General features: G+C 40.5%; 2 protein-coding genes across 9 annotated transcripts; both read left to right on the top strand.

Moving 5' to 3' along the window:
- The first annotated feature begins 60,302 nt into the window (after positions 1–60,302).
- On the top strand, positions 60,303–72,898 carry LOC149302968 (cysteine dioxygenase type 1-like). The gene is made up of 5 exons (XM_089481891.1): positions 60,303–60,472; positions 65,988–66,065; positions 67,771–67,928; positions 69,555–69,724; positions 72,869–72,898. The coding sequence occupies exons 1-5, from the start codon at positions 60,303–60,305 to the stop codon at positions 72,896–72,898; spliced, it is 606 nt and encodes a 201-aa protein (XP_089338017.1).
- Positions 72,899–85,996: 13,098 nt separating this feature from the next.
- On the top strand, positions 85,997–114,467 carry LOC149302967 (AP-3 complex subunit sigma-1-like). 8 transcript variants are annotated; one of them, XM_089481783.1, is made up of 7 exons: positions 85,997–86,065; positions 87,621–87,712; positions 88,538–88,649; positions 97,267–97,338; positions 103,569–103,676; positions 113,297–113,313; positions 114,323–114,467. In XM_089481783.1, the coding sequence occupies exons 1-7, from the start codon at positions 85,997–85,999 to the stop codon at positions 114,465–114,467; spliced, it is 615 nt and encodes a 204-aa protein (XP_089337909.1). The 8 variants fall into 8 exon arrangements, with proteins under 8 accessions (XP_089337909.1, XP_089337910.1, XP_089337912.1 ...); XM_089481784.1 differs by lacking the exon at positions 113,297–113,313 and having other exon boundaries at positions 114,339–114,467; XM_089481786.1 differs by lacking the exons at positions 113,297–113,313; positions 114,323–114,467 and adding an exon at positions 108,631–108,666.
- Positions 114,468–118,505: the final 4,038 nt, after the last annotated feature.

The raw sequence follows: 118,505 nt of genomic DNA, 5'->3' as shown, positions 1-118,505 counted from the left end.
ATCATAGTTTTTATTGAATATGAAAAATAGTTTACATTTGAATTAATATTTACTAGTAAAACTTTTTTCCTATTGGGTAGTCTAATATTCAGGCTTTTTCTTTTTTTCCTAAATTAATATTCACGTTTTGGGGGGTCATCTTATAATTGAGCAAATACGGTGTATATATATATTATTTGTTATAATAAATAACACTCTTAACCCCCCATGCTACTCTTAACCCCCCTATGCCACTCTTAACCCCCCCAACTTACCAGTGCATCCCTTTACTTGTGACCCGTGTTCAGACTTCTTGGTGTCTAGTGGGGCAGCCGGTGGAGCTTTGTGCGATGCAGCCCCCAAAACGTGAATATTAATTTGTTATTTATTGTTATTTATATAGAGCCAGCAATTTACGCAGAGCTTAATACAATACATATACATTAGGTGGAGTGAGCCCTGCTCGCAAGCTTACAATCTTGAGGGAGGGTGAATGCTGGAGGTTCAGTGGAAGTAAATTCTGGACATATGGGGCAGCCCAAGTGAAATCTTATAGTCGAGAAAAGGAAGAGGTGATAAGTGAGAGCCTTAGCTCATGGGAAGAACGTATGGATCGAGAAGGGGAGTATTTGCTTATTAGTGCAGAAATGTATGGAGGAGCAGGGTTATGGAGGGCCTTATATGTTAGTACCAGGATTTTTAATTTAATTCTAAAGGTAATAGGGAGCCAGTGGAGGATTTCACAGAGTGGGGAAGCAGAAGCGGCCACTCAAGGAAAATAAGCCTAGCAGCATGATTTAGGACGGATTGCAGAGTAGACTGCAGAGGAGTCGAGACAGTGGAATGCCAAACAGAACAGTGTTGCAATAGTCAAGATGGTAAACACCACAATAATGAACCAGAGTTTTTGTGGATTCCTGGGTGAGGAATGGGCAGATGCAAGATATGTTTTTTTAGGTGCAAGCGGCAGGATCTGGTGAGGGACTGAATGTTAGGGATGAAGGAAAGGTGTGAGTCAAGGATGACCCCAAGGTATCAGGCCTGATTAGTAGGAGAGATAGTCATGTTGTTAATGGTGATAGAGAATTCAGGTAGTGGAGTGGAGATGGAAGGAGGGAAGATAATGAGTTCAGTTTGAGAAAGATTAAGTTTCAGGTAGCGTTGTGACATACATGAAGAAACAGCAGACAAGCAGTTGTTAATATGGGACATGAGAGATGGAGAGAGATCAGGGGAAGACAGGTAGATTTGGGTATTATCTGCATACAGATGATACCGGAGGCCAAATTAGTTGATTAGTTTGCCAAGAGATGAAGTATAAAGAGAGAACAGCAGAGGGCCAAGCAGTGGACCTTGGGGGACGCTAACCAAAAGTGGAAGGGGTGATGATGTCTTGCCAGATAAGCTGACAGAGAAAGAACGAATAGACATACATGAGAAGATCCAGGAGAGAGCTGTATCTCGAATGCCTGTAGAAGCAAGCGAGTCAAGATGAAAGTGGTGATCAACAGTATCAAAAGCAGCAGAGAGATCCAAGAGTATTAGAAAGGAGAAGTGACCTTTTGCTTTGGCAGAGAGCAAGCCATCGGAGACTTTTGTTAGAGCCGTTTCAGTAGAATGAAGGGGTTTGAAACCAGACTGTAGAGGGTCAAGGAGGTAATTAGAGGAGAGGAAGTTAGTAAGGCAATTGTTCACAATTTTGGTGAGCCTGGGCGAACTGTAGCCTGTTTCTTGTTCGTAGCTGACAAGAGTGGCACCTGGTTTGGTCTTCTGCTAATGTAGCCCATCTGCTTCAAGGTTCCACGTGTTGCGCATTCAGAGATGGTATTCTGCATACCTTGGTTGTAATGAGTGCAAGTTCATGTGCATTTTGAATAAAGGTGGAATATTAACAGCAAACGTGTAATGCTGTAATAAAAAACACAGAACTTCTCAATCATTTTCTGATTTAATAATGGCAGTATACTCAGATGTGCAGTTTGCAAAGACTAGGGAGATATCACATTTATGTTGACTGGATAGTTCTCTGTTATCCTCCTTTTTATCCTAAGATAATAGTTATTTTGGCCATATAAAAATATTTCGTAAACTATTGTTACTGTACTCCATTGGTTGCTGTACAAAGGACTGTAGTGCCACCCACAGGAATTGCGGAACACTTATTTAAAGATTCTTTATCTGTGTAGTGTATAAATAATAATTAATATGTGGCACCTCATTTGATGTATTTAACTTTAGTATATTCAACATCTTGACAATCAGCGGCAAAAGCAAGGTGCCCTACTACTACACAAAATTCAACTTTTTTGTATTTGCCAGTGGCGGAACTAGTAAGCTTGGTTTTTTTTTACATCTCATTTCCCTTGTTCTATATGGCCATCTTCTCAGATCCCTTGCCCTAGCCTCCTGTCAAATCTCTTGGTCCATGTCATATAACTAGTCCCCTGTAATATCCTTTGCCCCCCCTCAGATACTTCAATCACAGCCCTCTGTCAGGTAGAATGGCATATCTCAGATCCCCTGCTACATCAAATGCTTTTCTCTCAGGCCTGTATCATGCATGATCCCCGGCCCCTGTTATGTCCCCATAGCCCTTACAGTGTAATCTATTTATTTTACTGCTTACATTAATTTATACATCAACACATACAAATACACACACATACAAATTCACATTTACATACACACATCCTCACATGTGTACACGTGTATAAAACACATCTTGAGTCCAGTTCACATGGTGGAAATTTGAAGCTATTAATATACATGTGATTTTGATTTTTCTACGCTTGCTTAACAAACTTTACACACACTTCCCACCTTTGTTGGCTCAGGAGGGTGTGATCTATTAGCCGGTGACAGCTCTCGTTTGGTGCAGGTATTAAAATAATAGGACATTTCCAATACACTAGTTTCTCCATGTTGTTTTGATTCAGAGATTTGAAAGATGGCAGGCTTCACTTATATTTGAAAATAAAAAAATTAAGACTGGACATGTTTGCACTAAATGTGGAGCGCTATAAATAAATGGGATGAGACCTACCGCTTGGCAGAGCAAAACACATAGTTCAATTATTCCAGAGCTGGTCCAATATATAGACCTAATGGGAAACATTTACCAGTGACTAAAGGCAGCATAGAGGTTAAATTAAATATTCAGCTGCACCAATAGTGCTTATGTAAGAGAATATTGTAATATAAAGCTTAATTGAGAAAGCCAGCTGATTTACTCACTAAATGGAGAGTTTGCAGCTGCATTAAGCATGTCAGCTCATCAGCATCCCTATGCTTTATGAGGAGTCAAGCCCAGTGGAGCTTCTTGAAATATGTCTGACCAGGTCATGCAATAATGCATGGCTACTGCGGGAAGATTTTATAAAAGCCATTTCACAAATGTAATTACGCAGGGCCAGTCACTTCGTCAGGATGCCGTTTGACCATTTGTCAAGAGTAGGGAATTTCCCTGGTTCAGCTGTTCATTTCTTCACTGTTGGTTCTCTACATTTGGTGAATACAACTGAATCAACAGAAGTCCGTTTAATGAAAAAAATCTTTTAAAATCAGATACACTGTATAAAAGTGAAATAATGTGAACTTTAACCCCTCAAGGACCGGGCTAATTTTTTCTTTTTGTACCCTGTGGGACCGAGGCTGTTTTAACACTTTTGCGGTGCTTGTGTTCAGCTGTAATTTTCTCCTCACCCAATGTTTTTATGTTTTTTTCTGTTTTTTGTAAGTTATTGGGCAATAAGTACAAGTAGCGTTTTATGATTTCCAAACCTTTTTTTCCAAATCTGGTAATTCTGCCTCCATCTCCTCTTTGGAACATCTTTGAAGCCGGTTAACTCAATTAATCCCCATCAAACCATATATTTTTGAAAAATAGACACCCCAGGGTATTTCAAATGCTGGTATTCTAACCCTTTCCATGCACTAATTATACAACCACACTTTGTCAAACTTTGTAATAGTAATTTTTATTTTTTACACGAATTGTAATTTAGTTATAAATATAAAGGTCCTGGTATATGTCACTGTCAAACAACTAGGGTGCAACTAACGATTATTTTAATAATCGATTAGTTGGCCGATTATTTTTTCGATTAATCAGATAAAAAAATGCAATTTTTTTTCAATTTCAAATAATGTAATAAAAAACGTACAATTTACACTTTCATCTCTTTATTGCAATGGCCTCTCGCTATTCACCTTCTTATTTTACTGACATAATAATAAAAGCTACAAGAACCCAAACACAGTGTTTCTCAAACTAGGTTTTAATGCAAAGTTATTAGTAAATATTAATTCATATGTTAACTATTTTTCATATTTAATAAACACTATAACTCTCCCATACACCACTCTGCCTCCTCCCCCCTCCCATACACCACTCTGCCTCCTCCTCCCCCCCTCCCATACTCCACTCTGCCTCCTGCCAGCAACGGAGGTCCACAAGACACCAGGGAGCCGGGTAGAAAGGCAGTCGCGTATGGGAGGGGGAGGAGCCAGGGTGGTGTGTGGGAGGGTGGCTCCCATACACCCCTCTGACTCCTCCCCCCTCCCATACACCGCTCTGCCTCTCTACCCGGCTCCATTACTGACAGGCACTTTCACTGCAGCTTCATAGAAGCCTCAGCGTAAGTGAAGGTGAGTAACTGAGGCTGTCTGTGCGATGCAGACCCCCACCAGCTGACAGAGGATGATTCTGTCAGCCAGTGGGGGTCTGCACGATGCGCACAGCCAGCCTCCGTTACTGCCCTTCACTTACGCTGAGGCTGCAGTGAAAGTGCCAGTCAGTAACGAGTCGGGAGAGGGGCAGAGTGATGTATGGGAGGGGGGAGGAGTCAGAGGGGTGTATGGGAGGGGGGAGAGAGACGGAAGTGAGAGACCGGCCGACAGTGAGGGGAATCCAGGTCCCCTGCAGCGTTGCAGGGGATCTGGATTCTAGTATTATAATCCGATCTCTGTTTGGGGTCGGATTATATAAAGAGAGGAGTTTTTCCAGAGCATTTGCTCTGAAAAAAACCTCTTTTTTTAAATCGATAAAAATCGATTCGATTAATCGATAATGAAAATCTTTGACAACAATTTTCATTATCGATTAGTTGTTTCAGCCCTACAAACAACACTCCAATATGTGTTCAGCAACATCTCCTGAGTATGGTGATACCCCACATGCATAGGTTTGGTAGATTGTTTGGCTGGTAAAAGGCTACTTTTGGGACATGCGTAATTCAGGTAGTCATTTGGTCATTCTGCCTCTATATCCTCTTTGGAGCATCTTTGAAGCCGACTACTTCAATTTACCCCATCAAACCATATATTTTTGAAAACTAGACACCACAAAGTATTTCAAATGCTAGTATTTTAACCATTTTATGGATGAGATTCTACCACCTGCCTTTCCCAAAATATAATTTTGTATTTTTTTCCACACAAATTGTACTTCAGGAATGAATTCATAGCTCCTGGTATGCGTCACTATCAAACAACCCCCCAATGTGTGTTCTGCAACATCTCCCGAGTGCAGTGATACCCCACATGGGTTTGTCGGGTTGTTTGCGATTTAAAATCCCACATTTGGGAAGCGCGCTTTTTTCTCTATTTTGGTCAGTCTGTACCTATGGCCTATCTTTGAGCCCGGCCACTCCAATTTACCTCATCAAGCCATTTTTTTATTAAATTAGACGCCCCTTGGTTATTTGAAGTGCTGTTTTTTTAACTCTTTGTATGATGAGATTTTTTAAAATATTTTAGCACTTGCTCAAAATAATAAAATTTTTATATATTTTTTTTTTTTTTTTTACACATTTTGCTGGTACTGGATGGTTCCTCTGGTGACATCACTGCATAATTATTTTTAAATGTTAGCACATTTTTTTTTCCATATTTTTTTTTATATTTTACTAATCACATTGTGATTAGAAAGCTGGACTCCATTGACTTGCATGGTTGAATGCAGTACCTGTATTCAACCTGCAAGTGGAGCCAGAGTTCTCTAGAGACGGGCTGTGACCGCTCTCCGGAGCGGTCACAGCCTGTCCTGGGGTAAGTGTTTGGTGTCGCTGAATGCCTCCTGATCGAGGCATTCCAGCAACACCATTGAAATGTAGGAGGTAATCGTTGATCGCCTCCTAAACTCTTTTAAAACGGGCGTCCGCCGCCATACAATGTATGGCGGATGTTGGCGCCCCGGGGAGGCATTACAGCAACGCCGTTTAAGCGAAGAAGTGATCGTTGATCACTTTCTAAGCTTATTTAATTTTTTGACGGTTCAGGACCGTCAAAGGTCATTAAGTGACCGTTTTTTCCATGACGGCAAAGGTCATTAAGGGGTTAAAAACTTGAAAGGACACAAAGATGTAAACCACACACACAAATACATTTTTTTTTTTATTATTTCTAATGGTTTGCCTAACAATAAAATACTTAAGATCTTTTCAGTTTCTCAAACGTGTTGAGGAATCCAACTGACAGGAAATGTTTTAATCTTCCCATGTATGCCCAAATCATTGTCTAATCATAATTTAAACAATGCTTCTATTTTTTCCCAGACACAGTTAAGCCAATTTTGTGTTTTTGGCCAGGCTGACCGTTTAAGATATTGATATTCCATATAAATATATATTATAATTGGTCCGACATTGCCAAAAGTCACTGAACACTGTGGTCTGCACTATTTTTTTTGTAAATTGAACCTCCAAATAAACATTTTGTAATTAATTTACAAAAAAAAACCAAACAAATTGTCCAGCAGTTTTCCTACAGAAAGATTTAGAAATATGAACTCTAAATCTAAATCACTGTGTTTACTCCATGAACTGCCATTGATAGCACACACATTGTGTGAGTAAGAACGCACCTGGTGTCTTATACACTAAAATGAAGAACTGTATATGTGATGAGGTTAAATCCAAATTATGCATGTACTTGTGAACAAACTTTGGTGAATTAAATCTTAAAAAGTGTAGTGTTACTTTTCTAACATCCTTGTCAGCCTAAGATGTTATGTGCAGCAAAAAGATGGCCCTTAGTGCCAGATAGCTTTAACTATTACACAGTCACTGTGGGGTATAAAACTTTGCTGTGAAACCAAAATGGAAAATAATTATTATGTTTCTATTCATAAGAGTTTCAAAAAATGTGGTAACAAACAGGAAATGGGTGCAGAAGTTAATGAGAAAAAGAAAAACTCATCACAAATGTCTCAGAGAAGGAAAATATATTAACATCAAAGTTAAATGTCTAACAAGAAATACCCCTGCTACCTAACCTCTGGACCCCCCCAAAAAACTTTTCTGAAAACATTTAAAATAAAAACGTATCCCCCCTTCATTATTTTTTGTTTTTCCATTTTTATTATAATGTCATTTTATGGGATGGCCTTTAAAAAAGGTAAAATTTAGCTTCACCAATATATACAGTCCTTTATCTAAAGGTAGCCAGGAAAAAAAAATTGCAGTTGGGCAAACAGTGTACAACAAGATGCATCCCAGAAAAATATTGGTTATGATCCAACACGAGTAGTAGTGGTTCTTTTATCAGAAAAGAAACTTTTAAGGAGGAAAACCTGTCCAATGCTTACAACCAACAAGATAATGGCCTCCCCTATGGACCAGTATGCTACTCTGGTGTTCAGATCTTCAGCTCGGCTGCGGCCCTGCGCCTCTCTCAGGCGGAAGTGCGTCTGGTAATCGATTATGGACTTCAAAGCTTCATGGATAGAAACACAAGCGGACTCCATCTGTACCAAAATGACACACAATGAACATAGGAACAAATTAGTAACCACACACAAATACAATATCAAGAGTTACGTATTCAGACACAATGGTTAAAAAATGGCCTATCATAGCAACCAATGGACTTGTCCAAACAGCAGGAACATTGCGTTGGCTGCTATGGTGACCACTTTTAAAATCACCCACTGCTCATGAAAATATCTAAATGTTGGTATGGTCATATAAAATAATTCTCTTTTTACTTACTGACTGTAATGAACAATACAGCAGATTTATTCTGCTATTTTTTTTATTTTTTTTTTTAAGTGACCAGGAATAGTATATGTATAACACAAAGTCAAATACATAAAACATTAGGGGTCCTAATCAAACCTTTACAAAATGATAATGTGTATCATACTAACCTGAGTAAGAGCGGTAGCACGATTCTCATTGGGAAACAATGGAGGATCATCTCCAACCTGGAAGTCAAAGTAGACTGTCTTGTGTGTGAATGTGGAAAACTCATTACTGAAACAGAATTTGTAGGTTCCATCACGGGATGCTGTGAAAGTAAAGCTGTCATACTGTTTTTTCATCTCTTTGTACAACACAATGCCATCTGGGTCCTCTAGCCGACAGTCAACATCATAATGTCCACCAGTGATCACCTGCAGATGTGAAGGAAGATTAAGAATTCAGGAGAACGACAGAACTATTGACATGCAGAAGAATAACAAAAAAATGATGAGGCACAGATCACTTTACTGTTATTGGTCCCCACAGATATTTTATAATAAACATATTTGAATAACATGTGGCTGCACACATTCCATATTTTACGGACACAATGTTTGATGGAAAACATAGGTTACCAAAGTGATCCTTCACAAAATGCGTTTGTTTTCATAATTAACTTATTTTTCCAGAACACGTCCGCATCAATGGCAAACCAGACGATAGATTTAATTCCAATAACAGTAGAAAATATTATACATATCAGTCAGCATTTCAATTTACTTCTCCAAAACTGCTTGGCTGGAGAAGGTGATTACCCACTCCCGAATTTCCAAGTATAGAAGGGGCACATGACAATTACCACACTGTGATACTTCCCTTTTAAGGAAAATGTTGTTTTCAAAGCATCAATGTGCATAAACACATTAAACAGATACCATTGTTATATGTGTATGAAACAACATTATACAACACGTGACAACTTGCTCTGCTATCCTACCATTAGCTAAGTCTGCAGGAGAAACACAGATGCTGTGAAGAAGACACAAGATTGCTTTGGCAAATTGTAACCACTTGGGAAGAGACCAAAAGATAACTAACCCACATCAACCTAGCCATACATGTTGGTCATGGCACTCCTGGAAGCCATCACCATAATTGGTACTGAAGCATAATATTTGACATTAAAACATTATTAAGTGTTGGACTAAAATTTATACTACTCCTATCTTTAAGAAACTGAGTATGATAGGAGGTACAGTCTAACAACTACTACTGATGTTCTTGTTCTATAAATGATTTCTGATAAAAAAATACTATAGGAGCACACCTGCTATAATAAACAATGGCATGTATATATATACATACATACATACACACACACACCGTATTGGCTCTGCCCCCCCCTCGAGATATGCTGTCACTCTGCCCCCCCCGATATGCTGTCACTCTGCCCCCCCTCGAGATATGCTGCTACGCTGTCCTCCCCCCTCGAGATATGCTGCCACTCTGTCCTTCCCCCCCGACTTACCAGAGCAGACACCCGATTGTCTTGCGGGGGACATCTACGTAATACGCATATACAACTTCCGGTGTCGGCACTCAGCGGAAGTGCCGGCACAGGAAGTTGTATACGCGTATTGCGTAGATGTCCCACGCAGGTCCCGCAAGACACCCGGGACACTGCTCTGGTAAGTCTAGGGGGCAGAGGTAAAACGCATTGTGCGGACGTTCACCGGCTGCGGAGATGTGAGCGTAAACAACCTCCGCTGCCGGCATATCTGCACAACGTGCTTTAACAATCTCCCTTGCCGGGACTCCTCTCGTGGAAAGTGCTGGCAGGGGAGGCTGTCTGAGCGTATCCGAGAGTAGGATGCAGGTCCCCTGTACCGCTGCGGGGGATCTGTATCCTAACCCTGCTGCCTGCAAGGCGCCCGGAACTGCATGTCCCGGGCGTCGGGTGCTAGACCCCGAATATAGGCCGGAAAAAGTGCGGCCTATATTCGGGCAAATACGGTATATTTATATAATTACTTTTAAAGGATCCATGTATAAAGTGGATATAGAGGCAAAGGTGATAATTGTTAACCTTATTTGCATGCGCCTACCCAGAATGCCTTGTGATTGTGGCAGCACCATGAGATTTCTGAGGGAAAAACAAGCCTTTTGCTTGTCTCGTGTCTGTAGACTAGTGTTTAATAATGCTTCTACTAATATATATATAATATATATATATATATATATATATATATATATATATATATATATATATAATATATTTATACATATATATATACATACACCATCTAATTCAGAAGTTGCAAATAGGCAGCAAATAGACCTACAATATACACATTATCAAGGCAAATTTTCTAGGAATATATAGCTATAAACCTAGTTAGACAGAGCTATGGAGTACATTACAGAATGTATAGTTTGAGAACAATACTTCAGTAGTAAAGGCTTTTTATTTTGTGTGTTGATGGTGCATCCTAAGCTCACCTAGATAATAAATCTCTAATGTACATTCAAAAAATGTAGGCTGCATATTTGCATAGCATAAAGATATAACAAGGCTGTTCTGTACATAATCTACTGTCTATGTTAAAGATCATAGGACAATTTATTCACATATATTGCCATCATATTCCACAGTGCTCTACAATGGGTGCACTACATCAAACTCTGTTTAGCACCATAACTTTGCTGCCACTCTCAGGTACCACTATCACCACCACAAGCACTCATTTTACCTTAAACATTAATCATAGGCTAAGCAAAACCCACGAACCACTCTCCACCACACAGGATTAAGTGAATTGATTAATTAGTTGAATTTATAAACTGATTATCATTACATGTATTAACAAGGGATTTCCCTACTTATGAAAGATAACTCCAGCCATAATATATCCTTTAATGCATATGATAGCTGTCGAGCACATCTCCTTTCATTAGATATACTCACCTCCAGTCAGCTCCAACGCTGGTTCAGATGGGCATTGCATGCAGGTCGTGTGTGACTTCAGTCCAATGGGAGCACAAACCACTGATTGACTACTTCAAGCAACCAATCAATGGCAAGAACAGTCGGATCATGGAGCAGGAGGGCAGCCTCTTCTGCATCAGGTAAGAGCTCCATTCTCTCACTGAGTACTTTAATATGCATTCTTCTTTAGGGGAGGGGGGTCAAGTACATTAGACTGTCCTAAAACTCAACAGTTGCCAGACAGTAACAATTTAGTTACAAAATATAAACTCCCCAGGTACTCGGCTACGTTGCAACAGTAACAACTACACAAAATGTTTTGCTGCTCAGTAGACCAATGAAAATGAGCTCAGAAAAGTATGGGAGAGGTCCTGCTCCTGGCTATGTCACAGATGACTGGACGAATGGATTTTTCCAGCCCTGACAAAGGGTACACAGGAGATAAATAGTCCTTCGCAGCAGTTAATATTTAATATGACTAGGCAAATGTTTTTACATAAAGGCAACCCTTAGCCATTGGCCAAAAGTAAAGGGATAGTGTGTAACTAAGCCAGCGACTGTAGCATGGGTCTGTTTTAACAGCATTCTAACTAGATTAAAAAAAAAAAAAAAAAAACCTTTTGGGTTAAAATGAATGCTGTTATTTGTTTCAAGCTTTTTTGTGGGCATGTAATTAAAACGCAAGCTATATTTCCCATACAGCTTTAGTGAACACAAATGTGATGTCAGAACTAGAAAACCATAAAAAGTAAACAACAAAATTGTTATCTCTCACACGACAAATGGCTTCCGGAGCTGACATGTTTGTTCTGTCCCCGATATCACAGTTCCTTTTTAATTGTACCTACACTTTTTAAAGGCCATTTGCTTTCCATGAAAAAGCGCATTAATATTACTTAAACAAATTTAGTTGTGTGACCTTAAGCTTAAGTAAATATTCAGAAAATTGAGAATTGATCTTCTGATACAACTGGTTTGACTGGTTGGTTTAAACAGATAAATTACAAGATTGCGTTTACAGTAACAGTCAAACCCCACATTATCTTGGGAGAAGACTGTCCACTTTACGTCTAAAGTGTGAAGCCTGGTCTAGGTGAATGTAAAAATTGCTTCTCTGCAACAAATAATTGTTAGCGTTATGGCAATGAGTAATTACTAGCGCTTTTGTAAGAAAGGGAGAGAGTGTAACATCAAAAAATAAGGCAACATATTCCAAGGAAATCTTTATCACAAGAACAAAGCAACCTCTCTGTTTTCTAATCACAGAGAGACTTTTGTGACAGAAGTAGAAAGTAACTGGCATCTTGATGATTAATCACATACTGGCATTCAGGGTTTCACCTGCTAGACACATAAACTGAGTTTGTATCCAGAAACCGGCTCTGTGCAGAGCTGGCTTTATCTTTATCGGTGGGAATTCAGTCAGGTTACATGACCCAATTTCACTTTGCACTAGAGTAGTGAAGCGGCATCTCCTGCATGCGGGTCAAATTTGTGGACCCTACTCTGTTATTTAGGATGTCATCGCATGTCTGTAGCGGAAGAGGCACATATCACACAATTTACACATTGGATCAATAGCCTTCCCATACAAAATAGTAAGCAATTACTGACTTTGGGATGTTTACTAGGGGAACACAAAGGGAGGGCAGATAAAAAAGTACCCCTACCTTCTATCACAATAACCCAAATAGAATGCGAGTTGCAAAGGCAGAGCACTGTATATATTTTGTACTAAATGCATCTTATTGTTAGTTTGCATTCCTCTTGCTTGTAACGATGCATGGAATTTACATGAGCTTCACATAAGTGTATGAATTTTAGATTATGTGTATTCCAAAGTTTTATAATTAGAATATACACAGACCAACATGTGTGACAAACATTCTAAAACAAGCAAACAGATTAGGGCTCCCTTTATCTAATGTATCGGTTTGCGAAACAAAAGATAATATGTGAATACAAGTATAAGGATAAAGAAGATTACGTGTTAATCAAATATTCCTTTTTGATAACTTTGTTTGTTCTGGGACAGCACTGGATACGTAATCAGCATTCTTGCAAACTGTGTTTACTAAAGCAGTGGTACCCAACTCCAGGTATTAAGGGCCACAACTTTTGGAAATCCCACTTTGAGCACAGGCATCGGAATAAAAAATTCAATATACTTTTTCTCAGGCATGGATACACAGAATTTCCTAGCCTATTTGTGATCTGGAGTTACGCACCCCTGTACTACATTAATAGCTTAAGATAAATTATGACTTCAGAATGCTCTGTTGTAACTTGCATTTTGTCAAGAAAGCCAAAGCTGCCTGCATCTATTGTCTCAGGCTGTAGTTACAAGTTCTCAATCACAGTAGCCGCACCCTGATGCGGTAACCTACACAAAGCCACTTGTAAAAACTTATTTTACAGAGGGAAGAGTGTGTTCAGTAACTTCTTTTGAATGGCAATTGAACCTTCCAGCTCCCTGACATCACTTTGTAGAGCTAGTCTCAAGGAGCTTCTCCAGTAAGAAGGATGAGTAGGCCCTGGATAGCTAATCCCCAAGTTTGTGAATACACTCCATAGTTGCAGCGGGCCCATTTTTAAGTCTGTGTATTTGCCTGTGCAGGCTAATCTAATAATGTCACAAGTTTCAAGGCAACATTACATTAGAATAAGCCGCACTCCATGTTCAATAACCTATTTTTTTTGAGTATGTTTCAACAGAACTTCAGCTTAAGTGGAAGTAACAACTAAAATGACCTAAGCCTTAACTAGGTCAAACATTGTTTAGGAGGGATATAAAGAACAACCCATATTTCCACATATTATTCACATATCAGGTCTACATTACCTGGAATTCCAGTGTACACTTGGTTCCCTGAGTGATATCCTCATAGAAACACTGCTTTGCGTTATCGGGCAACTCAAACGTGAGTTCTGAGGCCTCAGAGCATCCCAAGCACAGCAGAAGAAAACAGAGAAAAGACCAGCACCTGGCCTCATAGATCGTATGCTGCAGCATCCTCATATTTCTTCTACTGGACACTCCTCAGAGCATCAATAACTAGCTGAAACGACAAATGAGCACATTTATAATACAGAAGCATTGTAAAGCATATATTTACGGAGGTGAGCAGATGCCTCGTCACATTCATACAACCTACATTGTTTGGACATCACTTCCTTGCTTCTAAAAAGGTGCTACACGTTTCAGACCTACCTTACCTTACACCACCTTGGAAATCCATGTCTCACTGGCCAGACAGAAGCACCGACATTATAAAAAGTAATACATGTATCCATGGCCTTCTACCCTTTCTGTGATGAGTGGGGTACAACCTGCAACAATCCTAGCTTTTGTGATCCCAAAATGTAAAGTTAAGATATAGACCAATGTATCGTGGGTCCACACAAATGTATTCACAGGACACAATACAACATGACTTTCTATCGTGTTGCTTGTGATGTGGATGGCTCAGTGTAAACATAGGTTTTAACACCCTATCTAAATGATAACTTGTATAGCCTAACAGATTCAATTTAAAAGTAAACGTTGGGCTTCACATTGAATAGGGTGTCAGAGACGCACAACCTATTCTGAAGGGGGACAATCCGCAATAATCGCCACAAATTGTATTGTGCATACAAATGTGCAACAAATCCAGTCTACACCCGCAGTGTATTATCCATTATCAAATAGCCCCGAACACTTTTGTATTCTTGCTGATAAACACACAGAAGGTAATTAGTCCACGGTAATCCAGCGTGTACGACAGCCATAACAAGCCTCACTAAAAGCATTTACAAATGTTACGGGGCACAATACACAACTAGCAATACTAGCCTGAGAACAAAAATCCTACCATGACTTAAAAACACAATACTCCACTGACGTGTACTAAACTAAAATAATCATCACCAAAGCTTACAAACATGTATGCATTGGAGGTCTTGGGAATTTTAGGGCCAGATCAGCTCATAAGGAACTACAATCAGAATGAACTCCAATATACATGGATGTCATTGCATTACATTAAACGGTATTCTGAATTATTGCATCTTGACTGACCATTTACCTGCAGACCTTGCATATACCTGTATATATATATATATATATAATATATATATTATATATGTCAGACTGTCTTTCAAGAAAGTTTCCTTCAGTAGTGGTGTACACATTTGCTCCAAACAGTAATGTCACTGACACTCACAGAATGTGACAGCTCTTTAGACATCTCAGTTTTACTATGAGTGTCACTCATCTGAAATAGGGGAACAGGTAAGTGTTTCCCACTATGCCCTGGGCAAATCTGAACTGCAGGATAATATATTTACCTCATGGTATTCAGTTTAGAACAAAGTAGTTTTACCATTATACAACTGCAGCGACTCATTACACATAGTAGGACAAGACTAGGAGCCCCAGGTCAGTAGCATCATATACACCTGTGTATACGGAAGCGGCAGCCATTTTGCACAGAGGCCTCCTGTGTATAATCCATCACTGACTGCACTGTAATCATAAACTTGCACCTGCCAGCACCATCTCGCCACAATCATCCTGCTGAAGCCATACTCCGTATCACAACAATACCACCTCCCCCACATTAACAAAGCAACAAACAGGGCTGGGTGCAGTCCCCCGACATCACCTACCCCTGTGTGTTGTTACTAAGTGACGGTTGGTACCCCATACACCCCGGGCTGCATGTAACCCTGGGCCCTGCGTAAGCCCGACATCTCGATCACCGGGTCCGTGACATAAACATGCACCTGCGAGCAGGGCCATTTTTTGATGTCACGGCAGCGTTCGCCTCGGAACCCGAGCTCGCCCCCTCATAAAATAAACCCCGCATCCTACTCACCCCGCTACAGTGTCCCGGATGTGAGATGACAGGCGGGGTCCTGCAAGCGTGGCAGAGGAGGAGAGTGACTGGAACGAAGCAAGAACTGGGAACAGGAAACCGGTAGCGCTTGACCCGGAAGTGGTTCTGTGAGTGCAGACGTGGTTGTTTGGAAGGGGGAGTTCTGAAGTCTTTGTGTGTTGTCAACCTATTGTGGGAGTGATATGTAATACAGCGTTAGAGAAACCACCATGTCTGTTGCCAATTACGTCCGTTTGCTATATTTCAAGGGAGGGGTAACTGTGTCCGGAACAACTACATATCAATAGCCATGGCATTAGTCACGATACAGGGCACCCGTCTGTACCCATTGGGTACTTTAGCCGTGTTTTCCTGGATCCATGTTCATTTCGCATGTTGCTGGTCAGCACAGTGCTGCCTTACAGTATATATAAATATACAACTCACAGAGTAAGTGCTCAGTTACACATCCTACATACTATCAGCAGTATGTGAAGCATATATGTGTCCTTATCCACATAAAAAAGTGAAGGAGAAACATACACATCACACAAATGATTAATGGTAAGTTTGTAGAAACTCCACCCAAACTCTTATCAGAGCCATGTGTAATTCTTATTTTATGAATACTGTATAAGGTATCTGGAAAAAGGGAAAATAAGAAATACTGTAGCTGCTACCAACTCCAGAGAGCAGTTCTCTGCTGTTCAGAAGAAAGAATGTAAAATAGGGATGCATTGAAGTGAGTGCTACTATAACTAATGGACAGTGGTAGTATAAAAACAATAATTTTAATATTCAGTTTTGTTGGAAAAACATTAAATAAAAAAAATAAGAATTGTACAATTTTGTGTACTGACGCCAATAAATGGTGGTGTGGGGGAAGTGATTCACCAATACCGGTTAAGTGGTTGGGAATTAGGACATGAAGAGACTGTCTTGTTTATTAGATATGGCTATCATTGTGTGGGTACACAACAGGTGGTGCTCAAGGGTGGTCCCAATATGAAGAAAATCTGTTGGTGGAATACAGTGGAGGATGATTCCTGAGAGATGGGGGCTGGATGAGTGAATTGCTCTAAGTGTTTGCAACTGTGACAGTGCCCGGCACCCTAGGGGCCCTCGGCTACCCCTGTCACCGCCACTTTTAAAGCCACTAGCTAAGGGTTACACCGGAAATTAGTGTCACAGAGAGTGTAGAGGTCACCCCCCCCCCTCACACATAGAAGCCCGGTGAATGTGACGAGCAGCAGCAGAGGTTGTCTATGTGCATCGCGCAGATGTACATCGGCTGCCCCCACTAGGCACCAGGGAGTCTGGGGGTGCATTGGTAAGTCGGGGGGGGGTGTCAGAGTGGTATATCTAGTGGGGCATAAAGCATCTAGGGGGGCAGAGTGGCATATCTACGGGAGCAGAGTGTCATATCAGGGGAGTACGAAGCATATCGGGAGCAGAGTAAAATGCACAATAAATGTAATGCACTTGAATCAAACCCAAAACACCCCGCCCGTGGTCCGTGGAAAAATTGTCTTCCACAAAACTGGTCCTTGGTGCCAAAAAGGATGGGGACTGCTGCTCTAGATTGTAAGCCACTTACTCCCCATAACACCCTAAAGATCAGTTAATCGTGGGACGCTACCGCTAAGAGGTAAGTTCTGACAATAGGAGAGACAATGAAAATGGGAGAGAGTAGAGGTAATAAGAGATAGGGATAATGAGAACGAAGAGTGATGGGGCAAAGGGGAGACAGAAAGAAGAGAGAGAAAGCTGAGAGAATAAGAGAAGGGAGAAAATGGTAGTGATTAGATAATGAGAGGGGGAGCTAAAGAGAAAAGTTAAGGGAAAAGGTTGGAGATAAAGAGATAGACAAGGAGAGGATATATATAATGAGAAAGGGGGTCAAAGAGAAGGGGAAGATATAAAGGGATCAAAGTGAAAGAGGAGAGGTAGGGACGAAGAGGAGATGAAGGGGAAAAAGAAAAGGAAGGTAGTGCGGAGGAGATTAAATGAATTGAATAGAAAGGGAAGATGTAGGGATCACGAGACAGAAAGTGGTGGAAAAGAGAATGATAAAGATAAGGGAAGAGAGAAAATGCAGAAAGAGAAAGGGGATGAGAGACAATATAAAGAGGGGGGGGATATTGAGAAAAGAAAAAAGATAGAAAGGGTGAGAGTATTTGTATGTCTAAGGGCAAGTAAGCATGAGGATGCAAGAGCAAGTTTAATCCACAATGTCTTTTGTGGATGTATCTAAAAGCATGTGTGTATATGGGCAGGTAATTGGTATTGCAGTGTATTTGGACAGCTTATCCATTAGGCAAAATGATCTACTTTAAGCCCTATCATTGTCAGTGTGTGTGATGAAGGAAAAGGAAGGTGCTAAACCCCTGAGACCCAGCAGCCTCCCACAAAGAGTTGATATGTTTTTAAGACCGCAGCAACTATTTAAAGAAAGGGGCCTGGTTGTAAACAGCAGCTCTCAGAACAAAGCTGGTCTGTGAAGCTGCATCATTGTATGGAACTGTGCTGTACACAGGTAAAAACACATTTAAGGCTTTGTGCTATTGTTTTGGGGGGCTGGAACATACTAGCTGTTAAACTCTATTGTTTAATTTGTTCGCCATCTGGGAACTGGGATTTTGTTTTGTTTATGTTTTTATGAAATGAGTCATATTATATAATGCACCTGAATTTTATTTATGATTTTCTTCGTTTCTTGGGGAGAAGAAGGTCCTGCCAAGTGTTAAAGTTATCACAATATGAATAGTGTTAGAGTGAGTGTGTCTGTATATGTATATAGTAAGAGTCAGTGTATGTTTATGTAAAGTGTTGGAGACTTGGGTGTGTATGTATATGTATGGTGTTTAAGAGTCAGTGTATGTGTATGTATATATAATGTTGGAGTTAGTGGGTGTACTTGTATAAAAGAGTGCAAAAAGACCCATAATGTATGATGTATAAAATGTAATTTATTCCCCAAGATTAAATTTTTTGCACAGTGGATCAGTGCATTTTGCGCATGCGCTGTCCGCTTCTGTCTTACAATGTTTACTTGGCAGTGATTTGCACTTAATTAACATATTTATCTCCTTGGTAGGATCTTCCTGTTACATATATCACTCAGACCTTCTGCACTACTAGCCTCTCTTACTGCCCCAGCCAAATGCTCCAACCAACTGCCCAAATCACTGTCACGGTGACTATCACCATGGCAACACCAGTAGCTAGAGCACCGTTTCAGTTACCAGACACCACAGTCCATGTATTATTATTATTATTATTATTATTTATTGTTTTATATAGCGCCATCAAATTCCATAGCGCTGTACAATGGGTAGACAGGACATAACAAGTAGTATGTAACTAAAAGAGAAAACCGGCGAGGAGGGCCCTGCTCAAACGAGCTTACAGTCTAGAGGGATTTAGGGTGTATTACACAATAGGTAAAAGTGCCGTTGTTAGGGATAGACCAGCCACACTAGTAAAGGTATTGCAGGAGAGGAAGTAGGAAAGGTGAGCTAAAGGAATATGGGAGGGTGGTAATGTGCTATGTTGTAAGCATCCATAAAGAAGTGGGTCTTGAGGGATTTTTTGAAGGAATAAAGGCAGGGGGATAGACCTTAGAGTGTGTGAGTGTATTTTAGTGATGTGGAAATTATGATTTCCACCTCTCTCAATTATGTATTGGTGTTTTTCAGGACAAGTAGGCCTTGCTTTTGTAACCATATCTATGTATATGAACCATTAAAAAATGTGAAAATGTATAAAATATTTTGGGTGGATTCACCTGCCAAAAACTATACATAGTCAGTGCAAACAAATTAACACTATATGGACAAAAGTATTGGGACACCTGACCATTACACCAATGGGGACTTTTATGACATTGCATTCTAAATACATAGACATTAATATGTAGTTAGTCCCTCCCTTTGCAGCTATAACAGCTTACACTCTTCTGGGAAGGCTTTCCACAAGATTAGCACCATGTGCCTCATTACACAGTGACCCCGGTCTATGACTTTACGTGGTCTTCTGCATCATGGGTCATTTGCTGCTGTTCCTAAACTCTTCCACTTTCCAATAATACCACTTACAGATGACCGTGAAATATCTGGCAGGCATAGCACTTCACAAAATAGCTTATTGCAAAGGTGGCATCCTAACACTGAATTCACTAAGCACTAAGAACGACCCATTTTTTTCACAAATACCGGTATTTATAAATGCAGACTGCATGGCTAGATGCTTGATTTTATACACTTATGACAATGGGTTGAAGCATCTGAATTCAATAAATAAGAGATGTGTCCCAATACTCTTGTCCACACAATGTATATTAGTATTCGCCCTGATTTTGGAAAAACCTCATATGCCTTGTATTTTCATCTAATTTGGTAGTTACAAAAGAAAGATGTGCATCATTTTTAAATTATCTACTTTTTAGAAATGTATTTACGTTATTTATGGGTTCTCTGTTTCCTATAAAATTTATTTATAATGTACTAAAATGAAGATTATTCCATCAGGTAAAACACAACTATACAGTGCTCTGTTTGAACACTAGATGATGCTGTTGGTCATATAACCATACTAAATAAGTGGTTACTATTGATGGTATGCAACAGGGATAGCGTATTATATGGAATACTTCATTCAGACTAATATGTAATATATATAGAATGTCTAAATGTTGCACAAATTTTGCTCTGTTTTGAATCAAAAACAAGGTTTAAAAACTAAAGCAAGACCTGGAAGGAATAATGTGGTTAGAGGAGGACTGACCCATCAGGCACTTGGCTATGGATAGGGGGCCTGTTCCCACAAGTGTCTCAGCTGGGGGAGTTCTGCCCAGGGTGCCAAACATCAGAGGGGTGTCACCGGGGCTGGCCAGAGTGTGCGCCCCTTCAGAGATGGACTATACGGCTTGCAGCTGGAGGAGGGTAGGTCTGCTCAGCCAGACCTCCGTGTCCTGCTTCCTTGCGATGCGCACCAGCTACTGATGCTGAGCTATGTAAGCTACCACCCTTAATTATCTGACTCGGAAGGCAGACAAAGATAGAAGAAGAAAAGGAGGAGGAAGAAAAAAAAAAGGAGGAGGAAGAAGAGGTGCTACAGGAAAGGATACAAGGACACAGGAATGGTAGGGAGACATTGTGAGAGTGGGAAAGTATGTGAGGTAGTGTTATGGTGTGCCACCATCAGTGCCTGGCTCAGTATACTGTAAAGTGATGGGAGCAGAAGTGTACCAAAATCAGTGGTTGGCTTGGTATAAAGTGAAGTTAAGGTGTACCACAAACAGTGCCTGACTCTGTATGTAGTAATGGAACGCATGGCTCAGTATGTAGTAATGGGAGTTATGCGGTACCACGGTAAATGTCTGATTACGTAGAAATAGTGATGGGAGTTGACATATACCACAATCAGTGCCTGGCACAGTATATAGTGATTGAAGTTATAGTGTAAAACTGTCAATGTTTGGCTCAGTTTATAGTAAACATGAATATAGCTTTAATGAAATAATTGTTTCATCCTCCAACTACCCTTCCTCAAGGGTTGAGCCCACTTAAGTGCAGGTAGCCATGGAACTAGAGATTATCCACACAGCAAATAGGCAAATGGATAAGCAGGAAACAGGGAACCGATTTGAGTAGTCAGGTCATGGTCCAGAGTCAAAAATGCAGGTAGCGGGCAAGAATGGTTCAGATAAATCAGCAGGCAACAGCATAAGCAATAGAACAAACACTAGGTAAGTCTGTACCACACAAGGGCTCAGAGAAAAGGAAGCAGGGGGTTTAAATACCTCTCAGTCAGCTGAAACCACTAATTACAGTCCAGGAGTCCGCACTGGACGACAGCTGCCAGGACAATAAGGAAAACTTCGGTGAAATCCCTTGACCAGATGAGGAGCGTAAACATCAGCGGCCAAAACTCAGTGCTCCTCCGGACCAGAACCCCTCCAATGGACAAGATAGTGGAGAGTACCCCAGGAGAGACAGGAATCCAACACAGAGCTTACATCGTACTCCTCCTGTCCATCAACTTCAACAGGACGAGGAACAGTGGAAAAAGACGTACCGTATTGGCTCGGATATAGGCCGCACCTGAATATAGGCCGCACCCTAAAAAAAAAGTTTCTGCCCCCCGAGATATGCTGCCACTCTGTCCCGAAGATGTACCCCCCCCCGAGATATGCTGCCACTCTATCCCCCGAGATATGCTGCCACTCTACCCCCCCGAGATATGCTGCCACTCTACCCCCCCGAGATATGCTGCCACTTTGTCCCCAAGATGTCCCCCCCCCACCAGACTTACCGGTGCAGACTCCACGGGGCCGGCAGGGGACATCTACGCATAACGTGTATTCAACTTCCGGTGCCGGCACTTCCGCTGTGGGAAGTACCGGCAAGGAAGATTGTTCGCGCAGACATTCACCGGCAGCGGCGATGCGAGCATAAACAACCTCCGCTGCCAGCACGTATGCAAGATGTGCTTTAAAATCTCCCTTGCCGGGACTCCCCCCGTGGGAATTCCCAGCAAGGGAGATTGTTAAAGCAGAGGGAGCAGACGTGCCGGCAGCGGAGGTCGTTCACGCTCATCGCCGCTGCCAGTGAACGTCTGCGCGATGCACTTAGACAATCTAGCCCCAGGGTCTTAAATCTCCCTCCTTTTTAAAGAAGAAGAAGCCAGCCCCAGCTGGAGACGTCGACCCTCTGATGAAATTCTTTTCCAGGTTCTCTTTGACGTATGCTTCCATGACTTGATTCTCGGGTATGGAAAGAGGGTACACCCGTCCCCTGGCTGGATAAGGCAGTCGTAGTAGCGGTGGGGCGGCAGTCGGTCTGCCTCCTTTATACTGAAAACATCAGCATTGCCGTGATATGCCTTGGGAACCTCAGTAGGAAGAGGAGACACTTTGATTCCATGAAGAGGCAAAACTCTGCATGTACACATTTGTTGGCAATCCTTACCCCATGAGGTAATTTTACCCTTCCTCCAGTCAATCCCAGGATTATGTTCTAGAAGCCAAGGAAAACCCATTACAACAGGGCAAGAAGGAGATGAGATCACGTTCAAACCCACCAGCTCATGGTGTAAAACTCTTACCTGGAGGGTAACATGGGTCTCATGGGTGACAATGGAGGGATTTAAAGGTCAACCATCTATAGTCTCTAGTGACAAAGGCCTGGATCTCCTAGTCAAGGGAATCTTATGCAGAAAGGCAAAGTCCGAGTCAAAGTTGCCAGCAGCGCCTGAGTCGATTAAGATTTCTATTTCCACTTTGGTCTTACCCCATAACAAACAGGCAGAAAAAGTAGTCTTTTGGTATTACTCTCAGGAGAGACGCACAACACACCTAGGGAAGGCCCCCTTATCCAGCCTAGGTGTGAGCGTTTCCCGACTTCTTGGGACAATATCTAGCAAAGTGCCCCCTTCTTCCACAATAAAGACAGAGACCTTCTCTATGCTGCTGTCTTCTCTTTGGTTCTGTCTCTCTCTTAAATTGATGCAAGACACAAATGATATGAGTTCCTCCAAGTCTGTAGGCAAATCTCTAGCTGCTAATTCATCTTTTAGCCTCTCGTGCAGGAAGGCGGCCACTAAAGCCTCGCTATTCCATCCCATTTCTGCTGCTGTGGTTCAGAATTCAATGGTGTAGTCAGTCAAGGAACGAGACCTCTGTTGAAGAGACATTAAGGAGGCCGAGGCAGTAGCTTCACGACCATGCATATCAAATATTCTTTGCATGGTTGCATTCAATTCCCTCTAGTCGTTTGTTTAAAGGGGATTCCCTCTGCCAAGGCCCAGGCAAGAGCCCTGTCAGTCAGTAGAGATATAACATAACCCACATGTGCACATGTGTAAGTCTGTACCACACAAGGGCTCCTTGAAAAGGAAGTAGGGGGTTGAAATATCTGTCAGTCAGCTGAAACCACTAATTACAGTCCAGGAGTGAGTTCAGAGCAGACTCCACCTTAGGCACTAACCCCTCTTGAGGTAGGCGTTACAGTCTGCAGGAGGGGTGACAGCACCTCAGTGAGCCGGTGGGCCCTCTTGAAGGCCACCCCCCCATAACTTCCTCCCAGACACCTCCTTTGAAGGCCCATCACTTTCCTGAGCTACCATCAGACCCTTGGGGACCCATTAATTAATCCTAGATGGTCTAGAGTTGAAGGCATCTCAAGGGGGTGATGGGCCCTCAAAAGGGCTGTCAACCAAGACACCCTTTTATGGGCCCAACACCCCCCCTCAGCTGCAATCACTTCTTTAGGGACCCATATGTCACTCCAGGCAGCCTGCGATAAAAGAGGGCATCTGGGTCGGTGATAAGTCCTCAAGGGAGTCAGATGGAGTTCAGAGGTGATGGGCCTTCAAGTTTGTGCCTAGAATGTCACCAATGTCCCCACCATACAGCTCTATGCCTTCATACCTGACAGTCTAGGGTAAAGGGATGGGTACCCAAGGGTACCGCTGCGGGGGGATCTGAATCTTCTCATTGTCAGACCTATTTGAGGTCTGATTATAAGACGACCCTGATTATAAGGCGAGGGATATATAACCTTGTCTTGTCGAGCAAATTTGGTACCTCTTCTTGCTGGTGAAACTTACTAGTATTGACCCTTCATAATGAAAAATGAAGGGAGGGAGTTGAAACCACCACTCTTCTGAAAATAGAATAAAACAAAGAAAGCTATTTTTGGGGAGCTAATCATTATACATGTGTGCTGACACCTATATAGATAATAGTTAACCGAGCAAGGAGCAAATATGAAATCTGCAATTAGTATTAAATTGGTAGTAAATCACTGACAGGAAAGCAACTTAGCATTAAAGTACATATTATGGCTGTAGTGTCCTTTAACAAACTAAAAAAATAAGCCATGACTCTTGTATTTATCAAGTCCCTGATATTCAAATTCCCCTTCCCACAAACAGAAAATAATGACATCACACATGCCATTTTTTTTAATAACATGGCCATAGCATTTTATTAACATACTACAAGGGATACAAAAAAAACCCAAGGGTCCAACACTTAATTTGCCACACTAATCCACCAAGACGCTATATCCCAAGATTACTTTAAAAGCCACCAGCAGCTACCACACCAGCTTAGTGACTTCTGTCCATCCAAATGCTGAAAAATACCTCCCTTCCTGGTGCCCTCTTGCTCTGAATGGTCCTTAAAAAAAACCAGCCCGACAGAACCTTTAAACACAACCTGCAAGTAAGCTCTGGACCCTTGCCCCAAAAACACTGTGACAAGCCTCTCCTACCATATGAACCAGGCAGGAGGAAACGCTCCTACTTCTCCCATTAAAGTGTGAATCCTAAAAGCTTCCTTTTATATACATCATGAAAGACAATGCCATTTCCTAACAAAGCCACCTTCACGTTTTGTAAAAGACAAAATGATTACTTTTTTGGACTGTGCTAAAATATATTGGTTTATATTATGTAGAGATGATATGTAACAATGGGAAATTCAACAACCTTTTGTAGGGATATAAGTTAGGCAGTAACAATATCATTCAGCAGAAAAGACTGAATGGATGGAAAATATGCTCTGAGCTATAGAGTAGTGCTAGGCAATGCGGTAGAGAACTTTAACCTGTTTAGCAACCTTGACCATGATTCAATACTATACTCTGATAAAACTTTCAAAAACATTAAACCGATTCTATAGGAGAAACAAGTTTATAGCTTTGTTTTTATTTGATTTAGTTTTCCTGATAAAAGGATACGTGTTGTATAAGTTAGTTAACATTTGCAGTAAGTTTTTTAGTGGTTTTATAGTAGATAGCAAGTTTGCAGTGTTGCCGTTTATTTTCTGTAAAACTGGATTTTTCTGCCCCTGCTGTATATTTGCATGGGATTTTTTATGTCTTATGCATGCATGGTTACTGACTAAACTGTGTTAAAACAAAGAGAATAATTTACTGGATTTGTTATTTATTAGACAGCTAAATCCATTGGATGATGTATAAACAAATATGAAAAAGACAGGAAAACAAAATTGTGAAAATACAGAAGCAAAAATTAATTTGTCACAACAGATAGGTAAACTAATTGGGAATCCATTTATGAATCCTTTTAGTTGTCAGATATGCTTTTTTATGGAAAAAAAATTGGCTTGGAACCAGTATAAAGAGCACAATGTTTTAATAAGGTTTTTATAATTCCGTGCTATAAATCATGTATATACACCGCACTAAGTAGACTAAGAATGTGCCTACGACACTGTTTTCTATAAAAGCAAAGTTGGAGGGGTGGATGTTAGCAGCAGCCTCTCTAACATTATCTCTATGTATTTGATGATGCCCTATACACTTTTGATGAATTCTGGAAAAATCCTATGTAGAAAGTGTCTTATAACAAAATGTAATTTTTTTTTTACCGTTTCATTTAAAGCTGCATCACACTACGGCTTTTGCTTTAGCAAAATGAATAGTGTTTCACTTAGGACACTGGTTGTTTATGTCACCGGCATCAGTTGGCCGCATCTTGTAAAGCCAGCAGGCCTGGACCCGGTTTTCGGCACAATGATTAAATACCCAAAGAGCTGGAGGCCGATAATGCTTTCCACCAACTGTTAAGGATGCTGGATACATGTCATACTCCAATAACATTGGTTTAATCATGAAGACAGCAAGTTGAACATTCTTGGAGGAATCTACTTCTTTTAAGCCATTGTGTTTTTAAACCCTTTGAATATGTTTTAGACTGGACTTCCTCTGAATCGGCAATAAAAACAATTTGTTTGCGTAACAAAGTTAGCAAGTTTATCTCTGAGAGTTAATAGGGCATGAGTTCCTGTTTGTATGTGGAATATCTGTTGATTATTATAGAAGTTCCCTGCCTTTTAATATTTCATAGTGACAGAATACAGTCATGTCACTCAAAAAAGCTGCGTTTTGCACCGTTTAGAGCATTGCAGGTTTGTTTTTTTTAATTATTGACTGATAATTTTTTGTACAGACACATTGTGGAGTGGATTTACCACAACGTTAAGACTAAGCTGAATCAGTACCACTTTACCGGCTCAGTTCACAGTTTAGCGTGTGCTTTACCGGGTCAGCATGCACTCTACCAACTTATTCATGAAAATGTACACAATAAAATCCATATGTCATTGAAACAATGTATTTATTTATTTATTTCACAATTTTAACAACACCAAAAAATGCCAAAATTGGAACAATGTAATTATTTAATAATGATATCCAATTTATATGTCATTCACAAATTAAATGAATAAATCTTCATTCAGACTATTTCATGCGATTGGAAGAGTTGTTAAATTTTAGTTTTCACTTTGAGCCAAAATTGCTAAATGGACTGCATGTGAGCTCCTGTCCTTGGGTCAACGTAGTTTTCCTGGTGCTTGACCGTGAAATGACAGGAGCCACTTGCATTTAAATCAATGTCTTACAGCCATTCATCTGGGGGTATTACAAACCCTTTCAATAATGGGAACCAACGTCGGTCTGTCATGTTTTTCTACATAGATGTAGCAGCAGTCTGATCTCTGTTTTAGCCCCAAGACTCATGGTCCATTAATGCTAGCCCTGTGTTTCTTGTTAATTACTTTATGTTCATCTTCTGAGGAACAGGGCTTATCACCTCTTTAACCCCTTGATGACAATTGCCGGTCCGGGCACGTCACGGAGAAACAAGTCGTTTACGACAAATGACGTGCCAGGACCGTCATTTGTTAAAACGGGTAAAAAAAATCGATCCGTGATCGATTTTTAAACCCAAACGGCGTTGCTGTAATGCCTTGACCTCGAGGCTTTCAGCAACGCCACGATCGGCACCAGGGGCCATGTCTGGCCCCTCCCCGGGGCGTCAACACCCGCCATACATTTTATGGCGGCGGACGCCCGTTTTAAAAGCGTTTAGGAGGCGATCAACGATCACCTCTTAAACTTAAAGGGAGGCATCCAGCGACACCAAACACTTACCTCAGGATGGACTGTGACAGCGGCGGCCCGGGAAAAAAAACAATAAAGAAGAAAAAGTTCGCTAGATGGTCTCCAGACCCTCTAGAGAACTTTGGCTCCACTTGCAGGTTGAATACAGGTACTGCATTCAACCATGCAAGTCAACGGAGCCCAGCTTTCTAATCACAATGTGATTAGTAAAATATTCAAAAAATAATAAAAAAAAAAAAAATGGGAAAAAAAAATGTGCTAACATTTAAAAATAATTATGCAGTGTGATTAGTAAAAATAAATTAAAAAATAAAATAAAATTAATAATAATTAGAAAAAAATAGTAAAAAAAACAGTAAAAGGTAAAATTATTTAATCAGGGGAACCTTCAAGTTGAAAAAAAAAATTAAATTTTTTTTAAAAAAGGCAAAAAGATAAAACATATATATAAAAAATATATTTTTGTGACCAAGTCCTAAAATTAGCACATTAGTGTCACGCACAGCGTAAGGTAGAACCTGTAATCAGGTAGAACAGCGTGTGCAAGTCCCAAAGACAGAACACCAGAGTCCAGTATAGAATAACCAATGAGCAAGCCAGGGTCAGGAAGCCAGAAGTCAGGATCGTTGCAGGGTAAGCCGAGGTCAGGAAGCCAGAAGTCAGAATAGTCGTAATGTAAGCCGGAGTCAGATGCCAGGAATCAAATAACAGGAACGCGTACTGGGATGACACTATACAAATAGGTACAACCATCAGAAGGCAAGGTGAATGGTTTCTGAGGCTCTTAAATAGAAAGAGGAAGTGCAGACTTCAATTAGCATTCTCCCGCCATAAATTCAAAATGCCGTTACGTCACTTCCGGTCCGCGGCCATCTTGGGGTTGGCGAGACCTCAAATTACGAAAAGGACCGGTAGTACCGGCTGGCGCCACTAGGTGGCGTGCGGAAGAGCGCGTACGCGCGGCAGGACCAGACCAGGATTCAGAAGGCGGCGGTTGCCGTGTGGAGTTGCGGGGTCTTCCCCGTCCTCGCGGCGGCAGAAGCTGTCTTGCGGAGGAGGGGGGTCTTCCTCTCCTCCGCGGCGGTTGAAGCTGCTGTGGTAGGGCGGGGGGTCTCCCCCTTCTCCTCGGCAGCTGTGGCTGTTGCGGTAAGGTGGGGGGTCTCCCCCTCCTCCGTGGCGGCTGAGGTTGCTGCGGCAAGGTGGGGGGTCTCCCCCTCTTCCGTGGCGACTGAAGATCCGCGGACCCGGAGGGACCGGCAGCCAGGTACGTTACAGTACCCCCCCTCGAAGGGGCGACCACCGGGCGACCCCTGGCAAGACCCACACGTCTCCTAGCAAGGAAGGCACGTACCAGACGGGGAACGTTGAGACGAGCAGCGGGAACCCAGGAACGACTCTCCGGACCAAGTCCTCTCCAGTGAATCAAATATTGTACACTCCCTTGTTGTCTGCGCGTAGCCAAAATCATTTGAGGACAACGTCGAAGGGAATCTGCGACAGAGGTGCCCGCCGGTGGTGGTCTTCTGGTAGTAAAACGATTGCACACCAAAGGCTTCAGAAGAGAGACGTGGAAAACTCGAGGAATTCGGAGTGTTCGGGGTAACAGGAGTTCATAGGCCACCGGATTGATCCGGCGGATTATAGGAAAGGGACCAATGAAACGTGGAGCCAACTTCATAGATGGCACCCTCAGCTTGAGATATCTGGTGGATAACCACACCCTGTCTCCAGGCAAATACGCAGGGGCGTGAGAACGTTTCCTATTGGCTTGACGTTCCTGTCGCCTGCCCGCGAGTCGTAGCATCTCCTGTACAGACGACCAAGTAGCCCGGATGGCAACCAGCCTTTCTTGTAGGGCCGGAACCGTAGAGACGGGAAATGCCCCAGGGAAAGGCTGAGGGTGTAAACCGTAGAGACAGTAGAAGGAAGAGACCCCTGTGGACTCTTGCACGGAGTTGTTACGGGCAAATTCAGCAAAGGGTAGTAGATCAACCCAGTTGTCATGGTGGTTATTAATGAACAGGCGTAGGTACTGTTCCAGATGCTGGTTAGCCCTTTCAGCTGCCCCGTTAGATTGGGGATGGTACGCGGACGAGAAGGCCAGAGTAATGCCCAAGGCTTTGGTGAATTCACGCCAGAAGCGTGCTATGAACTGTGAGCCTCGGTCGGAAACAATCTCGGTAGGTAGTCCATGGAGCCGGACGATCTCGCGTATGAAGACATCAGCTAGTGTAGCAGCAGAAGGTAACTTCCTCAACGGAATCATGTGAGCCATTTTGGAAAAACGATCCACCACCATGAGTATGACTGTATGCCCTCTGGAGTTAGGTAAGTCAACAATGAAATCCATAGAAATGTGAGTCCATGGTGTGGAGGGAAGTGGCAAAGGGTGGAGCAACCCGGCAGGCGCCCTCCTGGAGGACTTGTTGGCTGCACACTTAGTACAGGATCGGACAAACAAAACCACATCCTCTGCCCAACCTGGCCACCAAAAAGTCCTGGAAACGAGATCCCTCGTGCGGGTAACCCCCGGGTGACCTGCCGTTCTGGAGCCATGGGACAAACGGAGAACCCGGGACCTGAAACGGACTGGAACGAACAGCTTGCCCGTAGGTAGAGATCCTGGAGCCTGAGACTGCAACCTGGCAATACGATCCACGAGGGGAGTGAGACAGGTGAGGTGAGTAGCAGCTAAGACCTTTGCTGTTGGCACAATATTCTCGGGTTCGTGATTCTCCTCATCAGGAAAGGTGTGCATCCGCGAGAGAGCATCGGCCTTGGCATTCTTGGACCCCGGACGGTAGGTCAATACGAAGGGAAACCGGGACAGGAACAGGGACCATCTGGCTTGTCGAGGGTTCAGACATTTCGCGGACTCAATATATTGCAAGTTCTTATGGTCCGTCAGGATCAAGGTTGGAACTTGTACACCCTCCAGAAGGTGTCGCCACTCCTCTAAGGCCAAAATGACAGCCAAAAGTTCTTTGTTGCCGATATCATAATTTCTCTCCGCCGGAGAAAATCTTCTAGAGAAATAGCCGCAAGGGTGTAGTGGACCGCTGTAGGAGGCTCGTTGGGAGAGGATCGCCCCCACTCCAGTCTCAGACGCATCTACCTCCAGGACAAAAGGTAGTAGGGGATCCGGGTGTCGGAGTACAGGAGCTGTGGTAAACTTCTCCCTCAATTGAGTGAACGCGGAGACAGCGGCCATCGGCCATACCATCGTGTCGGCCCCTCTCTTAGTGAGAGCCGTTAGGGGCGCCGCGATCTTAGAATAGTCTCTGATAAAACGTCTGTAGTAGTTGGCAAATCCCAAAAAGCGTTGTAGTGGTTTCAGACCCACAGGTTGCGGCCAATCCCTGATAGCACGAACTTTAGCAGGGTCCATCTCAAACCCCTCTGGGGTAATGACGTATCCTAAGAATAGCACCTTGCGAACCTCGAATTCGCACTTCTCCAACTTGGCGTAGAGCCCGTGTTGCCGCAAACGATCTAGTACTTGAGCAACCTGTGTGCGATGGGTGGAAAGGTCTGAGGAGTAAATCAAGATGTCGTCGAGATATACTACGACGAACTGTTGCAGAAAATCCCTGAGGCAATCGTTAATGAACTCCTGGAAGACAGCTGGAGCATTGCATAGCCCGAACGGCATAACCGTATATTCGTAATGTCCCGATCGTGTGTTAAATGCCGTCTTCCATTCATCGTCCTCGCGAATTCGAACAAGGTTATAAGCACCCCGCAGATCCAGCTTAGTATAGATTGTAGCTCCGCGCAGTCTGTCGAAGAGCTCGGAAATCAACGGAATGGGGTACGTGTTGCGTCTGGTGATTCTGTTCAATCCTCTGTAATCGATGCAAGGGCGAAGTCCCCCATCCTTCTTTTTAACAAAGAAAAACCCTGCTCCAGCGGGTGACGTGGAGCGGCGAATAAATCCCCGACGAAGATTCTCCTCAATATACTCCTCCATAGCTTTAGTCTCTGGAACCGAAAGCGGATAGGTCCGACCCCTGGGTGGCATGGTACCAGGGAGCAGGTCAATGGGGCAGTCATACGGTCGGTGTGGGGGTAACTTCTCCGCCTCCTTCTTGTTGAACACATCCGCAAAACAACGATACTGATCTGGCAGCTTTGAGGTTTCAATGGAGCTTAGTGTCACAGGAACAGTCTTTATAGGTGAGAGGCAGTGGTCCATACAAGTGCTGCTCCAAGCCGTAATCTGGTTCGTAAACCAATCAATCGTAGGGTTGTGATTGCGCAACCATGGATACCCCAAAATGATCGGCACCGAGGGGGAGTTGATGACCAATAACTGTACTGATTCACTGTGAACCACTCCCACCAAGAGGGTAAGAGGTGATGTGTGAAGAGTGATGTGCTCCTGAAGGAGCGGTCTCCCATCGATAGCCTCCACAGATAACGGGTCGGGCAAGGGAAGGGTGGGAACCAGGAACCGGTTACAAAATTCGGAGTCAATAAAGTTGCCGGCGGCGCCGGAATCCAGGAAAGCCACGGTATCCACGGAGCCCTTAGCCCAGACTATTCGAACTGGAACTGTCATACGGGTGATTTTGGTCTCAGGGGATGGTCGAATCACACCTACAGTAGGTCCCCTCAGCCTACCTAGGTGCGAGCGTTTCCCGGCCTCTTTGAACAGTTCTTCAGGAAATGCCCCGAAAGGCCACAGTACAGGCATAGCCCCTCCCTTCTTCTCCTGCTCTTCTCCTTTTCAGTGAGTCTAGCTGCCCCCAGCTGCATGGGTTCCTCCGTGGAATCAGGCATAGTGGATGGGGACGGAACTTGAAAAAACTGATGCACGGTGTCCCTCGCTCCTCTCTCCTGTCGTCTTAATCTTTCTCGTTGGGTTTGTCTTTCGCGAAGACGCAAATCCACCTGGGAGACATACTGAATTACCGCGTCCAGATCCGTAGGAAGGTCTCTAGCCGCAATCTCATCCTTCAGAGATTCGGATAGTCCATTAAGGAATGCAGCGACTAGTGCCTCGTTAGTCCAGTCAACTTCTGCCATCAGGGTACGACATTCAATAGAATACTCCTGGAGAGAACGAGAACCTTGACGGATGGAGAACAGTGATGCGGATGCCGTACTCCTCCTCCCAGGAACGTCAAATACTGAGCGCAGTGTCGAGACAAACTCCGAGTAGGACCGAACCGGAGGAGCATTTCTCTCCCATAGTGGAGAGGCCCATGCCAGAGCCTTGTCGGTGAGCAAGGAAATCACATAGCCCACCTTAGCCCGTTCAGTAGGAAAGGCGTAAGGTGAAAGTTCAAAATGAATCTCACATTGATTCAGGAATCCTCTGCATGCTGCAGGCTCACCACCGTAACGTTGAGGAGGAGGTAGATGAGCAGGTACAGAATGAACAGTTGCAGATGGAGGTGGATGGACCGCAATTGACGGAGGACCTTGTAGCGCTGGGTCGGTGCGTTGCAATAACGTCTGGAGAGCTTGGGCAAACTGATCCAGACGGTGATCCATCCCATCCAAACGATCCTCCGTGGAGCTCTGCTGTCCTACCGATGCAGGTCTCATGGTGGCCTTCTGATTCTGTCACGCACAGCGTAAGGTAGAACCTGTAATCAGGTAGAACAGCGTGTGCAAGTCCCAAAGACAGAACACCAGAGTCCAGTATAGAATAACCAATGAGCAAGCCAGGGTCAGGAAGCCAGAAGTCAGGATCGTTGCAGGGTAAGCCGAGGTCAGGAAGCCAGAAGTCAGAATAGTCGTAATGTAAGCCGGAGTCAGATGCCAGGAATCAAATAACAGGAACGCGTACTGGGATGACACTATACAAATAGGTACAACCATCAGAAGGCAAGGTGAATGGTTTCTGAGGCTCTTAAATAGAAAGAGGAAGTGCAGACTTCAATTAGCATTCTCCCGCCATAAATTCAAAATGCCGTTACGTCACTTCCGGTCCGCGGCCATCTTGGGGTTGGCGAGACCTCAAATTACGAAAAGGACCGGTAGTACCGGCTGGCGCCACTAGGTGGCGTGCGGAAGAGCGCGTACGCGCGGCAGGACCAGACCAGGATTCAGAAGGCGGCGGTTGCCGTGTGGAGTTGCGGGGTCTTCCCCGTCCTCGCGGCGGCAGAAGCTGTCTTGCGGAGGAGGGGGGTCTTCCTCTCCTCCGCGGCGGTTGAAGCTGCTGTGGTAGGGCGGGGGGTCTCCCCCTTCTCCTCGGCAGCTGTGGCTGTTGCGGTAAGGTGGGGGGTCTCCCCCTCCTCCGTGGCGGCTGAGGTTGCTGCGGCAAGGTGGGGGGTCTCCCCCTCTTCCGTGGCGGCTGAAGATCCGCGGACCCGGAGGGACCGGCAGCCAGGTACGTTACAATTAGCTTAAAACAATTCTTTCATGGAAAGAGTTAAAATACTGGCATATTAAATGCCCATGGGGTGTCTACTTTAAAAAAAATGTATGATTTGATGGGGTAAATTGAATTGGCCGGGTTCAACAATGTCCCAAATAACACGGGGGGAAGGATGGCCACACATCTAATTTCCAATTAGAAAAATGCACACGTACCAAATGTGGCCTTTTTAGTTCCCCCAAAAAATGACAAACCCATGCATGTGGGGTATCACTGCGCTCAGGAGATGTTGCTGAACACATATTGGGGTGTCGTGTGACAGCAGCATATACCAGGAGCTGTAAATTCATACATAACATAGGTGTGTGGGGGAAAAATACACACAAAAGAATACTACTGCAAACTTTGAAAAAATGCTGGTGCTAAAATGTGTGCATGCAAAGAGTTAAAATACCAGCATTTAAAATACCCTGGGGTGTCTAGTTTTCAAAAATATATGGTTTTGTTGGGCACACTGAAATGGCCCGGCTCAAAGATGTACCAAATAGGGCATGGGCAGTGGATCCCCAAATGCCAAAGTTCAACATTGAAAAATGCCCATGTCCCAAATGTGGCCCTTTTGCCCCCAAACAGCTAGGCAAAATCATTCATGTGAGGTATCGCTGTACTCAGGAGATGTTGCTAAACACATATTGATAGTGACATATACCAGAACCTGTTTATTCATACCTGAAGTAAAATGTAAAAAAACAAATGCAAAAAAAATTACTACCATAAAGTTTGACAAAGGCTGATGGTAGAATTAGTACTTGGAAAGGGTTAAAATACTAGCATTTGGAATACCCTGGGCTGTCTAGTTTTCAAAAATATATGACTTGATGGGGTAAATTGCATTGGCCGGCTTCAAAGATACCCGAAATGGCACATGGGGGGAAGAATTACCAGATTTGGAAAAAATGGCTTTGAAATAGCAAAACGCTACCTGTACTTATTGCCCCATAATGTGTAGAAAAAAGCAAAAAAACATAAAAACATTGGGTATTTCTAAATTCAGGACAAATAGTAGAATCTATTTAGCAGGTTTTTTCATTACCTTTTATAGATGAGTAAAAGATTTTTCAACTAAAAGTTAGAAACGGTCATTTTTTTCTAAATTTTTCACCATATTTTATACTTTTTTTAATAGTAAATAATATGATACAATCAAAACAATGTCATCTAAAGAAAGCCCTTCTTGTCCTGAAAAAAACAATATCTAATGTGTGTGGGTTCAGTAAACAGGAAAGAAGAAAATTACAGCTAAACACAAGCAGCGCAGAAATGTTAAAACGGCCATTGTCACGAAGGGTACAAAAAGTAAAATCAGCCTTTGTCACGAAGGGGTTAAAGTCCTCCCACGGTTGTATTTCCGTCAACTGGCAAACCTGGCTTCATCTATTTGAATAGGAAATTCTTTGTTTCCGACCACTTGACCCTTTGCTTCATTAGAGACTCTAGCTGAACGAACTTCCCTGCACATGTTAAACTAGTGTTGTCAGGTTGCAGAAGACTTTCTTGTTAGGTTAATCACCACATTTTGTTGTCTCCAGTTATAAAATATCACATAAACTGAGGTTGCGATAAAGTATTCCACTTAAATCAGTGTAATGGAAAAAATGAATTATCGCTTCTAACTGAGTGTGCAGTTTGGCATGCTTTTCATGAAAAGCATAAAAAGGGCAATAATTGTCCTTTTCTTCTTCTTCTTCTTCTTCTTCTTCTTCTTCTTCTTCTTCTTCTTCTTCTTCTTCTTTATTTCTGGATGGTAGCTCCTCAAAAATGGCAAAGCTCTGTATCTGTCATCTCTTCCAACAGGTTTAGTGCCTGAGAAATGTAACGGCAGTATCTTAATATTATGTTGCAATACACATCTTTGTTTAACATTGTTTTGGGGGATCACTTAATAACTAATAATAACTGCTTCCAACTGGAACATTTTTTTGAATGAGCAGTAATAATGGCCAAAAGCTGAAAAGAGCACACGCTAAAGTAGCACCCCTTTTTGATCTGATGAATGCATGTGCCCATTTTTTCCTGCTGTAAAGACTCATACCGTTTTTAGTCATTGGTCTCATCTTAAATTCAGGATAGCCATATGCCTATCCAATGCATGTAACTATATTAGCCACCATCACTTATGTTGAGAACATCTTCCACTTATCCGGTAAAGTAAAATTTCCTTACATTACATCTAAGATTCTGAACCATCCATGTCATGCAACTATTGCAGACATCATCAAAGTATTTGACTGAATCTTCAAAACCCAGCTTGGATTTAAAAGCTTTTTTAAAGTGAAGGGATGATGTATTAACCCAACCTGCTCTCCAATTGCTTTACTCCAGGGACCCATTTACACGATTTGCACAGCACATGTGCACAAAATCTAGGCAGTACATTTCCTGGGGTGCAGGGTGACATGTTATATGTTGTAGTGAGCATATCATCATTGCATCAGAAGACATTGACACTTTTTATGCTAAGAATAATCAAAACAGCTGCTTATGTGTTATTAAAAAATACTTGGAAGATAACAGATGTGATGCACGTAAAAACATCTGAACAATAGACTTGTGAAGTTTTCAAAGTCTTATGTAACTATATCTTAATCTATGACCGCTGGTTCATTAAAAGATTTCACAAACATTTTTTGGACTATCATCCCAATACAGTACCATTAATCTTATTGTCAATGTTAGAATTAAACTTGACATGAAGTAATCTCAGAATTATCACTTCAACCCTAACACGATAGCACATTTCAAATATGAACCAAGAGGTCATTGAACCCCTCTGCAACTAATCAATACCAAGATGCTGTTGATTTTCCCATAGAGCCCCCACCATTTTATTGGAGGGGAGCTGGTTCAATGAACTTCATGAGAATGCCCCAGGTAATTGCAAGTGGCAGTCAGACAGTGGAAAGTAACCTGTAGACTGTTTCATTGCTATGGTTCATTGACCTTTGTGCATCATAACTTGACTTGGATAGATGGACTATAGGACACATGCATTAACCCTTTGAGGTTCAGGGTTGCATCACATTTCCCATGTTGTAATGTCCGGCCAATTTTTGTAGTTTTACACTATTAAGGTGACTTTTATAAACAGCTTACATTTTACCTAGGACATACATTTTTTTTAGGACAAATTAACTTATTTATATATATATATGGGTATCATGTTTAAAGCAATCCTCACACGAAATCAAATGTTATAATGGTACAAATGCAAAACAACTATTTTATTTTATATTTTATAAATATATCTTTCCCCTATTTGCGTCTAACCAAATAATAAAAGTTACAAAAACTAAGTAATCTGATACATGAAGGGGCATCTGTGATGTCATGATATCCATGCAAGTAAGCAGCAAGCAGATAATTTTCCTGGTGTGCTGGCAAGCTGGGTATCGGATTATAGGCACTTTGAAATTTGTAGACATGGCAGCCTTCAAGCAGGACCAGATTTTTATTACAGTAAGAGAAGCTGCAATTTGCTGTCATCAGTGACACCAATCGATGCCTTCATGTTTAATTGGATAAGCAACGCTTCCATCTGTAACATGTATAGTTAAACATGCAAGATTTGAGGAATAAATAGAAGGCTGCTGATTGACAGCACCAATGGCACTGAAGAAATATGTTGTTTGTGATTACTTTTAATAAAAGAGATGCAAACTGTCACCAAGTATGGGACATGTATATAGTTGTCCCCTGCAGGCAAGAGGGGGCTTTACCCCCTGGAAATTCAAAGAGTTTATTGTTTATAAAACAATAAATAATAATAATAGGCTGTTTAGAGTAGGTTAACTAGACATAGAGGTCACAAACAATACCTATTGGGGAGTACAGAAAAAAAGCTTTAATTTCATTCTATACACCCCCTGCTGTCGGAGTGGTTTGGCTCCTCTCCTTTACTCTGGCAGCTGCTCCTTCACAGGTACAGAGTCCTCACCTGGGCAGAGATACAGTTTCCATGCTGTAGGCACAAGGTAGTTCATTTCAAACATGTATTGCAGATAGGGTTAGTTAATACTCCTGCTGTTGAGACATTTCCCATGACTCTCAGCCAGTCTGGTATGTGAAGCATCATGAGAAAGCGAGTAATCAACATCTGGAGTGATTTTATTTCATTATAGATTGATACTGCTGCTTCTGTGGAATCTCATGATTCTCTATTTGGTTGGCTGAACATCATGAGAAATGTAATATCGACATATGTTGGTTCAAAGAAGAATGGTTGCTGTGCACTAAAGAGCTACACTACACAACATTAACTTGACTGCAACTCCCATGATGTTGAGCAAGCAATATTGCTAGTTGATTATTATGGGAATAGTAGCTGGTGGCTGTGGATTGGATTTACCATAGCAATTGTTAATTGGGGTAGTTGTGGCTAATCTTTACCACCTCAGGTATTTTAAACTAAAGTTCTCATCTTGCACAGGTACATGGTGTTTGCCACTACTACCATGGTCACATAAATTGTCCTATTAATGGGTAACTAACATTTGCCTCCCACTAGGAAACCCCTCTCCTGAGCTAGCAAAGGCAGGCAATGGGGAGGAGGAAAGGAGACATTGAGGTTGGAGAGGGGAAAGGTGTGGAGGATATTTTGCCCCCCCTGGAAAAAATCCTGTTGACGCCCATGGATATGAGGTTGGCCTCCTAGGTCCATTTTGCCAACAAAGCATGCTATACAAGGTTGGCTGTAAAATGGTTAAAATGATGTGCCTAAACACTGTTTTTCACTGTTTTTGTCCAGAAGGTAATGTTGCATATTACCCTAATGCTATTTTCAAATTTCCAGAATCTATTGGTCTCGATTTAGATGTATATTCTACACTATATGGACAAAAGTATTTCGACACACCTCCTAATAAATGAATTCAGGGGTTTCAATTAGACCCATTGCCACAGTGTATAAAATCTATCGCCTAGGCGTGTAGTCTATTGGTCCCTGTCGGTGACCAATAGAGTCACTTATACGGACCTTTAACTCCTGACGCCAGGAGACCAATAGTCTCCCCGGGCCATGTTTTGGCGCCATGAGTTTAAAACCTCAACAGGCCAAGTTTCGGCGTCAGGTGCTAAAGGTCCATACGAGTGACTCTATTGGAGCTCCTCTGGCATCAAGCAATGAAAGGCAGCTGCCCATAGAGTCGCTCTTACTTACTTTGGAATAAGATTGTTTTTTAACACAAAGACGAACAAAAAAACTTGGCCGGCGCCCAAGTCTAGTTTCCACGGCTGAGCAGCTGCATGCAAGCCTCACCGAGTACAATGCCAAGCGTTGGATTGATTGGGGTAAAACACCGCCACTGGACTCAGAGGAAGCTTGGTTGGGGAGGGATAACAGTATAGGCAGTAGTGGGATTCAAATTTTTTAGTAAGCACTTCCAAGCTTTCTTACTAAAAAATAAAAACCTCACACACACAGAGACTCAGGCAGTCCCATACACACACAAAGACTCAGGCAGTTCCATACACACACAGAGACTCATGCAATCTCACACACAGAGACTCAGGCAGCCTTTCTCATACACACACAGACTCAGGCAGTCTCTCACACACACAGACTCAAGCAGTCTCTCACACACACAGACTCAGGCAGTCCCATACACACACAGAGACTCAGGCAGTCCCATACACACACAGAGACTCAGACAGTCCCATACACACACAGAGACTCAGGCAGTCCCATACACACACAAAGACTCAGGCAGTTCCATACACACACAGAGACTCATGCAATCTCACACACAGAGACTCAGGCAGCCTTTCTCATACACACACAGACTCAGGCAGTCTCTCACACACACAGACTCAAGCAGTCTCTCACACACACAGACTCAGGCAGTCCCATACACACACAGAGACTCAGGCAGTCCCATACACACACAGAGACTCAGGCAGTCCCATACACACACAGAGACTCAGGCAGTCCCATACACACACAGAGACTCAGGCAGTCCCATACACACACAGAGACTCATGCAGTCTCACACACAGAGACTCAGGCAGTCTCTCTCATACACACATAGACTCAGGAAGTCTCTCTCATACACACACAGACTCAGGCAGTCTCTCACACACACAGACTCATGCAGTGTCACACACTCAGAGACTCAGGCAGTCTCACACAGACTCAGGCAGTCACACATAAATAAGTAAAATTTACTGTAAAATTTGCTAAAGCTCTTTAGTATATATTTATTTTTACAAATCTATTATGCCTCTTTTGATGTTTTATCAATTGCATTTGTCACATAAAAAAATCCCAATAAATAATCTGAAATGCACCACTGCATACTTTTAATTACCATTAATTAATGCTAATTACCATTATATTAATAACAAATATTATATATTTATAATATATACATTTTTTAAGAAACAGTTCGCACAAACAAAAGGGTTGTTTTGCATAAATGTTAATGCATCAGCATACAAACCAATTTTGGACAATGCTATGCTTCCAACATGGGTACAGTTTTATTAATGTCTATTTATTTAGAATGCAATGTCATAAAAGTCCATGTGTAATGGGCAGGTGTCCCAATTCTTTTGTCCATATACTGTATATTATTTTGAAGACTACAGCTAAACAATCTGTCACAGTAAAAGCCAGGGGCAATTGCCCCCCAGGCCACTCTGAATCCAGGCTGGCCAGGTGGCCGGCAGACGACCATTCATGGCAGCCGCAAAGTTAAAAACTAAGCGGCTGCCACCGGGACTGGCCGCCGTGCCGGTAGCGTACCTGGTGGGGGGCGGTCCGCCTGGAGTGCCGCTCACTGAGGGGTGCCGGCACGTCTCCGAAAACGATGCGCGCGGCAACTGTGGCTGTGCGTCAGGACTTGATGTCAAATCCCGGCGCACAACACTGAAGCCACGCCCACCGTCTTCCGCACACCGTAAGGACAGGACACAGAAGAGGGAGAAGAAGAGGAAGAATGAAGAGGTGGAGGAAAAGTGACAGTGCCAGGGGAAAGGTAGGACAATATTAGTAAGTGTGTGAGAGTCATGGGTGTTGTGCTGTAGTTTATGATGAATGTTTGTGAATGAGGGTTTCAGATTCCATGGAAGTGTGGGGGGATAGCATGGCATAGGGAGGCTGTCTATTTTTTTTCGGCCAATAATTCAATAACAGTATTAATAGATATATATGGTTGCAAACAGCAATCACACGCCTATCATGCTAAGTCAGCCAGTACATGCTAGAACCTGGGCATGATAGGATTGTGATTGCTGTTAATTATATGTATATATATATATATGTGTATGTATATATATATATATATATATATATATATATTAATATTGTTATTGATTATTTTTTTTGTCTAATTTTGGTGTGTTACTTTTAATAAAGTATTTTAAACGAATTTTCAGTTTAGGTCCAGAATTTTAATTTCGGTGCATCCCTACTGTATACTAAGCCAGTCACTGAAGTCGTAGGCCTACACCACATCAATGTTTGGCTTAGTATATAGTGATAGGGGTTGTACTGCAGTATTGTCAGTGTCTGGCTCAATGTATAGGCACACATTGACAGTGGTACAGCGTAATCCCTAAGTATATAATGTTAGCAGTTATGCTGTACCACCGTCAATGTGTGCCTCAGTATATAATGATAACAATTTTGCTGTACCCCTGTCAATGTTTGCCTAACCATAGAAACTATGCGGTTTTAAAGTGTGTGTGTGGGGGGGGGTGCCACATACAGGATCTGCCACAGGTGCCAAATACTCTAGGTACGCCCCTGCATCATGCAGCAGTCAGACCCAATGGCCATTCCTCAGCTCTTCGTCCCACGTCTTAAAAGGGGTGGGATAAAGAGCTGAGGCACGGCTATTGGGCGGCGTGGTGCGTGCACACCGGCCGCTTTAATTTCATTAGGCGCCGGTGGAGTGACTGCTATCAATGTCGCTCGCAGCCGCTTTGGTGGCGCAATGGGCCACTTGACTAGACTTGCCCCCCAGGCCTTAGGCTACCAGCCCTCCCCTGGTAAAAGCCCCTATTCAAATAGTGGAGCTGAAAAAATGCTAACTCAACATACCGGTATATACACTTTAGGAATTTATTTAACATTTTATTTAAAATTCCCCATATTGCTTGGAGCAGACTGTCAGAACTTTATTGTGGTGCTGTATATCAAATGTGTGTGATATCATACTTACATTTTGTTACATCTACTACCTAATAATAATTAGTAGAATATGGTACAACCACTAACAGTAGGCAAAGCAGGTGCATAATGTGAAAAGGTAGCAGACTCATAATCAGGATCTCATAATTACTTGAATGGATGGTCAAGGTTTCAGGACAAGTGCTGACAGAATAGCCACTTCAGAGGTATAGTAGAACACAAGATCACCTAATAAACACAAGATACACAAGATCACCTAATAAAATACAGGAACGGATGTCTGTTGCTACACGCATGACCACTACAGATGCAGACATGGGTAAAAAGATCTAGCAGATGTGCCAGGAGCTATAGCAAGTTGACAGGAGAAGAACAGTCAGAAAAGCAAAAGTAGCCAAAGGTCAGGAACCAGCAATATCGGAGTGTAAATCAAAAGTCCAAAATACATGTCTGATGTCAGACTTATGGGGAAGAGTAAGTATCAAGGGAAAGGGAGTGCATTAGAACACACTGACTAATGTTTTATTTTCTCTTATTATTATTTATTGAATAGCACCAGCATGTAAAACAACACAAATAAACATTATGAAAAAGTTTTTTTTATTACTTGAAGTTTATTGGGTTTACAGAAAATAAATATTTAACAAAAAAACCCCCCACAAAAGAAAGAGTAAACAGAGACCGGAGCAGAGATGGTAAAGAACACTGTCTGCCACAACACAGTCGGCCAATAAGTGACAACAGAAGACACCAGAAGAGGGGCAAGGATTAAACAAAGGAAAAGAGGGTAAAGGGTACAGAACAAGGAACAAAAGACAAGAGGAGAGCTGCCAGCGGGCGCAGAGAACCTTCAAAGTAGCAGTGGTCTTCTTATACTATGGTGTACGCAGAGAAACCTTTAGGGGTATGGCAAGGTAAGAGGTATCTGTTGCAAAGTGAGCCTCTCTCTCGTAGTTACATGTCGTAGTGAGAGAGAGTAGAGGACTTCTTGAATGGTAGGAGGGGACAAGGATTTCCACTTCCTAGAAATACAAATTTTCGCTGCTATGAATACGTGAGCCAAGAATTTACAATGAGGCCCGGAGAGGCCACCCGGGAACATATCGAGGAGGGCAAAAAAAAGCTAGAATTTTAACTATCCTGAACCCACCCATTGTGCATGGTTTAAATTAACCTGTCCAAATCATTGTTCATAACTGCATTTGCTAGCAAAGCACACGGGCTATTAGCCAAATTGCATTAAATACATTTCACTCTGTAGTTAAAATGTGATATTCTTGTTTTTTGTCCAGAAATCTTCATAGTTCAAATGTTCCAGGTGAGCAAACATATCTGTTATTGTGAAACTGATTATGGTTAAATGAACTCTGTGTAATCAGAGAAACTTGGTCTGAAGGCCGTTTGCTAAATGCTCAGTAACAACTGTAATGTCTCCATCAAATACAAGGATATGCCTAGCATTTATGATTCAGATATAAGGATTGTTTACGGTGCAAAAAACAATGAATGTGTAAACATGATAGATAAAAGTATGTGACATAATTTTTTATTAATATAAAGTTTTGTATTTGTAGATGATTTGCAGATTGCAGCATACCTATAAAACACTATAATTTAGCATTAATCGATAGACTGTGTTCCATCCAAAAATTGAGATTATACTCTTAATATCATGGGGTAAGACTAAGGCCACATGTGAATGAGTTATATTGTTGCTGAATGAGTTAGAGGATATTGCAAACTTAATTTCAAATCCTTAATCACCCCAATACACTTGGTGCCCACTGAATGAGTTCAAAGAATGTATTTCCTTTTGTTTGAATGTACATGTGATGCATGGATGGTGTTCAGGGCCACCTATAGGCAAAGTAGGCGCCAGCAGCCTCGCAACCAGCAGCCGCGAACCGCCGTCCGCAGTCATTCAATAAGTGGCAAAAGGGGAGGGGCTTGTGGGGGTGGAGCCAGGGGGTGGCAAAATTATGTTTTGCCTAGGGTGGCAAAAATCCTTGCACCAGCCCTGATGGTGTTTGTGTATATTGTATGTGTGTGAGGTATGGTAGAGTGCATGTAGTAATTGTTCTTTTCACTTTACCAATGAGCTTTAACTGCAGATCTAGCAGATGAATGCGTATCACAATCTTTGCCAGCCAAAGCTATAGGTGATGTAGTGGAATGAAAATTTCACATAACACCATATAAACTATACATAATGAAGGACCTACTTAGGCGCAGTCTCAGTAGTTTATAGCAGGTGTGTCTGGACTCTTCCAGGCAGCACTGATGATTCTGTTCTATCTCCTGTAGCCAATCCTCCTAGTTGATGCACATGCGTGTTATTGAGTAGATATGTGCATATCTGCCAAAAATGAATCAGACACATTTTTGGGCCATTTTTTTTTCAGGCGACGATCTTTCCTTGCCCATTCAGTTCAGAAAAAATATGAGAGCATTTTGAATTCGGGAATGAAATTTGTTGCACAGTGCCCACATTCACTCTCTCTGACTTTCTCTCATTCTTGTTCACTCTGCCGACTACTTCATCTTCTTCTTCATCTACCTTCGTCTGCATCTCCGCGGTGACATAACCTGGTTCAAACGCCAATTGGGAGAGAGCCCTAAAATGAACTTTCCACAAAATGCTAGTGCTTTCACTGATGTCCTCTTTCTCTCAATCCTCCAATTGGGGGAGAGACCATCACCAAAAACACTGCAATTTGGGCATTTAAAGCAATGTCCACTACCCTCCTGTTGTTGGCCACATCTAGCCATTAGCTTTATTGTAGATTTATCTGCTCCTATTTGGAACAAGACTATCATGACTATGTAGATTGTTCCTCCAAGGAAGTACACCCGATATCTCTCTACTCAAACTGTTTAACAATAAAATAGTGACTTTGGATTTTAGAAATCTGCAGAAAAACATCACAAAGCTATTTTGATATCATGCAGCTAATGCATGCATTAGATTTTTCTCATATGAATTTTTTCTTACCAATGGTAGTGACCCAAAGCTGCTAAGCACCTCATTCTGTCCAACCATTAGTGTGGGTAGGGCATGTCAACCTTATCCAGCTGTTATCCCTGCCCCTGCCCCCGCTCCAGCTCTTTTTGATAATGCATGGGCAGAACTACCACTCCCCACAGGATACTGGGTTTGTCAATGCTAGGAATACCTACAAGGTATATGATTAAAATGTTATGAAAATAGTTTAAATTTCCCTGTATGATCATGCAAACTTTTTGAAGGATCACATTTAAAAACATTATAATATATCCAGTATATGCTGTATATACTGTATACATTTCTGGTTAAGTGGATAACACAATCCGTTTCTGATAAATGTCTGAATGAAACACCTGCTAGACTGATAGAGAACTGCATTTTCAGAAAATTCCACATGTGCACTTTACAGGTGAAGAGTTATCTAATAGGTTCAGTAAAGCAAGCAGCCGGTGTCTACAGGGAAACATTAACACTGAGCAAGATAATGAGTAAATCTTAACCCTCGCCTGGTTTTTATTTCAGTGTAACCTCATTTGTTTAACTTTATTTAAATTTAATGGGGAAGTCACACTTTGTTGTGGTTAAGTTGTATAGTTAGTAGGGTAGTGGGCTAGTTGTTGGATGAAGCAGTGAGCTGGAAAACATACCTGAACTTTTTCATGGGTTCTCTTTGTTCTTGCTTCTCTCAATGTTCATAGCCAGCAGTAATTTATTTCTTCGCAGTGCTCGAGCGTTTTCTCTCCTAGCCGGACTAGCCGGATGGTACATATGCTCTGTTGATGCCAGCTGTCCCATACATGAAGCTATCTATTGCTGAAAATAAGGCTGTGTTTTGCAGCCTCTTCTGCAATATGTAGGCTTCTGTATAGGACATCAGACACCATTTGCAGGATCCATAAATATACAATTGCATTGCATGCTGCATTGCATGAGACGTAATCGATGCAGTGTTCTGATCTCCAGGAGGCTTTCCAGTCATGAGGGCGAAGCTTCAGAGTTCCAGATAATCGTGGGTAGGTGTGTACTCACATGAAACATTATGTAACTATGTAGTTGTAAATAATTAAGTAACTATGAGAGCGGGGACCCACAAATGCAGAAAACATAGCGCCCAATTTGCACATGTACTAATGGTCCAAATGTCAGCTTGAACATAAGCAGAAAAATAAATGAGTCTGTGTGTTTTACTGGCTCCTGTCTGGATGGGTATGTTGAAGATAAGGTGAGTAAAGTTCAAGCAAGTGTTGAAAGGGTCAGGATTTTCAGTTGATGCTGATAAGAGCTCAGTGAGTACATTATGGCTGCTATATCTCAGAACATTCTGATATATCAACAAAATATTGCTTTTCAGTTGTATGTGCTGCAGCCTCCAGACCAACCGTTTTCTTAAGATGACAGAACAAACATTTTGCACAGGCCAATGAAAATTAATGCGTCATTTGCCAAAAGGCACATGACAGTCAATGTTTTTATGTACAACATTGGAGGATCGGGGGAGGGAAAGTCACCGGAAGCTTCACCAATTTGGTGGAATTTTGCCAGAAGGTTAGGTCCGCGAAGATGTGGGTGAAGAAAGAAAATAGAAAAGATGAGAAACGAGAATAATAAGATGCAGAACAAGAAACTGTGAGACACGCAGGGCCGGCCTGACAATGGAGCCGCGTGGGGCAACCGCTCCAGGCGGCACTTTTGAAGGGGCGGCACTTTGCCGCACCAAGCCCTTTTTTTTTTAAAGCCGAGAAGAGAGAGAGGGCGCTGAGTGGTTTTATCTTACCAAGTTGTCAGTACCCGCTCGGCGCCCCTCTCTCCTCTGCAAGCCCTCCAGCTCGGTCTCGGTGCCGGCTTGTAATGTTGAGCGCCGGAAGATGACATCATTTCCGGCGCTCAGCATTACAAGCCGGCACCGAGACCGAGCAGGGAGACTCACCGCAGGACTGCTGAAAGGTAAGTACGGGGGGGGAGGAAGGGTAGATAATGGGGGGGTGGCAGGGAGAGGAAGGGTAGATAATGGGGGGGCGGCAGGGAGAGGAAGGGTAGATAATGGGGGGGGCATTTTAAACTTCGCCCCAGGCGGCATTTTGCCTTGGGCCGGCCCTGGAGACACGGAAGCGGAGCATTAGAGAGTGAACAAAAACGAGTGTAAGAGAGCGAGAGTAAATGTGGGTGTCTGACAACCAATTGTGCTTCCGGATCTAAAATGCCTTCTGAAATAAATGGGCAGGAAACGGAAAAAAAACCCACACAAATTTGAATCTAATACATTATGTTATGTGAAGACCAACATTGTTTTAAACTATTTCTAAACTATGTTTCTAAACAATAAGACTAGTGGAGCCAAGAAGCACAAGTAGGGAGAAGAACCAAGAAGCGTAGTCCAGTAAGCAAGCCAGGGTCAGTATTCGGTAAGTCACAAGTAGGAGCCAGAGGCAGGTAGCATAGTCCAGGAAGCAAGCCAAGGTCGGTAGCTGGAAAGCACAAGTGAGGGCCACTTCCCCACACCATTGACTGCAACAACACCAAGAGCTGAAGAGTTCGAGTAGAAAGAATCCCAGGGCCCAGGGCATAAGCAACAAAATACCGGGTAAAGTTTATGAATAGTCAAGAAAACAGCCAAAGGACCATCAAAGGCAAGAATTGGAAAATGGCTCAATAAACTTTGGAGCAAATTTCGTGTATAGGTTGGATACGTGGAGAATGGTCTTAGAGAAACAAACTTGATCTCTATTCTTTTAAGCAGGAGAAGGTTGCTTGAGCTTTAGATGAAGCTTGAGCCCCTAAACGTGGTGTCCTTGAGAACATCTTTGAATATAAACAGGAATTGGACCTCACACAAATCACTTTTAATCACATTTAAAAAAAACCAAAAAAACTTTTTTCTATGCTGGTCCATCAAAAGGTATTGCCTTTGACCAAAAACTCATTTTTCTCTTGGTAATATGCATTCTTCTTGTGCAGATAGGGAGAAAGCTAGGTCCCGTAATGTCTTGTTAGCTAAAAGACAACCTGAAGGAAGCTGTTACAGGAACAGCTAAAGAACAAATTGAAAGGGCATTGACCTTAGAATTTTTTCAACCAGGGATGTAAGTTATGTGCGACAGAAAGCAGAAAAAAGCACATGGTTTCTGTTAGATGATGTGGTCGAAGTCACTGTTGGTCTATAATAGGCCAAAAACAATTTGGATGAATTTTTCAGTTCATTTGTTATCGGGCAAGGGATTTCGTTCCCTGTCCATTCTTTTCAGCTAAAAAAATTGGGGAGTATTTTTAATTTGGGAACGAAATTCATTGCCCTTGCACACATTTACTCTCACTTACTCTATCACACTCACATCTCATTCTTGTTCACTCTATCTCTCATGCTCTCTTCCCTTCTCTTATCTTCTATCTGCATCTCCACGGACATAACCAAAATGGCGGCACTTGCGATGACGCCCTCTTTTCCCCCGACCGCAGTCACCAACATATTGTCCCAAGTTCAAGTAAGATCAAAATGACAATGCTTCCAGTGGTGTCCTCTCCCCCCAAATAGAGTTCAAGTGAGGGCAAAGTTACGGCATTCCTGCCAGGTTATGTCCGCGAAGATGCAGACGAGGATAGAAGATTGAAGACAGCAGATTGAAGATAAAATAGAATGAAGATGATGAAGAAGATGAGAAAGAACATGCAGAAGTGGTCAGCAGGAAAGGTAGGGAAACACTTAGAGAGTGTGAGTGAATGTGGACTCACAAATTCCGGATGAAAATATTCAAGCTTTTTGCTTAATTTTCAGATGGTAACCAAATTTACCATAATTGTGTAAATTTGCAATTCATATGAATCCAAATGCACAAGTCTAGTGTATACCATAATAGATTTTATTATCCCTTGTAAAAGGTGACAAAACAACTGTAGAGTAGGTGTTAGCTAACATCTCCTTATCACCAGCATCAGAATGTAATTCTTCAGGTGACTGTTTAGAAAAGTAGCCAATGGTTTGGAGATTCTGCTTTTCACTGTGAAATTGTGACCAAACAACACTGTGGACCCTATCAGAAGATTGACTTCTGTAACTGTGCACCTACCGAATCTTGAGTTAATTATATGATTAAAAGTAAATCTATCATCATAACTATAAATCACCTAAAAGAAGAATATTAATTAGATGGTACGAGGTTGTAAAATTAGTTCTAATGAAAGATGGTGATGGTTCACCACAATGTAAACATAAAGAAAGCTTTTTTTTCTTTCTGAACTCTGGCAGCAGACATGAGTCTTGTGTATCAAGGCTAGATGTTAAATCACTTTCAAGAAGAATGCTTATTGGTTTCTGAACAAATGTACATTGACACCTTACATCTGCTGTGGCTCTGCTTCAAGTTGAATTAAGTCTGATGGTTTATGTTATGTCTGTTTGGCTAACATCCAAAGTTACCTTACAGTCATTGATTTCTCCAAGGCAATAGGGCACACTGTATTTTTTGTTTTACCTTACTATAGTGGACTCCTTTTATAGAGCTGTTAGCCCAGCCGCTGATTTATTGTGAATGCTTTGGTAATTAACCCCTTAACGACAATCCACGTGCATGTATGTGGTAGCGTTATTTATTGGCGGCATCACGGTTTTCCTAGAAGCCTCACAAGTGAGGCTATCCAGGCAAACAAACAAAAAGGTTTTCTGACCTTCCGATCGCTGGTCCGTTATGCATCTGGTGAGGGGCATTCCAGGATGCCTTTTCATTGAGGCAAGCCTGCAGTGCCCCAGAGGGGGCTTCACAACATCGCCGTGTATCAATTGTGTGTGGTTGCACAAAATGAGAAAGAAGCCTTTGTCCAAAAATGTACTATGAGAAAAAAACAGTCTTGTCATTAAGGGGTTAAAGGGACCTTACCAAAGAAGAATGCATATTAAAGTATTTTGTAATCACATTAATATGTGTTCTTTAAAAAGGTCCAACATTAATTTGCTGCTTAAAATCAATGGGAAATAATTGGGAGCACTTTCTATGGGTGTGCATGGGTGGGTAGGGGTCTTGCAATGTTTACAAACCAGCACTGGACCAGACTGACAGTACCAGCCAGGAAATATGTTCAACTGAACACATCTACTGCGTGGAAAATAGCTGGGGGGCAGGAAAAGGAGCAACTACAGATGATGAATCCCCCCCATATGTTTGCAAAGGGGGTGTCACATAAATATAAAGGGATTTCACAGCTATCATATCCATTAATGTTCAAATGATGGCCAGATTGGCCTTTATGGAAATACACAAGAAAGGCAAGTGTGGTCAAAATAAGCCATGACACAGCTTGTACTCTGATTTAAATGTTTCCACTGTGGTATTATAACCTGATTTGTCACCTCTATAGCATCTATAAGTCATTCAAATTAGTAGTAAATAAAGGTTTACCTATCCAATGTTGTTAAATTCCATTTCCTAAAGTCATCTTTGTCAGGCTCAGTAGACAGTTTATTGGAAATATGTGTGTAGTACATACATGGATTGGTTACCCATTAATGCAGAGATGGTATGAGGGTGGAGTTGGGAGAGTTTACATGAGATGCAGTGTAAACCCAATGAACCATACATGAGGTTTACTCCAGTCAATTAGCATCTTGGTGTTATTATGGGAGTCCTTTCGCCTGAACCATTCCCAGGTGGCAAATTTTACACCTCTCCTAGCCAGAAAGGCACTGCAAAGAACCCTCCAAGAAACAAAGGAGCTAGAAACTCAGCCCCTTTTCTACTAAAGGTTATATTTAAAATATTAAATATGGATCCAGCGATTAACATCTGGGGGTCCTTGTATTTATATTTGAGGTGCCCCCATTTTTCCTAGCAGAATGACACCAGACAAGGTTGGGGTATCTCCAATCGTTTAAGAGATAACCACAAGTCTGCAGTGTTAGATCACAAACTGACCGTGTAAGGTCTTCACGGAAAGAGGAAATTCTGACAGGTCTGAATCTGACAACATAACTGTTATAGAAAATCCATACTTCAAGATATCAAGCTTTTCTTGATGTAGGGTGCTGTAAATGGAAAAACCCTTTGCTAGGTGTCAAAAAGGTGGCCCTATCTCGTAGCCGCTCCTATCTTTCCGCCAGTTCATCTCAGAGGCCAGCCAGAAATCTGACCTGCAGGCAACAGGTAAAAAGTACCCTGGACTTGGGAATTAAAGTGTGCTTATTTTTGGTGCCAAGATCTAATTTTGAAATAAGTCGCCATTTTCCTGCCGGAAGCTCCCCCAGGAATAGAATCAAGTACTTCTGTAAGTAGGATTTCTATAAATGTTTCTCCCTTTTTTTTATCTGTTGGTGTGATTACATTGTTAATATCTTTTTTATATGTACTGTGAATATTTTTTCCCCATAATAAATCATTCATTTATTAAGTTCCTGCCTTTGTCTGATATAAGAACCATATTTTCCTCGAACAGACTTATTTAATAGTCCATAGTTTGCATAGATGCTTGGCTAATCTGTATGTTCGGGTATCTTTTATAGGCTATTTGGGGACAGTAGATTAAATGTAAATTGAGCGTTTTAACCAGTTTTGGTTTGGTGGCAGCATTATCTTTATATTAGAGTGGGAGGTGTGTAAGTGGGATGTTTAGTCGTTATTTTTCGTTCTAGTGAAATCAGATTTAGACCCTCTTACAGCTAAAATAAGTCACGTGTCCGCTTGGAGTAGTGCGCATTCGTAACAATCTTAAATAGTGATTGGGGCAGAGAAGACTAGTCCCCTCCCCAAGCCAATGAAAAAAAAAATCTGCATACTCCAACACTATATCACAAGTAAATAGTATAAAATAAGACAAGAAAAAAATAATAGGCCATTACAATACCGGCATTAGTTACACCTGGCTGGTGAGATATGGAATTTGTCAGGTTCCTCATCTATGCACATCCATATAATACATTATTTTTAAAAAATGATGTATTAGTGTGCACTCCTATTGTTATAGAGAGAACACCGCTACCCAACAATTCCAGGTGCAGGGAACTGTCTTGCACCCAAGGAAGTCCTCATGAACCCTCCCCTCAGTAAGGTTATATATGTTAAAAAAAGGGGTAAATTATAACTAATTTAAATTATCCAGCAGGCTGGATAGCAGTGAATGTTGGTTTTTGATGCAGGGGACAGCTTTGCATCTGGACCAGTCCTAGAGAACTGCTATTCATGGCCCACCCAGGTCCAAAGTCTCACACAATCACGTGAGATTTTATTATGAATGGAGTGCTGCTGATCGTTTAGAAATCAGGAGCCTTAGAAAGGTTACAAAAAATAAGTTAAAAAAAAAAAAAAAGGTATCAGGTTTTTGGGCACAAAACACCCGCTATAAAGAAGGTGTTAATGTTGCTGACTCACACATATAAATAAGAAAATTTAATTAGAAACTATAACAAACAAGAATAAATGAAAAGTAAAATGTGGGAACATTGATAGAAATGAGTAACATTATTCAGTTGCAAACTGAAAAAATGTAACTTAATATGTTATAAACATATTGCTCCTGGATTTCTGAAAACAATAATTTTTTTTACATCAAGAACAAAAGGAAGAATATTAAGTTGATATTTTTAATTGAGCCAACATAGAAAAAGCTGTAAAGTTTCATTTAAAAAAAGAGAACTCTGAGGTCATGAAAGCTTATGTGACTTTATATCATAGAGAACAAAGTACGGTGTTCTATCCACCCAAAAATATATATATATTTTTTTTATCTGGGCATATTTTGCATTTGGGCTCAAAAGTCAGTTATCATGCTTGATATGGCCATGTTGCATCTATCCTATGTTAGCTGTCTCTTGAAGTTACAAAAGCCATCACTACATGACACATGGACTATCTTCCCCCAAATCAGGATGGTTGTTTTTCCTTTTCCCCAACCCACAGTGTGGTGGTCTACAGATATGCTCAGTAAAGGATATACTGACCAAGCGTGACGGAATGGGGAATTTTTCTTCTTATTCCTGTATTTATAATTTTTTACATGTTGATTTAAATCAAGAAGCAGTCATTCGGTTTTCCACTCACCCACCCACCCTTACACTGACCTCTCATTCCTTCCACCATTTCCATTCCTGTAAATGATCCTCCAGCAGTTTAATCTCTCATATGTATGAGACGAACAAATATACATTCACCCCAATTTACCTTCTCTTAGATTCGAATACAATAGCCCGAATTCACCTTCCGAAAACTTAGATGACTTACATTCCTGAGACCTACATTTTTCTTACTGTGCATTTTTACATAAATACAGTGGCTTCCGCGTCCTGGAATACCCTATATGCAGCAGAATGCTCATTTGATGTCCCATTCTAATTGCATCTATTTTATGCACCTTCCACTGGTATTTCCTCCTAATGTTAAAAATAACATTGTATTTTATAACAGAGTTTGGCATTCATCCTAGACATGTAAGTTTCAATCCATACACCTAATTCATATCTATACAGTGCAATAAAAGAATCATTCTTGGCCTTGAAAAGGGAATAGTATGTGTATCAAACATACAGTTTAACCAAAGTTACTCAACTTCTGCACAAAACCATCTCTTTCAACATGTAATAGATATATTAGTTATTTAGTCAGCACTTCTTCAAAGAAACTGAGATAAAACATTACATATCCTGAATAAACTTCTGAAGAGACTTATTCCAATCAACTAAATGCTATAGTTTGCACACGTTATGTCACTGATTCTAACCTTTGTAGTTCAATATAGTGTAGAAGATTCTTGTGATCTGATGCTGCCCAGGTTGTACTGTAGATACTAGCCTAAATATAATGACCCATCGTCATGAAACTTGGTGTTACTGGTGCAAAAGCACTAACAAAAACACCTAGACATCCATGGGAGGCATCCTCACCTAACGGATGTGCAGAATTTCTCCACATCGTTAATAAACACATTTTAGTCAGATTGTTAGATACATCTACACATATGTAGACAGGTCTAAACTACTTTTACTCATGGTAGAAACAGCCACATATTCTGGCCAAGACCAACTAAGACTAGGACGGCAGATCCGGAGTAAGGTAGTCCTTCTGCAGCAAAATCGGGGCAGATCACCCTCTTGGGCAATCTGTTTGGGCCTGCTCTTAGTTGGCCCATTTACACTAGGGAGGACTGCGCCAAGTGGGCTCACCCTATATAGGATGCATTACAAGGAGCTTGACACAAACTTGTCAAAGTAAATAATGTTGCTGGGTATAAAGATAAAACAAATACATGATATTTTTATTGCCAAATTAAAATAAACATGACAACATTGCAAGGGTTTATCTTCTAAAAAATATATACACTATTTTTTTTTTTAATTACCTACCCTTTATATGCTTAACTCATCAAGTCTAAATAGATTGTTGAGATCTCTGCCAGAAATGTATCAAGTATTAATTGAACTAACAACTTGAAAAAATAGTTTATTAAGCAGCTTACTAAAAATTGCACAAGTACCAGTAATTAAGTGTTTTAAACCGTTACTCTTGAGATGCTAGGACATAATTAATAAAATAAATTCATTCCAGACTTCCCTGCTTTACATAAATCATACTAATTTGTCTAATTATAATTGAATATACTGTAAATCATTCTAATCTGTATAATTATAATTACATTTAACTTGATGTGTCTACATCAGGAAAACCCAGCACATTAGATGAGCCAAATGGTTATATTTTGGCTAAAGATAGACTGAGACTAACCTCTCCTGTTTAAACTTTATTGTTAAGAGTTCAGATTCAGTAGTGTCTTTTCATCCATTCACAGTAAGTCTGATGGTTTATGCCAACCTAAAAATATAACGCAAAACTGTTTCTGAATATTGGCTTTCCTATCTGCGTTTCCTATCCTAGGTGAAAGGCTTTATGTGACTTTATATTTAATAACCTGATTCAGGCTGCTCTATTAGTCTACATCACTTTAACATTTACAACGATTCCGCTTACCCTGGAATTCATGGATTTTTTACATCATTTGTAAAATTAGAAATATCCATTATGAATTTCAAGGGTGCTTTTTTACTAAAACTTTCTTTGCGGCGACTGACTAAGGCAAAGGGGACCTCTACACATTTATGTATAGTCTAATTTAATTGAACCTATTTTTTAATTACACTGATCTTAATTGGCTGCCCTCAGCATTGCTTTGACCTGCTTACACGTGCTCTGATTCTCAATTAAAAATGCTTGTCTGATAAATGTATTAGCCCTCTTTATTTAGATATGTGTGATGTGAGTTGAAATGCATACTGATGAGGATGATTTTATAATTCAATCTCCCCTCCCTAACATCTATATTTAAATGGCTTATTGAATCAAGCCAAAGAAGTCCAATTGTTATTTTTTTCCCGTTTTACTAGGGCATTGAGTCAGAGAGGAATGCACAACTTGGGTATATTATAGACACAAGTTTACACTAGTCATTTATATCTCGTTCCACTAAGGTCTTCTACATTCTTCAGCACCGCAGGGGACCTGGATCCTCCTCTCTGGCAGCCGGTGAACGTCTGTGCGATGCACGCAGACAACCTCCGCTGGCATATCTGGGGCAGAGTGGCAAGCTGGGGGGCAGGTTGGCAAATAAAAGGAAATAAAACAAGAAATGCATTTTTCTCAATCATAGTTTTTATTAAATATGAAAAAAAAAATTTTTTACATGTGAATTAATATTTACTAGTAAAACTTTTTAATCAGGATTTTTCTTTTTTTTCTAAATAAATTTTCAAATTTTGGGGTGTCGTCCTGTAATTAGGGTGGTCTTTGGTACTCTCTCACACACACAAATGAATATACTCACACACACTCATACATGGTAACATTTCAACATACACTCAGTAGCATACCTACACACACTTTTCCCTCTTCTGCTCACTTGCAGTCCTCACACACTTCTTGCGTCTGAATGCCGAGAACTTATGTCATATCCCAAGGCTCAGAATGCTGGGACTGAGCAAACACAACTGGCATTGGGGGCCCTCACTGGATGCAAAGTACAACACACACCTTAGCATTAAATTTAGTGCTAAGGTGTACATTGTACTTCTATACCATTAGCAGCGCACCCTTGCACAACCCTAGGTGACAGGAAGTTATTTGTTAAACCCTGTTACAAATATAGCTAATATTTTTCTAATATACACTACCGTTCAAAAGTTTAGAGTTACATAATGCAAAGGAGTTTTCTAATAATTAATTAGCCTTTTAAACATGGATTATCTAACACAACGTGACATTGGAACACAGGCAGGGCTGGTGCAAGGATTTTTGCCACCCTAGGCAAAACACAATTTCGCCGCCCCTGGCTCCACACACACAAGCCCCTCCCCTTTTGTCACACCCGCACCCACTCCTCCCCATAGTGACCACGAGCCGTGGAAACGCTTACTGAATGACCACGGCCGGCGGCTCGGGCCTGCACGGCTGCCTGCCTCCCATCAAGTGACCACGCTTCTAATGAATGTCCACGGCCGGCAGTTCGCTGCTGCCAGTGCCCCCTCCAAGTAGGCGCCTTAGGTGGGCGCTTACTTTGCCTATAGGTGGCGCCGGCCCTGAACAAAGGAGTGATGGGAGTGATAAAGGGCCTCTGTACGTCTATGAAGATATTCCATTAAAAATAAGCTGTTTCCAGCTACAATAGTCATTTACAATATTAACAATGTCTGCACTGTATTTCTGATCCATTTCATGTTATTTGGACACAATTTCTAAACAAGGACATTTCTAAGGGGCCCCCAAACTTTTAAATGTTAGTGCATGTCAGGTGCTAAATAAAGGTGTGAAAATGCATTAAAGACCCTACACCCAAAGATTTGGCCTCCAGAGCCTCCCAGCCCCTCAGTGGGTGGAATTGGCTTCAATTCTCTGAAGTTGAGATTCCTCTCCTATGTAGGATGGACAGTTTCTGTCCATGATCTAGTTAAAGACTCTGCTCCCATCTTAGCACTTAAAGTGCTAGATAATATTGTAACACCTGTGAAGGAAACCTTGATGTTTAGATATGATAGTGTTCACACTTACAACTAAGCAGTCTGTCCATGTGCTAGCTCTCTGACCATTCTGCCTAGGACCCGTGACTTGGACCTTGACGCTCTCACTCTGTTGAATTGTTGGGTTATGATTGCTGACTAGCATTTGTTAACAGCAATCACAATCCTATCATGCCCAGGCATACACAGATTCCAACTTGTACTGGCTGAGTTAGCATTATAGGAGTGTGATTGTTAACAGCAATCACACGCCTATCATGCCCAGTTTCTAGCATGTACTGGCTGCCTGGGCATGATAGGAGTGTGATTGCCGTTAGCAATCATATATATATATATATATATATATTAATATTGTTATTGAATTTTTCTGTCCAATTTTGGTGTGTTACTTACTTTTAATAAAAGTGTGGTTGGATATATATATAGCTAACAGCAATCACACTCATATCATGCCCAGTCAGCTGTACATGCTGGAACCTGGGCATGATAGGAATGTGATTACAGCCTCCCTATGCCATGCAATCCCTCCCACACACTTACACATCCATGCTATCACACACACACACTAATTCACACACTCATTCACAAACATTCAGCATAAACTACAGCATAACACCCATCACTCTCACACACTTACTAATCCACTCTCACTGAATGTTTCCTACCTTTTCTCTGCCACTGTCACTTTCACTCCCCCTCTTCGTTCTGCCTCTTGCCTCTTCTTCTTCTGTGTCCTGTCCTTCCGGGGCAGTGAGTGCGCAAGGCGATGGACGCGGCTTCAGTGTTGTGCGCCGGGATATATGCATCGCAAGGGAGTAGGATCGGAGGTCTGCATTAACAGACCTCCCGCTCCCTTGATTGACTTTAAGCCGGTCGGAGGGAGATCTTTGATCTCCCCAACCGAGCCTGCTCCTCTAGAGACGGACATTACTGTCCGTCACTGGAGGGATGGTGGCATGGTGGCACCCCCCTGATGGGCGGTACCCGGTGGGTACGCTATGGCTTAGCCTTATTGCTATCCCATACTTGCTTAAACACCTTCACTGTATATCCTGATGATACTTTTCAACCTTTGCCCCACTAGCTTAAGACTATGTCCTCTTGTTGTGGTAGTATTTATCCTTTTAAATAAACTCTCTTCCTTTATCATGTGGATTCCCTTTAAGTACTTAAATGTTTCTATCATATCCCCCCTGTCACGTCTTTCTTCCAGGCTATAAATGTGAAGATCATTTAACCTTTCCTGGTAAGTTTTATCCTGTAATCCATGAACCATTTTAGTAGCCCTTCTGTGAACTCTCCAACATATCTATATCCAGGCGATACGGTCTCCAGTACTGTACACAATACTCCAAGTGAGGTCTCACCAGTGATCGGTACAATGGCATGAGCACTTCCCTCTTTCTACTGCTAATACCTCTACTGCTACTGCTAATGCTCTACTGCATTGTATACCTATCTTTAAATCCTTTGAAATAATTACCCCTAAATCCCTTTCCTCACACGTTAAAAGTAAGGACACTATCAAATATTCTATACTCTGTCCTTGGGTTTTATACCCTAGATGCATTTATCTACATTAGATACCAATTGCTACAGATCTGACCATTTTTCCAGTTTACCTAAATCATTTGCCATTTGTCTTATCCCTCCAGGAGCATCAACCCTGCTGCAAATCTTTGTGTCATCAGCAAAAATACATACAATACCATACCATCAAGGCCTTCTGTAATATCACTAATAAAAATATTAAAGAGAATGGGTCCAAGTACCTTGCTCTGCATACACTCCGTGGACTACAACCCTCTGTTGTCTGTCACTCAGCCACTCTCTAATCCATTCAACAATATCTAAACTCAGAGATTTTAGAACTTTTGGAGCTCCTACACTTTTAGTTGTATACGCTGTGATACTGTGGGATGCATACTGTTGTGACCTTTAAGATTTTTTTTTATTTATTGAGCAAAACATTTTATATAAATCCACAATTACAAAATTCATTCAAGAACAAAGAATGAAAAATCCTATATTAAAGGGATAGTTAATGCTAAAGAAATAGAAAAAAAAAGCAGTTACCCTACTACTGAGTGGTCCGACGATTCTTGCCACTGATTGGCAACCTGCGGCAGCAATTCAGTGTCAGGAAATAGTTTCCATTGAAAATAATGGGGACACTTTCTGTGCATGTGTATTGGTGGGTATATCTCTTGTTTGGCCGAGTCAAGCACAGAAAAGAGTCAGACGAAAAGGAAAATACAAATGGGGGCTCGATGGGAATGTGCATATGATAGCTGGAGCGACCCTTTCCATAAGTTTATTTAAAAGTGCCATTCCATCTACTCTTCGGAACGTAACATTTTTGTTACTAAATGCAGTATTAAAAACAAGTACCGTCATACGCGCAAACATTCATCCGTATAGTATTGTTAAAACCATTTCCAGTGATAATTATTTAACCCAGTGAAATTTGGCTATATTATTTTCTTTCCATTACACTTTATTGTCGGAAGCACAAAGCTGGCTTCTGCCATTAAAATTGACAAAAGCTTCATATAAAACAATTAAAAAAACTATCTGCTAATGATTATTTGCCTAAAACACCATTTTTTTTATAACTCATTATACTACTTATACAAAGCAGCTTGAAGTGAGGATTGTAGGGATTCTGCATAACAAAAAAAAATCAATGGAAGTGGTTTTCCCCCTTGGAAGCCCCATACTGAAAGCTCAGTTGGGAAAGATCTATGCATTTATAAGAGGTAGTCAAGGTACTTTATTGCCTATCTTTAATGTGGATGTCTGCAAGCAGCAGAGGTTAATGGCATTGGTGTGTTATCTTTTATGTCAGCAAACTTCATTGTATGTAAAACCAAGTGTAATACTTGCCATCCCACACTGCCTGGGATAAGGATCAGAGGCTGATACTGGAGTTATCCGCCCTGCCACCCCCAGGAAATTTGGTACAACCCTTTTTTCAAGTCTGAGAACATAAATAGTGAAGAAAACCGTGCAAGTCTGCAGTTATCCAGTGTGAATGAGCTGCTGGCGTCCACAGGAGCTTGTGCTTAGTGCCACATTAATAGTATGGATCACACCGAAGTCCTGAAGCCTCAGACATTGGATGAGCTCATCCAGATCCTACACCAGATCTTTTCCAGTGACAAAGTAAATGTGGAAGAAGTTCAGAATCTAGTGGAATCCTATGAAAGCAATCCACTGGAATGGATGAAGTATGCAAAGTTTGATCAGTACAGGTAATGAGTCCAATAGACAAACAACAGAATGGTATATTTTTGTGATGCACTAAAAAAAATCTATTAGCTTAGTTGTCTGCACCACATCTGGTTTATAATGGAGAGAGGATTTGTTGATGGGTACATTAAGTATATTGCATTCTTTTTTCCATATGTTCATGTGTGACCATTATGACCAATAGAAGGCTGTGATACGAAATCAGATATTCACCCACACCTGACTTGCATTAATGGAGATGCCATCCACATTCTCAAATTAAAGAAGTTGGCACAATATGCAACTGGTGTAATATATAATATACATACATACATACATACGGGAAGATAATGGGTGTAATGTATGCATTTCATGATCGTCCTCAAACTGCAAAATAGTAAACATTCTATCAAGAAACATTTTTTTTAAGTTGTGTGTGTGTGTATGTATGTATGTATATATATATATATATATGTATGTGTATATATATATAAAATCATGGGCAGCATGTGTTTTTTTTTATGAAAGTCTTTTAAATATTTTATTTTCATCAAGTACACTTGAAAACAACACCACAATTAATTACACAATGTCCTAATAAACATTGTTAACTTATCTTATTGCACCTCAAAGGCTAAATATGTAACCAATTATGTTTGTAAACAGCAGAGACATGTTTGTAAATATTGTGCATACACTCTTAGTGTGTGTGTATGGATGTATCTATATGATATCAAGTTTGATTTATCTCTCAGGCGGCACATACAAATAAAAGAGTATTATGACATAATCACTCGGTCTCCTGCATACTGCAGGCATGTGTCAGGGGCCACATGTATGTGATTTGCCGCAGCTGCTCTGTATTTACCATGCTGTTCTCTCTAGAGCCGGAGGCTTTTGGTAAATGCCACGCAGAGCCTGTTGAATTCCAGAGCGTTCTGTGGGAGTGGAGTGGGAGTGTCTCTGGCAGCCAATCACATGTCACTGGGGTTTGACACCGCCGGTTGCTGCCAGATCTGCCTTGCATGGCTGCACAGCTTACTTATCCAGATTTAACCTGTTTTTTTTCAGACCCTTTTCATTACTTCATTTCCCAAAAGCACATGTTTTTGTTCCAAGTAATCCTGAAGTGATATAACTCAAAGTGCAGGGCTCTGGCTCACACCCACTGTGGTTTAACTGTACTCTGTGAACTGATGTGTCCATTTCTTGGGGCTACCACTGTCCTGGTCCCTACCAAAATAGTGTATTTCTAATGAAAGGATTTTCTGTGTGTGTGTGTATAATATATATATGAAAACAAATTCTGTGACACATCAGTACAAGCTATGCCTATTCTTGATGAAGGTTATGTTTTTTTATTTCTGGATTCATTCTTGTAATTATAGGTTTCACTGTAGACTGCATTTGTATATAGTCTTCAACTGCAGTAGAAAATCCCAAATGCATCCATCCATAATTTGTGTGTGTGTGTGTGTTTTCTACCTGCCTTAGGTAGGAACAGGCTGAAAAGTGACCTTTATCAAACGCTTTTTTTATATATTCCAAGAGGATAATAGCTTTGATAATTGTATTTAAATTGGCAGCTGTATGGAACACGATGCTGTGTAACTCTGTAACTTTGTGGTTTTGTCCTACAGAAAATTAAGCTCTTAAAAATACTAACATAAGGAATTATACTGTCTGTTTTTAAAGCAGTTTTAAGTTACTTTAGCCCAAGGCTTTGCAGCTCATTATGTTTGGCCCTGACTCAACTTAAATCCTGTTTTCTTTTTACGCCATCGGTAGAACCTGTTACCAAAATGTCAAAAAAACAGTATTACGTTGTGTTAAATGTGGACCAGTCATCAAGAATATTCTGTTGGTGTTCATGCTTCCTGCTCCACATTTAGCACTTTGTTTTTTCTTTTTTCTTTTTTTACATATATAATCAATGTGTGCGAAGCACAATGCAATTTATTATTCAAAAATGTAGTTTAAATTTACAAACTTTTTACAGATAGGTTACAGGTATGCTTGAAATAAGGTTCTTTCTTAATAAAGCCGTTCAGTAGTCTCTGAGATAATGCATTAAATGTTAAACATACAGTAACTCATTGTAATAAGCCACACCATTAGAAAATGTGTGTATTTTAATTGCAATTCCACATAGAACCACCAGGGTGCTCAGAACCATATGGACCTTTCAAATTGTTTACACATTGACAGGATCATATGTGATGATGTTAGATATTCTATGATGTAATTTTTTGGGGTATGTGTTAAGACTGGACAGTGTGCATTGATGTGTGTATATAAATATAATATACAGTATACACACACAATAAAGAGAGGGGCTTCTAAGGTACTTCCTATGAGATACAAAAAGTGAGCGGCTACATAGAACTTGACAATTAGGAAATACTTGTAGTTGAACCATAGTTTGTAATCTCATGCAGCTCACAATGCCTCATTTGTTCTGATACTCATGGAATACAGTACTAAAAGGACAAAATATGCTTTGCTGGCAATGTGTATTAGTCCTCATTATGAGGTATTTTCAACCGTACTTTTAAAAAGTGGTGGAAAATAAGGACAATAACACGGATATAGTGGCGCATGTACATGTGGGGGGGGAAAAAAAAAAAAAGAACATTTTATTCTGAAGAGCCTGTATACCATCTGTATTTTTGTGAGTGCACCCACTACACATCTATACTATATTTTTTATTTGACATTATTGCACTATTATTTTTTAATTTTTTCCCCACATGTACATGCGCCCCTATATCTGTTGAACACTGAGAGGAGAGTTGTTTGGGCTGCTGCAGTATTGTGGGAAGTATTTTTAACTCATTCTTCACTTACATTTTTGACTCACTACCTGGTGTTTATTTTTTACCTTTCGGAAAATAAGGACAACCGATGATTGTGTTGCGATACAGGAAGACGCTAACAATCTGTGGGCCCAAAGTTGACTTTTATAACACTAAAGCAGGGATCAGGAACATGCATATTTTACATTTTCTACACGCATTTAGCTACAGATCCCATGGGATTTCAAAGGCTAGATATCTACATGTTGGCTAATCCAGAGTAAACCATATCAAATCTTATTTTGAGCTTTCAAAATACTTGTAGAGTGATTATTCAAATATTTGTTATATTTGTTGTGGAACGTTCTGGCTCTATTTCTAATGGAATACATTTTTTAAAAAAACAGATCAGGTTTTTTGTTAAACAACAACGGTTTTACCGTGTACCTAGGTAACATTTAGATAATTGTCCAAACTAGTCAAGAGCTACCTGTTGGCTGCTGCTGTCATACATCAATTTATAGAAGCCCATATATAAATTTATTTATGGAAGAAATGAACTTTAGTATTAAAGAACATTTTAAATACAGTCTGCATTTGTGCATTGCAGTCATTAAATTTCATTTAGGAAATTTACTTAAGAGGGAGTTTGCAGGACAGTTTCGCGTTCAACTTGAACATTTCAACTCCCTGATGTCACTATGCATTATAAAGGGCAATTGCCAGTGAACTTCTCCGGCAAGAAGGGTTGGCCTTGCATAATGCATAGGTAATGTGGAAGATTTATTTAGCTATATATTCTAATGGGCTAGCTCATCCCTTATTGAAGGAGAAGCTTACTTTGTTTTGTCAGGGGCCTAAAGATACAAACTCCCTATTTAGTGAACAGATCCAATAATCAAGATCATGTTACTGTTATAAATTAAATGGAACAAAGTGTTTCATAGTGAGCCGTTGTGATATCTGTTGGTTGCTGGTCTGGAGCTCTTGCTGGATTTCGCACAACACTAAAAGTTACTGATGTAGATTTGTTAGAATCATAGATCATACTTCAGCATTATGTTCCAAGCAGCGTGTGCGGAAGTGCCGATGATTTCATATTTTATTAATATATTCTACACCTGTCTCTGCAAGTACTAAGGTTTAAACCAGCATAAAGAACATAGAACAATTTGGTAAAATCTGAATATTAAGTCACAACTGCCAATGAAATATTTGGCATACATAATATTTGAGCTTATTTTTTTTTTAAACAATCCCCTAAAACTAAGATGTCTTGCTTGTCCCTTTTCTGTTTCCCCTTAGTTTCTCATGTGACATAATATTCTGCAAGTCGCAGTATCTGCATTATTACCGTTTATGTACTGAGAAGAGCACCCAGAGAGACCCACTTACTTATTATTTATTGTTTTATATAGCGCCATCAAATTCTGTACAGTGGGTAGACTGGACATAACAAGTAGTATGTAATATAACAGCGTTACTTACAGAGACAACAGGTGAGGAGGGCCCTGCTCAAACGAGTTTGTCAGGACTACCCGTACAATGGCACTTACCGCAGGAGTTATTCTGCCCAGTCCCCTTATACAAAGGGAGAAGCCCCAAGTAACGGTGAACCAGGACTTAGGGGATCCCAACAGTAAGGAGGCCTAGTACGGGCAGGTAGATATAGATACTGAGTAAACCGGTGAAGGAATCTCCGGACGAGCCAAACTGGTACACCGAGCAGGTAGTTAAACAAGCCAGGAGTCGAGACACGGAGCGAGTAGTCAGACGACCCAAACTGGTACACAAATCACCGAGCAGAGGTACAGAAATGCAATCCAAAAGAGTAAACAGGCAGGCAGAGGGTCAAAATAACGAAGATCAGGAGTTCAGCAATATACGAGGTATAGGACCGCAACAGGGTGCAGGAAAACGGATTTCCGGCTTTTTAAAGCCGGCGCCAACCTAAAACCCCGCCTCCAAGCTGACGTCACGGCCGAGCCCTCAGCCGTCCGTCACCACCCCGATGCTAGCCACGCGGCATAGCCGCGCCCCCAGAGTTCCTGCAGTAGCCGCCAGAGGAGGAGGTAAGTATGGAGGCCGGGGGGACCTCAAACTCAATCCCTTGAGTTCCGTGCCGGCGGCGGATATTACAGCTGCCGGCAACGGAGCACCGGGGAGGGATCTCGAACTCCCAGTTACCGCAGACGTTAGCCCGTCCTCCAGTACCGGGAACCGAGGGATCGAGAACCTGGCGTCCGCGAGCGGCGATCCGCCCGCCGGTGACGGGGTATCGGGCGCCCGACATCTGCGAGCGGCGGTCCGCCCGCAAACGCCGGGAGTCGGATCAGTGACAGTTTACAATCTAGAGGGATTTAGGGTGTATTACACAATAAGTAAAAGTGCCATTGTAAGGGATAGACCAGCCACAGTAGTGTAAGTATTGCATTAGGGGGACTAGGAGAGGTGAGCTAAGGGAACATGGGAGTAGGGGAGGGTGTTAATAAATAAAATGAGACTACCGCTAGCTGTATTTCTTCTTAGTGGCTAACGAGATACAAATGTGTAAGTGTATGTGCACAATCTGTTGTACAATATAACCTTGTCACAGTTCTTGTGCAAAAGCCAAAATTGTGACCAGTATTTTCCCCATTAACCTTAATTTATTTCACGTATTGCTTTATCATATTTCATGTTTCTATACAATCATTCCAATACAATATACTTTGTTCACTGTTCTAACACTTGCTGTTTTTAGGTACACTCGTAATCTTGTCGATGAAGGAAATGGGAAATTTAACTTGATGCTCTTGTGCTGGGGTGAAGGACATGGCAGGTGAGTTCTAGTGGTCATTATGCATTGCTATAGGTTTTCCTTGTACACAACGTATAAAGTAACAGATAATGTGGAGATTCGGAGACCTCATCAGATGAACCAGTGAGTGGAAAAAAGTATTACCGTCCAAAAAAAAATATATGTAACACTTGCAGATTTATAGAGATCATACAGCCTTAACACATGTTCAGTCAATTTGTGCTGATTAGACCAACTTTATGTCCTAATAAGTAATCGAGTATTTTTGCGTAACGCTTGTATGAAAACATTGGGTTCCTGCCACTTCAAATTCTAATTGGGCAAGCTTGTTGTGGTTCATTGCCCATTCTGTGTGAAGCAATCTTCATCCAAACTTTTCCACATGTAATCAATGATTGGGAATGGAGGAGAAGCAGCTGAGAGGCCGATAAGAAACTGTGGATGCTGAAATATTAAACTCTAAGAAATATTTCTCTCCTCTGTCTTTTGGAAATGGATATAAAAGCCGTGTTTATGACCTTTAGTACTGGGATAAACAAAACTAAACTTTACACACTAGTTGCCGCTGTATAATAGTCTGTGTAACACAAGGTCTCGGATCTCCACTTTTGCATTAAGTATGTCCTCTAGATCACAGAAGTGGTAAAGAAAACACATTATTAACCTGCCATTATAGTTACTGGAACACAGTGATGTCAATTGGATCTGGGAGTGTAGATGATGGAGATCTGTTTTGTTCTTCTAGGTGTATTACATTAACGGGTCGGTATGGTTATCCTTGTGAAACCAAGCCCAATAATAGATATGATAGCCTTCCATCAGAGTTCTTTTGGTGATTAGTTCTATATCTAATCTATAGATCTATATAAAGTATATGAGTCCTGAGTCTGGTCATTGTAGTAGATAGTGAAGTTGTTCTCTCAAATGAAATAGGACACCTTTATAGCCCTTAAGGTTATGTAGTAAAGTCTAGGTTTGCTACTCTGCCTGTGGCTAGTAGAATTATGTGCATTCCAGAACGTACTGTTCCATTTTCTTTTAACCATCAGATTGTTTTTCCAGTTGACCTGCAATTCCATCCATTATAAATTCTTTATAAATAACACATTTGTATAGTTTGCACAATTGTGATGGTAACCTAATTAAAAGTGAAACACTTAAATGTTCTGTGGATAAAACTGTATTTTATTTACTAAAGCTAAAATAGAGCATTTATGTGTTTGGTGCAATCATGATGGAAACCAAAAGCATGTGACAGTTATTGATATTATAGTTCTGTTTATCTCCTTTATATATTCCTTCATGTAGGGGTTGTTTGTTCTGTTTTGGTCTTTATGGCATTTTCCACAGACATTTTAATTTGTTTCTCATTATGTAATAGCCTGTGCCACTGCCTGACTTCTAAAATAGAATGGTGAACACCCATCTCCGGTGCTTGTACTTGTCCATACAAGTGCCTCTGCCAATCACAAAGTATTAATCTTAACTATTCCTTTGTAAAGCAATAAAAAAAAAAAACTATAATGAAAGAAAATCACAAATGTAATCGGAGTCCAATTTTAACGGTTTCAATCTTTGAAAATCCATTTTTTTATGTCTACCAACATTACATTGTGATGCAGTCAATGAATGAATACAGTGTTAAAACATGGCGTTACTGTACATTGCATAGGGTTTGTCCTCTACCTGAACTTGTTTTACCCTCTTTCCCCCCCCCCCCATGCAGCAGTATCCATGACCACACCAACTCCCACTGCTTCTTGAAGATTCTTCAGGGTAGCCTTAAAGAGACGTTATATGAATGGCCAAAAAAGAAAATGAATGGCGAGATGGGGAAAAAATCAGAAGGCGTGCTGAAGCTGAATCAGTGCGCCTACATAAATGGTAATTCATCCGTGTTTATCTGTTGTCATGCTCTGCATTGGGTAAATGCATAGTACCACTTGATATAACGAATGTTCTGTCTATCAGGGTGTCTCTCAATCTTCACTTTATAAAATTAAACCATTAACAAATAACATGTTTGCTAACACAGTTATACTTGTATGTAAATTAAAACATTACGTGTGGTACCTATGTTCTTTAGTTAATTCAGATACTTTCATGATGTGTATTGTGGTATTGCTGACATCATGTTACGATCATGTTACGTTTTGTTTGAACTTGCATAAACTAAACTATTACTTTATTGAACTAGTTTAGATATAAATCACTATTCTTAAAAAAACATCCACTCTACTTTCCTGTCTGAACACCTGATAAGACTTTACCCTGGCAGATATGAGTGACCTTTATTTTCTTGTCTTTAATACAGCCAGTTTAATAAATGCCTCCTTTATCATTCCTGCATTCAAATGTGAATAATATATATATATATATATATATATATATATATATATATAAATTATTAGAATGTAAACTGTAAAGCGCTTAATAAATAAAAGTATACAAACATACATACTACCTTTTTGTGCTCAGCCTTAATCTAAAAGACACTGACATCCGTCTAATGAAAGTCTATGGTGGAAAGGGTTTCTTTGGAGACTCAAGACTTGATTAGCATTGCCATAAACAGCTTAGTGGGGTGTTTGAGCAGGCGGAATCACTATGATTGAAAACAATGGCAGCCTCCAGGTCTGCAGATAAAGTTAGCGTGTTGGAACGTAATGAAATCGGGAGGGGGTTCTTCAACTCTAACCTACATTACGGTATGAAGCACTTAATGCCCAAGGAAAAATATTTTCCCTTCTGTGGTACTTCCCCTGTAAAGTTGATCTATGACTTCCTCTAATCCCCTTTTTTATTTTTAGGTATGTATTTGTTATATATAGTACTTGGATAATGGCATTTAGGCATAACATAGGCAGTATATATGTATTAGAAATCTACTTTATGTGTATATCATGAGATCAGCCTTCTCAACATATTGTTGTCAATCTGTTTGTGTTCCTTTTTTCATACAGTTCATACTGTTGAGTTGTTCAGACAGCCTTTGTAAGGACAGGAAATTGATTAGATAATGCTAGTTTGGCTACATTGTGTTGCAGATCTTGGCTTTTTTCCATTAAACTTTTAAAATATTTCCAAACCAATTACACTGGCTGGAAAACAAAGTACAAAGTATCTGATAAATTAATCTTTAGCTAAGCTAAGATAAATAAAGGTGATAATTCTCTTTAAATGGGTCATTTGATCACATAGATGACATAGGCAGGCCCATCCTTACCAAAACAGGACAAGCTTAGGTTTTTTTTCCTCCAGACATTACTGTTCCTGTTTAGTATTCTAGTTCTATTGTAAAAACCCCTATCTCAAGACCTTCTGGCACAATTTATGATGAGGGAAATGACTTGCCCATTCAATTCCTTGCTGTAATATTTAAACAAACTATTTATGACTATTTTACTACAGATGTAATTTTCTCCCCCATAAATAGTTCTCCTCGATCTTACCAGTTAACAGACAGGTAATGTAAATGTTTATGTTGATTGCTTTTCCTATATGTCTCAGACTCCATAGGCCTTCACCGTGTGGAAAACCCAAGCCATACAGAGACCGCTGTGAGCCTTCATCTTTACAGCCCTCCTTTTGACCACTGCCATACATTTGATCAACGGACTGGGCACAAAAATACCGTTAAAATGACCTTTTGGAGCAAGTATGGAGAAAGGACTCCTTTTGTAAGTATAAACTACAAACCGAGCCATGTTATCCTTATTGTTGCAGCAAATGTAAGGCGGCGGTAACTCTTGTATGGTGTAAACGTATAATCGATGCACATTGTGATGTGCAAAAGATGTGAAGAATATTCATTATAAACAAATCAATTACAAAAAAATGCTAAACAATTTCATTATGATGCATTGGCTTGTAATGAATACTTGGCAAAACTCCAGAAAATTGTCTATTCATAGCCCAGGGAAAATAAATTAATATGTAGGTAAACCTAAAGTGGACCTTTTTCCAAATCATATATTTAATGTTCAGTATATTTTAATAAATGTATTTAATGATGTTTGCTCAAGGTATTAGATGTGCATTACAAGTCCGCCTCTATAGCACAGTGATCTTAGAATTTGCATGATTATCTCTCCACATTAAACTATTCCGCTACTCTAGGGAAAGCTAATTTGGCTTAGAAAGCCTTTGTATTATAAGTGTGGGTGAAGAAAAGGACGATAACTTGTGAATAGTATATTCTTATGCTAGTTTTGCCACCTTTTGTCCAAGGTCCTGGCCAGGGGAGGGCTGGCAGCCTAAGGCCTGGGGGGCAAGTCTAGTCAAGTGGCCCATTGCGCCACCAAAGCGGCTGCGAGCGACATTGAAAGCGGCCGCCGTGCGGCAGTCACTCCACCGGCGCCTAATGAAATTAAAGCAGCCGGCGTGCACGCACCATGCCGCCCAATAGCCGTGCCTCAGCTCTTTATCCCACCCCTTTTAAGACGTGAGACGAAGAGCTGAGGAATGGCCATTGGGCCTGACTGCCGCACGACGCAAGGGCATACCTAGAGTATTTGGCACCTGTGGCAGATCCTGTATGTGGCACCCCCACACACACACACTTTAACACTGCATAGTTTCTATGGTTAGGCAAACACTGACAGGAGTACAGCATAACTGCTATCATTATATACTGAGGCACACATTGACGGTGGTACAGCATAACTGCTAACATTATATACTTAGGGATTACGCTGTACCACCGTCAATCTGTGCCTATACTTTGAGCCAGACACTGACAATACTGCAGTACAACCCCTATCACTATATACTAAGCCAAACATTGATGTGGTGTAGGCCTAACACTTCAGTGACTGGCTTAGTACATAGTAGGGATGCATTCATTTGGCCAAAACCGGAAAAAAGTAACACACCAAAATTAGACAAAAAAAAATCAATAACAATATTAATATATATATATAAACAGCAATCGCAATCCTATCATGCCCAGGTTCTAGCATGTACTGGCTGACTTAGCATGATAGGCGTGTGATTGCTGTTTGCAATCATATATATCTATTAATACTGTTATTGAATTTATCTGTCCAATTTTGGTATGTAATTTACTTTTAATAAAAGTGTTGTTAACATACCACAGTTGGACAAAAAAAAAAATTTGATAACAGCAATCACACTCCTATCATGCCTAGATAGCCTCCCTATGCCATGCTATCCCCCCACACTTCCATACAATCTCAAACCCTCATTCACAAACAGTCATCATAAACTATAGCTTAACACCCATCACTCTCACACACTTACTAATATTTTCCTACCTTTCCTCTGGCACTGTCACTTTTCCTCCTCCTCTTCATTCTTCCTCTTCTTCCTCTTCTGTGTCCTGTCCTTCCGGTGCATAGAGCGCGGAAGACGGTGGGCGTGGCTTCAGTGTTGTGTGCCAGGATTTGACATCTAGTCCCGACGCACAGCCACAGTTGCCGCGCACATAATTTTTGGAGGCGTGCCGGCACCCCTCGGTGAGCGGCACTCCAGGCGGACCGCCCCCCGCCAGGTACGCTACCGGCACAGCGGACAGTCCCGGTGGCAGCTGCTTAGATTTTAACTTTGCGGCTGCCATGAATGGTCGTCTGCCGGCCAGCCCGCCGGCCCGGATTCAGGGCGGCCTGGGGGGCAATTGCCCCCCGGCCCAGCACGCCCCTGGTCCTGGCTTTCCTGCAATAAAACACTCCATTACCTTTATTTATATGGTGCAGATCCTGTAGTGTTATAACAATAGAGGTATTGAGAAAATGTATAATACCTTTAAAAAATGACAAGATACAATTTAATGTTAAATATTTAAATATCCTGGAACAGAAGAGGGCTCTGCTTTTGTAAGTTTACCATCCATTTTTATATGTGTATCTACTTGGAAAGGTTGCAATATGGTTTTTCACATAGAATTTAAAAATTTCTAGTTAATGGTTTTCTAGGGATATTTGAGTTCAACGAGTTGCATTTTATCCTGTTATAACCAGTTATCACTTGTTGAAATGCTGCAATGAAATATTTAACATGACTGACTTCCAATTCTTGCTCTCTGCATCATGGAAAGGCAAACAAAACCTTTCAAGTTTTCTGTTTGCCCGCAAAAGCAGTTGGCACATAAACCCTATAGGATGGTAACATGAAATAGTCACACAATTTACAGAGTCTGTTTGTACTCATTGGTTACAAAATGTGCAGATTCTGCATTACTGGACATTTTAGTCCTCAGATGAACACCGCTAATGGTTACACCAGAGTAACAAACAGATTACTATACCCTTAAGATTGTCAGAAGTCAGAACTTTTCTTTTTTATTAAGTACCAACAAATTACGCAGCTCCTTACAATTTAATGGTCCATATATAAACTGATAATGAATGGCACGCAGGCCATGTCTTGGGGGGGTGACAAATAGTCAGACATTAATGTTTATAAGCATAACCTTAAAGTAATCAGGCATGTCCTTGGTTCACATACTGATGTTCTACGAGGGTCCTTTTTCTTATTTGGCAAAATCTTGGAGGTTTGCCTAGAGGTTAGATTTTGCTGAAAATGTAAGTGCCAAACATGGGAGAATTTGTTCTTCCAAATGTGCTCCTTAATAGTGCGCTCATTAAGAGTGACGACGCGATCACAATTGTAAAGTCACTATGCATTCTAACAGTCTTCATTTTCCAAAGTGTCTGCACCTGGCTAACATGTAGTGGTTGGTTAAAAAAAACTAAATTAAAAACAAAAATCTTCATAGGATTTCAGTTGATTATGTGTTTTCTTGCAAATAAAATGAAGCTTTTTTTTATTCAGCTTTTAAGTTTTGCTTTTTCTTCTTTGAACAGGCCACTGCACAATCACAAGAAAACAACTAACCACTTCTTTGAAGAAGCTATATAAAATACTGTGGTAGCTTGAAATGCTGTTTTGTCAAACCGGTTAGCTCTTTGGACTTCTATGACCAAACTGTACATATACCTCCCCTAGGATTCACAAGAAGGCCCTTGTAAATCAAAGACAACAACTTCCCACACCTGGATAAACCCATTAAGATATTCCTCTAATGTCCCTTTTTTAATGGTTTTATGTTTTAAATTTTTTTTATTTTTTTAAAGGCTTTTATTTTTTTGTCCTTTTTTAAAATAGCAACCAACTTCTCTTAATGTGCCCAGGTTTGTATGTATAGATTTTTATTGGTCTTGTAACAAGTGTAAATGTTTGTTCTGTGTATTTTTAGGAAAATAACACATGAATTTGGAATTTTCAGAAGCAACAATAAAAGTTCAAATTCATTCCATTTTGTCTATATATTTTAGTGCAAAGTATTTTGGCCTGCTTTCACAGTAATGCAGGCATTGTACAACAGAATGTATGCAATGTCACACTGATAACACAGCTCTTCTCAGACCAAGACTCTATGATATGCATTTTATAATTGCATAATAATAAGTATGGTTTGTATTTAGAGGGGCTCAGCAATGGGCTACAGAAACCAACTAATGTCCTTCAATCTATCCAGGGTTTCTAAGTGTAACTTGGAACCTAATTGTTGCTCCTCAAGACCACATGCTAATACCACTTATATTTATATTTACATCTGTTTTATGGTTGATGTTGGCAGATGTAATTTAAAAATATTCACCTTCTCTATTTTTAAACCCAAGTTTGGAGATTGTACTGAATAAACCTCCATTTTAAAAGGCTATGTTCTTGTTCACCCACTGTGTGACAGAGTCCATGCCAAGAAACCATTGTTGCTGTGAGACACTTTCTGCATACAGAGAAGGCTAAGCACTCTTGGCTCTATAATGGAAGCCTTTGTCTATTTCTAGATGCATTTTCTATAAGTAGAAGTCAGAATATATTACAATAAAAAAGAAATCATGTCTGTTTACTGTACATAAAATAAACCTTATTTATTTTTGTACAGTAAACACAGACATTATTTAATTTTTATTGTAATACATTCTCACTATTTAGCCAGAAAATTAAAGATTGTATTTGTTCCTTTTAAATAAATGTTAGGTTTCTCCTGATATGTTGGTATATTCGAGCCCCTGATCAGCATCCCCATGCAATGGCCCTATCTGCTCTACTACTGATGCAATTGCTGCTTCAAAGAATGTGGCCCTCAAACCTGCTCCTCTGTCCCAATCATATGAGAGAAGGGACCCCAATGGTAGGTCCACAGATGGTCCAGAAAATGAAGTCAAGCAACACAGTACCAAAGGATTCTGTGATTCTGAATGATACAGACATTGCAAACCAAAAAGGAAAAGAAGCATACCTAGTAAAGTTTGATTAGAAAAGCTGATTGCAGAGACTGCAAATGCATGATATATGTACTATTACATATGAAGCATTACAGCAATAACATCAGTACAAATATCCACCTTGTCTATTGTATCTTTTTTCATGTCATAACAGAAAAAACTGGGCATGATTAGATTACAGAAAGAAGTCAAACAAAATGTATGCCCATATATTTATTATATATTACAAGTGTCATATTGCAATTATTTTCAATAATATTATATTCTACTTTACTGATAATACAATGTTTTGAAACGGATGCATATTTGTCATGTATATGTATTCCAGCTGTGTTATTACGCTTATCATACTGCCTTGCGGTAAACAATAGAATGGCTCGGTGTTAATCATTAAGCTGGACTCTATTATAAATGTAAGCCAATAGAGGGAAGAATTGCGTAGGACTTCATTAGCATTATCATCAAGAACCAGCCCATTGTGGTGTTTGAGCAAAAAAAAAAAAAGTAATCCAAAATGTCGCATGAGTCTGCAAATAAAATGGGGTTATTGGACCACAATGAAATAAAATCAGCTTTTTGTCAATGCTTGTCTATATTACTGTATGCTGTATGTATTAAAGAACAAAAAAAATTCCATGGCACTGTTCTTCTCTTTTATGTTTCCCCATAAGATTGAGGCTCCTTCCCATATAGTATTTTCATGTGCAAATACAAGGCATTCTTGACTACCCAGGTTAATTGTCCAAACCCAGGAGACATCTGGTAGGTAAGTAAATTGGAACCATGTCTCATTGAAAATCCACCTTCGTTTGTTTCTCTTATGTTCTAAGAAGATAATATGGTTGCTAGCCCCTTTAAAGAAAAAAAATTTTTTTTAACCTAACGCTATGGTTATAGTAATTTCAAAAAGGTTCATTGACTTGTTTATATAACATACCAATATGAATAGATATGGTTTTACTGTTATTTCCCTATAAATTCCAGAATAATGTTAAAAGTAGACTTGTGCAATCGTGTTCGTTCTGAAGAAACGTAGAATAGAATATAGTTGCGGTAAAATGTACACAAAGACGAAGACGCACAACACGAAGAATCTTCGTGTTAGTCTTCGTCTACTAATCTCCCTGGTCCCTTCCCCATCTAGCCTACCTTATCGCCGCAGCATCGCAGGGGTTGATGGAAGCGGAAATCCGTAGGTTCGGCATCAGGGGTTAAGGGGCCGTGCGAACGACTATTGGTCGCCTGCAAGGTCCTCCCCTGGCATCAACCAATTGGTTGATGCCAGAGGAAGACCATGCAGGCGACCAATAGGCTCACTTGCACGGCCTTTTTAACTCCTGACGGGGAACCTACGGATTTCTGCTCCCGTTAACCCCTGCGATGCTGCGGAGATAATGGGAGAAGAAATACGTAGGTTCACCGTCAGGGGTTAACTTGGCCGGCAGAGACTGCTGGTCTCCCTGCTATAACGGGTAAAGGTCTGTACAAGCAACTTTAGTGGTTGTTCGTACGGACTTTTAACTGTTGCAGCAGGGAGACCAGTGGTCTTCGCCGGTTAAGTTGCTGGGAAAGGAGGTGCTTGTCTGCCATCAACCAGTGAAGTACAGGTGTACTTCATTGGTTGATGGCAGAGGAGGCCCCTGCAGGCGACCAATAGAGTTGCTTGTAAGGACATTTAAACTCCTGGCGCCAAAGCTGCTGCGTAGTCTGTACCGCATTAACCCTGTATTAATCCCTTCTACAAAAACACGAAGAAAGCACACAAATATCCGCCCGAACAGAAGACAGGAACGGGCAAATATTCGCGGAATACAAAGGATTTTTCACCCCATGAAGATGAACAGTTGGCCGGCGCCCAAGTCTAATTAAAAATAAAACAGAAATAAGTGTCTTCTTAAATACCCCTACCTCCCTTTCCTAATGTATGTAACAGATGTGGTTTTACATACATAAAGATTCCACATGCAGACCATATAGGTGGCAGTATACAATATAACGCAATTTAGCCACACATAAGAAGGTGTTAAGTTACATATGCAAGCTAAAAAAAACATACAAATAGGCATGCTTGTGGACATATATATTTTACCTATTTCTTTGGACCTCTGGGGCACTTGCTTTTGAGAGCTATAACCTCCATGAACTGTGCTGTTATTCTGGTTGAGGGTGATGGCTTTTATTGGAGGGAGGGGCTTTTAGGTAGGAAAGGCACCATTGACAGCATAATTCCTGATCCCTTCATCAACGTTTTTACCAGCATATCAGCCATCTGATCTCATAATACATCCGCTGGCACTTCAATCCACCTCCCCCTCGTTGCTTATTATCAAGGTAGCAATATTAGTTTTGGACAAACTGCTAATTGGCTTATGAGTGAACTGCAGCATTCTTGGTCCCGACAGGAACGCCAACTTATTTAGTATTAAACATGTGACTTTTCTCTTTAACACAAGTGTCGCACCTACTGTTAAACATACAAGACTTCTAGGCGAGATAAGATGGCTCCCAGTCAACTCTTAACGGCAAAACGCAAGTTGAAGTCCATTTTGCATGGACGCCATTGCATTTTACTGTATGCAAACTGATGCATACAACCCAAAAGAGCACAACTGTCACACTTGCAGGTTAAGCTCAATAGGAAATTTACCAGTAAATAGGGCATGCTTCTTTAACCAGCCCACTGTCTATCACACCTTGCAAAGGGTGGAGGAAAGATAGTTCTTTCCAACATATTTTCCATATGATATTTTGTATGCTCATTGGTCATGTTGGAATAGGACTAAAGTGGCATTCTCTGGGTAAGCTTTATATATATATATATATATATATATATATATAAAATACAGTATATATAATTAAGGACAAAATGATTTTAATTCAGCCACGCCCATATTCTAAGTAGGGATTCCACATGTTTTATTGGCAGTTGAGAATAAGGCGGTGGGCAAAAATAGACTGTAGCTGGTATTTTCCAGTTAAGGCCCTATATGCCTTTCTCTATTGAAAACAGCTGTGCACATGTGTAAAAATAAATGAAGCATCTGGGCATTCTATGCTAGACGTTCAGTGATATCATGTATTCAAAAAGCCAAATATTACTTTATTTCAAATTTAAGCCATGTCAGCTTAAAACAATTTAAACAAACGGGTAGTGTACCTCTTCTCTAAAGACTGACAAAACTGAAAATATTTTTCTCGTTTGTTCTTCACTTTCACTTCGTGATTGCCCTGTTAGTTCTCTGTGAACATTCCGTCAGATAAAACGCGGGGAATCAGTTTACTTCATGACTTGGAAGATACGTGTTATTTTTGCTCTCCATTTGACTGACACTGATTTGTTGCATGGGCCTCGGCCCAGCCCCACCTCATAGCATGTTTTCTGCAGCCAGCGAAACAGTTTGTGCGTGGCGTTCCCAAAAGCTGACTTGTGGTAAACAAGTTCTGCTGTGAGGTAACACTGGCACCTCTCACTGAACTCACTGATTGTTTGCTTTGTCGGAGAACTGAAGGAACATTTGAGAATACTCTATAACGTACAACATGGGGAAAACAAATTAAATACTTAGTGTTATTATGAAAGGGTTTTTGGGATGGTGATAAATGAAAATCAAACTGTTGCTGAACAGGTATAGTCTGTAACGCAGGACACGAGACATATTATACACAGTAGTTACTGGGTTCAATAAAAGCTACTAGCTCATCGAGTGGCAAGCAGCAGTGATATGGTAATCAACCAAGCATCACCCTCTTGAGCAGTTACATCTTCAGTCTCCGTTGATTTCAATCAGGACTAAGCTAACTATTCCAAATAGTTTAAAATCTGGGGTGAGTTAACAAGCTTCTAGAGTGTGGCACAACTTGTAGACGTGCCGTGGTTTGAGCTAGTGAGGAAAGGTTCTCTTGTATAAAGGATCAGTTGGTCCTTCAAACATTTTAGTGAAAAATATCATTGTAGTTTGGCTGGACATGCATAATGTATCTTTAGTGGGGTGCAATCTCCTTAAAATCATCCCACTGACTGAAGTTTGCATTATGTACGGCCAGCCCAGCTCTCCTTCTAGGAGAAACTTGCCATGATTGTCTTTCACAAACCAGAGTGGGCATCTTGACACTAGTGCTCCCGCTTCAGTGAAAAAATCCCATGATGTGTGTAAGGATTGCTCTAAATTTGGCCATTTCTCATGTCTTGATGCCACATCATCAAAAAATTAGAAATATGCACAAACAGAATGTGTCCTTGTTTTTAAACATTTAATTGCTTGTAATGTGCATATAGCACACATTTACGAAGTATGTTTCAGGAGGGACGCTTTTCTGGAAATTCCAGATTTTTACCTTGTCACCAAAATCAACTGCATTTTGCTTACTTAAATAAGTCAGCAGTGTGGAAGCTATATAGCCCTATAATAAAGCTAAAAAATACCATTGCAAGAGACAATGTATGTGGCAGGTTTAAAGGAACTATTCAAAATGTTTCAAAAACTGCACAAATCTTTAAAGAGAACATAGGGTCTTTATATGACCGTCCCTTCAGAAGCATGCACATGTAGTAAGACTGCTCTTTTGTAGGGCATCAGATAAAAATGTTGTCTTCAATTCACATCAGGCGACAGGGAGCTGTAAATAACAAAAAAATCACAAGTTCAAGGTATCACAAAGAAAAAACATACAATAAATCTTCAGAGCCTCATCCAATCAGTTGTGAAATGCATTTCACACCCCTAATCAATACACTGATATATATATGTATATCTAAGCTTATCTATATTATAAATACTCCATGTGCTACAGTCTTAGAAGGAGCAATAGCCTTCAAAGAAACACTGATACACTTTATTACAATTAGACTTGCACATTCATTTTTGTACAAATTAGTTTTCATGCCGAATTTTACCCATTTGTCCATTAATTTGTTCATTGCCCCAGACACCATTTTAACTACACTAAGAGGAGAAGAATCTCTCTATTTTAATTCAACTTCTTCTATACGTTTATTTCTTGTTCCATGGCAACTCAGATGGAAGATGGTATTTCTCAAAATAAAAATGTTGGATGAAATTCCTCCGATCAGAAGAAGCTTTTTTCCGCGAAAGTGAACACAAACTTTTCGCCAGTGCCTAATTACGATCAGTTCTGCTATTATTTTCAAAACTTTAAAAGGGGTATACAGTGACCCAGCCGCTGAATGTTTAATAAGGTGTAATTTAACTGATATCCCTTTAACTGTAAAAATATCCACTGTGTTTATTTATTTATGATTTTCTTTGTGCAGCAATAGGAACCAAAGCCATGGGTGGATAAAAACGGAGTAGAGAGAAGTTGCCATAAGGTCATTTTGTTTGGAGATAAATTCCGCCATGCAGCAAGTTTTTCTTTCTAGAAGCCCAAACGGGACTTGTGCTTCGCCTGATGTCTATGAACGGGAAGTGATAAGGCCAGAGGGGATTATTAGGTCTCTAGGCTTTTCCTCTCTCTTACTTGATTTTAGCTGAAATTTCTGCCATGCAACAAGTATACAACATGAACCCGGCAACAGCAGCTAATTCTGCAAGGTCATGCAAGGGCCCCAACGGGTGTATGCATGCAGTTTTAGTTAGGTGATGTTGGGCTGTGCAACAACTAGCACAAAAGCAGACAGAAATTATTTGCTGGCTCTCTAAACAGGTACATGCTTACATAGATACATAGTAGACATGTGCAAATAGGCCAAAAACGATTTAGACACTTTTGTTTCGGACCAATAGTTTTAGGCCAACAAACCCCTGCCCATTTTGGCTTAAAATTTGGAAACAAAATTCATTGCCCAGTGCCTACATTCACTCTCACTCACTCTCATTCCCGTTCACTTTCTTGGCAAGGTTTCAAATAATTTCCCCATTACAGATGTTAAGCTTACGTGTCTGTAATTAGATGGCAGTTATTTTTAATCTCTTTAGCAATAGTGGTAACACTTCTGCTTAATGCCAATCCTTTGGCACCAAGCCACACAACAACATGCATTTATTTAGTGTTTTTTCTCCAAGTGGGACTTAAAGCCATTTACAGAGGTAAACATATATATCATTATTGTAAGTTGTTATCATGTAAGGTGCAATTGCTTGCATTGGTGAGTTCCGCAAGAGTGATAAAAAAAAAAAGTGTCCCTCTTTCACATTTTGAAACCCTGTTGCCGGTTTACTGCTTTTCCTTCCTTGAACAACTTTTGATAAGTACTGACCACTGCAGGCAGGGAACACCCCACAAGAGCTGCCATTTTGTAGATGCTCTAACCCAGTTGCCTAGCCATCACAACCTGGCCCTTGTCAAAGTCACTGTTGATGCTGTCGACAGTCCTCGGGTCCACAACTCCCGTGACCGGGTCCTACCTGGTGCTCCTAGGTCCCATGTGGGTGTCCTCTCATCCCTGACGGCCTCCTGGTAACCGACAATCCCAGGTTCTCTGGAGCAGCACACGCATGCTTTCCAGCAGCCAATATGGCGGACACATGCGTTCCACCATCCAATATGGCGGACACATGCGTTCTACCAGCAGAAGCATGCATTCCTTCATCCAAGATGGCAGACGCAAGAATTAAATTACAGGGCAACTGACCCCTGTGTCCAGGTATCGACATACTCTATGTAATTCTGTATACTGCCGCTCCTCCTTCCAGTTCCCTGGCAACGGAGGCATACCTTGGATACCAGGAAGTATAAAAACCCTCCACCATGCCTTCAGTGCTAGGTTATTGAGCCTTTGTGCAGAAGATACCCCAGCGCTATTACTCCTGTAAATGCTCCTGCTCCCAGTCCCTGATCCTTCCATACAGCTTCCTAGTTACCAGACCTCGCCTATACTTTTGACCTTGCTATCTGCTGCCCGACTCGACCTCGGATCTGTTCCTGACTACGGCTTAACTACTCTTTCTGTTTGATGTTTTGGATTACCTGAACCTATATTAGGTCCCTGCCATTGGGTTCCATACCCAAACACAAGGTTATCCTCCGGACGAGACAGATGCTTACATTTGAACATTTTTCCTGCTTCTAACACATCAACTTTGAGGAGAGTAGGTTCTCACCCTATTGAGAGGTGCCTTGACGTGGGGGGTGAGCTTAATTATGCTTTGGCCACTTCATATAACCAAAACCTTACATTTATATTATGTTCATATATTTGTTGCCAACTTTATTAGGGTAAGAAGCCCAGACAGTTTTTGTTTTTTGAGGCCCAAATGTTTACTTGCTGCTTAATATATCCCACCTACTGACAGGTGCCATGATAACTGTCAGGACACCCTTGCAAAATAACTCTGCTCAGAGTGTCAGTATGGAGAAATCACTAGAGCAGTGAGAGTGTGCACGGGGGCAAAACAGGTACGCAGTACAGACAAGGGATATCCAGAAGCAGAGTCAAACGTAAGCAGAGGTCAGGGCCGGCAGACAGGGTTCACAAACGGTGTATCAAGGCACAGGTCAAAGTCCAGGGAATCAGGCATATAATAACCACACATCCAGAAGCAAAAACAACAACACCCAGTTACTGGGCTGGAGGTGAGGCTGATCTTTTAAAGCCTGATGACGAGGCCAGGTGGGAGAGGCAGGGTTCAGTCCATACCAGAACTAGGTGATGACACAGTAAGTTTAAGTCCAGCCAGGCCTCTTAAAGGGGCAGCCACGCCTTGCGGTCTGTGGGACTCTGGGTGATGCCTGACAATAACAAGGTTATCAGTGTTATTCACTTCACCTGTCAGTGGTTATGGCTGATTGGTGTATACAGCTGTTCTGAAAGGCCCCAGAGTCTGCAACACCACTAAGCAAGTGGTCCCACCAAGCAAACAGCACCATAAAGACCAAGGAGCTCATCAAACAGGTCAGGGACAAAGTTGCGGAGAAGTACAAATCAAGGTGTGGTTTTAAAGAAAATATCAGAAATCTTGAAATCTAAGTAATGGAAAGAATATGGCACCACAACAAACCTGCCAAGAGACGGCCACCCACCAAAACACACGGACCAGGCAAGAAGGGCATTAATTAGAGGGGCAACAAAGAGACCAAAGATTACTCTGAAGGAGCTGTAATGCTCCACAGCGGAGATTGGAGTATCTGTCCATAGGACCACTTCAAGCTGTACACAGAGCTGGGCTTTACGGAAGAGTGACCAGAAAAAAATTAGCAAACATGTTTGCCGTTCACCAAAAGGCATGTGGAAGACTCCCCAAACATATGGAAGAAGGTACTCTGGTCAGATGAGCTTTTTGGCCATAAAGGAAAATGCTATGTCTGGTGCAAACCCAACACCTCATCACCATACCCCCAGAACACCATGCCCGTGGGGATGTTTTTTATCTGCAGGGACTGGGAAACTGGTCAGGATTGAAAGAATGATGGATGGAGCTAAATTAAGGGAAATTCTTGAGGGAAACCTGGTTTAGTCTTCCAGAGATTTAAGACTTAGGGCAGCAGGACAATGACCCTAAGCATACTGATAAAACAACACTTGAGTGGTTTAAGGGGAACATTTAAATTTAGAATGGCTTAGCCAAAGGCCAGACCTCAATCCAATTGAGAATTTGCGGTTTGACTTACAGATTGCTGTACACTAATGGAACCATTCCACTTGAAGGAGCTGGAACAGTTTTGCCTTGAAGAACGGGCAAAATTCCCAATGTGCCATGCTTATAGAAACGTACCCCAGGAGACTTGCCGCTGTAATTGCACGCTCAACTTTTTTGTTTTTTTTTGTCCTATTTCTTGTTTTTTTCACAATAAAAAGCATTTTGCATCTTCAAAGTGGTAGGCATGTTGTGTAAATCAAATGACACAAAACCCTAAAAAAATGCAAAGTGAATACTTTTGCAAGTCACTGTAGCTTGGAAGTCCTTGCCTTAGCTTGACAATTTTTAAGGACCCCCAACTGCCATTAATGTTGCCATTAGTACCAATGTGTACTACGACCGATGGATCATCACTAGACCCTCACAGCAATCTGTCCACTCGGTACATAACACACCAAACTCAAGTAGGAGAGAAGCTGTTCAGTATTTGGGGTCTTGAGGAAAGATTACACTACTTAACTTATAATTATTTCCCCTACACCACCACTTGTTTATCCTTCCTAACCCTTTACTTCCTCCCTCCTGGAAAAGCTACACAACTGATGTTCCATCTTATCAGATCAGATCTTCTCAGCATATTTATGCAAAATGGCAAACATGATGGTTTGAACTATCCCAGAGCAAACCTCTCTAACTAGCTTAGCCCTATTCTCTTCTTTCAGCTTACCTAGTTCTGCTACATAGATACCCCCTCTGCCCCATCTCCTTTCTCACCAAGACTGGCCTTGGCCAGTGAGCTCCTCTCCATGTTGGCAGCTGCCCTCTTAGATCCAATATCTTAGAGTCCTAGTAGGCATTTTGTTTACACTTGTCACAGCAATTTAGCCATGGGGTTGTAGAAGCTGCTCAAGGGACCCATACATGTAATAGTAGTATTTTTAAACAGCTCTTATAATACAAATCAGGAATAACGTTAACATCCTAGATATACTTTCTCCTTCTTCCTTTCATCTCCTACCTCCCAATGAACTCCTCGCTTACCAGTTATCACATAGAAGATTTGCCGATGCTCAGGATATGCATTCTTGCTCAGTTTTCACTTTGATAAGTTTGATAGTTTTATATAGTTTATTAAGAGAAATTGCAATATATATACGCACATTAATTTAATATTACAATGATTTACTGTTGCCATCTAGTGGTATCCTTAAATATTACAAAGTTAAAAGCACAGATTTTTTTGGGAAACAGACGGTTGTTTATAATTATATATTGACTTATATAGCACCATAAAATTTCCCCAGTGGTCTAAAGTGAAAACTTCAGTTTAGAATGGTGCATATGGAATGGCTAGTCTGTCCATAGGATAGAAAAAAAGAATTCCCTAACTTATTTTATTTGCCCATAATTCCATGAATAGTGAATTAATTAAATATGGATAAAAGTTTTGGAATTAGGATTTCAGAAAATGTCTTGTAGTTAAGGTCATTTTAACTGTATAACTGTATACGGCTTGAGGCTTTCGATTGCCTCCTTAATTTCTGGTGAATTAAAACAGTGCTGCTTCAAAAAGGTTTTTTTTTTAAACTTATCTCATAAAATGGGAAGTTGGATTGAATGAACATTCATTTCTTGGAGACTGTGTTGGTGAACAATAGGATCTAATTATGTAACTCAGCATAGTATGATGCAAAGGTGTCTGACATTGCCGATGTGTTATTGACTTTATCGCCAAGGTTTTTTTTGTATTGCGGCATCGTAGTCTTCAATTTATGTGCTAGGAGGGATCACACAGCTTCATTGAAGTGTGTATGATGCTGGGGCTTATACAGCACTTTTTAAAGGGACACCCCAGCAGTTTAATACATATGATAGGTGTGTGGTAGATTGAGATATTTGCAGTGTCCTTCTGCAAATGCATGGGGTGATTCTGCAGAATATCCCATATGCATTTGCAATTTAGTGTGTGGCTTACCAGATCTTGTTATTCATACTGGGGTCTATTGGGATGCCCATAAACATGCGTGGCAAGAGCCCTCTTGATTTCAATCGGTGTGTATTCGTGTCACGAATTGGCTAATTCAAGCAGCCAATCAGTTGCAAGACATGTTGGACCTCAAAAGATGGCATCTGCTGCAACAGGGTTGCAGGTGTCGAGTGTTTTTATTCATCTTTTAAAAAAAAATATGTGTATTAATTCTTCTTTAGTGGGTAGTGTCAGAGACATTAAACTCCCCCTTTAATTTTCAAGTGCCTATTAACTATTATCACTTTATTTGTATTTATTCAGCTCATAAGATACAATATCAGCAATGCACCAAGAAAGCCCCCCTGGAGCCAGACCACAGAAGCTTTGGCTTTTTGATGGTTTTGAGTTGCCCTTGGCTTCCACATACCCCCTTAATAGTTCTGTTTCCACCTATTTTGAGGGGGCAAAAAGATTTGGCTCTCCAGATGCACTTTTGGCTTAGAAGAGAAGGAAGTGCCACAGATCCCTTTAGAGAATGTGGCCCCAGAAGTTGATTTGGGATCTGGTGATCCATTGTGACTCCGAACTGAGTTTCACGATATTGCCCCACATCGATGAGGAAGCACTTGGGCCTCTGGCTTAAAAAAAAAGTCTAGAACCACAGCGCTGCAATTGCACCTTACTCACTAATGTCTTTGTTGTCGCGCTTTAATGACGTCAGGATCATGGTGTATGTACGCAAGTCTACGACAATTCTGTTCATCGCACCGAACACCTTAGTAATCTATTGGCCGCAAGACCTCAATGAAAAATGTACCTTAATGACCATAGTTAATGAAATGTGCTTCATTTGTTCCATGAAAACGAATACGATAACGTAGTCTGCCCCGAACGTGAAGTTTTGTGTCTCTTGTGCTTAGAACTCCCTATGTTGACGGAAGGAGTCGTGGACTCAGCAGATGCTTTTCCTTTTGCCAGTAATATGCCTATTGGGTAGATCCATGTCATGTGATTCACGTGACGTGTCCGGTGAGCAGACAGCTGTAGGCTCTGTACGGAATTGTGACCGCGTATGAAGCTGTTAGCCGGTGGGGGGGGGTAACAAAAAAAACTTGATCTGCGAGAGTCTTGGTGCTCGCACTTCCGGTCTGTGTACGGTTCGCTGTATGCTTGTGCCTTCGTACCGGCGTCATAATGATCAAGGCCATCCTAATCTTCAATAACCACGGGAAGCCCCGGTTGTGCAAGTTCTATCAGCACTATGTAAGTGACATCACACTGCCCTATTTCTAGAAACCTTTTAGTCTGCGATGTCATCATCACTAAGCATCTCTGCTGTTCTATTATGTATAGAATTATTTATACCTAAGCAGATTTGTCACTGCATCCAAGTGGCTTTCCACTGCTATACTTTGGGCATTAAATTGGCAGTTTTAATTGTAAATGTAGATAAAGCATTTGGGGTAGATCCACACCCTGGTTTTCCAATATAAGTCTGCCCAGTATAATAAAGCAGTACTCACTGATGACACCTTGCAGGTTTATACTACTGCTCCTTATATCTTCATCACAGAAGTATGTGTCATCTCTTACGGCTACATTTATATATTTCAGTTCTTATCATTGTGTTTTTATGATACTGTAAATTATTTACATTGAAGTATTTTCCCCTGATCGGATATAGTTGCTGCCTTACGAAGGATACTTTAGCTTTGGCATGTGTCTGCCTGCTGCTTCTCACGTGACCATAATATGATTCAATGACACACAAAGGGAGCGTTCATATGTGTGTTAGATATGACCGCTTCACCACTGATAGAAGCTTTCTGTTAGTCTTCGCTCTGTAATGTATAGATGGCTGCTGCATGCAGAAAGCATTGTGCTGCTCGTCTTTATTGATGCCAAACGATCACTATTTGTGTTCTCTGTGACTCTGCTTGGTTTTGGTGATTAGAAAGCAGCATTAATTGTTTAGGTCATCAGATTTTGGTGAAAAAGTAACTTTGATGCCTGTGTGGCTTTTCTTTATATGTGTTGGATGTTTTTTGGGTGTTTTTTTGACAATTGTTGTTTTTTCAAAAATGTCAATCTAGGTTTAGTCCTCATTTTTACAAGCCCTTCACTTCGCCAAGTGAGGGGATGCATGTCTCCTGTATCACCCTGACATTTACTAAGCAAGCTTAGTAAAAATTAAGAACACAAACACAGTGTCATCATTGACATCTGACTTTATCACCTCGGTTTCTTCTTACATTAGGTCTCGAGGTGTGATAATAGGAAATGCGGACCTGACCCTGACTCGCCAAACCCTTTGTGACAGATTAAAAACTATATTAGAGAAGAGGCGGGTTGTAACCAGGATTAGATATAGGTATGAATGTCTCAGATGTCTTTGGTGTGGACCTTAAGGGTAAGTTTCAGCATTTCAGCTGTTTAGCGATATTACTTGTATTATTAAACACCACCGATGAATGAATCGAAAAACACGGCCAAGAGAGCAAACAAGGAGAAGAGGTAGGAGAACTAAGCGAACAGATTGTAAGAATGAAGATGCGCAACAGAAGCATGAGAAACGAGAAACGAAAATTAGAAAGTTAATGGTATGATGAACAAGAAGACAAGGGTATATTGATTGATAATATGGAGTAGAACATAAAGCAGAGGACAGAGCTGACTGGTTAGGGTGATAACAGAAACTGTAGAAAACATTTGACCTGGAGGAAGAGTAAATTACATTTCCTGTAATATTTGACCCAAAAACATGTTATTTTTGCACAATGGCATTTTATATTTCTGTGTACTCTCTCCCCAATCGCAGAGTGAAGATACACAGCAGCAGATTATACGAGAAACGTTCCACTTGGTGTCCAAACGGGATGAGAACGTCTGCAACTTCTTAGAAGGTGGCATGTAAGTGTTTATCGTGCTTTGTTGGTGAAGTGTGTCTACCTGAGAACATTTGGGGTTGAGGACTCTAATATCTAAAAGGCTAACAGTGGCAAATGGGTGAAGCTGATGGCTTCAGTGCTCAAATACAAAAGTGCCTTCAGATCTTTGTGAAATGGACACCTGCGGAGGCAGCCGAGCGTGGCGCGTCACAGACACGGCTCAGGTTATACTCTGCAGGGATTGTTGGTGTTTCTTCTCTACTTTTCTGGCAACCGTTTAAAATAAAACATTTTAACAAAAGAGGTTGAACATTCAGTAATATTGCAAGTGATAAACACTCCTTCAGGCACATAGTTTTAAGTAGACATAAGTGTTTATACCACCTCATCGCTACCGGTCTTAAAGGAGTCTTGCTTCCTGATAATCTGTTTATTAAAGGTGTTGTTCCACAAAGACATTAATGGCTTTTTCTGGCATACACACCTTAGCAGATCTGCTATTTCTATTTGCACACACAGATCACGCAAAACACTTTTAAGAAGCGAGTTATTATATTATAAATAAGTGAGTTATTATAGAAGTAGTTCTGACATAGTGTGCTCTTTACATTTATATAGTTTCCAAAGGCTTTCTTTGCCGTAGTTTGTATATATGTATATATATAATACTTGCTTTATAGGTATAGTGTTTCCAGGAATGTACTATAGTGCAAAATAACAATATAGCCCACAAACATGCAGAATATTTGCTCTACTTCTGTTTGTGTCAAACCTGAATGCCTGTGGTTCCCTGTTTAATATGCTCAAGCTATCTGAATAATTTGACCGTGCATGTATTGTTTTGTAGGTTGATAGGTGGATCTGACAACAAGCTCATCTACCGACATTATGCAACTTTATATTTTGTCTTTTGTGTTGATTCTTCAGAAAGTGAACTTGGCATCTTGGATCTTATACAAGTAAGTATAGAGGACAGCAACTTATTTCTACAGATCAAAGTACTTGCTTCATTTGTGATAGATAGTTGTTACCAGTCTCGATCTACTATAAAAGGACAGGCATTGAAATGGCTATGAGACAGTGTAAAACACTTATAAATTACAAGCTTGGTTTAGGTAATATTACAAAATCTAATCTTATCTCTGCCAACATTCATTGGTATGGTGTTGCAGAAGATGATGGTGTTAAATATACAAAAATCGATCGTCAATGCTTTGGTCCAGAGAATAAAGGTTATAGAAGCTTGTGATGCCTTTTAGTGGATCATTGTTCCCGAGTCACATCACCGTACAGTCCCTTCTTTAGAGGCAATCAATGCAATATAGTAACATAGTAATTTAGTTTGAAAAAAGACCTACGTCCATCAAGTTCAACCCTTCTACATATCCTTCCTGCTTTTGATCCAAAAAAACCCAATTGAGCTATTTTTGAGATTTTGTCACTTAAGGGAATACTGTGACTCCACAAGGCAATCAGATTTCTTCTTGGATCAAGAAGCATTGAAGAATGAATGCTTATTCTATCATTTATTGCGCTGCATGTTCTACTTCTCTAAAATAATTATCCAGACCCTTTTTGAATCACCGTAGTTAGCAGCTTCTGCAACAGGGGGAAACGGTGTGTTGTACACTTCATTAATGTGCTGAGCAAAAGCTGATACGGCATATGTTCGATTTTACCTGGGGAGGTGGTTGGGCGGGCAGGCAGGCAGGCAGGCTTCATTCCCTCGACAGGATCTAGAATCATCATTCAGACACAATAAGAAATGCCAGACATTCCCCGCCTGTGCTGTATTGAGCTGTCAGGTCATATAGTTAAGTTTGGGGTTTATTTAATTAACAAGAGAAAGAAGTTTCACAGATTTTACTCTTTAAATGAGCTGTTTCTCATTCTTTTGAAACAGTTATATTGTTAAATGGCATTCGCAAAGCTTCTGTTCTTTGCTTGTCATATCGCTTTACTCTAGTTGGAACCGTTGAAATATTCATAGGATGACAGAAGGGGCATGAAATATTTATGCAGAGCCGGCCTAGATATTTCTATATTCTCACTGATCCTGTGCTATACATCATGTCCTTTCAACTGCAGTCAATGAGGGAATAATTTACCTGTTGTAGGAATGCATTGTGTATCCTTTAAATGGCTGATGAGCAATTGATAGCTCCCTGAAGTAGCTACATTTCCAGTGCATTGCCATGTATAACGCAGCTTTAACTCAAACTCACTCAAAATTATCATTTATGAACTGCCTCTTTTGAAGAATTGTGTTTTATGAATTATTGTTGAAAGCCATAAGCATGTTTCAGTAGGTGTAAGTATGTGTGTATGTAATGCCATGTGTAAAATATTATTGCACTGGACTTGTAGACTAGATTCTAACGGTTTAGATTGGCGCTAGGAGGCAATATTTTCTAACGGGAAGGGTGTATTGATTGCCATTTCTATTATTGTTTTCCGTAACTTTTCAAACCCAACCTGGTATTTGCAAACATGTTACCGGGAGCAAATGAATGCATACGGTTGCTGTTTTGTCTTTGGCCTTACATGTATGCAAATAGAGGGGTTCATCAGAGTCCCCTATGTACATTTGGACTGTTTCCCAACAACCAACTGCTTGATTAGCAAAAGATGCATTTGGTTGAACACTTCTTGCATACCAATTGCATATCCTCCAAGTCTGGCTCGCATGAGATTTTCTGGGGGTCTAACAAGACAGCACAAATGTGCAGAAAGCTCTCCCAGTGATTTCAGCCAAAATTAGTGTGAATCTCAGAGTGCAGAAGTCAAATACTTACTATGCGAACTTTAACCCCTTCAATCCCCTATAGACATACCGGGACGTCCAAAAAACGCCCACTAAGAAACCCCTATGGAGGTACCGGTACGTCTAGCCCTTCGTGCAGGGACACATCCCTGCCGCTGCACGGGAGACCAGGCTGTCGTTTGACATATATATGACCGATCTCCCGTAACAGCTTCCGGCGCGAAGCCGGAAAACTGTTACAGATAGAAATGCCCGATCGCGCTTTCCCTTCCAGGTGACGTCACCTGGAAGTTCACGGGAGGATCGGGTATCCCTGCAGGATCTGAAAAAACAATATATAGTTTACATGGGTACACTATTCACGGGAAAAGTGAATAATCGCTGAACCGACAGCGCAAAAATGGCAAAATTGCTCCGGGCTTTGAGGTACCAAAAACCCCTGGGATTGAAGGGGTTAATATGCATTCATCATTGTTGACGTTGTCGTTTTATTGAGGACGCTTCCACACTGTGACCAGTAGATGGTGCTAAATATCCTCTGGAGAATATATAGATTCTATTAAAGCGTTCCATCATTACAAACATCTAAACATCTCCATTCTTAAATTGAAAGGTGTACTTTACATAGTGAGTATAATTTCTTTTATTAATTGACCCATAGTTAAATTTACACGTGTCATGCTTGCAAATTAATAATGAACCTTAGCAGTGCAAGACTTCTACATTGTTTCAGTTATATTAAGAACACCCTTTCACACATAGGCGCTCTTCTTTACAACATATTGCTGATCAGCAAGGAACGTAGTGCTGGCATGAGGATAAAATAGGGAATAGTTGCACTTGTTTACCCCTTTTAATCATAGAGTACTTTGGCAAATTATCCCATTCCTTATACATGGATTACAAGCACAAAGCATAGGTTTTGCTAACTGTGGAAATAAGTATAGTGGTATTTCACTTTGGACGGGGTGGGATATAAACAGTTTCAGTTTCTGAAATTTTCTTAGGTGTTTGGGTGTGAGCCCACCCAGGAGAGCCGAGCTGGCCCTGCATAATGTATTTAGTTGGTGATGAAAACGGAAACCTGCCTTCTAACCTCTACTTTAGTGCATAAACCCCAAGAATGACTTTGCATGGAGTTCAACTTTTTGAAGAACTTAATATGTGTGTGTGTGTATATATTGTATATGTATATATTATATATATATATATATATCCACATATAGTAACTAGGAGATTACATTAGTATTTTGTCACCCTGGGCAAAAAAAAGGCTTTAAGTTAAAATAGTGGGCTCAATGTTCCAGTGCAATGATGGAAAACGCATATCAAAGGTTATCAATGGAATAATTTCAAATTACTTTTGTATGATGGATCACTGTTATTTTAAAACATGACTTTAAAGCCTTTTTAACTATAGCACAATACATTTTCCTTGATTCCTAACTTGCACTTAGATGAAGCATTTTAATCATACCTTATGTTATAAAAAAAAAAAAAGATATTTCAAGGTAGTTTCCTTGTAAAACAGGGACAGACATTATCACAAATAAGAACTCAAATTGGATAGATTATATAAGTGCACTCAGAGTAGAAGTATAATGATATTTTACAAATATGTGTAGTATAGCATTTTAAGTTTTTATACGCGCTATCAAATATGATAGTATTTTGACTTTGAAGAGCTCTTTCGACACCCCTTCACAAAATTATGCTTTATGGCAAACATTTACTGATCGCTTCCATCTGGCGTATGCTTTATATCGCCTTGGTGGTAAGTAGTCAACATTTACATAAAATTTATGTGTGAAACAGAAACTTTTACAGCTGAAGTACATTAGAGAGGGAATCAGCAGTTCAAGCTTAAAACTTGGAGATGTACTAAGAAGTAAAAATCAATCTTTGGGTGCTCCGTGGTGAAACATGTTTTGCTCAATAATATTGTTTTTCTGCTTCTTACATGACTCTTGGGAGTCAACTTTCTTGATAACTTGTGATTGGAACTCCTGTACCCCTAATCCATCACGTTGTCATTTGGTTGCAAATAGTAACTTTGAGAGGAACGTCAGTTAAATGGATAGTTTAACCCCTTGATGACAATTGCCAATCCGGGCACGTCACGGAAATTCAAGTCGATAACGACAAATGACGTGCCAGGACCGGCACGTCATTAAACGGGTGCAGAAAGCGATCTATTTTCGCTTTCTGCACCGAAACGGCGTTGCTGTAATGCCTCGACCTCGAGGCATTCAGCAACGCCATTATCGGCACAAAGGGGCCATCTCTGGCCCCTCCCCGGGGCGTCAACATCCGCCATACTTTGTATGGCGGCGGACGCCCGTTTTAAAAGCGTTTAGGAGGCGATCAACGATCGCCTCCTAAACTTAAATGGTGTCACTGGAATGCCTCGATCAGGAGGCATCCAGCGACACCAAACACTTACCTGGGGATGGACTGTGACCACTCCAGAGAGCGGTCACAGCCGCAGCTGCCGGTGATCTTCGCCATCAGCAAGATGGCGGCGGTCCGGGAAAATTCAATAAAGAAAAACAATAAAGTCTAAAAAGTTCGCTAGACAGTCTCCAGACCCTCTAGAGAACTCTGGCTCCACTTGCAGGTTGAATATAGGTACTGAATTCAACCATGCAAGTCAATGGAGCTCAGCTTTCTAATCACAGTGTGATTAGAAAAAATAAATTAAAAATAAAATAAAATTAATAATAATTAGAAAAAAAATAGTAAAAAAACAGTAAAATGTAAAAATAATTTCCCACTGATGTCACTATCAGGGGAACCTTCAAGTTGAAAAATGTTAAAAAATTTTAAAAAAAGGCAAAAAAAAAAAATATATATATAAAAAATATATTTTTGTGAGCAAGTCCTAAAATCAGCATATTAGCTTAAAACAATTCTCGCATGGAAAGAGTTAAAATACTGGCATATTAAATGCCCATGGGGTGATGGGGTAAATTGAATTGGCCGGGTTCAACAAGGTCCCAATTAACACGGGGGGGAAGGATGGCCACACATCTAATTTCCAATTAGAAAAATGCACACGTACCAAATGTGGCCTTTTAGTTCACCCCAAAAATGACAAACCCATGCATGTGGGGTATCACTGTACTCAGGAGATGTTGCTGAACACATATTGGGGTGTCGTGTGACAGCGGCATATACCAGGAGCTGTAAATTCATACATAAAGTAGGTGTGTGGGGGAAAAATACACACACAAAAATACTACTGCAAACGTTGAAAAAATGCTGTTGGTAAAATGTGCGCATGCAAAGAGTTAACATACCAGCATTTAAAATACCCTGGGGTGTCTCGTTTTCAAAAATATATGGTTTTGTTGGGCACACTGAAATGGCCCGGCTCAAAGATGTACCAAATAGGGCATGGGCAGTGGATCCCCAAATGCCAAAGTTCAACATTGAAAAATGTGCATGCCCCAAATGTGGCCCTTTTGCCCCCAAACAGCCAGGCAAAATCATTCATGTGAGGTATAGCTGTACTCAGGAGATGTTGCTAAACACATATTGGGGTGTTTTATGATAGTGACATATACCAGAACCTGTTTATTCATACCTAAAGTAAAATGTGTGTGAAAAAACAAATGCAAAAAAATTACTACCATAAAGTTTGACAAAGGCTGATGGTAGAATTAGTGCTTGGGATGTCTAGTTTTCAAAAATATATGATTTGATGGGGTAAATTGCATTGGCCGGCTTCAAAGATACCCGAAATGGCACATGGGGGGAAGAATTACCAGATTTGGAAAAAATGGCTTTGGAATAGCAAAACGCTACCTGTACTTATTGCTCCATAACGTGCAGAAAAAAGCAAAAAAACATAAAAACATTGGGTATTTCTAAACTCAGGACAAATAGTAGAATCTACTTAGCAGGTTTTTTTATTACCTTTTATAGATGAGTAAAAGATTTTTCAACTAAAAGTTAGAAACAGTCATTTTTTTCTAAATTTTTCACCATATTTTATACTTTTTTTAATAGTAAATAATATGATACAATCAAAACAATGTCATCTAAAGAAAGCCCTTCTTGTCCTGAAAAAAACAATATCTAATGTGTGTGGGTTCAGTAAACGGGAAAGAAGAAAATTACAGCTAAACACGAGCAGCGCAGAAATGTTAAAACGGACATTGTCACGAAGGGTACAAAAAGTAAAATCAGCCTTTGTCACGAAGGGGTTAATTTCCCTGGGAGTTATTCCAAAGAATAATACATGTTAAAGTACCTTAATATGCATTCTTCATTTTGAAAAAGTTAGAACAAAAAGAATGCTTACCTTAGGTAGAAGCTGCAGCGGAACTCTTCCTTTATTCTCTGACAATTATACACATTTTCAAATCCATAAGCCAGAACAGGTGCGAACATAATAAAAATGTGTGGTTTGACCGGTCCTGGTGCTTTGATGTGCTTAATGACATTGTATCTATACTGGACCTCCCTGAGGACCCAACAGCATTTTGAGCTTCAAGCTACTTCAGACCTTAACCAGAGGTCCAGATGTTTCCCTACTTCACAGGTACCATAGAGTTGATACAGAGTTTTCGTAAGCAAAATCGTGATTCAGTTGTGTGTGTGTAACGTAAATTCACGCAGATGGGTAAAGTTGAAAATGATACACAATTTTTATTCACTTTTGTAAATGGTAGGCAACAGTAATACTTTTCCTTAAACCAACATGACATTCCTGGAAGCCATATTGTTATTGGTAAAGGCTTCTTAGTTAGAATGGGTTTGGTTGCATTAAGTTTTTAGAACATTGTGTCCTTTCAGTAACACATCTGTCCTTAATTTTTTTCTGAATAGCTTTGTTTTCAGACATCATTTTTATCTGTGCTGTGTAAACATTTTTTGCTAGCCAAGGCTTCTCAACCCAAGAACTAGTGTGTGTGTGCGTGTGTGTGTGTGTGTATATTTGTGTTTGTACCAATTCCTCTCATTTCTGATTGGCCAGGAAGCCTGGAACATTTTCTGAAAATTCCAGCTATTGAAAAAAAAAGTTTGCTTTTTTTTTTTTTTTCCCAAAGAAGCTGAATTTTTTTTCATATTTGAGTTTCTACATTTATTTACTCATTACATATATTAATAATGTACAATGCAAAAAATTTTTAAGATTTTTAACTTTCCTTCTGGCATTTTGAATTTAAAAAAAAAATCCTATCTTTTCTGTTAAAATTATATGTCTAGGGTGAAGAGGCGTCCCCTTCGTGATTTAAATACTTCTCTTAATAAATAACTATATATTCACCGGTGCAGAAGGCAGTTTCCGTGAATGCCCAAAATGCCAGTTTGACATTTGGTGGAAATATTTAATTAGGTATCTCAAAAACAAAATGTTAACACAGCATGTGAGGATGCTTTATTTACTCTGTTGATTAAAACTTTTGTTTTTGGTCCACTCAACTGTCATTGGTGTTTGGGATTTATGCATAGTCTATAGTAATTATACTGAAGCTTTAGCTCACCGCTATGATAGATTTTTGAAATTATATATGAATGATATATTAGAACTGTATTTAAAAGGGTATATTTGTTCCTGTTACCCCTCTGTTAAAGGGGTAGCCCCAATAAAGAAGCATGCATATTTAAGTACCTGGTAGGTACTTTAATGCATTCTTCTTCTAAAAAAAAAAAAAATTCTTAGAGAGAAGCTGCAGCTCCGTGGTCCATTGATTCTTGCCACTAATTACCCATTTGCCAGTCAGTGGCAAGAAAACACTCGTCGGATGCATTAAAGCCTGTACGATGGCGGCGTTACTTTAACCAGGAATTACTAAAACAATAAACTTCCAATTTAAGTTACTGTTCTATGGAGAGAATATTCAGACTGTAGTTTAAATTTGAGACCTCTTGGTTGTGTTTGTCTCCAAAATTAAGATACAATCCGAAATGTGCAGACTGTTATAAGAACTATAATACAACAACAGCATTTTATTAATGTTAAAACACTAAGCTGTCCTAATATTAGACACGCTTTTAAATGAGGCTTGCCTTTTATCCGTTCCTAGATGAAAGCGTCTGTGACATCCTCTCCTATAATATACGTATAAATGATTCACATATGGAATTAATAGTTGTTGCGCTTGTTAATGTTATCTGACAGTTCTAAGTATTTTTTTAATCATTTGTTGGCATGGATTTGTAAATATTATAAAGAGTGATCTAATTCTCTCTGGCTGGCCCCTTTGGTGCGATGTCACCATGGGTTCAGAAGGAGTTTGCCAAGTACACTTAAAATAAATGTACGTACTTTCACCTTTACAATAATATGGCATGGTGTTTTTATCCCTTCTTAATCCTTCATAATTTTTAAATGGGATTCCAAATCAGATCTAACACTAACACAGTTTGAAAGTAGAATAGTCTTGACATCTCCAGGGACCTGTAACCTCAGTGGTGCATCACACCGTTACTGGTGTCTACAGAATTTACTTGTTTCACCCCCAAGAACTTGCGCTCTAGTTCTAGTCAGGCAGTAAAGTTATCACATTGACTCTAGTTGTTTACTTGTGTGATAACATTAGTTAAGGAGGTTAGTTGGAGGGGCTTAATTTTTGGGGTGGGTGGGGCTGAGGGGGCTTTTTTTTTGTTTTGCCACAAATATTGATATGACTGCTCCTTTTTTTTCAGTTATATGTTATTATTCGCTAAACCAAATGTGTTTCATATACTTTTCATTAACATTCCAACAATGAAAAATAAAGCAGTCTATTTATTCATGTGAATGCCTGTCCTTTAATCCTTGTTTTTCATATTATTCATTGTGATTTATATTATTTCCACAGGTCTTTGTGGAAACCCTGGACAAGTGCTTCGAAAATGTCTGTGAATTGGATTTAATTTTCCATGTAGACAAGGTACTGTGATGACATATGTTTTTTTGTAAATAAACTCAATAGATTGTATATTTACTAACTCTCCACCTGCTTAGCTTCACTCTTAAGCTTAATGTCCTGTTTTGTTGAGAGTTGAGATGCCTATTTTATACAAGTAGTAGTGCTTCTTGCGGGAAAGTGGGCTGTACGTCATTGAATAAAGACTAAACGCTGTTGCAGTTTTGTTTTATTAAGGTGCATTTTCTTAGTTGTATGTGTTAACACAGGGCTTAACAAATTTGTTGTGAATCTAGGCTTCTGGAAGCACCCTGGACTTTCAGGTCAGTGCTGTTTTGTTTTTTTTTTTTGTGGTTTTTTTTATAAATTATTTATTTTTAACTCTTTCAATGCTGATGTTCCATTAGAGTACAGCATTGACTGATATTTAGTCCCCACAAGCTTGTGGGGACAAATGTTAACCCCTGCAAGGCCACGAATGTGTCATACACAATTGTGGCATTGAAGGGGTTAACGCTGCACTGTCGCTCTCAGGGAGCGATCAAGCAGCAGGGGAGGGTTGGGGCTGGTCTGCCTACAAGAGTCATCAAAGGACTTTTGCCATACAAAACGGGAATTAACCCCTAAAATGCCGCGATTGTGGCATTGAAGGGGTTAACGCTGCACTGTCGCTCTCATGGAGCGATCAGGCAGCAGGGGGGTGTTGTGTCAACCCCCTTCCCTGAAGCTGCCTGTGGCAGCTGAAAACGCCATTGCAGGTTCTCCTGCAGACTCCTGGGCAGACAGCAGCAGGCCCCCGCGATCATCATGATTGTGGCGATGTGGGGGCATTTTTTAGGAATTTAACAGGCTGACAAACACCTAGGCGCCCGGGGCAAAATGCCTGGGATTTGTCGAGCCCTGTGTTAACAGATGTACGTGGTGACTTACTGTTTACCATATAATAAAAGAGGAGGTGCAAACATATAATAACTACAGTATTAGATATTTTGGGGTACAATAGATATTGGACCACACTATTGTCCATATGGCATTGGTATTCCTCAGTGCCTTTACTGTGTTGTACTGGAATATGGGTCTCATGATCTATTAAACACACATTTCTGGAATTTTAAAATGCAATATTTTGTTGGTTTTTACAGAACCAAGTTTTCTGTTCTTTCCTCTCCTGTTTGTTTTCTTCCGAGCCGCCCTTCTTCACGCAGACGTGAAATACATGCAAGTTTGGTTTTTGAGCGTGAATGAACAGATGGCGGAGAGATGATTTTAATCAGGATTGTAGGAATGCAGTTTAATGTTGTATTCTTTGCTCTCCTGCTGATTCTTTATTATTATTTTTTGTTTTATTGTTCATTTGAAACTTTGTATCCCAGAGAGGATAATGAACTAAAAGTGCAATGAAAAGTCTGCGTATGAGTGCAAAACAAAGGGACTTCCCTTCGAAAAAATGCATTGCGTAGTCAACATTTTTGCCTATGCCAACACTATCATCGTGGGCCTGACATCCAGATGCTGACATTTCAATACATTTGATTTCACAACTCTTACTTGCAGCCTCTTTATTTTTCTTGGCACATTTGTATTTCGCACCAAGCAGACAGCTGCCTTTAGCAAACGTGAGTACATAATAGTTGTGTATATGTTTATACTGGCATACCTGAAAGCTACATATTTTCGTGAAGTGACCTTGGAGGTCCCAACAGCTTATGCAACTACATCTTGTTCTATGTTGGCTGGAATATGACGGCAAATATGCGGCCTTGTGCAAATTTATAAACAATTACATTTCGTTTTAGTCGGCGGGATTCCTTATTAAAAAAAACAACAAAACATTTTTACATTTCTTTTTTTTTGGTGGGGGGGTATTTTTGTGGTAAGCCCAGTGTGAGTTTTTATTTTATTTTTTCAAATTTGGTTTAATGTGTGAGGTACACATTTCAGTAAATGGACACAATCTGTATGCATCAGTTACCTGTCCAACTGATAATGCCTATTGCTTTCTCATTTGCCTGGCGCAGTGATAAATGCCAGAATTAGGGATTAGGGTGTAATAGTTCATAAATGGCAATGAATGCATTTCTGGTTGAACATTTCACAATTGGCATTTTAAAAGTCAGAGTATTTATTGAAAGGGCATACATAATTGTGTTATGAAATCTCTCCATCCCCTTTCTGGACTAACTCTTCAAACTACTATTAAAAAAACAAACAAAAAAAAACCTTAACCATTTACACACGCTTGATTTCCGTTTGTTCCAATGAATCAGACAGTGGTTATGTTATTAGCAGTGGCGACTCTAGAAACAATATATAGGGGGGGCACACAAGATACCACAGTCAAACTGGGGGGGCATTAATAATGTCCAAAAGTAATGTGCTATGGAATTATACTTTTGTTATTGGGCTAAAATAATACTTGATCGTTCAACATGGGAAGCCTGAAGCCACAATTGAGTGCGACTAATCCTTGAAATAAATATTATAACACAATAAATAACTTTTCCACTAAATGATTTCAGGGCCTTGAACGTTTTGTCCCCTGAAGTCACTATAACTTCAGGAGGGCATTTTATCTCTGGATAAATATAAATGAAATAATTCCTACTGTAAGTTAAGTGCCAGGAAACAGATGACCAAACACACACACCAACACAGGCTCTGTCACACTGACACCCAGACACACACACCAGGACAGGCTCTGCCACACCGACAACCAAACACACACACCAGGACAGGCTCTGCCACACTGACAACTGAACACACACACCAGGACAGGCTCTGCCACACCAACACCCAGACACACACACCAGAACAGGCTCTGCCACACCGACAACCAAACACACACACACACACATACCAGGACAGGCTGTGCCACACACACACACACACACAACAGGACAGGCTCTGCCACACTGACAACTGAACACACACACCAGGACAGGCTCTGTCACACCGACACCCAGACACACCAGGACAGGCTCTGTCACACCGACACCCAGACACACACACCAGGACAGGCTCTGCCACACCGACAACCAGACACACACATACCAGGACAGGCTGTGCCACACACACACACACACAACAGGACAGGCTCTGTCACACCGACACCCAGACACACACACCAGGACAGGCTCTGTCACACCGACACCCAGACACACACACCAGGACAGGCTCTGTCACACAGACACCCACACACATCAGGACAGGCTCTGCCACACCCACATCCAAACACACACACACCAGGACAGGCTCTGACACACTGACAACCGAACACACGCACCAGGACAGGCTCTGCCACACCAACACCCAAACACACACCAGGACAGGCTCTGCCACACCAACACCTATACACACACACCGAGGACAGACTCTGCTACACTGATAACCAAAAACACAAAAACAGCAGGACACAATCTACGTCACAGACGTCTACATCAGGATGGATTTTTCACACTGCATTGTCGTTTATACCCCCCTTAGTGTTTTTGCCCCTTGTGTAATGATGCCCCTGCTGCCCATATATATTAACATTAGCCCCAGTTGCCGACAGCAGGTATAGATCAACACATTAACACACAAACCAAGCTTTGCATGTATAGATCAACTGAAATTCACTTGTGATCTCAAACAGAATCAGACATACAAATCCTGTATTTGCAGGTATACAATAGTATATGAAACGTAGCATTGCAGGTATAGATCAAATAAATACATGGAAACAGCATTGTAGGTATTAATCAACTGAATAAGACATATTAACCCTGTATTTGCAGGTATACATAAATAATGTATGGAAACATAGCATAGCAGATATGGATCTACAGAATAACACACAACCCCAGCTTTGCAGGTATAGATCAATTGGAATTCACAAAAAAACACGTCATTAAAAGGTATATTTAAAACCCCCTAAATTACACGCATAGATCACAGGTTGCATACCCCCAAAGCCAGCCCTGGCGTCCACACTGCAATCACACTCCTATCATACCCAGGCAACCAGTAAATGCTGGTACCTAGGCATGATGGGACTGTGCTTGCTGTGGTTGCTGTTAGCAACCACACTCCTATCATGCCAAGTCAGCCAGTACATGCTGGTACAGGGTGGCTGTAAGTGATGTGTAGACCCTAAACTGCTGGCAGCATCAATACACAAGGGGGGCAGCTAGCTAGGTTTCAGCATGTACTGGCTGACTTGGCATGATAGGAGTGTGATTGCTAACAGCAATCACACTCCTATCATGCCAAGTCAGCCAGTACATGCTCGAGGTGCGGCCCGCGTAAGATCGGTTGCACTGGCTGGCGATCTTACGCGGGCCGCACCTCGAGGTCTCGCGGGCCGCATGTTGGACGCCCCTGCCTTATCACCTTCTAACCCCCTCTCCCTCCCTTATCACTTTCTAACCCCCTCTCCCTCCCTTATCACTTTCTAACCCCCTCTCCCTCCCTTGTCACTTTCTAACCCCTATCCCTACTCACTATCTACCCTCCCCCTTTGTAGTTCTCTCACCTTTAGGCCCAGCGATGGGAGCACGAGGCTTCTGTCTTCGTTCTCTGCTGCGGTGGCCGCTGCTTCACTGCTGAGCGCCGAAATATGACGTCATATTTCGGCGCTCAGGATGAAATGCCGGCACCGCGACAGAGGTAGAGGCCTCGTGGAGGAGAATGGGGGGCGCCGAGCGGTTGCTAGGCGCCCCTCTCTCTCCTCCGCATTAAAAAAAAAAAAAAGATGGGATTTAAAGTCGCATTGCGACTTTTTTCCAAATTCGGCAGGGGGGCAACAGGGGGGGCAAGGATTAACCTAGGGGGGGCAATTGCCCTCCCTTGCCCCCCTGTAGCGACGCCACTGGTTATTAGTGGTAGTAAAAGTTATTAAACAGTTTATTGGGACACTAATCCTTATAAACAACCAACACACTTGGTGCTAAATCTAATGTATTGTTTTACTTGTTTAGTTTGCTAACTATATATAATCATGTATATACAGTGTCCTGCAGAAGAATTGATCACTCCCGGCATTTTTTCTATTTTGTTGCATTACAACCTGCAATTAAAATGGATTTGTTAGGGTTTTGTATCATTTGATGTACACAGCATGCCTACCACTTTGGCAAAATATTTTTTATTTTGACACAAACAAGAAATAAGACAAAAAAAAAACAGAAAAACTTGAGCGTGCATAGCCCCCCCTCCCAAAGTCAGTACTTTGTAGACTTTAACTAATTATGTGACTTCTGAAGGTAATTGGTTCCACCAGATCTTATTTAAGTGCTTCATAGAAAAAGGAGTGAATATATATCCACGCAAAACTTCCATTTTTTCCAGATATTTTTTTTTATATTATTTTCTTCATTCATAAAATCCAAATAAAAATCCATTTTAATTCCAGGCTGTAGTGCAACAAGGTGGGGTGGGGGGGATACTTTTGCAAGGCATTGTATTTATTGTATTATTATTTCTGCCATAGTCGTGTACAATAGATTGTATAAGAATGTATATGCACCCTTCTGTTTAATACTGGACGTATGTTATTAACTCCAGTTGCAGAATTGTGACAAGGGTGATTTGTGGTAGTCAGTATCTAAAATTGTCGTGCCCACCAACCAAGGTTTGCAGCTGCGCAAGCTGGAATCTCCAAACATGTCATAAAATATGCCTTGGCCTCTTTTTTTTTTTTTTAGTTTAGTTACATACTTTTAGAGGTCATGCTTTGGTTCATTACAGAGGAGTATTTTTCTGTAGTATGTGCTACTTTGGTTATATTATAATCATAAAATAGACTTTTCTCCTAAAAGCAGCTTTAAGTCATGTCATTTGTGAAAATGTCATGTTCTGCCCCATTTGTAGAAGTATAGCAGTCCTCTATAAAGGAGAGGTTGCCTATTTTAATCAAAATATAAATTTCTGTGTGATGTCAAAAGATCAAGGGTTCAATTACGTAATGTGTGAATTATTTAATAATAACTGCAGTTCATAGTTTATTCTTAAAACATTTAAATCTCTTGATTATCAAGGAGCTCGTACCCCATGCACTGGATAAAATGATACTATAAGGTGCCAAATGAATTTTATACATGTATAGTAGAACATGGTAACATATGGTGCAGAAGTGTTTATATGTACACATTTGGAAGAGTATTTTAATTTGAGTATTGATTGTTCCGTCTCTATACATCTGAAAAACCACTTGAAAATCAATGTTTTTGTTTACTGGCTCAACATTATTATTATATGCTTTTGTCGTCCTCAAGGTCCACAACATACTTGCAGAAATGGTGATGGGTGGTATGGTTCTAGAAACAAACATGAATGAAATTGTCACTCAAATTGACGCCCAAACAAAACTGGAAAAGTCTGAGGTAAGACTCTCTGGAACAGAACAAGACTCCTCTCTGCTTAACTGCTCGCGACATAAAATATATGTAACATCCTTCTTCAGCAAGTTCACATATCATCGCCCTGTTGAATCCAGCATCGACTTATCATGTGCATTCCCGAAGCAAAGTATACGTTTTTTCGGTATATATGTACAGTAGCCCACTGCCTGCCTCTATTACTTGATAGTAAAATCATTTTATAATGTTGCTTTAACTAATTTTATTTAGAGATGGTGGCTTGATTGTTGGAACAATTGTTTTTGACTGTTTTTACCAACTGAAAAGACTGAAAGATGTAGATGTTAAGATCAAAAGCTGTATAAATGGTTACTTTAGGAAGACTTTTTGTAGGTATTTTTTTATTCACCTTTCTATATGAATAATATAACTCATCACAGGGAGCCGGAGAAGCATTGTGGAATTATGTCATGGCTGTTGACTTCATAAAAAAACAGTATTTTTTGGAAACAATTCTCCACATCCTACAGCTGTGTGAAAAAAAGTTATGTGTTTCTGGAGAAAATGTGCCCTGATGCCATTGATGGTCACCCACTCCAGCATTAACAGTATCTGAATCCTCTATGGGCTTTACTTACTGCTGACTCCTTGCATGTGGTTTCCTTGAGACATTGGCCTAACGTCCCTATAGTTGACCTGGGCCACCCATTAGTGTCCCTTTTTTGATCTTTGCAATATATCTGAAATAAATATCTGAAAAAAATCCATTGAATTAAATACATCTTAACTATGGAAAGAATTTTACAACAGCATCTTATATAATATCCTGCTGTCCTCCTCCACCACGTGCAGCTCTCTTGGCTGGATTGAAACCCCAGATGACCTCGATTTTCCATGCTTGCCCATCAGATACAGAAAGTAAAAAAAAAAAAAATCTTCATATAGGCATCAAAGACAGGAACTGGGCAAAACATGACCAGGTGTATGTTCAGTATGTGCACAAAGCAAAGGCCAGCTGTTAGTAGAAGAGCGACTTGATTCAGCCTCTAGCTTCTGCTGCTGCTCTGATGTATTTGGTATCTGGACTCTGTCAAAGGAACAGGTTTAGACCACAAATTATATTTTTAATTAAACCATTTTGCAAAGACTCGGTTTTACTGCATACGTTGTTTCGTTGTTGGTATTAGGGCTGAAACAACTAATCGATAAAATCGATAATGAAAATCGTTGTCAACGATTTTCGTTATCGACTAATCGACTCGATTTTTATCGAGTATAAAAAGAGGTTTTTTTCAGAGCAAATGCTCTGAAAAACTCCTCTCCTTATATAATCCGATCTCAAACAGAGATCGGATTATAATACTAGAATCCAGATCCCCCGCAACGCTGCAGGGGACCTGGATTCCCCTCACTGTCGGCCGGTCTCTCACTTCCGTCTCTCTCCCCCTCCCATACACCCCTCTGACTCCTCCCCCCTCCCATACATCACTCTGCCTCTCTCCCGACTCGTTACTGACAGGTACTTTCACTGCAGCCTCAGCGTAAGTGAAGGGCAGTAACAGAGGCTGGCTGTGCGCATCGTGCAGACCCCCACCGGCTGACAGAGAATCATCCTCTTTGTCAGCCGGTGAGGGTCTGCATCGCACAGACAGCCTCCGTTACTCACCTTCACTTACGCTGAGGCTTCTATGAAGCTGCAGTGAAAGTGCCTGTCAGTAACGGAGCCGGGTAGAGAAGTAGAGCGGTGTATGGGAGGGGGAGGAGTCAGAGGAGTGTATGGGAGCCACCCTCCCACACACCACTCTGGCTCCTCCCCCTCCCATACGCCACTCTGCCTCTCTACCTCTCTACCCGGCTCCCTGGTGTCTTGTGAACCTCCGTTGCTGACAGGAGGCAGAGTGGCGTATGGGAGGGGGGAGGAGGCAGAGTGGAGTATGATGGGAGGGGGAGGAGCCAGAGTGGTGTATGGGAGGGGGAGGAGCCATAGTGGTGTATGGGAGGGGGAGGAGCCAGAGTGGTGTATGGGAGGGGGGAGGAGGCAGAGTGGAGTATGGGAGGGGGGAGGAGACAAAGTGGTATATGGGAGGGGGAGGAGGCAAAAGTGGTGTATGGGAGGGGGGAGGAGGCAGAATGGAGGATGGGAGGGGGGAGGAGGCAGAGTGGTGTATGGGAGGGGGAGAAGCCAGAGTGGTGTATGGGTGAGTTATAGTGGTGTATGGGGGGTATTATGAATTTCAGGGCATATAGGGGGTATAAGGCATATCGATATAAGGCATATCAGGGGGCATAAAACATATCTGGGGGTAAAAGGTATATCAGGGGGCTCAGTGGCATATAGGGGGTATAAGGCATATCGATATTAGGCATATCAGGGGGGGCATAAAACATATCTGGGGGTAAAAGGTATATCAGGGGGCTCAGTTGCATATCACTGGCATATAAGGAGTATAAGGCATATCAGGGGCACAGTGGCATATCGGGGGCACAGTGGAATCCCTGGCATATAAGAGGTATAAGGCATATATGGGGGCAGAGTGGCAAGCTGGGGGTCAGATGTGCATAACTGGGGGCAGTTTGGTAAATAAAAAAAAATTTAAACAAGGCTTTCTTCTCATAGTTTTTATTAAATATGAAAAATAGTTAACATATGAATTAATATTTACTAATAACTTTGCATTAAAACCTAGTTTGAGAAACACAGTGTTTGGGTTCTTGTAGCTTTTATTATTATGTCAGTAAAATAAGAAGGTGAATAGAGAGAGAGAGAGGCCATTGCAATAAAGAGATGAAAGTGTAAATTGTACGTTTTTTATTACATTATTTTAAATTGAAAAAAAATTTCATTTTTTTATCTGATTAATCGAAAAAATAATCGGCCAACTAATCGATTATTAAAATAATCGTTAGTTGCAGCCCTAGTTGGTATTAGAAAATGAGAATTCTCGTTTCCTCCTCTGCTGAAACCACTGAAACATGTGAGTTCAGATAGCATTCCTGCGATTGACTACTGCTGCTCCTGTTTGCTAGAATGGGAGTTCTACTGAGCATGTGCAAGAAGCATCCCGTGTTATGCTCCCTGCTTTTAGTAGATGTAGCTTGGTGAAGAGATAAATAAGACTGAAGTCTCATCTTTTATCTCCAATAACTAGAAAATACCTCCACCGATTTGCATGCAATAAAGTGCACTTCAGTGTGTTCAAAATGGATTCCTAGCATGTATTTGACATGGGCTGGAGTGATTATTTTTATTCTTTATTAGCAACTTACATGGGAGTAAGCCTGCCGATTATCTACCAACATTATAATCCTGCACTTTATATGCAAACTGCAAATCTCTGTTGTATGGCCTTTCTTAAACATTATCATCTTTGTAATATGTGTGTAGAGCAGCTCTTCTGATATCACTTTAGCAAGAAGAAAACTGTGGAAGTTTTGCGCAAGTAGATTTTATATTTATTTTAGTAAACAATTGAGGAAATTCTAGTTAAACATTAACAAACCTATCTTATCCTAGCTTTTTTGCCGGGGCTTTTTACCATTTATTTTGTTGCATTTACTAAACATAAGAAAATTATTTAAATGTTCATAAACATAGAAATAATTACTATTAAATGTTTTACGATGCATACATTATTAAAAAAAATAAAAAAATTAAATATCCAAATTGATCTTGCTTCTTTTAATTTGTACACAGTGTAAATTCATACTTTTGTGAGGAAGGAGTACAGCACGCCCTTTATATTTTTGTTTTCATTTTTTGGTTTTGGAAGAGGGGAAAATTACCTTTAAAAAAAAAAATATATATATATATATATTGCGAGCTTTTGTTTTTAAAAATGTAGAATTTTCTCTTAACAAACTGGGGCAATACACCAAAAACACTGACCAATGCATCATTTGTGATGATATGTGTAGCCTTTGCGCACTTTCCCCCCTGGCCATTAGTGTTAAATTATTGCTGTCTCCAGATGTTCTTGAATGAATGCCAAATGTAAACGATTTTTCAGGATCCTAAACACATGTGGCCAAGACAATATCCCATTTGCGAGTGTTTCGAAATACATCTAAACATTCACTTGAAATGTGCAAGTTAAGTAACTATTAGACTTTTCAATATTTTGTTAATCATCTAGAGCATTTTTATAGTATTACAAATGGTTTAGATATGTTTTGTTTGGGATGAGCAGTTGTGTTTCACATGTGGTGGGAAGAGTCCCTTTCGTTTAGTAATGTTAATGATAAGATCAAAACCGTAAATCAGTATCCCCTGTTGATAATACTTGGCTTATGGAGGATTGTCAGAGGAGGACTCTTGAAGGATGAGTGTAAGGCAGTTTAGGTGCAAATATTGGAGTCTGAACATTAAGTTTCAGCTGAAGAGTTAATTAGCCAAAACCCAAAGCAACTAGAGTGTATTAGTGGTGACACATGGGTTATTCTTCTGTTGCTGAGTTGCTGTCAGCGCTGCCGAGTTCAGCATATATCGGACTTCATAGATAAGTCTTCTGCTCATGACAGTTTTAAACAAACTTACCAGCGACTTGTACAGAATATCCAGCTATGGTCCCCGCCATGTTGTACTTAAATTATTTTTTCTTGTGTAAACCTAAGCAGCTTGGCTCTTGCTACACCGTCAGCTACACCGTCATCTGTACGTGAATAAACGTTTGATATAATGTGTGTATCTTCCCATTCCACCACGCTGCAGAGTACGATGGCACTATATAACTAGAATATTTGCTTCAGTTTGGCACCAAAGTAAATCAGTAAACAGTTTTGTTTAAGTCCAAGGTAAGTAAGAAGATTTAAGAAAATAAAACCTTTATATACCTTCAATGAATCTACTTCCTTTAATAATTTTATTTGATTGACGTTTGAAGTGCATTTGCCTGTGTTCTTCGTAAGTAACCCTGAGGAAGGGCATTTTATTAATGTTCTACTAAATCTCTTTAGCTTGTTCCATTCTTCTCTCTTACAGAGTTTTATCTTTCAGTCTCCCAGACAGGACAGGTAGACACAGGTACTGCTGACGCATGTACTTTATGTCCCATGAAGAAGAGGAAAGCAAAATGATGTCAGTGATATTATATTTAGGCCAGACGTCCTAGAACCATTTTAAACGTATATATCTGCCAGCCACACAGCTTTTATTAGTGCTGATTTTATTATTTGTTTAGTTATTTTTATTAACTGCTTTACTAGATTTTATAGCATCCCATCCTTTGCGTTTTGGCCATCCTTGTAAGTTTTTATATTTTGTTTTCTAACCAAGTATGAATGGCTAGTGATGTGTGATATTTATTTATTTGAATTGCTTGTTTCCGTGTTTGGTTACACATGTAAAGGAAAATGAGTCTGTGGTTAGGGGTTTATTAGATTTCTGAAGTTACATTAGTGATCCATCATGATTTAACAATCTTTGCAGATGCTTTAGGTTGGAGTGCTCTTATAAATCGCTATTCAGCAAGCATCTAGAACGTTACATGCCTGACTTAGAGGCAGCTTGTTCATGAAAGTTTGCACGTTGTGCACCCACATGCATTCAGATTACGTTTTCCTTGGAATCGCGTGGAGAGGTCCAAGAATCACAGTTTGAGAACATCTTATTTACATAACGTTTGGCTTAGGTGTAGTCCTGAGCCAAGTTGGTCCATAGCAAATTGTAGTAAAATTTTTCCGTAGATGTGCGGACAAACCACAGTAGGGTGTAGATTGTACGGCCATTTTTGATATATTTATATATCAAAAATATATATATTTATATATTTGTACATATTACCTGTGTAGCCACAGGGCAGATTCCACCTTCCACCCTGTATATAGTGTATAATCAAATGAAGGTGGAAATTGTACTAGTTTTATTGTCATTTCTACTATATCTAATACATAGATGTATTAATTACCACTCTCTTTACCAGTTTTTTTTATTAGTGTATAGAAATGTGTGCAGCATCTGCAAACTCCAAATTCCATTTAGAGTTTTGGCTTCATATGACATAAAGTGAAACCTGTACAATAAATGATTTGAGTAGCAACTTTTATTTTAAATTGGCTTATTTTTAGTGGCCATTTAATATTATCCCCCAAGAAACATTTTTGGTTTTTGCTTTGTTTTGGCCTAATGTTCCAACTTTAATCAGAAAGTAATTGCATGTTAAAATAGTCATACGTGCAGAAATCCTGCTATGGCCATTTCCTTATTCTCCATCTCACACTTTCTCACAGAAAGCAGATTAATAAACCTTGACTTGACTCTCCTTTTTAGTCTTTCAAATACATTATTTAAGACTATATGTACAGAAAATGTAAAACCATTCTTTTGTTCCAAGTAGTGTTTATATTTGTCCAGACAAAGCCAAGTAATTCCCTCTCTATGGTGCTATTTTAATTGGCATGAAGGGTTCCTGGTATTTGGTGTATGTTGTCTGTGTCTTTGCATGGCTATTCCATTGAGTTTCATTGTATTCACTGTAAGAATTCACATTTGCTACATAATACTAACTATGACCCATTGGTTTTTTTTTGTTTTTTTCCATTTTTAAACTTATATTTAAATGATTGGAATATTAGAAGTCTAGCAAACAGTATGCTAAAATTTACATTCTGCCTCCTGAAAAGTAAAATGTATATTATTAGCTGTAATTAATGTTTTTTTTTTATTTATAGAAAATTTGTCCTAAAATAAATTCTAAAGTTTTAATTAAATCTAACTACTGTATTTGTTCGATTATAAGACAAGGTTTTTTTCAGAGCAAATGCTCTTTAAAATACCCCTCTTCTAATCGGGGTCGTCTCATAATCAGACCTCAAATAGTGCTGCGGGGGACCTGGATCCTCCTGTCTCACCCCCCAACTTACCGGTGCTTCTGAGTCCCCGGTGTGTAGCCGGGGCAGCGTGTAGACGTCTACGCGATTCACGTAGAGAACTTCCGCTGCAGCCGGAAGGAGGTGCGGTTAGCCACGAGGGTTGTCTCTGTCCATCACGCAGACCTTCCCCGGCTGTCAGAGATCAGAGTTCCCCTCAACGGGAGGGGGGGTGTTAAATGGGGGGCATAAGGCATTTATGTAGGCAGAGTGCTCTATGAAATGCCTTTTAACCCCCTTAATGCCAATCTGCCTCCAGAAATGCCTTATACCTCCCTATATGCCACTCTGCCCCATAATATGCCTTTTAACCCCCTATATGCCACTCTGGCATTTAGGGGGTTAAAAGGCATATTATGGGGCAGAGTGGCATATAGGGAGGTATAAGACATTTCTGGAGGCAGAGTGGCACATAGGGGGTCAAAAGGCATATCATGGGGCACAGTGGCATATAGAGGGTTAAAAGGCATATCATGGGGCACAGTGGGATTTAGAGGGTTAAAAGGCATATCATGGGGCACAGTGGCATATAGGGGGTTTAAGGCATTTATGGGGCAGAGTGACAAGCCTGAGGGCAGATGTGCATAACTGGGGGGCAGGTTGGAAAATAAAAGGAATTAAAAACAAAATATTTTGCTCAATCATAGCTTTTATTAAAAAAAGTTTACATAGTTTACATGAATTAACATTTACTGGTAAAACTTTTTTTCCTAAATTAATATTCAGATTTTGGGGGGTCGTCTTATAATCAAGCAAATACAGAAAGTTAGAAACAACATATTTGTTAGAAACATATTGTGCTAGTAGGTGAGTACAGCCAGCATAAAGGCAGCTGCATTGGCTGCTCCACTAGCGCTTTGTGTGTGTATATTTTTTTAGCATTTAAAATACTAGTAGAGATTAAGTGGCTGCATTGCCCTGGTATCATTTCTGCTCCTTAATTACCATAACTACACTCCAGTAACATACCGTATTTGCTCGATTATAAGACAAGGTTTTTTTCAGAGCAAATACTCTGAAAAATACCCCTCGTCTTCTAATCGGGGTCATCTTATAATTAGACCTCAAATAGAGGTCTGACTATGAGACTAAGATCCAGATCCCCCGCACCGCTGCAGGGGACCTGGATCCTTCTGTCTCTCCCGCCCCCCCCCATTTAACCCTCCCCACACCACACACACTTACCGGTGCTTCCAATTTCCTGCTGTATACCGGGGCATCCGCGTAGACAACTTACGCTGCAGCTGGAAGGAGGTGTGGCTAGCAGCGGGGGTTGTCTGCGCGATGCGGGGAACTCTGATCTCTGACAGCCGGGGAAGGTCTGCGCGATGGACGCAGACAACCCCCACTGCTAGCCACACCCCCTTCCGGCTGAAGCGGGAGACAGAAGGAAGACTGCTGCCCCGGTATACAGCAGGAAATTGGAAGCACCGGTAAGTGTGTGTGGGGTGGGGGGGGGAGTGTTAAATGACGGGGAGACAGAAGGAACACTTCTGCCCCGGTATACAGCAGGAAATTGGAAGCCCCGGTAAGTGTGTGTGTGTGTGGGGGGGGGAGTGATAAATGGGGGCATAGGGCATTTCTGGAGGCAGAGTGTTCTATGAAATGCCTTTTAACCCCCTGAACGCCACTCTGCCTCCTGAAATGCCTTATACCTCCCTATATGCCACTCTGCCCCATAATATGCCTTTTAACCCCCTAAATGCCAGAGTGGCATAAGGCATTTCTGGAGGCAGAGTGGCACATAGGGGGTTAAAAGGCATATCATGGGGCACAGTGGCATATAGAGGGTTAAAAGGCATATCATGGGCCACAGTGCCATATTGGAGTGGCAAGCCTGGGGGCAGATGTGCGTAACTGGGGGGCAGGTTGGAAAATACAAGGAAATAAAAACAAAAAAATATTTTTCTCAATCATAGCTTTTATTAAAAAATTTAATAGTTTACATGAATTAACATTTACTGGTAAAACTTTTTTCCTATAGGGTCGTCTTATATTCAGGCTTTTTCTTTTTTTCCTGAATTATTAATCAGATTTTGGGGGGTCGTCTTATAATCAGGGTCGTCTTATAATCGAGCAAATACGGTATATTATAAACAGATTGCATTGTGTTTGTCACTTTATCAAATCTTCAGCTGGAACAGGCATCACAGGAGAAAAAATGGTTAGTTCAAAATTCAGCGTCATTCAGATTTTTATTGTAGTGTCTAGGGAAATGGAAACCACTCAATTATGTTATGGACATATTCGGCCTTTCATGTAGGTGATGACATCCACCAAAATACTAATGTGGGTTTGTATAGCACATTCACCATGTAGGAATGTTCAAATAAACTCTAACAGTGTCTGTGGAGCAAGAGAAACATATGTGTAGTATCATAATATTCCATTTTAAGTTATGCTTATAGCTCTTTTTATTTAGAACCTTTTTTTAATTTTGTGGAGCTGGCAAATGAATTCAATAAAAAATATTTTCTCATTCCCTTGCATTTCTATCCTTGTGATTACACATCTTGAAATTAACCAATTGTTTTGCACAAGCCTTCTCCTCGTTTGGCCTCAGTTGGATATACTTGAGACTTCATTTTGTTTTCTTTCTCTGATCCTTTTCCTTTGTTAAACCTCATTGAAGTAGAAATATTGCACTGTTTACATTTAGACTCCTTGTGCCAGCGTCATAACATTGCCACTGTTGGTTCATTTGTGTTACATGAAGAAAAGGCATCACCTTGTCACTGCTCAACAATGGTGGACAGTAGTTTGTCATCCTGAACATTCAGTATCTGGTATACTCTGGATAATATGTGCTTATGGTTAACACACCTATAAAATCATGACTTTTAAAGAAAATTGTCTATTTAAATGCTTTTCCTTGTAACTGATGATCGGGAATGACTAAATGTTATCATTTTGCAGAATTTGTATGTAATGGCAGTATTTAAAGCTAAATCAGTACCAATTGGAAAGTCCACAGCCTCTGTATGTGTCTGAAAAGTATAGCTTGCCAAAAAAGTGGAATAAGTGTTTCCTGCATTAACCTATGATGGCTCTAATTGGGTTACAGTAAGCGTTAAAGGTCCTTTAAATTATATTGTGTACCTGGTTGAGTCGTCAAGGGGAGAAAAATATAACTTTTTATTCCCAATTTAATCCAAATTCTCCTTAACTTTTAAAATGAACCATGTGGTATGGGACCTGTAATGAAAAAACAAAATCTTTATTTTGGTCATCCAATTTATGTTTGTGTTTGTAGGCTTTTCTTTGCAGAACACTTACAGGTAAACAGACTCATAACATATGTCATATTTGTTTAGCCTAACATTACTTAATTTTATCTGATATTGTGCAATACATTGCAACTACACGCAAGAATTAAAAGTTAACCCTTTCTCATGATTTACAGTGTCTTTGAGTTGGTATAAGTGCCTTTGTAGCATATCCCTGACCAGGTATACTAACTTGTTATACACACACACAAACCTAATGTTAAATTAAAACCTGATTACATGAACTAAGGGGATTACTCACCTGAGAGACCATCACAAACTAGCGTGAAAGACCAAGAAGGCAATTTGATAAGAAACCCTTATTTGCGTCCCAGCACCTCACATGAAGCATTGTAATCCTGTAGACATTAAAGTTGGCATTTCATGCTTCTCTGTTTTTGTGAATCGTCTAACCCCTAAGTCATAATAATTCATTTCATGCAAGCTGTAAGGCACCATGTGGCAGCTATGACTTTTAGGAAACCAACTGTTCTCTGCCACTCAACAGGCAGATAACAGGATATTAATTTGATCTTTCTTTCTATTCTGTACACAGACTGGTTTAGCAGGAGCTCCAGCGAGGGCAGTGTCTGCCGTAAAGAACATGAATCTTCCAGAGATCCCGCGGAACATTAACATTGGTGACATCAGTATTAAAGTGCCAAACCTGCCTTCATTTAAATAACACTACCCATTCACTGATGCTTGAAGAAAAAAAAAAAAGGTCCTGATAAGTTTACTTAGTAAATGGAAAAATAAAATAATTTTGTAAGTGAAGGCAAAAGTCTGTGCAGATGTGAAATGTTGCGTTTTAAATGTTCATATCCTATTACTCCATGTTAATACCAGGAAATTCCTCGCTGAAGTATGATTTTCAAAAATACATTTCTACAGCATCTTTTAACCTTTTGAGTGCTAGAAGGGTAAATGGCCATTGCTTTTCTAGCACTCAAAAGGGTTAATCTCTATATTGGCTGGATACGTATCTTCAAAATATGTATTGAATCTTTTTGTTTTTCTCTAAACTCCCATGCTATCTTTTGTATCTGCTTTATTCTATAATTAGCCAGAGACCAAACATTCCATGATGTTGATCTAGAACATATTCTGTATCTGCATGAAAACATTTCAAATTAATTTAAACTTGGTTTATAATTCATTTGTGTTTGAACATACTGTACAACCAAGTTGTTTAACGTCATTTTTTTATGACTGTTTTTTGAGTTCATGGTTTAAATAAAAAATAGAGACATAGAAGTGTAATAAATATGCTGAAATTGTGGAGTCTTGCATTAGATGCCATGTAAAATAAATTTTATGAATGTAGCTTTACTGCTTTTATTGAGACATGAAATAAGAAACATTTGCACATACATTAATGTTTCGTGAACTTGTTTGAATTCTAAATCCTGACATTTTCTTCCAAAGTAAAGTATGCTTAACAAATGAAAAGCCATATAAATATGTGAGTGCTTGGAGAAAAATAATGTACTATTACTGGAAAAAATGATAGAAACCTAAATTATGAAAATGAATAAAAAGGACCATTTTTTATGTAAAAAAAAAACCAAACATCATAATCCTATAGATCAGGGGTGTCCAAGTTTTTCCCGCAGCGGGCCACTTCATCGGTATATGTTCGGGGGCCGCACTCATTTTTCAATGAGAGAAAAATCGGCTTTTAATAAGACACGTAGATTTAAATAAAGTAAATCCTTTACAATGCCTCTCACTGATTTCTGGGCTTAGAAAGTTTTGTCCTCTGACGTGACTACAAATTCAGGAGGGCATTTTATCTCTGGATACGTAAAAATTAAATAGTTTGATTTATTCTAGGCATGCACCAAAATGAAAATTCTGTATCGAAACAGAAAATGACCCCCCATCTTTAAAAAAAAAAAACCCACAATAAAAGTAACACCAAAATTGTACAAACAAATGAAATATTTATATATATATATAAATTTGATTAACAGCACACACAAATTCCAGCATGTAGTGGTTGCCTGGGCATGATAGGAGTGTGATTGCTGTTAACAATCATATATAAATTGATATTGTTGTATTTTTTTGTCCAATGTTGGTGTGTTACTTACTTTTAATAAAAGTGTGGTGTTATCACACCTAAATTGAACAATAAAATACAATTACAATATTAATATATTTTTATATATATATATAATTGCTAACAGCAATCACACTCCTATCATGCCCAGGCAACAAGTAAATGCAGGGACCTGAACATGATAGGACTGTGATTGCTTTTAGCTGCTGCTTCCCACGGTGTAGCTTGCGAGCAACTTCTCTTGTGCCGAACAGCGGAAGCAGGAATGGAGCGGAGTCATGTGGTGTAACATAAATTCGCGTGAGTCTGCTGAGTTCCGGTTCCGCTGTGCGGTACAAAAGACACTGACTGCTGTGAGAGCAACCCACAGGAAAGCAGCTGGGCCCTTGCGATTCTGCGATCCCGGCTGCCCTGCCTGCGGATCTCACACGGCCGCACCTCAAGGTCTGGCGGGCGGCATGTTGGACGCCCTGCTATAGATCTAGATAAGTGATGATTATTTGGAGGTAAATAGCAATGCCAGTCCCAGTCTGTGTGCCATTAAGTCAGTTGCAAAGTTCAGTAAAGTCCTAGCATTCATGATATCAGATTAATTGGCCACTGATGATCTTAAACTTCATTTGCAGATACTAGTTTTACTGTCCTCCATCCTTTGCCATGTTAACACACATGCAAATATAGCTTTAGTTTAATTATAACCTGTGAAACTTGTTTCCCTCAAGGTTCAGTTGTTAGGAACAATGGAATGCCAACTGGAAAAAGAAATCCAGAAAAGAAGATGACAGCAACCATATGTGGCTTTAGTCAGCAGGTTGAATTAAATTATTTGGCAGGTTTTTTTATTCGGACCTGTCAATCTGGTGATATGGTTTTTGAATGTTTCAGATATTTCACAGCATTAGCCTTCATTGGTCATTCAGTATTCTGAATATGTATTTTATGCAAAATCATGATAAACTAAATGTCGGTGCAGATGCAGTAAAATATTCCATCAAAACATCACACTGTAAAAAAAAAATGCAGTTTTATGTACACCTATGGTACTATAAGTCAAAATACCAGGTTATGTTTTTTTTTTTCTTTTCCAAATCTATACAGACCTTTTAAATCTTCTGTGAATTAATTTACCGCATTAGAAATAATTCTCCATCCTGAAATCACTATGCTTGTTAAGTGTTGCTGAGAGTATGCCATTATGCAGTTTCTTGAGCAAGTACTGAATGCGTTGATGAAAAGAATTAATATATTACTGCAAATATTTTTAACCACTTAATGCTAATACATTGCTAATGTACATGCTAATACATTGTAAGGATCGTGTGCTAGATGACCTATGGGATGTATTAGTATGTCGTAAGTCATTTTCCCTGGTTGGGGAAAAGTTTCCAGGGCCTCTTTCTAGACCCTGTTGGGACTGGAATACTGCCTGTTCAAAAATATGTTTTAAATTGTAAAAATAATAATATTTAAATAGTGTGTATACACTAAACATAAAGAGAGAATTGTGATTCAAGAAATATATAGTAAAAATAGCAATATAGGAAATAGCGCGCTATTTGACCCCTTCAGTCCCAGAGCAATTTTGCCATTTTTGCGGTTCACCGATTATTCTCTTTTCCTGTGAAGAGTGTACCCATGTAAACTATATATTGTTTTTTCAAGGAGAGATAGAGCTTTCTTCTGATACCATAGTTGGATGATTAGCTGAAAATTTAGAATTTGACAGAATCGCCTTCCCCAAAGCGTTTCAAGACCTCAAGAATGCTGCATGACGCCTCCTCCATTCCGGTGGGAGGAAGGCTCCGATTTTTCAGGGACAGCTGGTTCTCACTCACCCGAGATCCTTGGGTGAGAGCCATTGTATCGCACGGCTATCGACTTCTATTTCGGACCAGACCTTCAGACCGTTTTTTGACCTCCCACCTTCCTCCAGACCAGGCAAGGCGGTCGGTCCTGTTATCTACCATTCAGCAGTTGACAGACCTCAGAGTCCTGGTTCCTGTCCCTTGGCCAGAACTGGGCCAAGGGGTTTATTCTCCGTTTTTTCTGGTCCCCAAGAGACCGGGAGGTTTTCACCTAATCATAGACTTGCAATTTTTTGAACAGTCACCTCCAGTTCGTCCGGTTCAAGATGGAAACCGTAAGATCCACTCTCGACACCTTATGCCTCAACGACTTCATGGCTTCTTTAGATCTGAAGGATGCATATTTCCATGTTCCCATCCATCCATCTCATCAACCTTTCATGAAAGTGGAGATTCCTCGGGGTACAGCTGTCCAGCACTTAAAGTTTCAAGCCCTTCCATTCGGATTGTCAGCGGCCCCAAGAGTCTTCACGAAACTCTTGGCAGTCGTGGCGGCCTGTCTCCCGAGTTCAGGGAATCTCAGTCATTCCTTATCTGGACGATTGACTTATCCATGGCCGGTCAGCACCGATTCTTCGGGCTCACCTTTCTACGGTGGTCGACACGTTGCAAGATCTCGGCTGGATTCTGAACTGGGACAAATCCTGCACCGTTCCCTCTCAACAGATAGTGTTCCTGGGTCTTCGCCTGGATTCCTGCTCCGGCAAAGCTTTCCTTCCTCTTGCCAGGATCAAGGGAATTCGATTCCTAGTACGCAGGATTCGCTCTGCCCTGCTGGGCAAGGTGGTCTCCG

This window comes from Sceloporus occidentalis, unplaced genomic scaffold (genome assembly GCF_023333645.1).
Source record: "Sceloporus occidentalis isolate IW3139 unplaced genomic scaffold, rSceOcc1.0.p SCAF_16, whole genome shotgun sequence".
Taxonomy (NCBI): domain Eukaryota; kingdom Metazoa; phylum Chordata; class Lepidosauria; order Squamata; family Phrynosomatidae; genus Sceloporus; species Sceloporus occidentalis.
Note: the sequence above shows the minus strand (reverse complement) of the source record. Positions and strands in the feature narration are given on the sequence as shown.

Excerpts from the sequence above, each read along its gene's own strand:
- LOC149302968 (XM_089481891.1), top strand. The coding sequence starts at position 60,303 with ATGGATCACACCGAAGTCCTGAAGCCTCAGACATTGGATGAGCTCATC. Across the intron at positions 67,929-69,554 it reads TCAGTGCGCCTACATAAATG|ACTCCATAGGCCTTCACCGT; the intron begins GTAATTCATCCG and ends TATATGTCTCAG. Across the intron at positions 69,725-72,868 it reads ATGGAGAAAGGACTCCTTTT|GCCACTGCACAATCACAAGA; the intron begins GTAAGTATAAAC and ends TTCTTTGAACAG.
- LOC149302967 (XM_089481783.1), top strand. The coding sequence starts at position 85,997 with ATGATCAAGGCCATCCTAATCTTCAATAACCACGGGAAGCCCCGGTTG. Across the intron at positions 88,650-97,266 it reads GCATCTTGGATCTTATACAA|GTCTTTGTGGAAACCCTGGA; the intron begins GTAAGTATAGAG and ends TTATTTCCACAG. Across the intron at positions 97,339-103,568 it reads TAATTTTCCATGTAGACAAG|GTCCACAACATACTTGCAGA; the intron begins GTACTGTGATGA and ends GTCGTCCTCAAG.